At 40.2% G+C, this 144179-nt stretch overlaps 2 protein-coding genes across 2 annotated transcripts; both read left to right on the top strand.

Annotated features, from left to right (window-relative positions):
• The first annotated feature begins 42266 nt into the window (after positions 1-42266).
• LOC134539874 (hemicentin-2-like) lies at positions 42267-140605 on the top strand. Its single transcript, XM_063382603.1, has 16 exons — positions 42267-42284; positions 44924-45193; positions 47288-47415; positions 47483-47601; positions 64308-64440; positions 83358-83566; positions 94178-94291; positions 107733-107924; positions 113327-113472; positions 115884-116034; positions 126681-126811; positions 131270-131429; positions 133731-134015; positions 136457-136777; positions 139540-139830; positions 140592-140605. Exons 1-16 carry the CDS (start codon positions 42267-42269, stop codon positions 140603-140605), a joined length of 2682 nt encoding a protein of 893 aa, XP_063238673.1.
• Positions 90058-91696, top strand: LOC134528306 (myb/SANT-like DNA-binding domain-containing protein 3). The gene is made up of 3 exons (XM_063361821.1): positions 90058-90567; positions 90848-91068; positions 91215-91696. Exons 1-3 carry the CDS (start codon positions 90267-90269, stop codon positions 91656-91658), a joined length of 966 nt encoding a protein of 321 aa, XP_063217891.1. The 5' UTR covers positions 90058-90266; the 3' UTR covers positions 91659-91696.
• Positions 140606-144179: the final 3574 nt, after the last annotated feature.

Below are 144179 nucleotides of genomic sequence, written 5' to 3'. Positions count from 1 at the left end.
CGTGACCTAACGGAATTATCCTCGAGGGGTTCTGCTAATCGAGTCCGAGCGATGCGTGCCTGTCTGAACCGTAACTTCCAGCTGCCTGATAAATGATAACACTCGAAGCTTCCATCTCCAGCGGCACACTTCAAAGGGGATGTTATTATGTAATCCGGGAGAAAACGTAGTAATGCTCCTGTTTTAAAAGAGATGGAAAACAAACACGATGAGTATCTACAGTTAATGAGTCCTCTTTCCCAAGTGATTTTGTTGGTCTTTGATCCAGCTCTTAACTTTACAGGCTTTCGACTACCCGGTGAAATATTTGCCTTTCCTGTTTTTAGAGTGCAAAATTTTAACGAACCGGTCTCGTCTGATCTCTCAACATAACGTTTTTTTCAAAACATTTTTGATTTACGAGGTAAATAAAATCGTATGATTCCCGGAACAATAACTTTGTTTGATGAATTTACATTACTTGCATACAAAAATAATTCTATCTCTAGGTACAATTTTTAGAAGATTTCATCAAATATATGAAATCAATACACTCCGTTAAATAAATTAATAATAAACAAGTTCGGTCTTTATAGGCTTCTACTCGCCCGAGCAAATAACTTGAATCTCGGAAGACCTATCAATCCGGAAACACCGCTGTGTCCCCACAAGTGTGTCGCAGGCCGCCAGCTTGCCAGAAAGCAGCTGCACGCAGTGTCCATGTGGGGCCACCACATGCTTCCATCAGTGCCGACTGGCATCCCACGGCCAACAGCGTGCGCAGAATTAAATTTCCTCGCCTTGCATAAGCCCAAGCCTACGACAGCTTTCTCTTCGGCAACTGCAGCCCTCTGTCGAGCTATGCGTACCCGACACTGCGTGGGATCGGTAAGTCAGGAAGTAGACGGCTAGAGCAAGGCTTCCTGACTGGAACTAAACCTAACAAGTCCTGAAGCAGGCGTGGAGAGGTTCACTGCCAGTAGTATATGAATGGGGCTCCGGAAACTGGGTTCTGGGTGTGGTGCCGGTGCCGGTGTCCGCCATCTTGGATTGTGACGTCACGGCGGCCATCTTGGATGGTTGTGACCTTGACCTTTGACCTTGACCCCGGCGGCCATTTTGGATCCGCCATCTTGGATCCGCCATATTGGATCCGCCATTTTGGATGACGTCATTGTGTTCTCGAAAATTCCGGCGATGTGTTTTCCGCCATATTGGATGATGACGTCACCGTTGCAATTTCCGTTACGGTCGCCATCTTTAAAATCTTTAATTATTATCCGATTTTAATGAATTTTTTTTTAAAATTTATAAAAAAATTCAATTAATAAAAAATATTTAAAAATCATACATTAACGACACGGAGCTCGGAGTCCTCAGTTCGAACCCGACGAGCGCAAAAAAAAAAATAAAAATGGCGACCGATCCTTCCCCCATGGTGACTTTTGGCAGACTGACTCCCACCACTTTTTTTCATAGCAAATATATATCGTCACCTAGTATGACGTCATGTCCGCCATCTTGTCTTCGTTGCTGGAGACCACCATCTTGTTTTCGTCGGCGAGAGTGCGCTGACGCCATGTTAGTTTAGTTCTTATCCGCTAGAGTGCAGTAATCATTTATTACTGTGACACCCGCCATCTTGAAATTTGGCCGCCATCTTGAAAATCCGTAATTATTTAGCTAGAAATTCGGGAAAAGTTCCAAAATTCATTAAATAAATCACTCATTAATTTACATATTGATTCGATCGATTCCCGTCCACGGATCGATACCCGAACGATGCAATAATGTTTAATTTTATGTAAAAAATAATAATTGCAATAAACCATGTTCTAAAATCATTAAATAAATTTGTAATCCATATAATGATTGATTGGATCGACTTAGGTCCTTGGTTCGATCCCTTGTCGATACAAAACAACTTTAATTTTAAAAAAGTACCACTAATGTGTAAGGTTTGAGAAAATAAAAACACCGCAAGTTCTATTAAAAAATACTTTTATTACATACATACTACACTACTACAAGTACAAAAAAATTACACAGACAAATTACTAAAAACTTGGTTAAGATTTATTTCCGCATTTAATCTTGTGCTGTTCAAGACACTGTATAGCTGTGAGTCCTGATTTTCGAGGTTGATTAGCGAAATACTTAAAGCACACCTTACACACATAAATCTTCTGTTGATGTTTTGTAACCTGAGGTCTCACAAGTCGGGAGAAGTTTTTGATGTAGCAGTAGTGTGCAGCACCGCTTTCATTTGTCACAAGCAACAAATCTAAATGATTTTTTCTTTCTTGTTTGGTTACACGAATCGGACACACTTTATTATCGTCATTTAGCGCATACACATTAACTGAGACTTCAGGGTTATTTTTCTCAAAAACTTTTATCTGATTTAATGGTGGCGGATAGCATAGTCCATCGAAGTTGTACTTATTCTCCAAAGCATAGTACCTCTTATCAACACGGTTTTGATTACTTCCCTCGACAAATCTTGCCAAAATACTCCATTTAAAACAAAACTGGTCCTTCAAGTTTTGGCAATTGACTACTGCTCTTTTGTTGACTATCGCCTCAGGTAAGGCAATAAATGATGATGTCTGATGGTATGTAAGCATACTATCACTTGATTCGTTTCCTATGCACATAATCTTGTGACTGTCCAGACTGTTACAATGCGAAGAAACCTTATCGCATTTGTCGCACTTATATGTCTCTCGAGAGATTGTCAGAGACCTACTACAGGTTATTGATGCACCACAATATCTGCATTGATGCGATGTACGCTCTTCATTAGTTGAAGAATCCATTGCTGATGATGAAACTTCAGCTGATGGTGGAACAGCACGTATCGTTGTCTCCTCTGCAGCAGGTATCGGGATCTTCACAGCTGTCGACACCTCAGCCATTGAGCCCTCCGCTGCCGTGGTCTCCTCTGCAAATGGTATCGGGATCTCCGACTCCATCATCGCTGCTGTCGGTAAACATTCTATTCCGGTCGACATAACGAAATCTCACGACAATTAATGGAGAGAGCACGTCCGTACTGCACCGCGACCAGAGGTGAACTGCGGGTCCAGTCGTCTGAACCTCGCTTATATACCCGTGGTCTACTGGTATACTACATGAGTCAAAATATTGTCTGTTTTGAAAATTATTTATTAGGTATCTAAAAATTGTAGAAATAAAAAACACACGAGTTCAAGTTTTACACATTTATTTACAAAAAATTCACAAATACATATTAGGTTAAGGAATCAAGCATTTTCACAAGCAAAGTCTTTAATGCCGCACGAACTGACACGTCGACTCCGGTTCCAACTGGTTCGTTGACTCCGGTTCCAACTGGTTCGCAGGCCACAGGATCAGGAACACAGGTTTCCAGCTGGTCATCTTCTGCGACGTTGACAACTCCGACAAGACATGGTCGATGACGTCTGTGACCACGTCTATGCCTGCGCTTTGGCTCAGTGCTAGTTGGGACAGATTCACTGCCTGAACTGCGATGACGAGACGCACACCGTTTGGACGTCTGCGTAGATGCATCACAGGTCGCAACAGGTTGCAACACGTCCATGTTTGGTGTTGCACATGCAGACGAGGCGACTACCTCAGCGATGCTAGCAGGAAGGATTGTGTGTGGTCTCATGTGATAGACGGCACAGTTTCCAGGTTCGCAACAATCTACCAGCTGCTGGGTCGGTTCGTAGGACACAGGAAAGTGCGCAAACCGCCAATGCTGAGCACCTCCATCACAGGTTTCTGTATATGTACGTAGATACCCGGAATCCCAGTAGCTGTACTCGACACTGCTGAAGCTAGGTCTTGCGCTCACGTACACGTTAGCAGGATAAAACGTAAACATCTTCTTGCAGGTCGAACGTCAACTGAAGGCACGTACGTATGTACGTCATTTATATATGCAGGCTCCTACTAACACTGTATGTGCCATTTCTGCATTAGCTGCGAGTTTGTGCAGGCACAGACACGTTCAAACTTGTCACATGGCTGCATGTCGTATATTGCACTAAGCTTGCGCAGGGAAGGACAGCCGTAGTCGGTCTGTATATCTACGATTTCAGCTGCTCCATCGTCGCACAGTTCTCGTAGCCATTTCTTCTGTTCGGGTCCGGCAACGTAGATTATTTCGTTTTGAACTAGTAAATCTCCAATAGTGTTTTTCACTTGGTGGTACGGAATTTTTCCTTCGTCCCACTCTAGTCCGTGATAATATTTACATAGCCATTCGTTCGACCGTTTACTTTTTTCGTCTAGTAGTTTCCACGGATACGGAGGTCGGAAGCTGCGGGTTCGAGTCTTGTCTCCAGAGGTGACGCTAATTTCCTTGAGCACGAATCCATTTTGACTCTGGAAACCTTGCAGGTTGCAGTACATCTTGTCGCTAGCAATGCTCGGTCGTAACTAAATTATTATCGAAAACGAAACAGTATTTATGTCAGAATTTTCACAAGTTTGTCTCGACAATTGTACGAAGCAAGCCGATCGTGAAGTATCAGACAAAAAGCATAGGTGTTTGGTGGAATATTTCCGCTAGTCGTTATCTCGATCCTACAGTCGATGATGTTTGAATTTATTCGATCATCCTGTTTGGAAACGTCAAACACCATTAACGGTGCCTTGTTCTTGAAACTGTCGGGACTCAGTATCGGTGACTGTCTCCGTCCATAGTAAGCTTGCTGAAACTTGGCATACATTTGATATGCTAAAAGGAATCTTCCACTTTCAAAGTCCATGTTCATGTCAACGTACGGATAACTTTCGCTGTTTAAAAATATTTTTACATTACGTATTTGACAGTTATCGAATACGGAGCGACTTACTCCTGCATTGAGCTGTCTTCCGGTCTGAAGCCCGACGATGATGTATCTTGGTTTTTCCGTAGCGAAGCTGGACTTTACTATCCAATTGATACGCTGACTATGAGGCAAGCCAGGATAAGTTTCCAGGCTCCAGGATCGGAATGGCACATCGAAATTCTTGCCATTTTCTATGTTCTTCAACATCTTGACTCGTTCAACGGTGCTTACTTGGATGTGGGGCAGCATCCACTCGATAGACTGTAGTGTTAGCGAGACATCTTGAGGGTTTTCTGCAGCGGCGACAATTGCATTAATGTGCGTGTTGGCTAGAAGCAGTACGAGCTCTTGTTTCGAATTAATGATTATATGCTTGTAGTCCTCAGCGAATCCAAGAAGCATGGACAGAGGAACACAAACTTCGAACTTCCCTTCGGCATAAACCGGAAGCTTATATTCATCCTCGAGAGCCCAACCGGCCATCTTTGCAGCAGACAGTTCATTTGGCGTGAGCGAAAGGTAATTTTTCATAGCAGATGTTATGCCTACATCTCTCGTCTGGTCTACCTCGACACCATTGAGTACATAAGTAATGCGCTCGATTAGGTGAAGAAAACCATTGCAGGATATTGACGTCGTTGTCGGATGCGTACCATCCGCTTTTGTAAGCGTGCCTCTTGTACGTAGAAATGACTGCGAAGGTAAAGTACAAATATCTTGGTGCTGTACTGCAATGCGTACTTCCGATGGTAGTGCGTACGGTCCGAGCAGGAAAGGCTGGTACTCGTGCAATTCCATTTTCGTAATGCTGTCATCAAAAATGACTGGATCTTCCACGTTGAGGATTTCGTCTTCCATATTTATTCGGCACTTGTCCAATACTGAGAAGATACTTTATGTTGCCAGGTGTTAATGCACCGATGTCTGGTAGAGAACTGTTCTTGTTCACGCCAATACGATTTCTTTTATAACTGTTCGGTGTTACGAACTTTATGCCCATCGCTTCAAGTGCAGACGTAATGTAATTTCTTCGTCTTGAAAATTCACCAATCGTCCTCGCTGGTCAACGATTCGGACGACGACTTCGTGTGCGCACTTCACGACGACTGGAACGTAAATGATACTTTGCGGTACTTCGACCAGTTTATATCCTGGCGGGACCATCGGCGAAAACTTGTGCAGCATGTTGCTTAGTCTTCCGTTGAGATACGTTCCACTTGCCAAATTACAGTTTATTCTTATGACATTCACAGGCAAAATGTTTACTGCGCGTGTAGATTCGTACGTTCTTCCCGTATCATAAACCTTTGATTCGAATCCGAGCATGGTACCTATGGTGCCAGGTTTCGTAAAGTCGACCTTTTCACTGCATGTTAGAATGCTTTTTTGAGTGTTTGGATTTCCACGCAGTTGAAAGTCTACATCCTGTGGTAACATATCCCTGATGTAATTTGCAATGTCGTCAATTTCGTAAGAGCCAACAGGTAACCGTATTTCATGAGCGGTCCCATCACTTTTCAGGAAGCAGATCTTGCAATTTTCTTCGTCGATATTAGGTATGGCATTATACGTTTGAAAATCTACGAGTCCGATGCTCCATTCTCCGTCTAAATCCAGAGGCGGGAAATGAACCGCCCGCAGCTCAGATGCGTGACCTGTCAGGGTAAGTGTTATCGACATGACTAATAAATTAACATCACTGCACAACCTTTAAGTAGCAATTTTTATTTGTCAGCTAATTTTTGTTTGTTAAAAAGCGAAGACACAAGTGTCCGCAGTTTGTTTGATTAGGCTTCTGTTCCGTTTCGTAATTGTAAAACAACGTAGTGGACCGGCCCAGGTACTGTCGCAGTTCGGGCGGAGGGCGTAAATTTCCAAAACTGTCGTAGTAAGTAGCTTTTTTTCCAGACTTTATGTACGCCACCCAGTGCGTGCCGCGACCCGCCGACGTGTCTAAATTAATTATGGCGCACTCACGTGTCTTTGGCTTGCTGGGCAAAGTGTCTCGCATAAACACGCCGCGGAAATTTGGTATTTTCAGTTTGCGTGCGTACTTTATTAAATCTACGTTGGTGAGCGGTCGTTTCGGTAGGGAACTTAGGATTTTCTCTTTACACGTTTCTTTCTCATGCCTCGTCCTGTCTTGTGAGGATGCAAGTACAGTCCTGCGCCGTTTTTTTTACCGATGGCAATGGCTTCCATGCTGGCATTGTGTCGCTGTGCTTCTTTTAACTGCTTGCGCTCATTCTTCGAAGTGTTGACTGCCCGCACTATACCGCTCGTTGCACCGATAAGGCCTCCGAGAGCACCCAATGCAGGCAAAAGCAAAGGAAGAAATCCTCCTATAATCTTCTTGTCGAGAGTCTGTAGTTTTTGCTTGGCTTTTTGCACGCCTGCACCGATCTTGCGCTTCTTGGTCTTGCGTGAGTTAGTCTTTGACTTGATGTAGCTGGTTCGACGAGCACCCAGTCCTAATTTCGTCTTTGCCTTCATGATCTTAGATACGCCCCACGCTGCGATTTTCTCTCCTAGTCCCGCGTTCGACGATTTGCTTATATCTTCGGCTTCCTGTGCCAATATCTCGTCGGCCCGGTGCCTGGATTCCAGATCCTTGCTTAATGAATATGCGATATCGTGCTGCTTGCACTTTTCGTCGAGAGAATTAATGCCCACGTCACCGCGAGCTAACCTTTTCGCTAGTTTCGTGCCGGGGCCGCAGAATCTGTAGCCGGGAATGTGTAGCTCGAATGGCAGATTGTTTATCAGCGAGTTTACGAGTCCCGCGCCGATGTGTTTTTTGTTCTTACCTCTTCGAGTCATTACGCACAACTGACCAAAAAGTATAAATGTGTTTGATTTTATACAATTACTTTAGTACAATGCAGGTCGTCAAGCAAGACGTGTGTTTGCCCGTACGCATTACGCAAGACGATGTATTTAGTGCGCGTGAATCACGACATGGCTTACTGTTACCTTCCGCCGTACGTTGCATCATGGCGGGTCCGTCCAACTGCGGTAAAACGTGTGTTTTACTGAGTTTACTGGAGGAACCAAACGTTCTTCGGTTCGAGAACGTTTACTTGTATTCCAAGTCGTTGCAACAGCCAAAGTACCAGCGCCTAGCAACTGTTCTACGCTCGGTGGATGGTCTGGAGTATTTTCCGTTTAGCGATAATACCGATGTTGTACCTCCAAGCGAAGCAAAAGCCAATTCCGTGTTTGTTTTCGACGATGTAATGTGCGAGAAACAAGGCATAATACAAGAGTACTTTTCCATGGGCAGACACGCCAAGGTAGACTGCGTTTACCTGTGTCAGACGTACAGTAGAATACCAAAACATCTCCTACGAGACAACGCGAATGTCATAGTTTTGTTTCGCATGGACGAACTTAATTTACGCCACGCTTACGACGATCACGTAAACACCGACATGACGTTCCAGGAATTTAAAGACATGTGCTCCTTGTGTTGGAAAGAAGAACACGGATTCCTAGTTATAGTCAAAGACTGGCCTCTATATAAGGGCAGGTACAGACGAGGTTTCGATCAGTTTATCGCCAAACATGAGTCATAGCATTTCGAAATTCGGTCGTAGCAGTCGAGACTTACGTACTGCTCTCAAGTCTCATGACAGCGATATCCGCAAATACATTTCGCTACTGGCTCAAAAGGTGGAAAGTGTGAAAAACGAATTACTAGAGTATCTCGTTGCCATCGACCAGCGTGTGGAAGCCTCGGATTCTCGCATTCGCGACATGATCGAAGTATCGAATGCACAAAGACGGGACGATCTGAGGACTTTTCAAAGTAGTCTGAAAGCATCACTATCTCACTTGTCAACAAATTCAGATTCAGCCAAACACAAGAAAGAAGTTTCTGCGAACGAATAAAAAAGTATAAAAGGAGGTCTTGCAATAAGTTTTCAGCCAGTACAATGTCGGACCTGGCCAGTGACCTTCATCGAGCTATACAGTCTGTTCGCGAAAAATATTTACTTGCTAGACGAACCAGACTTGCACGTGAGATGGAAAATGAGGAGATATTTAAACCAATCACTAGTCGCCTCGACGAACTTAAAAACAAGGAAGAACCAGCCTTCATTGTGAAGACAGAAGTTGAAGATGAAATGCCGACTTTAAAGAAGAGAAAGTATGAACCAGATCGAGAAGAAGAGGACTTAACAAGTACAGAGTCCATGCACAAGAAAAAAATACCGAAAAAGGGACATCAAGTTAATGCAATGGTCCGACCATACCTGATATCGTTTACGAGCCGGAATAATGACACGACCTACGGAGTGTACAGAAAACATAATAAATGGTTCCTCGGTGCTAAAGAAATAGACTTTCTACCAGGAAATATCGTGCGCGTAGCAGAGTTCAAAACGCGCGGGACTCCTGGTCTGTACAAATTGCTGTTTCGCAGGGAGCCTAAAGGATATTCTCACAACGACTTACAAGAGTACAAAAAACTGCTAGAGCTAACCAATGCACATTTTCGCGATAACGATCCAGATAGTGGTGTATATAAAGACGCAGATCATGAAAAAATCGACATTCTCGCTAATCTCTTCAGTGAACTAACAATACATGGCGAAGGTTTAAAAAAGCTAGAAAGTGGTCAGACATTTGACTATGTATATTGGGACGACCCTAATGAATTAGCTGATCGCCTTAGAATTCTACATGCATCGCTTAGTGTAGGAAACTATTCGCACATCAACGAAATAGTCTCCATACTTGAAGAACTGAAGGAAGCCGGCTACATACAATGAGTCGAACCGGAATCGCTCGCGAACTTCATGCTCCTGCTAGACGGAAATACCTTCGTCGCAAAGTCATAGTTCGTGGAATTGATGATTTATTCCAGGCGGACCTTGTTGAGATGATACCGTATTCCCGATTGAATAAAGGTTTCAAGTACATGTTGACAGTCATCGATGTTTATAGCAAGTTCGCTTGGGCTAGACCTGTCAAATCAAAGACTGCAACTGACGTAGCCAAGGCCATGAACAATATTTTGCGTGGTGGACGTGTACCGTCGCACCTGCAAACGGACCTCGGGAAAGAATTCTACAATGCGACCTTCAAGGCTTTGATGAAGAAGTATGGCATCAAACACTACTCTACATTTAGTAACGTCAAAGCCTCCGTTGTCGAAAGGTTTAACAGAACTTTGCGTTCCAAGATGTGGCGGCAGTTCACGGCTAACGGAAATTACAAGTGGCTTGACATCTTGCCGAAACTAATAAGCGAGTATAATTCCACTGTGCATTCTACCACGAAAATGAAGCCAAAGGACGTAAAGGATAATCGCCTGCTTCAAACAGTTTTTCCCAACACGAAGAAGAAAGATCCACGAAAGCGTAAAGCTAACGTCGGCGACATTGTGCGAATCTCCAAGCAGAAAGGTATCTTCGAGAAAGGTTTCACTGCGAACTGGAGTCCCGAACTTTTCCGTGTGACACATGTTCGTGAATCAGAGCCTAGGACCTACTACCTCGAAGATTTGGACCACAAACCTATCCATGGCGGCTTCTATGCCGAAGAGATTCAGCCTACGTTGTATCCCGATACGTACTTGGTGGAGAAGATTATAAAACGAAGAAATGGACTGTCCTACGTCAAGTGGTGGGGCTTTCCACCTCGCTTCAATTCGTGGGTGGCAGATGCAGACGTCGAGAAATCCACAAGGCTTTAGTAATTTGTCTGTGTAATTTTTTTTTGTACTTGTAGTAGTGTAGTATGTATGTAATAAAAGTATTTTTTAATAGAACTTGCGGTGTTTTTATTTTCTCAAACCTTACACATTAGTGGTACTTTTTTAAAATTAAAGTTGTTTTGTATCGACAAGGGATCGAACCAAGGACCTAAGTCGATCCAATCAATCATTATATGGATTACAAATTTATTTAATGAATTTAGAACATGGTTTATTGCAATTATTATTTTTTACATAAAATTAAACATTATTGCATCGTTCGGGTATCGATCCGTGGACGGGAATCGATCGAATCAATATGTAAATTAATGAGTGATTTATTTAATGAATTTTGGAACTTTTCCCGAATTTCTAGCTAAATAATTACGGATTTTCAAGATGGCGGCCAAATTTCAAGATGGCGGGTGTCACAGTAATAAATGATTACTGCACTCTAGCGGATAAGAACTAAACTAACATGGCGTCAGCGCACTCTCGCCGACGAAAACAAGATGGTGGTCTCCAGCAACGAAGACAAGATGGCGGACATGACGTCATACTAGGTGACGATATATATTTGCTATGAAAAAAAGTGGTGGGAGTCAGTCTGCCAAAAGTCACCACGGGGGAAGGATCGGTCGCCATTTTTATTTTTTTTTTGCGCTCGTCGGGTTCGAACTGAGGACTCCGAGCTCCGTGTCGTTAATGTATGATTTTTAAATATTTTTTATTAATTGAATTTTTTTATAAATTTTAAAAAAAAATTCATTAAAATCGGATAATAAATAAAGATTTTAAAGATGGCGACCGTAACGGAAATTGCAACGGTGACGTCATCATCCAATATGGCGGAAAACACATCGCCGGAATTTTCGAGAACACAATGACGTCATCCAAAATGGCGGATCCAATATGGCGGATCCAAGATGGCGGATCCAAAATGGCCGCCGGGGTCAAGGTCAAGGTCAAAGGTCAAGGTCACAACCATCCAAGATGGCCGCCGTGACGTCACAATCCAAGATGGCGGACACCGGCACCGGCACCACACCCAGAACCCAGTTTCCGGAGCCCCATTCATATACTACTACTGCCCCCACAGGTCTTGCCGGGGTGGTCTTATTATTCTCACCCGCCCGGGACAGCACTCTACCCGAGTATGAAGGGTGCCACGGGACTGATCCCTTGCTGTGAAAGTCCCCTTCTGAGGTTTCCTCTAATGGTCCTGTATCAGAATTGGAGATGGACTCGTGGTAGCAGTGGTTACGACTCTAAGTTTGGAGCACACTCAGAGGAGTCCCCGCTCTGATGAGTGGAAGTAGTGAGCTACTTGATGCTCGCGAGTAACAAAGCAAGCGAGGTGGGGTCGAAGGCCAGTTAGCAGTTTCACAGACAGATATGCGCTCGCTTTTCAGTGAACTTTCTTTTTGAGAAAGCTTTTAAATGCAAATTATAATTTTTAAAAAAATTATTTGTACGTTTGTTTGTTTTAAGAAAAAAAAAGGCTTCGTAAGTATCTTCAAACTACTTTAGGACATAAATAAATGTTTGCATTTTTAAAAATACAAACATTTTTTCATAAAATAAGGGCTTGAAACAAAAAAATAAATAAAACAAATATGAAACAAATTTGGCTATAAAATAATTAGTCACATACGAAAAATCTCTATGTTAAACAAGTCTTAAAACAAAATATTTTCCAATGTTAAGATAATTTTTACTTATATAAATATTATACTATCCAATTGTGAAAGAAAACATTGAAATATATTTCGTTCTAAGGTTTGATTACCATACAGGTTCTTCGTGTATGTTTTAAATAATTTACAGCAATCGTTTTTATACTTATTTATTTTTTTGATTTCGAATCCTTATTTTATGAAAAACCATTACTTTTTTTTAAAACTATACTTTGTATTGACTATTTCTGTACATTCAAGTCTCCGTATTGAAAATATCTAGCCGACAAAACAAACCACGTTGAATTTTGTTTAATCGTTCAGATTCTATTTTATACATATGTGTGTATATATGTGTGTGTGTATATAAATATATATATTCTCGTCATTCATGCACGGTGCGACCCTTCCTATCCTCTTAAGCACTGCGTCACCTTGCCCCGTTACAAAAATGTCCAGAGCGACGTCAAGTGAACTCAGAGAAGCGACTGAATTAGAAAACTGAGAGAGAATTTTTAAAAATTGTTAATGTAATGAAGTGAATAATGTAGTGAAAGAAGCTTCTGTTGAAACACGCTATTCTAAAAGTAGAACCTATGCCATTAAAAAAGAACAAAACAGTAGGGCACTTAAAACAATGCTTACCAAAGGAAAAAGATAAAAGGAAAACATGCTGACAATAAAACACTTTGATAATAATACGCACATTTCCGGTACGTAGTTCACATTCTTTCGTTTGCTGATATCCACATGTATTATTAATTTAACATAAATTTTTATAAACGAGTAACGCTAAATTTGTAACGGTGATGAAAAGTTGTCATATTTATTATGCGATAGCGATAGTAATGAGCGGGTTATTTTTTTGTATTACTGATTTTGATTGGGAATAGATTTAAATATCCCCTTTCATAGCCTTGAAATATTTATTAGTTGATCAGTTATGTAATAACTTTCATGCGATGTTTCCGAATTTCACCGAAAAAAGTTGGATGTGAAATTTTTTACAGTTAAATACGTGAACAATTTCATCCCTAAGGGAAGTACGTTCATGCGGAAGTAGCTGTACGAAATCAGCGAAATTGTAATAAACAAAAACAATTGCAGGGGGGAACTAAATCTGTTCACATTCGATTTTACTGTGTGAAGCGCGGCACTCTATTACTGTCGTTAAAGTTCATCATTTAATGTGTGTCGCCGTCCTAGCTCTGGCGATGGAATACATTTTCTCTGAATGTAAACACCACTAAAAATATGATTCACACATCCTGGATTTCTGTGTATCTGCCCAACAGTTTAAAGTACACATTTTTATGACGCCTTAACATTCGCTTTACTGCACGAACCTAACCTAAACAAAGCAAAACATGGAAATTTTACATATCGTACTTGCAAGATGACTGAGTGGGGCAAAATGTATTTTGAGTAGTGTGTATTTATTATACTATTATATATGTATATATTATACAATTAAACAAGTAATATTATTGTATGTGCTTGCGTTCTCGAAAACAGATTTAAATTTTTCGTTAAAATTTTTTAAAATAGCTGGTTTTGGGCGCAAGAGAGAAATCTAACTAGGACCCAAATGCAAAAAAAAAATTTTTTTTAATACTAAAATAACACATATTACACCATATAGACATCAATGTCATTAAATTGTTATATTAATAACACCCATTTCTTGCTGACGTATTATTGTAAAAAAAAGTCTCACTTCTTCCAAGCAAAGCTAAGTCATTCTGGTATTGGATTAATAAATGTCAGTATTAATCTCGCTGTCGCAGCTAACAATAGGATTATCCTCGTCTGTAAAAAAAGAGGGGGTGGGAATTAAAAACCACGAGGTTAAGAGACGTTTTGATTCGAAAAACAGGCAACAATCAACACTTTCCACGCCTGTATCCCAGCGCACGCAGCGTTGAGATTTTTTATGTGTAATAACTCAGTTTTTTGCTATACAGCATTAGGTTGGAGTAATTTCGGAAATGGGACGGAAGTAGCATGGAACGAAAATGTGTAACCAAGGCGCTGTCATATGTGGCGGATGGCGTGGACCAAATTTCACACAGCCATAGTAAAACTGTATAGTAATAACTGTTTAATAAACTTTAACAACTGGGCAGTATTTTAATAAAATATATTGTCCAAATTTATGTCCAAAGCCTGGGTTTCGTTTTTTTTCAAGTCATCGCTTTTATCAAATTGATTAATTATACAGTTTAAAATTTATGTTTGCTAATTAAACGATTCAATAGTTGACGTAGCTGCTCTGGCAACGAATTCTAGAAGCGGGTGCTTAAACTACGTGTGATTCTCGTCCAGACATGTAGTTGTAAACACGATTGTCATAAATTTATCAAGCTCGGAATTGTTTTAAATAATTCTACGTTAAATTTAGTATCCAAGTTTCGTATTATAAGTGTATTTGCAACATGAGAAATCATGAATTTGCTCGTTACCCAGGTTATTTGTTACACATCACTGGCGAGTACTGGAAGACTCTCTCGCGTTTTATTTGAATGAATGGTTTAGTGCCTTACGTATCTCGACAACGCGGTATGTTTATGAACGGCGGATGGTGATGACATGGGAACTGAGCACTGACGTAACGCGTGGGGGGGGGGGGGGGGAAGTAGAAGTGGATCATCCGGAGGAAATTCCACCGGTGCTTGGAAACGTCCGCCACGTCTCACGCTCGGCCTTGGCGAGAGAAGCGAGTGACCTGACCCCTCAATCTCCATGATCCCCTAAGTTGTTATACTTGTACGAGTTGTGTTTTATTGAAGTGAAACTTCTAATGCGACTTCCAACAAGGTTGCGTTAAAAGTTTAACGCTACCATGGAGGGGGTATGAAAGCTTTGTTGCGTTAAACGTTCAACGCTCCTGGGGAGGGGGAATAGAAAGAGACAGAGCGAGAGTGAATGCGTGACACTCGAACGCATGCGCGTAGTATACCTGTTACAGGCCAGCGCGAGCGTTGAGGCCCTGTCACACTGTCAAATTTTAGCTTCCAACACCTTCCAATATGTTGGTTCCAATATCTTTGAGGGTTGTGACGTCACGTTAAACGTCACTATCGCAGCCATTTTTATTTGAGAGATTGAATTTCTAGAGTTTCCTTCAAATATTTTACGTATAGGACTGGTTCTAAAATATGTTGGATGTTGGATGGGATCAGCCAATCAGAGTTATTTAAAATAAAGCGGCCGCTATTGTTTTGTTTTCCGAAGTGTAATAGTTTAAATATCAGCAATGGCGAATACTACATGGGAAAGAAATGCAGTAATTGAACTAATACTATTTTATTTCCTGCTGGAATAATTGTTATTGTATATTTTCCTCCAATTGAATCTGTATGTACGGAATTGCAGGTTAATATATTTGACTAAAAAAAGTTACTGTAGTTTTGGAATATTATGGTCCTTAAAACAGAAAACATCTTGTATTCAACTTACGATCATTATTTGATTGCTATATCAGTTTTGCTTATGTTCAGGTATTTTTGATACACTAAATTAAAACAGCAAGCATGGCGTACAAAATGTGCCATCAGGAATGAGGTATCAACTAGGATATGCATTTCGGAACTTTTACCTACAAAACCAAATTAATAACATCTAAAATAAATTTTTAAATATTTCAATTCAGAGACCTGATGTACCTAACTAAAATTATTTTGGCTTACCCATTCAATCTTTCTTATAAGTCATTGTTCACCTTATTTCACAATAGCTGCTACTCTGTAAGTATTGTCTGGAATTTTCTGAAATATAGACTCATAATTTCCTAACAATAGATGGTACTGACCTATGTTAAAGCAGCATCTCTGAGTAAGCAAGTAGCTCTGGTGATTTGCAAGAAAGGCCTAGAAATATTAAAATTCTGCCTACGTATTCAATTATTATTATTTAAGTTTTGAAAGTAATACCATTTTTCGTGAATGTAAATATTTGTGTAGCAGATCCTTGTCAGTAGGCTTATACTTCCCAGGCTGTACGAAACAAGCATACCTGGTCTAATATCTCATTTTAAAAAATATTTTAAAGAGATAATGTGACTGAGGTGAAGTTAGCTTAAGGGGATTGGTGCAGGACAAAAAACAGTCATTCGTCAGAATTTGTTGGAAATGAGCTTAAGTGTTTCATAAATGCTTGTTTATTACTACTGTAAGGCCAGCCAGCACGTATATAAGCTAGCGGCTTAGATTTGGCAAGTTAGTGGCGAGAGAGCTTCTGTGAGGGGAGGTTGTCGGAGGTTGCAGCTCTGAGGCCTGCCATCTAGCGGGAATCTTTCGAAGGTCTTCCACAATATCGCCTTTCTCTCTCTCTCTCTCTCTCTCTCTCTCTCTCTCTCTCCAACACGGACGGAAAGCGAACCACGAAACCAGATCTTATCTTCGCTTCCCATCTCGCCCTATCCTTCATTCTCGGATCAGGTAGCCGCCCTTCCCCGCGTAGACTTTCGTGTTACTCCAGGAAACCAAGACTTAAAAAGGCACAAACCTGCGAAAAATTTGTCCAAAGCTGGATTTTTGTACTGTGGTAGAGTTGACTATGCTTAATAATATACCGAAAGTTTACCGCTGTAGACCTTGTGCGTTATCACCGAAAATTTGCATTTAAGTCCTAGGTGACAGCAACTTACATCAGTCCATTAAAATGCTACCCAAGTATACAGTTTTTAATTTTGACTGTCCGTAAACCTACCAAAATAATCTAGAAACTGTAATACACCCATTAATGTAAGAAAAAAAATTAAATTTTTAATATTTAAGATATGATATAAAGCGATTAATTCACGACATATATATATTTTTTTATCTTTGCCACCCAGATAAAAATACGATTTACACCGATTTGAAGAGCCCAATGCGAAAAAATGTCTAAATAAATGGTTATAATTATACTTTTAGCTTTAAGATAGTATATTTATAAAGAGTCTAGCATAATTAGTTGCCTCATGAAAGCTGCCCGAGCGTTGCAGTGTACTGCGGCCGTACTGATCTTTCGCGGCCGGCGTGCTTAGAAACACGCTGCGTACTGCGACACTCAATAAACTTGGTCTTATTTAAGGATTACTTAAAATATATTTAATGCATATGATAGGGTGTATTCATTTTACATCTATTGAGATATACTACATATTCTTTTTTCTTATATGAATGATTTTTGATACATTAAAATTAACAATAAACAATTTCTGCTTGGAACTTGTAAATCAAAATTTTAGAGGACCTCTGGTTTTATATATGTGTGTTCGTATTTTGTTATAAAAATTTAATTATTAAAAATTATTTTAATACCAAAAAATATAATTATTTTTTTATTTCTAATACATTATATTATTTTCGATCAGAACTACGCAAAATTTTAATGTAGCCTATATTATAAAATATATATATATTTAATTGTATAAAATTAGTTTACTACATAACAATTGAAGAAAACGATACACCGTAAATGTGAGTTTTGTCACTTTTATAACATAATTCGTATGATAATATTATTTTTCCCAGAAAATAAATAAAACATAAGTTGTGTTGTAAAATGTATTGATAGAATTACATATTTAGTATTTTTTTCTAAGTTAATTTATTGGAGTGCTGCACCTAGCTGACTTCGTTGAATTGCTAGTGGCAAAGAGTGGTGGTGGATGTTTTTGCAAGAGTTTGACCGTATTTTATGACTCTAGCTGTGAGAGGGTGTTCGTCCCATAAATCCTAACGGTCAAGGAAAATAGCCTTTCTCTGTAGTCACGTACGGGTCTGCTACTCGCGCAATATCGTCAGTTTATCACAACTTTCTAGGAAGTTCTATTGTTGTGATTTATTTATAATTTAGAAATTAAAGAGTCCATCATACTAACATTTTTACCTAAGCAAATCGCATCCTGGAAGATTTTTATCTACGTTTGCAGAAAAAATCACTTGTAGTTAGGAAACGTTTATTCTTTCAGAGTAAAATTCAGTCTGGAATTACCATTAGTTTTCTGGAGCAAAAAACGTCCCAGCACAAGCGACTTTAACACTGCTGCAAACACTCTACGCAGCTTGAAATACATCAGTGGTCAGACTATTGTACCAGACACTCAAAATATACACATTTAAAACTTTTAAAAAAAAAAAAAAAACAGACAATATTTATGAAGTGATTTTGACGCTACGCACAACATATTTGTGTAACATGTAGTCAAATTTCTATAAAAAAAATATTTTTTTCTTACTTTTTATGATTAAAATTACCAATTTAATAATAGGACGTTTAAACTTTGAGGTGTTTATCACAATTACCATGTAGGACATTCTTTTATATTACTTTGGTGCCATAATGAGAACCGACTTAAAAAAGTGTTAAAGTTATTAAATTTACGAAACATTTTTGTGGATCATTGTAGAAATTATCATTAAGGACTCAACTGCTCATTATTGGTGTGATCACAAGGTTTCATCGGTAAACTTTTGACGTGTTACTAAGAAATGTTCATTCTACTAATGTACAAAATTTTTGCTTTGGGATAATTTTCCATGTATTAAAATTTTTTGTTTCCTAACAGCGAAATTCGTCCCAACCCGAGCCTACTTCGGCTATCTCGCAGTAGTATACACTACGCGGCTCGGATCGCTTTAGTGGTCAGACTAATTGTATGAGACACTTAAAAAATATACCAATTTAAAGATGAATAAATATGCAACAACGTTTACTTTAAGCGATTTCCACGTTGGGATCTTTAAGTTTATGTAAGATGTATTTATATTTCCTTAAAATTGAATGAAAGTGAATTCGTTAACTTTAATGATTTAAATGGTCTATTTTATAGAAACATGTTTAAACTTTGTGCTTTTTATCACTATCCTCAGATAGGGCAATGTTTCTAGATTATTTTGGGTTCCATACTGACGGTCTAATCCATAAACTGCATTTGCAATATCCATTATTGTGGATCGTAGCAAAAAAATGTCATTTTGGACTTAACTGCTCGTTTTTGGTGTGACGCACAAGGTTTGCGGCAGTACTTAAACTTTTGACGTGTTACTAAGAAATGTTCATTCTACTACTGTACAAATTTTCGGCTTTGGGATAATTTTCCATGTATTAAAAACCTTTGTTTTTTCACAGCGAAATTCGTCCCGACCCGAGCCTACTTCGGCAACCTCGCAGTAGTATACACTACGCGGCTCGGATCGCTTTAGTGGTCAGACACATTGTACCAGGCTCTCAACAAATAAACTAATTTAAAATTTAAGAACTAAATCGTGATCGTAAAATGGCCGCCATGGTGATTTGCGAAATAAAAGCAGTTAAAATTTTATGTAGTTTCCAAGAGACATTATTACATCACCAATCATCTAAAGTAACAGGTTTACCATAATTTCAACATATTCAGTAACTAGTCAGTTTTTTTTTCAAATGTGTTACTATTAACAATCTAGACCATATCTAGTCGGAGAGGTCTGTATTGTTACAGACTATCTGTATTCTGGTATTTGGATTTTGAAGCTACTTAATGATTCGCTTTCAATGTCTATTAAAATATACCTAATGCTAATTGCAGGAATATTTCTACTCGATTTCAAAATTATAATTCCTGAACATTTGTAGCGGACACATTTCAATGTAACACTTACTGATTTTCGAGTTGTGTTGAGGTTTCACATGCGTGGCCCCTGCTCTGGTAACAATGAGTCATCACAACCGGTGCCGTCTGTACGAGCGTCTTCACAAGTTATCCTGAAATATGTTCTTAAATATTAATTCAAGTGAATTCTTAAAATCCTACACACCTTATCTTAAGTGTCGTAAATGAATCGTTATATTTTGTAAATCCATATAATATAGGAGCCAACATGGCGCGAAGCGATGGACGCGAAACGAATAATATATATTTTTTTTACTAACCACTACATCAGTAAATATTTGTGGTTTCCATTCGCTATGGATTCAAGCATGTAACATTTGTACTGCTTCTTCAATTCGGCCACAGTTAAATGGGAGGCTCTGAATCACTAAAAACTCCTCAACAAAATCAACGATGAATCACAGGCATTACAACAAACAGTTGTCACAAGTCAAGTAGCCAATGAGCAGGTGACATTTTTCGAGTCCGTAGGGGATTGTTGAGACTATCGTACAAGTCATTGGCAACGCGCCCTTACGCGCATGGTTAATACCCCGCATGAGTAGAGTGTAAAGGCGTAAGCATGAGACACAGGTCCTCATCTAACCGCGCACACTTAGATTTAACTCAGGATAGGGTGAAAAATGTTTACTAATTTTGCAGTCCTAACAGTCACCAACGAAACGCCAGCAAAATAAATTAATAAGCTCACGAAAATTGTTTGTGAATGAAGGCGAAGCTGATACTTTGGAAACGTTACCAGCAGATATTAAATAATGTTTAACTATTATTTACGTAGCTTACTTCTTAAAACTGCATTCATGTAAACTGATTTTGTGTGAGACTATGTTGAGTGTTTACTGCTACACTTATTTTTCTGAAAAAAGTCTATTGTGGCTTAATAAACTTGTTAACATTGATGCCTGTCATAAAAAAATTCAAACGTAATTATACGGATACATGTTGAATATAGTTTATGAACGGTTCACGCATTGCTGAAAAAAAAAAAATCATGTTTACAATTTTACACATCTTTTTGTTGTCGCATCGCGTCCATCGCGTTGTACATACGCAACTCTGAAAAATAAATGTATGGTAAAAAAAAGCTATAATAAAATAATCTCTTATCTTTCTTTATTCTTTTTTCTAAGCGCTCTAATGGCTTTCGATAGTTTTGTTCTTTTGTGTACTCTGCTTGGTGGAGTTTCTTCGGCATTTTATTCCTGAATAAATCTCACGCTTACAACAAAAAACATCTGGCTAAATCACTGTGCTAAATAATAACAGAGAATAACCATTCAATTATACGCCGAGCTAGACCAAGCACGTTCTCTTATCTACTGAAAATGAGTACGTTGGCCTTCATATCAGTTTCGCGCGAAATCCCGTCTCCCCTTCGTAAACAGCAGACAGCTGTGGCAGGGTGGGCTGGCTGCAAAAAGTTGGGGAAACAGTCGCAAGGTGTCACTACTGTCCAGCGCGCTCCATAATTTCTCGTATCCGAGCTTGCACGCTGCTCAAACTTCTACAGCTACGTTTTTACTTTAGGTCCGACTGCAATAAACTAAAGACTAAAATAAAGTCAATCATTCAGCCGACAGATATGTTGGCGTTTGAATTAAAAATGAAAACGCGAATGTTATTAAATTCGCAAATGAATATCACGCAATTTCGTAGCAGCTCAGTTATTAAAATTCAAATTGTAAATACATTAAAATAATAATGATTACAGATAAAATAATGGTCACAGTCATATCTCCCGTGTCTGAAAATTTATCTGCGAAAGTTTTACCACTGAATTCTTTATAGTTTTTTAATAAAGCTTGAATTTAAAAAATTCCCGAAAATCAGCAATAACTAAATTAAAATAAAAAAATTAAAAAAATTTTTTACACCAGAATGGTTCAAATTTTCTCTAGCAGCTGAATCATTAACAAATATATTGTTTTTTTAATACGATGCTGGTGCACCAATCCCCTTAAAGGCTCAGGTTGAGGTTTGTAACAGTAAATACACTTAATTCAAAATAAAACAAAATTGTCAATTTCTAAACACAGCAAAAATTAACACTTTCACTTTAAAGTATAGGAACAATTTTGATGAAATACAAGTGAAAGTGTCCATACAACAGCAGCTAGTTGGGTGAGAAAATAAGCGGGAATGAGAAGGGATATTCCTACTTGCAGATTTACATTTAATTATATGTTTTATTGAAAGAAGAAGATCAAAACTTTCAGAATCCATTCTTAAATAGTTCTGAAATGAATCGGCATCTTCGTATCGAAGTTCATAACAAAAAGGGGTGAAACACCTTTTGTTTGCCGGGAAAGTATCGACTGTCTCGTCCACCATCTGCGTTTCCTATTCTTAGATTTCTCTTCTAGTTTACTAACACTTGCTACAATTGCAATTACAGCTACAGCTTTTGAAACACTTTGATGCTCTTAATGCAGGCATTGCAAACACCTGGAAAACTTAAATTTTAAACTGTGTATGATCACAATATACCTAAATTGGAATATAACCTACTTAAAAAAGCCCGCGTTCCTTGACCCAAAATTTGTTTTTGATTCCAAATGCTGTCATTTACAGTTCTCTACAGAATGTTTGGTAAAACGAGCTCACTCAAAGAAAATTGATAGTGTGAAATGACTTCAAATATATTTTACAGTGCTCATCAAATAATATTGAATACAATATATTTGAAGACGTATTTCATCCAAAACACCCTTCAAATTTTGTTGTCCAATATATTGGAGACAATATATTTGACAGTGTGACGGCCTGTGTGAAATGACTTCAAATATATTTTACAGTGCTCATAAAATAATATTGAATACAATATATTTGAAGACGTATTTCATCCAAAACACCCTTCAAATTTTGTTGTCCAATATATTGGAGACAATATATTTGACAGTGTGACAGGGCCTTTAGCAACGAGTAGCGTCCAATATTCCAAGAACATGCGCTTGGTATTCTTGCTATGCAGCGAAGTAAACAGTGTGAGCGTCGTGAAATTAGCTGAAATACGTACTTGTTGTTCTATTTTATTGTTCTATTTTAATTTATAATATTCATTATTTCATGTACTTGTTTTTTTAGTTTGATTTGATACAATATGATTTCACAAAAAATTAATTTCTACCCCTTCCTATTTTCATTTCCACATTACGAAGTTTCACTTCTTCCGCGCGGAGGGACTCCACGCACTATTTTTTTTTTTATCGAAGAGACAACGGTCGTAATGGTCGAGACGACAGAGCTCTTTTTCGTTGGCCACCGCATTCACCTGACATAAATCCATGCGATATTTTCCTTTGGGACTTCATAAAAGATCGTGTCTACGTTCCGCCGCTACCTAATGATTTTCCAGAGTTGAGACAAAGAATAAAATATGCTATTACTTCCATTACTCCGTGTTTGTTAACCCAAGTGTGGGAAGGATTGGACCTCTAAGTGTGTCGTATAACTAACGGTGCACATATTGAACATGTGTAAGGAAAAACTAGGTTAGTTTATCTTCAATATTATGTGTGACTTGTTTTAAATAGTCTAAATTAAAATGTTATAATATACCATTAAACTCGGACATTATTTAAAGGATATTCTTTTATGGCCATCCTGTAGTACTCACGCCGGGCGGAATTCCCCGAGCGAGGCCCATTCTGCGTTCCGCCTTGTTCATCCATTTTAAAACACGTTCGTTCAGACGCGCGAGGAAACTGTGGAAGCATGCTAATGTTCCCGACTTCAACGGCGTTGCGCCAGGCCTGTGCCGGAGGGAATCGACTGTTACGTAAAAAATAAAGTACGAAAAACAAAATGTGGTGTTAGGAAATTAAATTGTGTTGCGAAATGAGAACTATAGCAGCTATGCAGATATTTAACTTGGATTTTTTTTACCCTTTCAAGATAAAACAATTTTCGCGCCACACATGTATTAAGTATATTAGATCAGATCGGAGCACAACATCAGAGGATATTTGTCTCAGTTTTCGCTGAATATGTTATTCCTGTAAAACGGTACAACATTCAGATACGAAGATAATGGAGTACGTACCTCAGATTGTTCGTCGATTATGATGATATTGGGTCATATTGTGTGTGAATGGCGTATGTCTGGAATTTTGCTTCGAATTTAGTCGCATTGTGTGTTGTGTGTAGCCTATTGTGTAGGGAAAGTCTGTATGAATAGTATATTGTGTATCCTAAATCCTGTATGAGTAGCCCATTGTGTTGCCTAGATCCTTTATTTGTTACCAATTGTGTAGCAAAATGTGTAGCCTATAGTGTAGCCAACATCCTGTAGGAGTAGCCCATTATGTATCCTGAATCCTGTATGTGTAACCTATTGTGTTGTCTAAATCCTGTATGAGTAGCCTGTTGTGTTTCCTAAATCCTGCATGTGTATATTAGTGTGTATCCAAATGCATGCATTAATAGCAGAGTGTACAGCCATTGTTTTAAATGCTCCATGATCCAGACATTATTCTGATCCATAAAAAGCATAACGCGCACCGTCTGTTTCCTTACGACACCGGGCGTCATGGTTCGGAGACTTGACTAATATGTTTTAATAAAGGCTTTATTAGACGTAAATTATTCTAAATATAACTCCATATTAGGCATAATGCCACCGGTATGGTTGCTAAGGGGGTCAAGGTTCGGTGACTGTTGGGCCTACAGGCGCAAAACGCCTGGTTGAACGGCATGCGGAAAGCACACAAGTTTGGCCGTAGAGTAGGCCTCGGGATAGGACACTCTCGTATAATATTACTGAAATAGGCATTTTAGAAATCGTTTAGCTCATTAGGTAAAGTATGTCTAGCGGTTCAGAGGCATTAGTCCCATATGCCTGTAATTGTCATTTAATTGGGCGTAAAGTGTAAAAAGATTGAGGTACTGAAGTCTTCGTGATCCGGAATTAGTGAAAAAAAGGAGCTAAACATAAGTGTGTCGACCACCAAGAAAACTTGGCGCCTTGATATCCTCAGAACACGTTTAAATTCTTGTGATTGTCGCTGTTGTGGCTGTATGGCACACCAAGTATAGGCTTATAAGATGCATAGATGGTATTTTAATCAGAATAAGTCAGGCTGTTGCCTTGTATAGAATTACTTTTCGTAGTGAAAATCATTAGAATTTTCGTCGAAAGGCAAAATGAAAAGAATGTATAAATGTGCTATTCGTGCTCTAACAGCGCTGAACCCAGATTGCCTACTATTTTCAAGTGTTTGTGTATTAATAATTGTATTTAAAATGAGTGAAAGTGTGTTAAGGGAACGGAACTTTGGCTTCTATGGCTTAGTCCGCGTTTCATTGATGTGAAATTTAATTATATTTTTATGGTATTGCTGGATTCAAACTAAATATCCCGAACTCGATTATGTAAACTTTTTTTTTAATTTTAAGTTATTATATATGTTTAAGAATGTTTTAGATCTATTAATCTTAAAAATTTCAACAAATTAAAATGGTTCTCTTCAAAAAAGGGACTCATAACATCATCACATAAAAACTTTTCATACGAACAAAACCAAATTAAAATTTCTGGATAATACTTGGTGACCATGGAGATCAAGATTCGTAGAAAACTAATTTGTTTTGAATTCTCGCAACAAAAAAAAAAAGGGCCCATCGTCTCATAGGCCCTTATTGCAGCAACCCTGTAGATTTTAGTTTACTTTTTAAAAATCTAATATGGTACCCTGGCTCAAAAAACAGCGTCACGAGCTCAGGAACTTTTGAGAAACGGTAGCCATGGTGAAGAAAACTCTACGTAAAAAAGGAGGAAATGTTTTTTTTTTCTGAAAATGGTAGATCTTCCCTGAAAAACGGATAGTTTTATGTCATTTAAAGTTAATTACATTATTTTAAATAAAAAGGGAAATTTTTAAGGTGACTGGTCACTTATCACGTCCTCAATCGTCAGTTGGAAGCCTGCCCAGAAGGACTATAACTATACAACTTAGGTTTTTTTGTTGACACTAAAACTACAATAAAAATAAATAAAATAGGGCCACTAGATTTATATATATTTTTTAACTAACTCTTTTTTTAATGTTGGCCCACATTTCATACCTTTCCTTCACTGGATTCCTTTCCCGTCATAGTTTGTCAAGTGACTCGTATTCTTGGGAAGAAGCGTATGTCCTCAAACATTATTCGCTGTAGTGTGGCGCGCTGTACTTTATCATTGCAAGCTAGTCTGTTTCCACCCCGCCCTCTCCCCACTCCCCTTACACAAACCAATCTTACAACCCACTTCAATGACGCTGGTTTCCTCCGTGGCTCTTGTATCTTGTTTTGTTCCATCTGCACGGCTCGAGTCAGGGAAACCAGTACAATGCATACACCCCGAGTAAGAAACCCGAATGATTCTCAATTGTGTATTTTGGTTTTTTTTTCTTTTTTGACTAGGTCTGTTACGTAAAGAAAATTCATGCAAAAATGCCTTCTTTTTTTAAATTTTGTTTTGGAGGATAATTTTTCGAATGTAGGCCTATAGGTGATCGTAACTAAAGTGAAACGTTTTTTTTCTGTTGGGTCAGTTACGTGAATAGTACGTAAAAAAATGTTAGCTGGTCTTTGAGTTTTTTAGTACTTGCCAAACATGTGTAACGAGAAAATACACGTATTCTCATTTTGCAAATACACTTTTAATACGAAACTTGGACACGAAATTTAAAGTAAATTCTTTAAAATAATGCCGAGCTTGATAAATATACTCAAATTGTGTTTTCAATTATCTTTATTAACGCGAATCACACGTAGTTTCGTTGCCTGAGCAGCTATGTCGACTACTGAATCATTTGATTAGTAGCACAAAATTTTAAATTATATGGTGAAACGTCTCCGATAAAAGCAAAAAAGACTTGAAAAAATATTCTACCCTGGCTTTGGACTTGATTTACAACAAGGAATTTGATTAAAAACTGCCAATCTCTTTAAAATTCGTTGAACAATTAATACTATAAAATTTCTCTTTCTCTGTGAACTTTTGTTCGTGCCATCCGCCTCGGATGGCAGAACCGTGGTTACACATTTACGTTCCATGCGACATCCGTTACATCCATTAAATTATTCCTACTAAACTTTAAACACCAAAAACAGTACTAAAATTGTTTAAAATTTGACCCAAAACATTGTTCACGGCAACGTCCGCCCAGTTCACAAGATACCGAAACAAAATCCCGACTCTTCCCCGTTGGGACTTGGACCTCGAATTTGTTTGTGAGAGACTAATCAATTTACCACTCAACTTCAACTATAGTTTTTTTTATATTATCTTTATTATTTTAGTGGATTTAATATAAAATGTATGGCTTACTTGTTATTTTTCATCAACAACAGTCCAATCATCCCTTCTTAAATGTTCTAATTTTGAACTCTTGACCATATAAAGACGATGCAAATGTGTGTCCATGCTTAAACCGGGACTAGAACCAGGGACCCCTCGCGCTAAAATCGGGCGTCGGTCGGCGCGGGTCCAGTATAGCTTGGTGAGGGGGGGATGGACGCGCTCTTTGCTCTTCGCTCTTTGGCATTGTGGTCGTGCTAGCAGATACCGCGAACTGAAAAAAAATGAAGTTAATTTTATTCCCCTCCCCCCTCTTCATTGGTATAGAATCCTGGCAACGTCCTCGCTTTGTGTTCGCCGGTTTTATACCGTCATCCTGAACATTTCCGGTGGCCTCTTGCTCCGCTGCAGTGGGCGTAATCGCAACTGCGTTCAGCTCGCCTCCCCCCCTTCCTCCCTCTAGCTCGGGGGGTCATAAATTCCCGTTGCTGCTGCTGCTACGCGGGGGGCGCGAGGGCGCAGGGGTGTAGCCGCCTACACTCGCGCTAATCGCCCGATCAGGCCCCGGGTCAGCTCGCACCTGCTGGCGGCGGGAGGGTGGCGGGTTCCGTCCAGTGCCGTCCAGACGACCGCCCTCTCCCCCCTCCCCTCTCACGCGCAGAGGCGGCTCCGGAGAGACTTCACTCGGGAGATGTCCTCGCAACAAGTAAGTCACAAATCGGCCGTGGTGTATTTGCACAGTTTCATGTGTCAAATGCTGAACTTCGGTACTTGCATAAAAGATTTTATGAAATAAAAGGTTTGGACGTGAAATTAATTACTTCGAAAATTCGTGCTTTAGGGCCGGTTTCACCAACGTAGTTTAAGCAAATTAATCTCGATTAGTTTCAATATAAACTCGTTTAGTCGATTGTGCGTTTCACCACATGCGTAATCTCGATTTTCCAGAGTAAAGCGAGATTTTATATTAACTGGCCAAGTTCTTCCAGTTTGCGCAGCTAATCTCGCTTAACGTATGTAAACAAATGGCTCGAGCAGCTTACAATGTTATATCTGAAGAAGAAGAAGATTAGGATGGAGAAAAAAAAGGCCACTGCAACCAAAACAATCAGCATGAATGCCATAAAATACCTTACCTGTGCATAACGTTTCAATTCGGTTGTCGGCATGTATCTTTCTCGTCAGTTTCTTCATGTTCTCCCACGACGATTTCAGCTCGTCTGGCATTCGGTGGTATTGATTGCAAATCGAATTGAATTCGGCCGCAATAATCTCCCATTCTTTCGCCTTCTGCTTTGTGTGACAGCATCTGTACGACGATTTTCAATCACAGAGAAGTGTTCCGTTATCTGATCTAATAAAACTGTCTTCTCATGTGGCGAAAGATTTCGACTTCTTTGTTGCTTTTCTTTAATTGCAGCTGAAACTGCACCATTGCCAATCATGTTTATATGCGATATGACAATTCCCACGGTATTACTAATTTTTCAAAAAAATAAAAACAAGTTTTTTTTAGGTTAATGCGGCCACCATAAATTACGCTCGGCCAAAAGCTGCATCTACAAGAGGGAAAAAAAATACATATTCGGGTATCTCCTACAGATATTAGGGTATATTCGCTAGGTAATGGGTGTTCTTATGTGGAAGGCATTTATAAATCGAGTTTTGGAAATCTCGATTAATTTAAACTTATGTAACGATGGTGAAACACACGTCGGAATTAAACGTACGATTATTCTTCATCTAGTTTTGTAAATCTCGGTTTGTAACAAAATTAAACCTGCTTGGTGAAACCGGCTCTTAGAAGCGTAATATCCCTTCCCCTACACCTAACCCCCTTTTTTGGAGCCACGCTTGCGCAGTTATCATACATTCTCACCTCCACAGCAGCAACTTATCTAGGAAAATATCACAGAAACAAAAATCGTTTACAGTATACACAACCAACTACAATTAATTAATCGTTCATTTAAACTGACAACACAGGCGTTCAGAGCTTCAGGCAGGCGGTAAAACTAAAGTTAATTCCATCGGGATTCAGTCATGCTGCCGAATCTCATTCATTTATTTTTCCTCATAGTGTCTAAAATCTTGAAATGTTTTCAAATCACATTTGCAGCCAAGCAACTTGAGCTCAAGTTGGACTTGCAGCTCGTTGAAACCTCGTGCTTTGACGAATCCGTCTACTTTCTAAGGCCGGTGTCACACTATGCGTTTCTGTCACTCCGGTAAAATTTCCGCAGCGTTTTTTTTTTTTTAATATTCATTCGATAGTTTTTCTTATAGTTCCCACTGCAAATCTCTCAAGAATGCACTAAATAAAATTTTTCAAACTCTTACACGTAAACAACTGATCTAGACGATATCACCGAGTAGAAACTGGCAGGAGCTCTGGTTCACCCACATAGTGTCAACGTGTGGTCTGAAATCCAACCTGATTTGTGCGGAGATAGTGGCAGTTATCAATTATGAACGTGGAAACGTAACAAAATCTATCCCATAATATCGTTTGTTTAAGAAATTAAGTATGTGTATTTTGAACACCTTACTGTGGCTAGCATATTTGCAAAAGTTCTAAGTAGATAATATCTTATATATTTGTAGCTTACGGAAGTTTCTATGGTTTTAAAAATATTTTACGTGTGGCAAACTTTTATTTATGTATGGCCGAATTCAGCCCTTGGCTGTTTTACACCTGGTACTAGACAAAACATAGATGAATGAAACCATCTAGGTCATTAGAGACGTCGAGACTTGATGGCGATGAGATAAGAATGGTGCATTGTCGGAAATGAATGGTTCGGGGGAGACGCGAGCATCACGAGCCCACCGGCTCACGGTAACGTCCGCCACGTTTCCCCGCCGGAATCTCAGCATGGACCGCGGGTCAAATACTTGTTTCCGAACTTAAATGCATCTGTGATATTATCAATGTTAATATATTCTTAAATGTTTACTTTACTAATTTTATCTGTGACATGAAGTAGCTTGGCTTCTGGGTTGTAGCTGTGTCCTTGGCGATAAATTCGCCACTTTATCGCCAAGGACACGGCTACAACCCAGAAGCCAAGCTACTTCAGACAATGGCCGTGAAAGCCTGCGAAAATTATTATCTGTGATATATTTTTAATGTGCTCATGAACAGTGATTTTTTTTTTAATTAACGTTAAATTTGTATTATAACATTCCTCCTTAACTTGTTGATTAAAATTACTTACAAACATTAGTGACTGTCATATGTGGAGCATATGTAACGGCAAGCCACATTATATATACATACATATATGTGTGTGTGTGTTTTGTTAGTCACATAGTTAATAACTTCATTTACACAAAAAAAGAGCGTGTAACTTAGTACACGTGATAGAAGTGCAACTTCTTTGGCAGTTCAAACCTAGACAAGTTAAGTATATCGAAGGGGTAAAACGGCAGAGAGAGAGAGAGAGAGAGAGCGAAAGAAAGAGAGAAAGAAGACAATTTTCTAAAAATGATTATTTAAAAATAAATATTACTCACTGGTGAAGTACACACACAATAAATAAAAACTGTGCGTGTTACTTCAAACAATTCTGCCATTTGTAACATGCCAAATCTCTAAACGAAATATGAAATCCATAACAGGTAGCGCAATCTACGCGGGAAATGCAGGGACTGTCTCGACAACGCTCTCTACGCTGCTGGTTGAAAAAGCGAGCGCGCTGATAGCAAATATAAAATTCAAGACATTCACAGCTGAGTTTATAAGATATATATATTCTAAAACACACACACTGTCTTATTCTTTCATTCATCTATATCTCTCAATTCTATTTTTTTTTGTGGGTGACGAATCTTTGCACAAAGAGGAGAACGAAAACGAGCCCAGCTACTTATACAACATAGTGCTTTCTTAATAGCTTGTTGGTCACGTACCTATGCTCTGTCCTTTTCAAGTCAGAAACTTTTCACGACAATGTTTCACGAACGCGTTGCAATAAGATTCGCCCTTGAAATTTTACTCTCATCGCGCCCAAAGAAGTTGCACTTCAATAATGCTGGAATCACAATAGCGTGACTACGTGTCGTGAAGGATGCGATTCAAAAGCAAATATCGATTTAATGTGCACAAGCTGTTTTCTTCTGAACGACAAACAAATATTAGTAATTAAATTTAAAAAATGTTTTTTGCCATTACGTATGTACCAAACATACAACAACCCTCAATGATTGCAGGTTTTTTCCTTTAATCGACGTGTTTGAGAGAAATATGTTCAGTGAACATTTATTATTCAGTTGGTAAAAACCACTTTGCGTGAAAGAATTTCAGAACTTGCACAGATGAATTTAGTAAACACGTCCTTGATAATACACGAATAATAAATGTATTACCAATCCACCAGTCTAACCGTCTTTCGAAAACAAAGTTCTGGCACACTTTACAGTATTGTCGTGCCCGCATCGCAACTGATAAAGAATTTTTTTCTAATCGAGATGTTTGTCGCGTCCGCCATTTATGTCACACTGACGTCACAGATTGGTTAGAAAAATATTCGCGCCCAACGCATCGCGTCCGTTGCACTATTGTAAACTTTCGTAAACTGGAAAACACTCACGTGGATGGAAATAATATGTTTTTGCTTATGTTGTTGATTAACAAGACTTATTTATTTAAGTATTTGGTTTTGTTATTGCTCTAAAATGTTTGTTGGGAGTTCGTGTTCGAATAATAAAATCTCCAGTACCAATAAATTTACGAAGGGCTCTGATCGATTTGTAACCAATACTTGACTTAAATATACGTCAAACATTTTTTTAACAGCGTAGCGGAAGATTGACATAGAAAAAAAAAGCCTCCTTGACTTTTGAAGAGCGGTGTTTTTCAATCTTCCAAAGAACTTAATTAATTACAAAAACTTTTTTATGGCTTAAGATGAAAGGCGTGCAAAAAATGTACGATATACCGGACCTGTGACAGTCAAGTCTCATACACCGAGGGTTACGATAGGAACTGAAATGCGCCAAATTAGCTTCGAGAGTTTTTTTAACTGGTACATAATTTATTGTTCAATATTGAACATATCCTTTGTCAATGCAGATATCGCACAAAATATATTTACAAATGCCCTAGCATCGTGTAATTATATTAACAGTTAGTATTATTACACTTCCAGATATTCCCACTGAAAGAATTCAAAACTAAAAGTCATTGACTTAACAAATTAAAGTATTTGTATCAGATATGCACTGTCAAATTCGGGTAGTTCGTTAAATTATCGACTATGCCGAAGTTTTAAAATCAAACGATTGAATATTTGATGGGCAAAAAAAAATCGAAACTAGATCACATATTTGGGTCCTATCTTCCCCTTTCACTTGCAAACTAACTTTAAAAAAATAATTTTCACTTTATTTTTGTTTAGGTAAAGGTATAATAGTGATATAAGATGCATGGATTTTAAATTATTTACTATCGCTTTACTATCAAGCCATAAAAAAATTCAGCTTTCATGACCGCTATTATCATTAAATTTATACTAAAATAGGCCTACAGCCATGTTCTTCTTTAAGGACTCTTTTTTCGAAATTATTGCACATGCATAGACTATTTTTTGTTTATGACATTCATTAAGCAAACCCTTTTTATTTTGGGTGCTCAGTGATGTGTGAAAGCTATATAATATTCTGTTGAGGCTAAACATGTAAGTATATCTCGTACCGTTTACAAACTAAAAGTCTGCGACATTAGTGACAGACGCGCAGACAAACACAGGTAATTGTAAGACTATAAAACAAAGACTTGGCATCGGTTGGTTGAAATGTTACAACGTTTTCATTTCACAAGTTATATTTAATTCATTTTATATTTTGTTTTAACAGAACATAATCACAACTGGACAGATAATATTACCGACTGCAGTAAAAACTGCTCTCTGAATAAATACATATTTCGTTAAAATAAATTAGTAGTATATACTAGTAGTTCCTGGCGCAAGAGTCAGTGAGTGGAGTGTGGATGCGGTCCGACATTTTAGATTTGACTTCACGGTGGCCATCTTGGATGACCTTGACTTAAAACTTTGACCTTGCTCTTCATCTTTGACCTTGAACTCATCTGCAATCTTGGGTCCCGCCATTTTTAATCCCATCATTTTTAAATCGAGTTCCCCACTAATGAATGTTGCACTTTTCGTTATATCTACCAACTTTAATTTTTACATTATGTCCGCCATCTTGAATTCTGATGGCACATCCGCCATCTTGGATCTGATATCACTTTTTTTCGATTTTGATACCATGTCCCCTATCTTGTTGTCGTCTGCTGTATGCGACCATTTGGATGATGTCACGACCGCCATATTGTTTTTTTATGTTGTGTCGAAGGGTTCCATTAAGAATACCATCTTTTTTCGGCTGTTTTTTTTTTCCCTAGAGAGCACTAGCGTCGCTCTGTCTCATGCACGTAAGGTCGATATTAGATTACCTACCAATGTTGTTCTGACCCTTAGCAACAAATTAAATTTGATTTTTTTTTATACAAAACGCGGTTTTTTAAACCATGAGCTCGTACCTCTGGGTTGGAAAACATACCCCATTAATCGCATTAATGAGAATTAAATAAGGTAGTATATAAAAATAACACACAATTTAAACTTATACATTTTTTTGAATTGTAAGGATTAAAGCATCATCTGTTGGAGACCGAATTGCCATTTTTAATTTTTTAACAATCGCTAACAGGGGAGCTAGTGTCACATATTACACAAGTCATCTGTTAGAGTAATAACCACCATCTTGTTTTCAACAATCGATATCACGAGTGCTAGAATCACGTAGTACACACGCCGTCTGCTAAAGGGCGCTGTCACCATATTAGTTTATTTTTTTCCCCCTAGAGTGTGGTAGTATTTATTACCATGGCATCCATCCCATATTGTCGGCCCTCTGGGCCGCCATTATCAAATTCTGTAATTATTGACACAGTAATGCAAGAAAATAACAAAACTAAAAAAACCATCACTCATTTATTTACTGATTGATTCGATTGATTTTATATCATTGTTCGATACTTGACTGGTGCAAAAAACTAATTTAATTGAGTATCAACTCAATTTACTTTAAAAATGGGCAGGTTCGAGACATAAAACGACAAAATTTACAAATATAAATTTATTAAATAATCTCTACTTTACTACAAGACCAAAAACCAACAAATTTCTAGAGTTTCTCTATTTCTGAATACGCTACCCATGAATTAAAGAGAGGTAGGAAGCCCCACTACTTGAAAAGGATAGACTATTTCTTTGTCGTCAGGCACTGATATCAGTTCCCGAAACGTTAAAACTGCTTGTCATTGGAAACCCACTTTGTTCGTCTGTGCTGTCGTCATTGTGGTGTCCAGAATATTTGTATTGTGTCATCTCTGGACTCGCCTGTGCATCGCTGTATTGTCGTTGTGTATTCCACATTATCATTGTCTATTTGTCACTGTGTTGTCCAAGATTATCGTTTGACTGTAATTTCTGTTCTTATTACAACTGTCTTGTTGTCAGTACACTGTTTGTCTGTGTTGTGAAATTATTTCCGACTAATTCATTTCACGGAATTTTCTCTGTGCCGTCTGTGTGTTTAACATTTGACAAACATCGGCTGTTTCCGGCTTGTTTTCTGGTTTTCTGTGTTTTTTAACACGCTTTTATTAGCTTCATATGTATGTATGTATGTTAGTATGTAACTGAAACTTTGAACATGATTTTTACCCCCTTCAAAACGTCGGATTAACTCGAAATTTGGTATACTTATCAAACCGATGACAATTCAATATTTTAAACAGTTGGACCCGTTATCCTTACTAGGATAATCAAGATTAGCGATTTTTTGTTTTCCTAAAACTGGTATCTAGTGTATTTGCGCCAAGACCAAGAAGGGAAACTACCAGGCGCGCAGATCACCTATTTCCCGGATAAGTTACCGACTATGAATAAGATGAAATTTTTGGAGAGGGAACCTGAGAACCGGCTATCTCATCCAAGGGAGGCAACAGGAGCCCAAATTGCTCATTTCTCTGATAAGTAACTGACAGAAACATCAATGACTTCCCAATTTTATTGAAAATCATTGATTTTTCATAGTAGGATATTGAACATATTGTGTACTATTATAGTTCTTCAATACGCTATATCGAATATATATTTTTAAAGCAGCCAATATCTACTCAAACTTAATTTAATAGTAAATCGATGTAAACTAAAAAATTAAAAATAAATAATAGTTTGAAAAACTAAAAAACACGCTTTTATAGAAAATTCAACTAAAAAATAGAAAATAGATTTTAATAACTTTGAATTAAGAATAGTGTAAATAAGAAAAAAATATATTTAATTGTAAAAAAAAATCGTGGGGTGCATGGTGTCAATAGTTATAAATATTTTAATGACAGATATAAGTAGAAGGATTATCATTTTGATAAAATTTTAAAAAGCACCCATGCTTTTTTTACAATGAAATACATTTTTTTCTTATTTACACTATTCTTAATTCAAATTTATTAAAATCTATTTTCTATTATTAGTTGGATTTTCTATAAAAGATTGTTTTTAATTTTTTAAACTATTATTTATTTTTTGTATTCATTATTCTTGTTCAGTCTTGTGGTTTATCTATGACATACAGTTAAAACCAGCGATGGCGTACGTCCATGACAGTATTTTTCATCAAGTTTCCCCATTGCAGGAATCACTCAAAGAACATATTAATGAATTATCTGACATATTATCAACAAACCCGACCACAAACAACCTTGTGTCAACCATTAGTGTCAGCCATTCAATAAAACTGAAACCCATTATAAATGTCGTGTTTTAAAAATTATTTTTATTTTGGCCACTGTGAAAACCACAGTAAGAATGATTCACGTGTTCATTACAGCTGCCATTGTGATGCAAAAGCTCATAGATATTTAATTATTTTGCCTCACGTTTCGTTCGCCATGATTTAATCCCCGAAGTTCCCAAATAATTTCTGGGTAAGTAATTTTAAGTGGATTTAATAAGAATTTCGCTTCCCTTCCTCTTTCTTTCCTGTGCTAGGAACTTCCTTAGATCAGAGAACTTAATAAGTAGCAAATAAAACACTCGTGTATCCGACGCCGCGACGTCCAATTATTTCACAATTACGTGATGAGACGACACTTACGACATAATTGCCAGGCTCCCTAACAAGGTCCCAGCACGACGAGGTATTGAGGGTTCTCGCCCGCCCGTGTTTTCAAGGTCGTTAATTTCCTCGTTCTGGTCCTCGGTGGCCATTAGAATGAGTTGCAACAAATATTAATATTTATCTTTGATATGCTCTAGTATGAATAGGTTTCTTCGTATATTATGAATAAAAGCGATGGGGGAAACACGTGAGCTATTCTTTCAGTACTCGCCAGAGATGTGTAACATCTAAACTAGGTAACGAGCAAAATCATGTGTTCTCATGCTGCAAATACACTTTTAATAAGACACTTGGACGCTATATTTAACGTAGATTTTTTTTTTTAATAATGCTGAGTGTGATAAATATACATATAAACAAATTGTGTTTTCAAATACATTTCTTGACGCACCCGTCGCTAAAATTCACTGCCAGAGCAGCTACGTCGACTATCGAAACATTCCATTTGCAGAGCGAAATTTTAAACAATACAATGAAGTGGCTCCGACAAACGCGAAAAAGACTTTTAAAAAATCCTTAAACCCTGCTCTCGACCTGATTTTCGACAAGGAATTTTATTAAAACTGTCCAAATTGATAAAAGTAATTAAACATTTAATACTATAAATTATACCTCTGGCTTTCTGAAGTTTGGCTTGCGCCACAGATGGCGGAACTGTGGTTGTTACAAATTTCCGCTACATGCGACTTCCGTTCCATTCACAAAATTACTACTACCTAATTCCGTACACCGGAAGCCAATATGTTACACATCAAAAATCTTTAACATTTTTTAACATCTTCCGATAGCGCATATTACTAAAAGTTTATTGAAATCGACGATATTAAACATTCGAATTCACATGAGACCGCTACAGATTCGCCTTGTGTTTGCACATAAGTCACACATAGATGTGTCGGTCAACCCGAGTTATTTTTTTTAGTTTCAAACCTAAGGTGGGCCGTATTGGGCATAGGTACCTAGGGTCATCGTGAGAAAGGGGCATGGGGGTATATCCCCCTGGCCCATGCACCAGGGAGGGCCTTGTTGTTTCGAGACTTTACAAGTTATGCGATACACGCAGATCTCATTTACAATGAAGTTTACGAATTTTTAGATTTTTTAAATTGTGGATATTTCCCTTCAATCACCTTATACTTAACTAAAATGACGCGGTTGCCATGTTTCACTTAAATATTACGAGCAGAAAAAACTTGTCGAAATTTACGGGGTTAAGTTGCTCATTGTTTGCGTCGAGAACCCTGATTAAGTTTACACAATTGCCTCAAATAGCGACTATAGTTATGAGATGTATTCAGCATGCATGTTTATCAGAGGTGGGGAAAAGCCCATTTCATACAGTGATGTGCAAAACAAAGAAGCCAGTTTTAAAAATGCGCGTCACCCAATATGATAAAGGTTGAAAATAGCTTACTGTATCTGAAACAAACTCTTGGTTGAAAAAAAAATGTTTACTTTGCTTTAGTTGGCGGTCGGGCAACCACAGGAGGTGCTTGCATTACTACATTGGATACTGCATGAAAACTATTTTTGTCCAGTTCACGCCATGTTTTATTGACACCGAAAACATTTGGAATGGGTACTGCTTGCATTGTGGAAACATTTTTCAAGAACATTGTTTTGATGAAAGTGATTGTGTCAGACTAATTAACCATCATCAGGTGTGTTAAAGCACCATTTCCTCAATGTTTTGGGAGTTACAATATGGTGATGATGAGGTAAACAATTTACTTCAAAGCAACAGCATGCCGTCTCCTTGATAACGTCTAACACCTTGCTGGTTTATACGAGTTTACTTCATGCCGCGAAGAAAATTTTCGCTGATTATTGTAAAGACTGAAAAACTCCGTAAATTTATTGACGTTTGAAAAGTTGTGCCAGCAACGACGTGACTTCAAGTTATTCTGGCATGCTGCTGTGACTTCCAGCCAGCTTGGTGGTACAATTTTATCTGTTAATAATATTAAAGGACATGCTTACAATTCTCCAGGCTACCTCCAAGTGCATAGTAAGTATTTTTATTTTTACTTTTTAAGATTTTGCCATCCAAGCCATCGTCACAATCGTCGAAAGGTGATAAATTTTATAGGCCTAGCTATGGTTATGTTAATCAAAATTAGCACATGTTCTGAAGTTGTAAATGACATATTTTGTTGTAAACTTTTGTTCTGAAAATGTGTCAGTTCTCTATATGTAAGTTAAATTATTTGAAAACGTTCGTGGGACTTTTTTCTTTCCCAAGAAGTTTTTCTCGTTCTGGGCGGGAACTTCCGCTTAAGCGGAAAGTATCAGTTGAAGCTATGGTCGAGGGGGGTAGGGGAAATGAATAAGAACTGTAGGGGCAGGAGAGGAATACACAATCACCCTTGGTAACATCGTCCAAACTTTTCCACGTGCGAATTATTCATACCTGCCCGGGTTACGCCCTGGTTCGAGCCCGAATTGCAGCAGAGAGAGGGAGGCGCGCTGTTGCCAAACAACCCTCCCCCTCCTATCATGCGCTGGTGATACCGTTTTACTCTCGCGAATGAAACGTCAGCAGTTGTAATAAAAATAAAGCGAAACTTCCATGCGAATAAAAAAATTTTTTGTGCTTTTTTCTGTTAAAATATAAACATATATTCTCTTGAACTAAGGTTTATCCCTCGTTTCTTCCAGTTGCATCACTCCATTTTTGTTTGTGCGTTTACTTTCCAGCATTTAAGCGTTCAGAATAGCTATAGTTGCTATATGCTTATTTCCTGCCTGTTTTAATACAAGATTAAACTCGTGAAATTGAGCGTTTGGCATGGTTCCGTGTTTTTTTTTCTAAGGTTTGGTAATTTGTGACTGCGTATATTACGCAATCCAGCTTAAAATGCCTGTAGTATTATTAAAAATTTCACAAAAGCCATCTTAAAAACTGACAATATTTTTAACTATATTTAAAACTAGTACTGAAGGAAAATGTTACCTTCCATTAAAAACTTTGTAAGATTTTTATTTCTGCTGGAAGCGAAAATTTTAATTGACTAGCGGCACACTTTAATAACAACTGTTTCATATTTTACGTCTGTTCCAGTTATAATCACGAGACATTCCATGTGGTTTTACCGTTAAAAATCTTTTAAGAGTTTCGTTCTGAAAAATATCTTAAGGAAATCTAATAATGTTTTTTGACTGCCACAAAATTTTACTTTTAATTCGTGTATTAGTTTCACATTGAGTTAAATTTTGGTCTAACAACAGCGTAAACAGAATTTTTCAGCGCTCCTTGTGGCTCTACTACAGCACACCATGATTCTTCCCAAAGTATTAATCTCTGTATTTTATTTCTCCTTTGTGATATGAAATATGACATTTTCCTCCTTCCTCACCTTTGTTCTCTCTCTCTCGCTCTCTATCTATTTCTATATCCCTCTCTCTCTTAGTTGAGACATTTTCAAGAAGCGAGGCTAAAATGAACCTGAGTTACGTATGTATAAACAGCGGTCGACGACGTTATTAAGTTTTTTTTAAATTCAGTTTAGCTAGGGTGTAGCGAATGCACAAAAAGAAAACTCGTTTCTTAAGAGCTCATTTTTATCTCACTTTTTTTTCTACCACGCCATACTGTTCTTATTTATTTTCCTTAGAAGTATTCCACCCCGCAGAGAGCAGCAATGCTTCCACACAGAGCCGGTCTGGTACGTTCCTTGTTAGACGCAGCTAACGCGTGCGAAGAAACTCACGCAAGGATGGCTTAACGACCTTCCCTCGCACGCAGGCAGCCAACTGGAAAACTAACATTCATTATTTTTTCCCGCCTGAGGTGGCATCATTTCTAGGAAGACCGCCCACCTTTAAGTCATGTTTATACAATTAATACAAGGAAATGAGATGCAAACATAACCCTTTTTCCCGGGAGCAAAAAAGAAGGCGATACCGTACGTGTTACGTCAGATATAGTCTCTGTCATATAAATTGTCTCAAATTTTACATTTCTCTATGTATAGTTCTAGCACTGTCGTTCTGTCAACAGTGCTTGTAAACATTGTCGTAAGGTTATTTGTTTGGAATGATTCTTGTAAAAGGGAAGATTGACTCAAAACATTCTTATGGACATACGCAATGGCTCCCGCGTTAAGTCTTACCGCCAGAGACGCGAACAGTGCGACACAATGCGCCGCGTTGTTATTCCACCCGCCTCACAGCTCTGTCGTGAGGGAGAGGGGTATCCAGGCGCTGGCTCTGTATCTCTATTCATTGGCAGCTAACTTCTTCTAAGAAGACATAGAGAAGCTTGTGTTACGATATGACAAATGCCTCGATCGTTATGGCGATTATGTATAAAATTAAGTAAGACCTTTACTGCACTTTTAGGGATAAAATTATTATGTTATGTAATTTTTTCTCTTTTTATAGCCCATCGGAAGTTGAAAAAACAACCCTCGTATATAAAATGGAATGTTTTTGGAAGTTTGTTTTATATCCAAATAAAATCTACCGTATACTCTCTATATGAGATTTCGAAGAAAGAACTATCTCATCCCACTAAAGGAAGTTTCTTCACGATGTGTAAAGCACCAGGCAACGCTGGGTACTTAAGATAGTGTGTGATAAAGGTAACAGCGTGTATAATCCTGTGAAACATCTCAAGATAAAAATTACAATGGATGAGTTATCTATGTAAAACGAACATCGTCATAGTGTTCTAAAAAGTTTTAATATACGAGAGCCTCCTTATTTCAAGTCCTGTTTGGATGTCAATAAATTAAAAATACGTCTTCACAGCAATTAAATTCTGTAGTTTAACTATATTATATTTGCTATTTTATTTGACTAGATAACGGATTAAGATTTGAATTCCAAAATTATTCGTGTGTTTGTATAGATGCAGCTCCACCTCTACGTTGCAATGGGGCGAAATTAGATCGATAATCGACATGCTGGTGTGTGTTGCTTTTTAATGGTATTTAACGGTCTTTCTGTCAACGAGTGGCCGACCACAGCTGATGTTCCGGGCAGACTAGAGCGAGATGTTCCTGCGGTGGTCTGCCGTTGCCTTTCGCAGTGCGAAGGTGATCCCGCGTATGGAACATTTTTTTTCTCGCGAGTGAAAAATTCCAGCCAGGGGTCAGAGTCCTGCCAGCCAGGGACTCCAGCTGCTGAGCCAACAAGGCGTGCTCAGCTCAACGAGTTGATAACTTTGAGCAAAGTTTCATGAAAATGTACTGAACGAAGCACGAACCAACTGCAGAAAAATTGGAATTGCCATCGGTGCGTCGCGCTGTTTGTGCCCGCATATGATCACGCCTTTCAAGGGCGTATTTTAGGAGAGTGGAGTTACTGAAGAAATTATAGTTTGTTCCACAAAAACTAATCCAAGCCTTTGCCAAAAGTGTTACTTGCCACCAACAATTTATTTCTCAAAAAATGTTCAAAATAGTACGTCAGTAATAAGAAAATTGGTAAATGAACTTTACATATGCCAGATTAAAGGTGTATGTACAGTTCCAGATCATTATTTGTTTTTAGTTTTAAGATGGTTTAACGTGTAAGCTTTCTGAGTCGCAGATACTTTAAAAAAAATTAAAATATATATAGTGAATACGTTTTTGCATAATTAGATGGCGAAGTTGAAATTTTTAACATTTTTGTTCAGTATGGATAAGGAGAACCAAATGGGGAAAAAAATTGGGTTTAAAAGCAATTTTAGTGGCTACTGCGTAGTATGTTAAAATTTTTTTGAAAAATATTAATTCTATTTTATTTAATTCTTTTAAATACATAAAAATGTTTAGATTTTAAAACTTTCGGTAAAATGAATTTTTTCTGTATGAAATTAAAATGTTTCATATAGAAGCCATTAAAATTGACTTTAAAATCAAAGAGTTCCACTTTTATATTACATTTCATTCGTAAGATGGGAGTTAGAAAAGAACTTCTAGGAATATTTCGTTATTACCAGAGGGAAAAAAGTTTTTTTTTTTTTTTTTTAAGTGGTTAAATGACAACTGAGAACCAGGTACGAACAATCTTGAATGTTGAACGTGTTGTAAATACGTCACTGAAGCCGACATGTTTTCGCAAGATCTATTAGCTGCACTCGTCCGTGGTTCTGTGCCTGCACCTCAAAGGTAGTATCAGAATAAGCCAAGGGACGGATCTGTTTTACATGGTAGTGAAGCTGCCATGGGCCCCAATGGACATGGAATACTTACGATATTCAGGCGCGGCACGGTTCTGGAGAACCCACGGCTACGCACAGTGGTTGAGGAGACCCATCTCAACATGCTACGCCACTGCAGGCCACCAGCCGCCGAATACCCCAGGACACCACCAGTGCAAGCCCCCCCACTGTGGGCCTGGTAAATACCGACACGGCCCGTACCTTTCACATCACTGGGACCCCTCGGTCACCCAGATGCTCGTGATCCAGCCGAGGATTATCCAACCTCTGCTAGCTTTGCAGGCTAGTACCCGAGCATTAAAGTAGCTCACGACTGCCACTCGTCATCAGAGCGGGGACTCCTCTGAGTGTGCTCCAAGCGATCGGAGCACCACTGCCACCACGAGTCCATCTCCATAATCTGATCCAGGGCCGTTTAAGAAAACCTCAGCGGGGATCTGTGTCTTCAAAGGATCAGTCCCATGGTACCCTTCACTTTCAGGTATAGTGCGTTCCCGGCACCACCTACAGTCCCAGCGACCGCCGCCCTCGGCCGCATAGATATCCTCGGTTACTCACCTCGGACTCTCCCCCGCCACCGGGTTACAGCCCCATTAGAAAAGGCCCGGGTTGCGCCCGACCACGGCGACCCTCAGGACTCTCAGCAGTCCTTCGCTATTCCATGCACACCAGTTGGTTCATCACTATGCACCTGGTGTCTTGAGACACCACCTAGGGTTTGGGGGTCCAAACCCCCCGATAGCTTTTCGGCAGGTCAGGGCGCAGCCACCCATCCACAGCCTACTAACCTACTAGAAATTCCCGTTTCGACTCACCGAGGAAGTCAGAGGATCGGGCACTCCCGGCAGTGCCCTATTTGTATATCAACACTGGCGCCGCGTGAAGGCTATGGGTTGCCGTAAGCAGGAGAGGCTATATATTCGCGTCACTTGCCCGTTTCGGTAACCTGGCGAGAGCATCACTCAGATACTAGAGCCGGCTACAGCTCCGACACGTCGTAGGTCAGCAATCATTCCCCGAGGGGACCCAGGCACCTTAGCCAGCACTGAAGCCGACAGAAGTCACGAATTAGGGTTTCCCCCCTTTTCTTTGATAACCCAGCGCTCTTAGCCGTGAGGCCCTGCCGCCCTGGGGCCCCCATGGGCGTGGATGCGGATCACGCCGCATACGCAACCAGGAAGAGCGTTAGAGCTTTTGGCTATGCAAAGTGACTGAGGCTACCCATCTCAGTTTATGCACCACCTCTGGCCCCCTACTCCACTCAGCTAACCAGCAAGTTGGATGCTCCCTTGCCCTCTGGAGTATCACTTCTGGCGCCTACCCCGGTCTCCCGCCTCACACTGGGACTCCTCAATCACCCAGCGAACCCGCGGTCCGGTGGAGGCCTACCCAACCTCTGCCAGCTGTCCAGGTTGGTTACCGGAGCTGTCCTCGTCGCTCACAACGTCAGTACTTCAATGGGCTAGGGAGCCCTGATACCTGCCCCTAAAGCACTCGGGGCACCACTCCCAAGTACGAGTCCTTCCCAACAAGAATCCTGGGCCTTAGAGGAAACCTCAGCGGGGCACCATTCAAACATGGTGGATTCTCCCCGTACTACGACCAACTTTTGGTCTCGTCGGCAGACTGTTCGCTGGTAGTTTGACCGGATCATCACGCTTCTGGGACGAACACCGCCAACCCCAGCTGGAAATGGCAATCACGGTGTCCGGGCAGGAAGCACCTGGGGGTTGCCTCAGTACCTCCACCGACTACAAGGCTAAAGGGGGAACCTCGCCGTGCAGTTTACAGCCCGTTTTTAGGCCCGGGCACCCGACACCGCAACCACCATACCCAGTCGAACTCCATTACCATGGGGCCTGGTCCATTCACTATGGGGCCCTTTGGGACCGATGCACCGAGGCTCGGCCGTCGAACCCCCCGGAAAGGTTTCTATCGCATCTGCTGTTGCCCGCAGATTCAGCCCTTTCACCATTTCTGGTCTCATACATGCAATTGAGGATGCACTGTGGCAGAGTTTGACCCGGCAGCGCCCTCTTTAGTTAGGGAGGTGCTATGACCAGCGGTTGGGGAAACCCCTCCCAACATAGTCACCACGATCCTCCCCCAACAGCGGTGCCAACGTGGAGGCAGAGGGTTGCCACTTGGTGTGGAGAGGCTATGTAATCGCATCACACACCCTTTCCGCAGACTTGGTGGTTCATGTCTCGGATACTAGAACCGGCAACAGTTCCGACACCTCAAACGACAATCACCTTCCTGATCGGTGTGTGGGAACCTCAGGCAGGCAGAGGAGACCTCGGGGTTGCCTGAATCTCCTCACCGACTGCAAGGCTAAAGGGGAAACCTCGCCGTGCAGTTTACAGCCCGTTTTTAGGCCCGGGTGCCTGCTCTCCAGCGCCACTGCCAGAGAGGCCAAGTCCACTCCCGCCCACTGAAGCCGACAGACGAAACATCTCCGACCGCGATTCCAGGCGCGCCAGGCGACGGAGCGGGTAGTCGACACGACCTCCAGGTCGACCTCTGCTCTCGCCGAGACAGGTATCGATAATGGCCGCGCCGCGAGGTGCGTGACGCGACTGCTGAATGGCTTCCACCTCCTGCACCCGCGGCTGGTTCCTGCTTTTTTTCTGTCCGCCGTCGTCGCGGGAAGGCCTCGGATAACGACGCGGGCCATTATAGCGGAGCGCGCCTTTGGGCCGCCGCCCTCGGGGGCCGCGCCGGGGTGGAAGACGTTTCTCCGGGCAAAATATCCCGTTCCTGAAGCCATGAGGCCCCCGCACACACACACGTGTGCAGAGCTTCAGGAGAGACCGCTGCGATTAGAAAACTGCTCAACATTTCAGAGTGGCATGCCTGTTTACAAATAGCGCGGAGTGCGAGTGAGTGATTCAGTTTCCAGAGTTCTTTGTCAAACCACATTTTGAGAAGTGTGAAAATGGCTAAAAACGCTTTTTTTTTTCTTTCAGAATATAATTTTTAGGCATGGATCACCCGGTGCATATTCTTGAAAGCACTCAAAGGAAGCGATACTGCGATAGAAACACCCGCGAGCGTCACACTTATCATCCCACCTCGTTAACATAATTAACAAATACATACACCCCAGACTATGTAGGCCCTTTATATATATATATATACACACACACACACACACACACACTGTGCATTCTCAGAAACTTCTTCGGGAAATTGTCGGCACACAAATATTCTCCCCGATACGCTAATAAAGCATAGAGGGTGGTGGTGTTCTTTAAACATTTAGGTGAAAGTTATTTAATCGGGAACGGTATCATTCGGCCCTTTCTGTAATCCAGCTAAAGTTGAGCCTCACGCGCTTACAAATTTTTTTTTTCTCCCTCGGGTGAATTCCGGCTTATAGCGCTTCCTGTTTTATCGTTCAAGGGGCAGATATACAAGCAACAGGCAGGCGCCACCATTGGTTCTCCACTCTCCACGCTCTTAGCCAACATTTTGCATTGCCGATTTCGAGAAGAAAGTAATAAATGCGATCCAACTCGAACCAAAATGTAGGTACAGGCATGCAGATGACATCTTGGTAATATGGAACCATGGCACACATAAACTGCAGGACTTCCTGAAACACCTGAGCAGTATCCATCCTAACACATGGAAAACTGCCTTAGGTAAATTTAAAAGAAATGCTACCTATTGTAGCCGTTACCATGGTGCGACTTATGGAAAAAATTTATTGTTTTTCGTTTCATGGTTCATAGACCTCAAAACCATCGTCAACTCAAAAGTTTGACCAATCTCGATATTAAGTAACATATCAAGGTTTCATAAAAAATGTGTAAAAAACTATTAATTTCATTTTAAATAAAAACAGAATATTATCTGTAAATCAATGTGCGTTCAGAAGAGGTTTAAATACAAATGATGATTTGAGCGAAGTAACGAACTTTGTGCACAAAGCCATAGAACAAGATAAAAAAAATGTGTTGATGTAATGTTGGATCTTGCTAAGATTTTTGATACAGTTTTACAATAAAATATATCTAGATAAATTTTATACAGTATGAATAACATGTAACGTGTGTTCTCCTCCAACCCGTTACGCTTTCTCACCACGACGTACAAGGTGTGTTTCGTCGCAAGCCTGAAAGGACGCAACACGCTGCACTTACTAGTGCACGGGCAACTCAGCTTGCCTGTGGGTTAGGTGACCCGCGAAGCTTGAGCAAAGCTATTTGACCGCTACGTGGCACCGAAACTTCCGCCCGATGCTTATGCATTCTGCACAGCTTTGGCGAGCGGAATAAAGAACATAATGACCGTTGCCCCTGGAGGGTATATAAACCCCAGAGACGGGAGAGACCGGCACCGACGCTCCAAGACACCGCAGCTACGAGACCCAGCGAAGCCCTGATATCCTGCCGCGTCGACCCAAGGACGTCAACATCGGGTACGCCCTGTCACTAGTAACCACAACGTCGCCAGTACCGGGGGTCGTGGCTTCAAGTCCTGACTCGACGAGTGAACACACGCTCGGTTAGTGTCGAGTACAGAAACGTTGAAGAAACGAGTAACCACCGAGCAAGAGTAAAGTGGCGGCAGTGGCGTGGCAGGAGGACTTAAGTGGCTGGTTTTAGTCCCGGACGAGCAAGGAACACTCGCTCGGCGAGCGTCTGTAGTCGAACGAGCAGTACCCGTCAGGAGAGTTGACAACCGAGTGAGAGCGAAACACACCGGCGGCTTACGGGACTGGTTCGAGTCCTCGGACGAGCGAGCAAAACTCGCCCGGCGAGTACGAGTAACCCGTAGATGAGGAGCACGCAGGCGAGTCGGCGAGGGACCGAGGGCTTTGGGGCCGACAGCGAATGGCACTCGCTCGCCCTGTGAGCAGCGAGTGGGAGACTTCAGTGACGCTGAGGGGATCCGACCTCACGGATGGTTCGAGTCCCAGTGCGACCAGCTGGGAGCAAGACGAAGAGTCCGTCAGGCGGTGACGGGACGTGGAGGTAAGCCCGAGCCGTGGTGAGCAGCGACAGGGAAGCCCTGCGTGTCGCCAGGAGCTGCGTGCGACCACAGGACGAGGCGAGCAGCGACAGCGACAGCGACAGCGACAGCGACAGCGACAGCGACAGCGACAGCGACAGTGACAGCGACTACACACTCGGCGGTGCTTACCGTAGCGTCTGACTTGAACAATAAATACTGTGGTCAGTAATTTACATACAGGCTATTTTAAGAAGTTTTCTGAGCTGCATTTTAAGCAGATTTGTAAATAGTCGATGTCATAGATTTTAATGAAGACTTATTCCGTCTTTGCCATTAATATTTTAACTATCTATGGCAAAAGATTGATAAAGCTTAGTTTTTACTATCGTCTGTAGTGGAGTTAATGCCCAGTAGGTATTAAAACCCAACAGTTACGTGTTTTTAAAAATTATTTTTGTTGTGTGGGTGTTTTTGACCTTCTAATACATATTGTTGATACCAAGATGCCTTGTCTTCGCATGATCTATAGTGAGGGACGACATTTGGAAATAGTCAGTTAGTGCGGCAAGTCCACGACGCAATAGTATGTTTAATTCAAGTTTATGGCTGTGTATACGGTACCACGTGCCATCGAGTGGACTGTGTGAATAAATGTTTAGGTTTGAACGTTTTGTGTTTGGGCACATAAATACCCTCGCATATCCCATTCACAGACAGTGAAAAAATAGGTTTGGAAAACACTTTGTTTAAAAGTTAAGTAGGGTAAGTCTCAGAGGGCATAAGTAAACAATAAAAAACATTAATAAAGGATCTCCACGCGGCAGCATTCTTGAGCCAGTTTTGTAAAAGATTAAAATTTTCTTTTATAAATATAAATAAAACGAAATATATTATTTTCTCTGCAAACATTTATGATCATTCTAGCGTACATGAACTTAAATTTCGTGTATTTAATGAAATAAGTGTTAACGGTAAAAAATATGTGTCATAGTAAGAGTACATGTAAAATACTTAAAAATAGTGCTCGTCTCTTTTCTAAAATGTGAAAAACATATTTCTTATCTTAGAAACAAAATTCTGAAAATTGTATATAAATTCGTGGAACTAAGATCTATATTATTAAGGAATGAGATTTATTTACTTTGTTATTTTTCAGTCTGTTCTGCAGTATGAAATTTTGGCTTGGGAAAGAATGCGCCAAAGTCAATGTAACCAATTATTACAATTAATTTACGAGTTATTTTCAAAAACGATATACGTACCCAACCAAGAAACATTTAAACTTCTAAGAGTATTTGATATTAAAAGATTGTATATTAGAGTTTCAATAACCTTTATGTATTTGAATGAAAATCAGTTAAATAATGTAGCCGATAATTATCCTACATGACACAGGCAGAACATAAATTTACCTATTCCCCTATTTCATACAGATATTTAGAGCTTTTGCATCCAAATTTGTAACTTTTCTTCCCAAAAAATAAAAACATAAAAAATTTTAAATAAAATATATATCAAGTTTTGGCTAGATAATTTAACTGATGAAGAGATTTATTTTATAGTTAAGTAACGTTTTATATTATGTTAAAGCTTATATAAGTCTAATTTTCCCTTTTAATTTTTTATAAATAATGTTATACTTTATCTTATATTTCAGTTAAGTTCTCTTTTGAACTTTTATCATTATAATAACTTATGCGTTTTATTGAGTTTATTTTAATAATTTATTTTACGATTTTTTACACTAAGATTAATGTGACTATAAGAACTCAAACGCAAGCTTACTTTTGTGAGGGCTAAAACGAACCGAGGCTTAGTCATCGAAGCAGTGGAACTGTATAACTGTTTGCAATCTACTTTGAGACGATTTTTATAATTAGAGCCTATGTGCGTTGGTTGAGGGAAAGGAGAGGGAAAACGTACAGGTCATGCACGGAGGGTTAAAGCGAGGGGACCTCCAAGATTATAATCTTGTTGGGGCCATGTATTTTTCGTGAAAAGACCTTAGCACTCATTAGAATGCAACAAGGTATGTCCGCGGTAGCTGTTTCCTCTCTGTAATTGGCGTTCGCCTGCAGGAGTAGCCACTGCCTTGTTTAGCCGGGCCAATCAGACCATGTTCGCTTCCGCTTGGAACTGCTGTGATTCGTGTGCCGACAGTGGACAAGCACCTGGAATAAACTCGGCCAATCACGAAACACAGACGATTCTATACTGTTTTTTTTATAGACTGCTAGTCTTGAAAACTTTTTCTGCGTGATACACATGTCCCTCGTTATAGAAGTCTTCGAACCACTCGGGGTAACGGACTCAGTGCTCATTAAGTGGAACACGGGAGCGAAGACCAGTGGCAAGATGATGTCAAGGTCACCTCCTCGTCCTAACCTGCACCAGCGGAAGGTACTGCAGCGCTCTCATCCTTAGATTTCAGTTTGCATGTAAATGGGCATTCTCTGTCTCTGTCCAATTCACGATTTCTGCCATTAGCGCTGTCCTTCTTTCGGTGTGCCCTGTTGCCAGATACGCGCCAGAGAGCGCAAAAGTTTCAGACACAACTTTGTAAAGTAATGAAAACTTTTTCATGTATCTGAAAAATTGTATTTTGTAAAGTAAGATTATGATGAAAAGTGTATATACGTTTTCCTGTTTTATTTAATCAAGAGCTTCGACTGATAATATTAATTTACTTACTTTAGGAGACGTAATTGAAATACATCTTGGTTTAAAGGTTTTTATTAAAATTTTGTTTACATAATTTAATTTTAAAAAATTGTTTTTATGTGCATAGCATAAAATGTTATGGAATGCCTTGTTAATAATAGGGACTGACAGCTACAAATAGTTTCTCCTGTGAAATAATAATTTAAGTTTAGCATTTAACTATATATTTCAGTTATAATTACTACACCCATAATGAAACTACCAGTATGCACTATTTTAATATGTTAGAAAAATCAAGAAAAGATAAATATTGAAAATATATTTAAACATACTGTGACTAACGATGGTATGTAAAATAAGTATTTTAACGTTAAAATGCCGGGTTTTATCAGTCTGGCATCAGTATTCGCCATTTACTCTGCGCCGCAATCTACGCGTGAGTAAGACCATAGAAATATACGCAACAGCGGGGCTTATTCAGGTATTCCAAGACACATAGATAAGGGTTTAGGGGTTGAATATGCTACACCTGTACCCTAACCGTATTCCTAGCGCACAATACCGCCCCCTAACCCTTAGATAGGACACGGCCAGTCCCTTATTTTTAGGGAGCTGATTTGGTGAATTATCCGTGACCTGTCTGTTACCCAAATTTAGCGCATGCGCAGTGCTCACTTTCTTTAGTGATTTCATCCATATGGTGGACCCACGTCTGGCGCCATTAACTTTTATTGGTGTGCCAAATGAAACTTTATGGTAGCGAAACTATGCTGGAATAAATTCTGTACACTTCAGTGATCATAACGAGAAATAATCGCGACTTTAAAATTACTTGAGAAAACTATAAATGGAGTTAAATTTGTATGCGATGGTGCTGCTATCTATATGTAGTATTTTTTGCCGTAACAGTGGTATCGTTGGTTGCGAAACGTTCGTTAGAATCCGTCGAGATCAGTTTCTAGCCTCGCGCAGGGCGGCGCGGCGTTTATTAAAACGGTTGCCGATATGTTTCCTTGGCTGAGATTCAGTTTCGACACGATCTGGAACACGGCCCGCGAGTTGGGTTACGGTTGTGTCCCGAAAAGGCCTCGCCCGATCGTCCTGGAAACCCCCCCCCCCCCCCCCCAGTGACTGCAAGCCGTGACCCCGGTGCGACCGCGCCGTGCTGCAGAGAGCAAGGGGCGCAGGACCCGCACAGCGCAGACTCACAGTCTGTGCAGCGCAGCGCAGTGCGGGCCAGGCCCGCTCCGCACGAGCGAGCACAGCGCTCGCCGTCTGTTCACGCGCGGTGGCCATCATGAGTAGAGACCCGGAAATTTCGCAGATTCGTCTGGCTTCAGAGTAGAATTTAAGGTAATAGGTGTGCTCAACCCATGTTCGCTTTCCCATTGGTTGATTTCTTAGCGAGGACATGTTTATCCTTGTTAATCGGTGCTGCCCGATTCGCCTACTTCTCTCCTAGCTGGGCGTCGTTGGCTCACGGTCATAGAGGGGCGTGTCCAAGTAACTGCGGGCCAATCATGAACACAGTGCGAGAGTGTGAAGGTTTGCATTCTAACTTGCGACTAAATGAATGCGCGAAATTTCCGTGTCTCTAATCATGAGAGCTCGGTTGCTCTCAGATCCCAGTTGTGAATCAGATTCTAAGAAGCGGATCGACACCTTAAAACTACCATATGATGGTCGCGGAATAAGAAAGCCAGTTTTTCGTAGCCCGGGTGTTATGTATCTTACAGGATCCTTCAATGTATTTTTTTTTTTTTCCTTGGTAGACGGAGCAGTAAGAATCATGTCAAATAACAGATGTTTGTAAACTTGTAATTTACACTAAAACAACTGTATCACTACAAAATTGTGTTCGGAGTAATTCTATGTTCGGTACTTACCCGGTAAATTATTCTTTGTGTTATCCCAGTCACTCCAATGGTTAAATTTGTAAACCTTTCCCTCAACATCTTTCCAGAATTAACTGCGGGCATTAATAGGCATAACAAAACAAAATAAAGTTTAATTGTTGAATATTTGGTTGTATTTGACATGGTTGAAAACTATTTTTGAATGAAACATAAATTAAAATACAATGTTATGCGCCAATTTTCGTAAGTAACAGTCAGTATTATCTTGAAAAACGTTTATCATGAACGCAAAAATAATTATAGTCATGTGATGTAAAAAGTTACAATATATTTTATGTGGTATTACAAACTATTTCGTGGTAACTGCTTGCAAAATTAATCTTTTGTAGAAGTACAGAGAATTTTTAAGTTATACTCCTTTATGCGCGTTGTGTAAAAATTACAACAGTAAATTTTTACGATGCTCGCGCACTATGCAACGAAATTTTCAAAAGATGAAGAAAGGTACATATAAAAAAAGGCTTCTTACAAATTAAAATGATGTATGTACTTTTAAATATTGATTTATTGATACTTTATTGGCCCATACCACTAAAACATATAATATATAGATATTTAATAGGTTTTATTTTAGTTCTGAAAAAACTTGAGTTTAAACATTCGCTTTGATTTTAAAAAATTACAATTTAACGATGTAAAACTAACTGAGCTATTAATTAAAACTGTTTGTCTTAGGGTAATGCAGTATTTAACTATCCTGTTATTTCTAACAGTGGTATTACTCATATGGGTGACGTTTTTTTCTCGGGTATCAGGTTCACACAACAGGTTTTCGGCAGCGACAGACTGTTCTGTTTCTCTGATGTTGAACTGGCGAACACTGGACTCGGTGTCCCCCGGAACACAAACACCACTGTCGCTGATGAAACAACGACCAGTCGCTATAACCACAATCCTCTCGGATCGATCCTACTGACCGCTGAATAACGTTTAATTAGCACGTATCACAAACATGCAGGACGAAAATTCGTTCCGGTGGTTTTAACATCCTGAACGTGCTGCATTTTAAAAGTGGCACGCAATTGTTTTATTGTGTCGTCGTCGCGGTTCCTGTGAAAAATTAAATTTCAAACTGGTAATTAGTAGGTACTAACCCGGTAAATTCAGGCCGGCCACGATAAACCTAATTATGTGGCCAGAACTCTGAAAAAAATTGGAACTATGGTGCTGCTTTAAAAATATATGTATTAAAACGATAAAACTCAGTTTCTGTCTCAGTATAAATTCATTTTCATGATTCTGAACAAAAACATTTCTAAAATATTTTTTGTGAAAAAGGTAAAACATTTTAATAGCGTGATATTTTGTTAAGTTACGTTAAAGTGAAAAATATTGAAAATATTTTACGGTCCTTTGAGAATTACAATTCGTGCTTTTTGGTATAAATTTATAATATTTTGGTAAATAAACACCATAGTTTGGGTAGGGTTTAGAAGAATTTTTGAAGTCCTCGGAAAAGTTCAGAAAATGTTTAGTTTGCTGTTCTTCAAGAGGTTTCCTTAGCGTTTTACTCTAGAGTTCAGGGTTGAAAATGTTCTGAAACCAAATTCCATTTCCAAGAAAATAAAATCTAGAGTATCAAACAGAAATCATAATGACATGGCTGTGACGTGTAGAAACATTTCTACGAGCAGTGATCAATTCTTTAAGACTTATAAAAAATTCTTAATTTATTTAGTTAAAATTTATTTTTTTATCAGTTTATTATATGAATATAATTATTTTTTCATTTCATGCTGGTAAAAATAGAAATTATTCCAAACAAAGGAAACGTGTGTAAATCCTGTAGTACTATGTCACCTCCTGGCTGTCCTGGGGGATATAAATAATTGGGTTGGGGGGAGGGGGTGGTTTGAGGAACTGGACAGTACGGAAATTATGATAGCAGTGGCTGAGGTGCTGAACTTTCGATCGGTAATAAATGTTGCCGAGAGCCAGTTCACGTCGACGGGAGGAACCGAGCGTGAACTCACTGAACTCTCGAGTGTTCGTAACGTGGCCGCGTGGCATGGAGACGCAGGAGGGACATAATCTCAACACCTCCCCCCTTCTCCACCCCCTTATTCACCACCCACGTTCGGGGACGCAATGCTGCAACACGAATACACTTCAGATTCACAACGTTTTATAGTATGATCGGCGACGCTTTGTACGTACCTAACCCGAGAGAAGTGATCACAAAGGGGCTCTTTATTCGTGTTGTAATGCTCTTCTACTCGTCGGCACGGTAATGATACCAGCAAGCTCCTGTACAAGTTAATAGTTCTTGTATTGACGCTTATCCGTGGACCTCTAAAAAAAAATGTTATAGCTGAGATCATCAGAAAATAAAATACTAACACTAAATACCACCAAATGTGAATAACTAAAGGCCGATGGATGCGTTAGTTATAAATGAAAAACAAATATGCTAAAGGCTACCCGGTGTCGAGCAACGTCTTACTTCCCCGAGCTCCTAAAAGAGACCAAGTAGTAAATAAAATACTACTAGGTACGGAGTAGACAATGCTATTTTCCCTTTATTTCGTAATATTTGTGCTACACGATCGTAAACTTGACGAACATAAATTCAGTTTTGTAAATCATTTAATTTACTAAAAATGTGTTTAAAATGGGTCTAAAGTTTACAAATGATGTTTTTATTCATAAACTGTGTGTTTATTGCTATTCTTCTATGTAGATATACAAACAAATGGTAAAAATGTGTGTAAAATCTGTATGAGTAAACTAGGTTTTTTTTCGTTAGCATGTGGAGTAGCAGCCCTGCAATTATTTATAGAACTTCGTAACATTTTATTTATCTGATATAACAACGGTAGATCGAAGAAAAACATATCAATGTTGTTGTTTTTTAATCTTCTGTCCTTATAGCACTCACAGTACATATTAATTTCACGTCTATTTCACAAATATTCCTACCATTGAATCAGAATCCTTGTCATGTTGTCGTCATCGTTTTGCCAAGTTTCAACATGTGCATGCAACACGTGATAAAAAAATTAATAGGAATTACGTTTCTCATAATCAAAAGAAATAACAATATTAAGGTTTTACACAGTTAAAACTAAATGAAATACTGGTTTCCTTAAATACAAGTAAATTACGACCGCTTTGAAAAGTTTTATTTATTTATCAAAAGTTTAGTTAAGCTTTTAGTTATACAATAATTGGCTCACTGCTGCTGGAAGTGCGGCTTTATGACCGTATGCAACATTACCGTGGAGGTAAGAAGTCATGTAGTTGGTGTGTGAGATATTTGTCTTGTTAATACTTTAATCTGCACAGTAAAACAAATTTTAGTTATATTGAAGTTTAACGCTAATATCTTGCAGATGCGTTGGTATTGTGTTTGATTAGCAGTACTCACTACATGATGGCCTCTTAACGAGTCTTTATAGCAATTTAATTTCAAGCTATTAAACAAATTGATAGCACACTATCACTTATAAAGCTACATTTTGTTTTACTATCCAATTGCTACCAGTTGACTTCAACTTCAGAAAAGACACCCACTCCGTAGACTTATTTCTCCATGGACAGTAACGGGTCCCGACGCGATTACGTGCTGGGTTTTCAGCGACAAAGAAATACAAACATTACAAAAAAATATACACATTAATTACACACTGGATATGTAAAAGAGCACAATAAATTAATGAGTTGATTTATCATACTTGATGCTGCCCGAAGACCGTGCAACACGCACACTCGCCGCTAAGTTCACTCAGGTATGACTCACAGGGTTACTGGGATTATTGGGGGAGAGGGAGAGAAAATCTGCGCTTCATAAAGACCTTTCCTGAATCCGAATGCACAGAAGGTCTGAAGACGGCAACTAATAAATAATTGAATAGTTCAGCTGAATCGCCACCATTGCTAAGTCCTGGCAGACCATTTATTTAGAGCCAATCACATCCCATTTGTGACTGGTCCATGCATGTAGCTGTGATTGGAGGAGAGTGTGGTCAATCAGGATGCGTCTGCTTAGTAAGTGCATCAATTATGACTTTGGCTAATTCTCAGATGAGATAGTTCATGATTTTGGCGAAACAAAGAATTCCATATATTACTTCATCTGTACCCATCATCTATGTTGATGTGATTCGGGTGTTTTCGTTTTAATTTATATGGCTTTGTTACCTTCCCCAATCCTAAATGGCATGGAGTGATGTCAAGAGGGGATTTGGTTAGCGGCAGTGAGTACCAAGTGTCATTTATTATAAGCAAATATGTGCAAGGAATTGCGTACAAAATGAAACATACAAAAATATTTACAAGCTTTCCGCTGCTGATCAAAGTAATTCCATAATTACGTTAACAGCAGTATGTTGCAGCAACAAGAAAATAGTTAATTTAAAGGTGTATCCCAGAGAAGCAAGCAAGAGTATCTCCGCGGGTCCCTGCTGGAGGATTCTTCGTGTTTACTTGCCTCAATAACCCTCCGCCAGTAGACTCGTCCAGTCCATGCGGGCTCTCTCAGTTCGCAATGTTTCGCCTGTCTTAGTAACAGCTCCCCGACCGGAGCTCGCAGCTATGCTGTTAGCAATAGCACCAGGGACCAGCTGACGAGCCTGGAACCACTCTTCTTACAACCAGGTCAGTTCTACTCGTCGTCACACTCGACCTTCGCCTGTACACTGCAACTTGAGGCTCGAAGATGACCACCCAGACTCTACCGGCAAAGTTGTTTCGCCTCACAGTTAATTTCCTATCTGGTCGTCAACCTACTACAGGAAGCTGCCAGGTATTTGCGGATCTGCAAGAGTCTTTACTTTCGCCACGCCTTGTCAATGAACTTCAGTTGCTACTCCAAAACACATCCACCGTGAACTCTCACTTATTCGCCGTACAGTTGCACTGGCCGACGGAAAGACCCTTACCACAAGGTCGTTGAAAGGTAATAAAGTCCAAGTTCAGTTAACGTCATTCACGTCACGCTACGTCACCGTCACTCGCTTACCTGCCTGCGGTCATAACTTCGGTCCCTCAGCATTAACGCGTATTGTTTCTCCAAGAAAAAAATACAAGTCTCCTATTATTTGTGCTACTTCAACCACACACTCTACCATAAAGTTGTGTCTGTATTTTCGTCGTTGAGGGCCTCGACGAATTTTTTTTAAGTCCATCGGTTATGTTTTCAGTCAAAGTGACGTCAGCAAGCGTTTTGACAGCGTAGCGGCGTTGACGATGTCTTCTTCAGTCGAGCAGCGTAGCCTCCCCCTTGGTCGCTGATGGCCTCGTCCGATGGCGGCCCTATTTGTGCGTCTTGGGCAAGCTTCTCCCATTTACCAGAAGCATTCCGGGGCTCGTTTGAACAGGAACTGCTGAACGGAGTTTCCGCTCGATTTCCCGCCAAACACGATGATGGCCGGGCGGCTCCGAAGAGCGCCGAGGCTTTCCCGCGCCGCTTCACGCGGCTACTTGCTCTCTGCAGGGCGGGTTGCGTTCTCCGCGCGTTCAGGCGCGCGGCACGTGACTGCAATTCAGACGGAGACGCAGAGGCTCCGTAACCACTTCTGTGGGTGTGGTTGGAAACAATTACAAGTGCTGCGCTATTACTGTTATATTTGATATCTTCTAAATCTTCTTTTACGCTAGGTAGTGAAGATCCTCCTAGCCACGAAATCCTACGATATAAATTAATATGATATTCAAACTTAATGATAAAACTAAAAATGTAATTATATTACTTGTAATTTTTTTTCCTTATATTTTCTGCTATTTTTAAGAAAGCATAATTAACTAACATGAATAAAAAGGTTTGAACTCAATTCAGTGCACATGCTGTTTGCAAATAATGGCATCGAGTTTTATAGTTATAATTTAAGAATTTTATTTAAAAGTTTAAAATTTTATAAGTAATATTTTTTTAGTGTGTGGAGTCAGGGATTTTTTCCTTGTGAACAATTTTCTTTCTCATTCTGGACTGGGTCGTCCTTTCCACACCAGTCTGCAGAAGGCAACATGAAACCATCGTAGAAAAACCACCCTTTGAGAACATCAGGTGATCCCCCTCTACCACTGAAATCAAGCAGTCAGGTTTCATCATTCATCTTTACCCTTTTCAGCTAAAAAAATAAATAAATAAATCATTTATATAATTTATTTTCGTTAATATCCAAAAATAATATTCGCTCTCATGTATTCGGCCTGAGAAAATGTTACAATCTTATATTATACATACACCATTGTTAAATAGCTCATTTCTCAGTTCAAAAAAAAAACTTTCCGAATTATACTTTCGAAAATGTTTGACGCACAATAAACTAAGCAAAATTCAAGTTTGCAAAGCAAAAAATTTGCCAACTTTTTAACTACTCGCTTTTCCGCCGTCTTTATTGGAGAGAAGAATTTCGAAAAAAAGGTTTTAAAAAGTACATTAGGTTTTTCATCTTTTGTATCACGGTTTCTAACTTTAAGCTTTTGAACAATGAAGACGAATAGTTGTTTAAACAATTTATTAAGAATTTTACTTATTTGCTATAAACTTTCACTGTTGCAATAAAGCATACTTTTCTGCCACTTAACCATTTCATATTATAGGGTTAATGAAGTCATGCAACATCCGTTTATTTTTAGAACTTACCTTGATTTTTTATTTCAGTTTCGTATTGGGTTCTTGTGTTTCACGCATAATTTACAAAGCAAGCCTAACTACTATCAACGTGGTGTGAAATTTGCCATAAAATATGCTCTATACTAACTGAAATTATATAATTCAACATTATCACCGTCTAGCAAGAATTTTTTTTTTCCATAAAGTTAGAAATTTCAGTTTTCCATTGTCCTGTAATGGCAAAATCATCTTAAAATAAATACGAATTTAGATTCAAAGCTTCTCTCATACGTTAACACTATGAAGTAACGAAGATTACCGGTAATAATCCACACACTTTCCGGGTGGTAGGACATGAAAAGCTACTTTCTCGAATAAAATATAAACTTGAACAAGAGGCCAATAAACTCTAAAAATTGCTCTTCCATGTGCGTTAAACCATAATACATATTTGAATGAAAACATTTTAGAGATAGCTTGTTGATTGTTAGAACAATGCTTATGTTTGAAAACAATAATATAAGTTTGTTTGAAGGACTTTGTATACAGTTCACTTAACATTAATGGAAAAACCATGGAGGTAGCAAGTAAGGGAGTTAGTGTGTACAATCATGTTAATACTTGTAGTCAAAATATAATGATCCCTCTCCCTCTCCCCGCTCCGTTTTTTCTTATCTGCATAGCAAAACAATTTTTGCTATAATGAAATTTAACGCTAATTTCTTGTGTTGATATTATATTTGTTTAGCAATATTCACTTCATGATGGTATCTTTACAATTCTTCTAAGCGAGTTATTTCAAATCTATTAAACAAATTTATAGCATACTAGCTGCAATACCCGGCGTTGCCCGGGCTGAACACAGGGTGTAGTTAGTAATTGTCTTCTTAATTTGAATGTCAAGTGTGAAAATTAATTTATATCACTTTCAGATCCCGACAGACGTTGTTCTGACAGGTTATAGTTATTTACCTGGTCTGTATGTAATTTAGACTTTATAAAGCAATATAGAAAAAAGCTGAAAAATAAGCGATTACTAATATTAAAAAGATTCCATTGTCTAGCTAATGCTCGGCCTGCATTGCAATGCCTCATTCAGTTTTGTTTTATAATATGTTTGAAGTAGTTCCACATATACAAAGCATCTATCCATCTCTCTATATATATTTATCTCTATCTACATCTATATACATCTATGTATCTCTCTATCTCTATTTATCTCTTTATATCTACATATACATATACTTCCCACTATATCTAAATCTTCTATATATAAGTCTCTATATAGCTCTATACATCTATAGGTATATATCTTTATCTAACCCATTTCATTCTCTATACCTCGCTCTATCTCAACTTATCTCTCCGTCTCTATCTCACTATATATATATATATATATATATATATATATATATATATCACTCTTTCTCTGTCTCTCTTTTACCTATATTTAAATAAATTGTGTCATGCGTGCGCACTTATACAACAAAAACAGACGAAGTGCCGCTATATAAAATGAAATAAACACATTTTTGACACGATTCGTGCTCCAACTATTGAAAAATAGTTATACCGTCTCAGTAACCTTCATGGGCATGCGCTAACAACTCACAAAAATTTCATCGCATTCGGATGAATGGTATAGGAACGCATACGGTACAAACAAACGAAAATTAAAGACATGACAAACGCATCAAACGATGGTGCGTTTAAAATTCAAGGCAACTCTATCTATTGACAAAGTTAAGAACAAAACTGTTATTAGCGCCTTTACTTTGCTAGCCGCTGCGAGCTCCACTAAGCGGACTGGTCTCACCAAGGAGAAAAATATTAATTTGCCAGACCTTACTTAGTGTATGATCGTGTGTCAGACATAGAGAAATGACACTCACTCACTATTTGTATGTCAATGACCCATGATTTTTTCTGTTATAAAATGAAATTATCACTTTTTCACTCCCTTAGGGATGGAATTTCATATTAATATGGGGTATATGTGTTAATCCAGGTTATAAGCTAGCTGTAGGCCAAATTTCATTCAAATCCATTCAGTAGTTTTACGCGAAAGAGTAACAAACATCCATCCATACTTACAAACATTCGCGTTTATAATATTAGTAGGATACCCATGTGCCCGATGGGAAAGTTTTTGATCCTCAATTTTGATAAATCACTAGAAAAAAGCTTATTCAAGTGACTTGTATTTATAAACAGGAGCCTTATCATTAATTTACAAATATCGAACTTAATAGATGACAAATGTCCATGCAGTATTCATCCCTTATTTTTAATCTCCTTAAGGAAGAATTTTAAAAAATCCTTCTTAGTACTCACCGACGTTATATTAGAAATCATTTACAACATTTCATGCTTCTATAGACCCACCAGTTAAAGCTGTGCGTTCTCTGTCAGATAGTAAGTGTTAGAGTTATTTTAAGTAGATTAGCCTTTATACAGCTACGATATGTTTTGCGACCCGGTTGAGACCAGTTGACTTCAACTTCAGTCAGACACCCACTCCAGTAGACTAACAGATCCGTGGGCAATACATTTAAAGAAGTAATTCCTATTGAAAGATGACGTAATAAAACAGTTAATTTGATTGTGAACGGATATACCTACCCGCCGTAATCACACGAATACGCCCTCGCCTTCCTTGGTTCCTCCGAAGCTGCCTGCGTCTCGAATTACGAATTCCTCCCTCCTCTGCACGCACGATTTTCGTAAAGTATTCATTGCGCGCCGCCCTCTCCAGATGTGAGGATTTCTTCCGGCACCTCTCTCTCTCCCTCTCTCTCTCTCCCTCTCTCCCTCTCTCCCTCTCTCTCTCTCCCTCTCTCCCTCTCTCCCTCTCTCTCTCTCTCTCTCGTTCTTATCCAGTCTTTATCACGTTACTCGCCTCGCGCCTTTCTCCCGGCTTCCCCTCCGTGTCTGACGAGACACATGACGAGCATCTCTGGATTCCTTCTCTAAAGCGCACAGATCAGCAACTGTGGAAGAAATACGCAGGAGAGAGAAAAAGAACATTCATCCAGTACTTTAGTAATCGCCAGTGATGTATAAACATCTAACCTCGGTAATGAGCGAATTCATGTGTATTCATGTTACAAATTCACTTATAATAAGAAAATCGTACAGGAATTTTAACGTAGAATTATTTAAAATAATGCCGAGCCTGATAAATATACGTAAATTTTGTTTTCAACTTAATTTATGGACGAGAATCGCGCGTATTTTCCACAACCGCCTTTACAATTCGCTGCTGGAACAGCTACGTCAATTATCAAATCATTCCTTTTGAAGACGAAATGTCAAACTATTAAATTAAATGACTCCGTTAAAAGCGAAAAGGACTTGAAAATAATACGAAACCCCGTCGTTCGACCTGATTTTCGACAAGGAATTTTATTAAATTACTGCCAATCTTTCATTTTGTCTCTATGAACTTTGGTTTGCGCCTTCCATCACAGATGTCAGCACTGTGGTTTCGCATTTCCGTCCCATGCGACTTCCGTTCCATTCACGAAATCACTCTTACCAAATGCCGTATACCGAGAGCTAAGACGTTAGACATCAAAAATTGTTCAATGTTGCTTCGCAAAGAGTACTGGTTACTAATAATACACGTTTTTCGTAAATTTTCGGTTCGCGAATTTTTAACACAAATTTTCAAAAATCAATTTTAATCACACACAAAAAACTCTCAATCTTAATCTACTTCAGATATACTTTGCTTCCACCTAACGTTTACCCTGTTTACAGCGAAATGCAATTTTAAAAGTTATATTCAAGCATATTTTTACTACAATTCAGTTTATCTGCCACAGCGAGGATCCATTTTTTTTCTTTGGACGCAGTTATTTAGTCAGAACTAACTGTCGTTGCTTTAATTTGGAATATATTTTTTTAGATGGCCCCTTTTGACGTGACAACGTCTAATAAATCGATGAACGCCGGCTGCACGCATGAAAAAGAGTCCCATAACGCACATTGTCCCACTACGATGTGTCCCGTTACGCTAATTATACGCTTGCGCCGCATCTCTCTTCCACTCGATTGGAACAACCATCGATTTGACTTTTCAATCATGTTTTCGTCGTTTGAATTATTGATATTATGTAATTTAACGAATGTCCACCGATTTTCAGCACAATCGGTACAGTTATTTAAAAGTAATGTTGAATTTTCAAATACGTTTTTGTACGAATAATGGTGTTTTACAGTTACACATAATAATTCAAATTACATACGGGATCTTTTGCACAATGTTTTAAAAAATATTGTAACACATTATAAATAAGTTTGGTGTATTTGGGATGCGTATTTGTTATAAAATCGTATTATAAAAACGAAATAATATTATTCCCATACGGTGCTGTCATCTATGGTGACGGACGCGAACCGAATGAATCGCGCTAAATATCCGCTTCCGCGACAACCAGGCACTCGTTAATACATATTTTCCTTTGTTTATCGCGAGAGGTGTTATTATTAATGAATTATAAATAAAATTTCGTGCCCGGGGCCACAATTGCATATAATTTTGAGCACTGGAAGACATAAAAACGTAAAATATTCTCGACGAATTTTAATTTCGGCCCCAGCGCACCACGAGCGTCTGGGTTTGAGATTAAAGCCGAAATTCTTTCTTAAACTTACTAATACTTATTTTATTAACTGCAAGGGCATTGTTATTAAATTCTACGTTTAATTTCACGACGAACAAACTTCGTCGTTAAATGTGTAATTGCGAAAAAGCGTAAAACATTCTCGACGATCTTGAAGTTAAATAGCAAACATGTATAAAAGTTATAGTTAAAATAATTTCTTCGTTAAAGTAATAAACATATTTGAATTAATGAGTGCAAATAAAAGTAAATTATCAATTAATATTGTAGAATTTATTTCACTCCTTCTTTGTATCCATACAAATTAGTGGTAATTCAATAAAAATGATTTAATTTTATTCATAAAAATATGCAATCATTTCATCAATGTTTTGTTATGACGTTGTCACGTTAAACTATCGTCCGTAAACCGACTTTACAGACAACCGATTTTTTCACACACACTTAGGATTGGAATTTCATAATTATATGTAGTCTATGTCACTCACTCTCCAGGCCATAAACTATATATATAGCCTATATATATATGCAAATATCATGACGATCCGTTGCTCCGTTGCTGCATGGAATAAGGACGGACAGACAAACTCAATTTGGCATTTGCAGTCTAAATAGGGATGAAGTAGCTTAGCTTCTGGGCTGTAGCAGCGTCCTTGGCGAATATAATTCACCGGCGTTTCGGTCGACATTGCCGTCGCCATCGTCAGGGAGCAGTTACCTCTACTGAACCCAGAAGCCGAGCTACTTCAGACAGTGGCCGCGAAAGCCTGCGAACGTTGTTGAGTAGGTGATGGGTAGAGACCGGAAAAATTCGCGGGTGCAATGACCTCCAGGATAGACTCCACTATCCTCTACACACTCGGGAAAATGCCAACTGTTCATTGGCTGCTGACTTGTTGAGTCGTCTCGACCGGGTGGCCTGTGATTCAACACTTCTATGAGTGAGGGTCTCTAATTGGTTCTTATTACTCCAGATTAACGGTGAAACCAATGGCAGAAGCAGCAGCACTAAGGTATAATTATTTGAGCTGTAGCATTCCACGAAATGAATCCGCGAATGGTTCAGGTCTCTAGTGATGGGCCGTGACGGACAGGGAGTTGCCCCTGAGCGGCGGCCGGTGTTGTCTGTCGGCAGCGGGCGTGGTCGCGGTGGAGGCGCTGTTGGGACGGCCGGCGGCGCTGCCCTGCGACATCGAGCCGTCCACGAGGGACGACCGCGTCTACATGGTGCTGTGGTTCCGGGACTCCGCGGGCAAGCCGCTCTACACGTGAGTCCACGTCCACTGCCATTCCTGTTTGCACCTGAGCAGGACGACATCTCTTCCACCCAGGCCTCAGTGTTGGGAGTGTAGACAGTCCTTTGCGAGAGAGAAAAAAAAAATATTTCGTGGAGTCCCTCCGCGCGGAAGAAGTGAAACTTCGTAATGTGGAAATGAAAATAGGAAGGGGTAGAAATTGATTTTTATTGAAATAATATTGTTTCTTTAAAGACAAACTTTATTGACATTGCTTACGATTCACAATCGATCGCATCTTTTAATTATCATTTTTCGAGTGGAGGAACATCCAAATCTATAACATTTACAACGGGATTATGATAACTGGCCTGTAACAGGTATACTACGGGCATGCGTTCGAGTGCCACGCATTCACTCTCGCTCTGTCTCTTTCTATTCCCCCTCCCCAGGAGCGTTGAACGTTTAACGCAACAGTGCTTTCATACCCCCCTCCATGGTAGCGTTAAACGTTTAACGCAACCATTGTGTGGAAGTCGCATTAGAAGTTTCACTTCAAAAACGCAAGATGGAGAATGCTCCTGGCACAAGTTCGTGTAACATTTTACCGACTGCAACATTTTTTTTTTCTGTTGCTGCTAATGATGTCTGACACGAATAATTTTGTTTATAAGCCTTTTTTTTTCTTTGTCTCATCTGTTTAGTCACGTGTTTCTGCCTTGTGAAGTGACTAACATGACTAAATAGATACAATGCAGATTGATTTTTCCATCTCTGCTTACATTACCGTAAAACCAACTGAAAAAAAAAACTTAGGTTTTTCTAGATAAAAAATAAAAAGGACACCCAACACATTCATTCGATGGTAGCTGACAATCGGTTTTGGAGTTGAACACCTTTTGTACCAACTGCCGTGTGACCGTACACTTTCGCGTTTGAAAACATGTTTACTTAAACACCTGGAGAAGTTTGGCGTTACGTGTAACCACGCCCTTATATACACATGACATAACTAAAAAAACACTCAACTTATAAATGTAATCACTTAGAAACTAGTAGCTTAGAAACGCACAATGCCGAAATAATTAATCAGAAACATCATGACTCAGTAAAACACAACTTAGAACTGTCATAACTTAAAAACATACAAATTAGAACTTTGGGTACTTATAAACACGTAACTAATAAACATTGTCGAACCACGGAACTTGAAAACGTCATAACGTGATTTAGAACTATTATAACTTTAAAACACATAAATTAGTAATATTTTAGAGTAAAAAAACACAACCTATATCTGTTATAGGTAAGAAATACACAACTAAGGAATTAATAACTTAGAAACTAGTAACTAAGGAACTAATAAATCAGAAATGCATGACTTAGATACACATAACACCAAACCACAAAACTTAGAAACGTCATAACTGATAATCATGCAACTTAGAACTAATACTTATTATAAACACACAACTTATAACTATCACATATTAGAACATATTTCTTTAAAAGAATTCCAACTTGTTTGTTATAAAGTTATGTGTTTCTGAGAATTGTGTTTTCAAGTTACGAAAGCACCTCATAATTATACTGCGTCCCTCCTCTGAAATGCCAAAGCACCCGGTCTTCCAGCCATTATTTTCTCGGCCGAATGTTCCTCGGTGGTATTAAGGAGGTATTTACTCGATAATTTTACTTCCTAAATCTCGTGTTTTTACTCATGACTTTCAATTAATTCATATAATAAATATGGTGGGTTTCTTGTAAGTAGTTTCATCAATTAAATAAAAATTAATGATTTTTGCAAAACTTAAGGTATAACGTGACTTTAATGATTGAGGAAATGCGGTTTTCAGTTTTAAATTAATCGTTTGTATGTAGACTTTGACAAAAGACTCGTTTATTTTTTGGGTACAAATGGCATTTCACACGTATTACGAACTCAGTTCATTCTAGAGTTGAAATATACATTAGACTCTAAAGCTTCTCTAAACCACTAAATTAACTCTTATTAATTTTATCAAAGAACCTATAAACAGTTGAAATAGTTACACAACAGGGATCCCGATAGGTTACAAGTCCTGCCAATAGAACAACAGGAACGAGTTAAAACACAAGAGCGAGTGACCCTATGAGATTTAACAGGGAGCAGAGGAGGAGAGCAAGGGTAAACATGATAAACAAAAAAATAAACAGGGAACTAACAAAATTGAAACTGTTTCAACATTACCACCAAAACTCACTTAACAAAATTGAACGTTCCTAGAACACAGTAGTCCGTAGGCTTTCACGACATTCGTGACATTACTTTCTACCTTTCTACATATTTGCATGCGTGTTTAATTCATCAGTTAAAAACATACCTTAAAAAAGCATTCAATGAAGAACAAAAAAAATAAATAAGCGATTAACTCTTTAAGGATATACGGCAGCATGCATGCTGCCTAGGGCAATACCAGAAAAGCGGCGCGCTAAATCCCTGCGAAACATTTTAATAGCGAAATTCACAGTCCAAAAAAGAATTATTCTCATTCGAAAAAGTGTAAGCAATCAAAACTTCATCCCTTGAAACGAAAAAGAATAAAACCTTCATTTTAAAATTTAAGTGTCTCTCAGGATGATGTGTTTTGGCTAATCGTGGCAAAAAAAAAAAAAATTACCGACGTATAAAATCTGACCTTAGGAAAAACTCAAACTAACAGGTAGGCCAAACTAAATTTTGCAGGTGGCTGGCCGAAACAAGGTAATTTAGGCAAGAGGTTGCTGAATGCTAAAGAAGTTACATTACGTTGTATGGCTACCACGGACCGGACGAAACCAACACACTATGAACAGAGTTCTGCCACGACTCGCCTGTATGACCTGGACACCTATTAAACCGACACTATGATGAGGCAGCGCCGGCGCCGATCCATCATCAGCCGTCCGGGGCAGTTACAGCGTGCGCGAGGCCAAGGACATTGACCCGGTACAGGCGCACCGGCCGCGCATGCGCAGACTCGGAGGAAACCAGGGGAGGGGCGGGCTAAATGCAGAGTCTTAAAGGAAGAGGGTGAGGGAGAAGGGGAAATGAGTACGCCGACCCGCCACCGATGAAGCGCCTGCATGTCTTCAAATCTTCGGCGCCCGGTGCAAACTAGCAAAAGATCGAAATTATAGAAGCAAAATAATTTTGGATACAACCCCCCGAGGGTTCAATTCTCATTCCGGATTTGTTTATTACATTTTCGGGTCAATATTATTTTTTGTTTTATTGCAATTCCCACTGGTGTTTCCACTGTACAAGAATTCAGAATGTTTTTTGGTGGTGTTTTTTGCGCTAGATATATTCCACAAGTTATCTGACATGTGCTGAAAGACTAGTAAATATTCATAAAAAACTTTTTCTGACTGATAAAGTTGTAATCGCTCACAACAAATTCGTTTAATTTGTTCCCAGAATTCGGTTATGCAAGCAGCTTTCTTTCTACATTCAAGTTTTATGAAATACGTATGTTGTTCATAAATATTTGTAATAAAAGAAAGCATCACGAACGATACATAGGAGGAGGTGGCGCAGTTTTCCAAACCCCTGAAAAACTCAGCTTTCTAGAATTTCGGAAAATATTTTTTTTTTTTTCATTTGCGAATGAGACACTAAAATGAAGAGTTTTACGATATTCGACGTACGATTAACGGCTAATTCAAAATTGTTTACAATGCGACGTCATGTTCTCACTTATTGCTTGAAATGAAATAACATATGTCTATTTGCTTTTAAGTTTCTAAAAAAAGGCAATTAAAAACACTTACATAATTGATAAAACATTTTTGAAACAAACAATCATAGTTATATTTTAAATAAATTTATTATCATAAGCAAAAACATATTAATTCAAAAAAATTTAGGTTACTAACCTACTTATTTGCACCTTTGCGCAAGCGTAGTGACTTACCACCGTGACTCCTTTCGCAAAATATACATCTTCCCCTGGTGAAACGATCCTCTTAATGCCAAACAAGGCTCATTAAAGGATGGTGTGAACATCGGCACCCCAACCTGCAAACAGCTCGTCCCATCGTAAAATATTCACACATGTTTTTCTTTTTCCTGATGTAAATGACTGTTGTCTTGGGGATGATTGCTTTGAAAGACTTCAACCATCTTGCGAATGAAATAATTTAGCAACAACAGCTGAAGTTGCAATGATTCAGAATAATAAAATGTTCCACGTTTGTTTTTATTACATTAATTTGGTGGTCAGTCAGGACCATAGTTTGGTGTTTTAAGAATGTGTCAAATCAATAATTCCAGATATAGACAGGGTTTCTAATTCCAAACACGTTCCCATTGTCACTATATACAATCGTTGAGAAGTTTAATCATTATAGAGAACGCGGGGAATCATTTATTATTTTTGAAGTAAAATTAAATCAGCATTCATTTGAAACTGTAAGAAACCTCATAATAGAATCACATAGAATGCCAATAGAATCATAGAAAAATCTAAGATATGTAATAATGTATACGGTAATGTCCTTGCTATATTAGAATGTGTTTGTGATTTTTTTTCGTATAGTGATATTAAATTGCCAAGTAGCACTCACATACTAACTAATTTTTGTGGCTGTTATATTTCCTGTAAAATATAGTGTATTTGTGTAAATTATGTAAAGAAAAAAGGAAATTTAGTAATAATATACATACACGCGGGACCAGTTTCTCGCTAATGATATAAATATTATGCATTAGAATTACCATGATTATACCATATGAGACATACCATGTGATATGAATTCTGAAAAGATATTAAATTATAAAAGAAAAGGATATTAAGGTCTAGCGAGCTGCGCAAACATTCCAGCGCATGCGGGTTCTGATGAAATTAATTAACGTGGGGAACGGAAACAGAGGCGGAATCAGGAGCTAATTACGTTGATTGGCTGGGAGTGAGCGGGCTCCCCGACGTGCGCCGCGGGCCTTCCGCCCCGCCGGCCTCCGGCATCCTTTCGGCGTCCTGTTGGCGTCCTTTCGGAGCGAGCGAACCAAATACCTGTCCAGTTCGTGAAGGGGGTGAGAGCTCCCGAAAAAGTAACCTGAAATATTGTCGCGATCACGTGACGTATGCGGTCGACTCGCCATGACCCGTCTCGTCCGTCCGTCAACAAAGCCGAGCAATTCACACCCACCCGCACGTCCGTTTCAATGCTGCCAACAGACGAGGAGGTTCAAATATCTGTGAAAATGTGACTTGCGTAGGTAGGATATACTGACAATCATAAAAGTCAAGCACTTGTAAATCATTCATCTATTTTTTTTTTTAGTTTTTCTGTGTAATTAATTACACTTATACGTCTCAGTCAATTATTTTATCAAACATAAGACTTTGAATTTTTTTTAACGAAAGTAAACATTCAATTAAGCCTCTAAATAATTTTTAATAATAATTTAAGATAGTAAAGGGCGCCGGTAATACCTTGCTAACATTTTTCAGGATAAATTTCATCCGTCCGTCCATCGAAAGCTTGGGAAGAATATGAAGGACGTACGGCGGGAATTTTCCGGCCTTCTGATTGACAGACGGATGGTAAACGGTCGGATGCGACTTACCGTTGCAAGTCAGTTATGATACGATCACTCACCGCGGTGCTTGATGCGCGCTGAGCCATGTGTGAAAGGCTAGTTTACGATTGGGTGCTCACAGACTCCGTGTTGGTTATTTCATTTTCTAGTCATTGCTATCAATATAAGGGATTTATTCTGTGATTTATTTTCCGTTAGCTCTCTTCAATTTTTGTTTCGGTCACACATTGTCTTAACAAATACTTACCAAACGTTACTATCAAACTGTACAAGGTCGCGCAAATGATCATAATTATAGGCACTTGGGGAACTTTTACCACTACATTGTGTTACAAGTAGGGAAAAAGGTTCAGAAAGGATATCCCCATTAATCAAATACAGTTTTATTTATTACTAATAGTCACACTGTTTATTGTATTGCAACATTTAAAATATATGTCCACAAATTAACCACTCCTTCGCCCAGTCCGCAGTTCACCGTAGCTCGGCTCGACAGCGGTTCTACCTTCCGCTCGCCTCTCACCACGCACCGCGGTCCAGCCACGCTGTCCCGCCCCGCACGACTCGACACACAGTCCCCGGTACACCAGTCGCCGCACAGTAAGTCCGTCTCTTGTCGTCCGGTTATCGCTAGTCAAGGGGTCACTCACCCTCTTCACTTCACTCTCCACTCCTTAGTCTTGGAGGCTGGCGTCGCCACTTTTATACCCCTCGGCCCGTGTCTTCAGGAACGACTTGACACCCGAAGTTCCCAGAACAATGACGTGCTAGTCACGCCACTCCGCGCGGCGACCTCCGGGAGGAGATGGACGGAGAGATCGACGACAAGGCGAAGCAGGAAGCAGGAAGCGGGGGAAGCAGGGTATCGGGTAGCGGGGGTAGCGAGGCCGGGAAGCTATTCCGGGAAGTAATGCGCCGCGCTTCACCACGTTCCACTCCCGGAGCTAATGGCACGGCTGACGTCTGCCTCGGGCCCAGGCTCTAGTACGCTCTTAACAGTAAGTTGAGATGAAACATGAAATTAACTAGAGCTATCGTGATACATTTACAGGAAAAACCATCAAATAACAGAAATAAAAATAAATTTAAAAAAAAATGGCGTGTGAGGACCTAGTACAGTAAAGATAAGTCCTGTCCTAAAAATATGAGTGTGTGTATACGAGTGAAGTGGTTTACGGCAACCATTACACTTGTATTACAGTCATAATTTAATGGCATCATTAATTCTTAAGTAATCAGTCGTAAACTAACCGTAAGTGCCGTCAAAATATACAATATTTTGGGCCTCTAAGAGGACACTGAGCAAATATTGAAGGCAAATTTCTTGGAATTTGGATTCGGTGTATTTGACAAAGTCTCTTCTCAAAGAAAATAAATATTTTAATGAGATAGCATGTTCTCATAAACCAAGAAAATTGTAAAATAAAATTTAGTAACAATATCAAGCAGATCATTAGTAATTATCTAGGACACTAATAAGATGTTCCGGAAGACGCAGGTGGCAACAAGCTGCTTTTCAATAAAGTTGGTTAAACGCACCACGGATATTCTCAAATGCACTGTTAAATGTTGTTATACTCCTTCCACGCCCTCTTGCATACTACCTATCTACACCTGTCTATGTATGTATCGGCCATAGTTACTTTGTCATTTTCAGGCCTCAGCCAGACTGTCGAGCGACACGGCGATAGAGCAATCTCTCGCAAACACAGCAAGTTTGTTGGAGTGGCCACACTGGAACCAGGCGATCGTTCACGAAGGAATAATGTGACTTCTGAGCGTTGGTCGCTCATTACTGCGTGTGCTTTTATTCGTAATGTCGGCCAGAGAACTAATGATTGGCGCCGTTCAGTACAGTCCAGTGTTGAAGTAACACATTAGTCTTGTGATCCGATCCTCAGTACTTTGTAAAATTTGATATTTAATTCTCTTTTAAGGAAAAAAAATCGGTGCATATACAGTTTGTTCGCAAACTGCAGTGCATGAATTTAATGGGTGGCAGCGGAATGCCGAAAAAGGCAATTTTTTTTTAAAGTGTAAATGATACCGTGAAAAATTACAGGTGCGAAGAGTACCGCGAAAATTTGAATTTGGCGGGTTCAGGGCATTACTCTATTGGCTGAGAGGACGCGCGATCGCGCTTCTGCTCGGCGCCTGTAATTTTGCATGGTATCATTTCCGGACCTATGTTCCTTAATTGTTTTGGGCATTCCCTGCCACCCATTAAATTTATGTCCAGTTCGTGTTTGTGTGATTAATGCTGAGATCACGATATCGTCACGGTCACGACGCGAATAAAATTATTTCCTACCCAATCACTTTCGAAACGTCTTTGACGTCAGCGCGACAAAATTTGCTGACGCGACAGACCTGTTGATTCGAATGGATTTTATTTCCACCGCGTTGCGGGCATGACGTTACTAGAATGCGTGTCGGAATTTTTTTCTGAATGATGATTATTCTGGTGTAATTGTGCATTGGTAATTTTTTTTAAGGTTTCGAAGGTGAAATATTTTTAATGAGTTAACGACGATAAAATTATGATCAAACATATATTTTTTCAAACGTTTCGATTAAATAAAACTTGGTAAACATTGGTGACCGTCGTATGCGTGATGTATATGTAATAGCCAGAAACATTTTGTATATTTCCATTTACTTCTGTTTGTCGCTCGGGCACAAACCTCGTGTCCATAAAAATGCGACATTTTTCTCACTCATCGCGTCTTTAGCGTCTCGTCCATCGCTGTTCAAGATTGTTATTGTAACTAGCTGAAGTACCCGTAGTTTCCCGGCTAGCCCCCCCACCTTGGGAGCAGATTTAACGACCGAGCATAATTTAAACGGAGGCAAATACTGCATCAACAATGTTGTCATAGAGATTTTCGACCAAAAATTCTGATCTTTAAAGCCTCCGAATATCCCCTCCCCGGTCCCGTCTTTTAAGAAGACGTATTTTAAAAATAATAATGAAACATGTGTCGTTTTATTTCTTTTGAAGAGTATATTTACAAAATTTCATCATTGTAGCTTTTTTTTAATGTTTCTCCATACAAACTTTACCACCTCTTTAGGGATGGAATTGAAAAAAAAATCCCTCTTTAGTACACCCCCAACGTACTCAAGGAATATTTTCTCCGAATTCAAAAATCCAGATCCACCGGCTTAAGCTGTGCGTTGTCTGTCAGTCCGTCACTGTCAATAGTTTTATTAAGTAGAGTTACTTACAATACTTTATTTACTAAACACATCGTCGTGCTAGTTTGAAATATAGCAGCGAGTTCTGAAGTGCCTGCAGTTTCGAACTGTAATCGCGAGTTTTATTTTGCTCCGTGAGGTTGGTACCGTTCTGGGAGGGCGCAGCGTGGCACGGCGAGGTTCGTGGAACATCATTCTCGCGGCCGCGTGTTATCTGGATGTAAATGAGGCCTCGGCGCCACACCACCGCCGGCGAACAAATGCGCCGCGCGAACAAACAAAACAAAACAAAACAAAACAAAACACGCTCGCGCGCGTGACGGGCCGGATGAGGAACGACCCCTCGCGCCAGGAGTTGCCGTGGCTTCGCAGGCACGGTCGAGGGAACACTTCTCGCTCGCGCGGCGCGAAGAATTGTGGGTCGGCCGGCGGAGCGTTCGCGCGGTTACAGGGGGGGGGGGGGGGAATGTGGGATTTTATTCCGTTCACGAGTTCGAAAACGTAAAGGGATTTACATCCCCCCCCTGCGAAAAAGTTTTCGTCAGACGCGCGCAATGTAATTTGTGGGTGGAGTTCGTGACCGCTTGTTCCGGCTATTCAGAATAATAAAAGCGACGACGCGTGGAGTTCACGGGTTTAAGGGAAGCAGGTTTTTTTTTGCTGGGATAACATTAACGCCGTTGTTACGGTACATTTTTTCAGTCCGTAATCGTCGAATGAGTTGTCAAAGCTGCTCGTTTGCGGAGGAGCATTTAATTTATTTTGAAGCAATGGTCGTCATCAGCGTTAAGCCAATTACTGGCCAAGAAGAGTTACTGGATAACCAGTATTTGATAAAGAGTATTAACGTCCCCGCCTTATGCTCACGACCCTTAAATTAATGGTTCCTCAAACCGCAATCCCATTGGGTGTTGTGATATAAACATAGTCGGTGTGATGTAACTTCTTACAAATGTGATGGTTCTCAAAACGGTATAGGTATCCTACTGTTACTGTTGTTCTATCAACAGTGCTTGTGAACAACTTAAGGTAACTGCAAGTGTTCGTGAACAAATATCATGTAATATTTTGCAAGTGTCAGTCGGGTAATGAGTACTGCTGTTACTACTTCTGAGCGCCGTCAGTTTGAAGCAGAATCACACCACGCATACTTAAATGCAAAAGCATTGTGCTTAAAGAGCAATACAATAAACAAGCAATGTCACAGACATCGGAGTGCGATTTTTCGGGTTCGGTTTCCCGATGTGGTATGATTAAATATAAGGAAGGTAAATACTGTAAAATTAATTTTTGCTTGTAAGCTAGGATGATTTTCAGGTTCATCTTTTTATTTTCTGTTGTCCTTCGGGATGAGAAGTACCAATTTTATTGCGAAAAGTCCTGATTTTAAAACATAATACCAACACAAAATAACTTACATAAATCGGTGTACCTAGTACTTGTGTTTCCGCATGTATGAATAACCATCATATAAACCACCATTGATAAGTTAGAGAAAAATCCGACCGAGTGCTCAAACTATAGACAGTTGAGGAAGGCAATAGTGTAAAATTTGTCTTTTGAGTTTTCTTACAAATAACGTTTTCTGCTTCGATTTGCCACTTATCAGTAGGTCAATTAAAAAAAATAATATATTTCAAAGGAAGTTTATTGTTAAAAACTTCTAAACGTTTATTAACTAGCGATTTGGGAGTATTTTCTTTAGATTAATTTTAGTGTTAATTTATTTTATGTTGAAAAGTGTCGTGTTTCATGCATTTGATGATCTGGTTAACTCTTTCCTGCCCACCCCCCTCCCTCGGGCAATTAAAATAAAGCGTAGAAAAACCCCCAAATAAAATAAACTATACGTATTTGGCTTCCAGCAATACTACGATTCGACAACTTTCACGTTATACTGTCGAGAAGAGAGGGTTAAGGTCCTGCCAACATAACAATGGTGACGACTGCGACTGCCGTGCCACTGCGGCGACGCGCTGGTCCCTACGTCCAAGTGTGCCGCAGTTAATGATGTGCTAGCACTCGAATGTTATACAGTAGATCCACAAAAGAATGTCACAGCTATAAATTTGAGTAGTATCAACTGTAAGCGTTGCAGAGTTTTGTTTCAAGGTCACAAAATTAAAGAGCATAACTTCAAACAGTTTTAGGTAAGCGCATGCGCAAGGACTGTTTTGTTGTTTTCTCGCTTGCAGCGCCACCCACACAAACCGGTGACTCCGGAGCGTAAAGCGTTTTATGTTATGCAATTTGCCAAGAGATAATCGGTAATCTCTCCCTTCCCCATTTAAATCCCTTTGTACGAGAGAAGTTGAACGTCGAAGCCCCTGACCGTTGGATTAGTCGTAATGGTCGAGACGACAGGGCTCTTTTTCGCTTGCCTCCACATTCTCCTGAAATCGTGTCTACGTACCGCCGCAACCTAATGATATGCCATAGTTAAGACACGGAATTGAAGAGGCTATTGCTTCCATTAAACCGAACTTGTTAACGAAAGTGTGGGAATAATTGGACTTAAGGTTGGATGTATGACGTACAACTAAAGGTACACATATTGAACAACTGTAATAAAAACTAGGTTAGTTTACCTTTAATTTGATGTATTATTTTTTGTAAATAGTCTAAAATAAACTGTTATATTATATCATTGAAACTGGGACACTCTTTATTAAATAAATACCAAAGCATTCGTAAGAAAATAACTAAATGCAAGAAAGCACCACCGTATCTCAGCGTTGTTTTATTATCTCACACTTTTCAACTCGTACTTTTCATAAATAAAAATTATTAATATTCATTAAGTTTTCAGTCTAAAGGTGGACTCACATGACCCGTCGCGTCGTCTGGCAACCATCCGCACTTCCGTTAAAAACCTTTCCATATTGATGCTGCCAACAGACAGACAGTGGTGAATTGACGATCATGAAACCCAATTTGTAGCTATCGGTATACGGCATTCGGTGGGAGTAATTTCTTGAACGAGACGGAAATCAAGGAACGTACATGTAACAACCACGGTCCTGCCATCTGTGGCGGATGGCGCAAACAAAATATCACAAAGACAATGGAAAACTTTACAGCATTAAAAGTTTAACAAAATTGAACAAGATGGGCAGTATTTTAATCAAATTCCTTGTCGAAAATCAGCTCCAAAGCCACGTATTTAGTTTTTTCTTCAAGTCTTTTCGCTTTTATCGAAGCTTTGCTTTGTGTATTTTATATTTTTGGTCTTCCAATCAAATGACTCAACAGTTGGCGTAGCTGCTCCGGCAGCGAATTCCAGCAGCGGGTGCGGAAATTACGCGTGATTCGTTTCAAGAAATGTAGTTGAAAACACAATTTGCGTATATTTATCACGCTAGGCATTATTTTAAAGAGTTCTACATTAAATTTGATGTCCGAGTTTTGTATTATAAGAGTATTTGCAACATGAGAACACATGAATTTGCTTGTTACTGAGGTTGGATGTTTACACATCACTGGCGAGTACTGAAAGACTCGCTCACTTTTATTCGCTCTGATATTAATATATTTTCACATTTACGTATGTAATTTCTTACACTTCTATGCCTCGAACAATTTTTGAAACACACATCAAACTTAAAAATGTGTTCAAACATAAGTTAAAAACATTTGATGGAAGCAGCTCAACAAATAAACGAACTGAAAAACCTTTCAAGATAGTACAAGTTGCTGGCAATAGGTAGGTACCTAGCTAACATTGGAAGTTATTTCATCCGTCCGTCTGTCGACAGTTAAAGCCTGGTAAGGATTTGACGGACGGATGGAATTTTCTTGGTCATTTGATTGGCTGCAGGTCACGTGATTTACGGACCAACGAGTGACGGACGGTTGAAACGGATCTGTGTGAGTCTAGCTTAGTAAATCACGAGTTTTAGAGAGAGGAATTAAAGCAAACCATTTTCTAGGTTTAACTGACTACTTAAAGCAATTTTCAGTAATTATTTATTGAAGTGAAACTTCTAATGCGACTTCCAACAAGGTTGCGTTAAAAGATTAACGCTCCTGGGGTGGGGGAACAGAAAGAGACAGAGCGAGAGTGAATGCGTGTTTCATAGACACATAAATAATGAGTGTGTGTCATTTCTCTATGTCCACGAGGTCTCGCCGCGTCAATTTTCTCCTTGGGGCGAACCCGTCCGCTTGATTAAATAAACAGCTTTTATCGTTGAATGATTTCATGATTTATTTTAGTTTGATTTGATACAATATTATTTCACTAAAAATCTATTTCCACCCCTTCCTATTTTCATTTCCACATTACGAAGTTTCACTTCTTCCGCGCGGAGGGACTCCACGCACTATTTTACTTTTACGAAGTATAGGCCTATGTACTTTTATTTACGTATGTTAACACACGGTATTAACTTCAATCACTATAAAATAAAGTTTTCCATCGCACTTGCGTGCAACCAGTTCTAATCTGTTTCGCGCACGTCACGATAGACGTGCTTCTTGCCGGCCTGCTGCTATCGCCTGCTGACCTGCCGGCGTGACGTCACGTCCAATCCGCGCCCGAGGATCGTCATATTGTAGGAGGGCCTTAACCTATCTACATGCCACTAGGAGCGTGGCGTCACGTAATGGCGAGTTACTGGAGTAGCCTGAAAACATTCGTCTCTGCAAAAAAAAACACGACTTGTTCGTGTTTTCATCAATCGTTAGTTGATTCACAGTGACGTTCAGTCATTTCAGGTTATTTCAGTGCAAATTTTTGTTGTGGTTCAAAACAAGTGCGTATCCAGCAAAACGGAAATCAACCTCATTCATGGGGGAACGAGGATCCATGATGCCATACAATTAAATAAAAAAAGCACATGATCTATATTTTTTTTTAAAAATTAACAATAGTTAGAAATTTTCTAGCTACATCTCCTTTCTCATTTTTATAACAGTCATCAAATTTCACGATGACTGTAAATATTTAAGTTCATAACTTAAAAGGGTGAAATGAATGCTTTATATCAGTCCATTATGAAACGGTAAGATAATATAATAATATAGATTTTTTTTTTTAATTTATGGTTGGTTAAAATTGGATTCGGTTTTTGTTTTACTCGCCGTCATTGTTGTTGGTACGAATCCGGTTGTTTCGTGGGGATGAAGATAGGGTGGTTTTAACGGACATTTACAAAAGTGCAGCGAGGAAAAATAAACAGTTCCGTGAGTGATCCCGACCAGCCACGTCACTATCGATCTGAACCGGGACGTAGGTATTACAATGCGGCATCAGCCCACAGCTGAGAGCACACACGTCAGTCTGGAACTCGCGCGGTATTGACACACGAGGAGCGCTACGAACAGAGCCAGCACCTGCGGGCATCAACCTCGGTGCAAACAAGATGGCGGAGGGTGGCGCGAGCCCGCTGCCGTGGCCGGCCTGTCCAGCCAACCGCCGGCGCCGCCGCCGTCATTTAGTTTTGCACGCGGCACAAACGGTGGGGGTGTAAATGAGGACCCAAAAATTGTCAAAGAGGGTTTTTTTTTAATTATTGCTTTACGTTCATTTTTGTTCCCTTCAATGACATTTGGACATTTGGCCTTTTAGCGTCTCTGTGGGAGCGGGGACAAGTGTGTCGCAGTCCGTTGGCAAATGATAGTACTGCTGCGTGCACGCAACAAAACCTTTGAGAGAGAAATAATCGGTGTCGTGACATGCTAACTCATTTTTTTTTACAATAGAATTTAATTTTTAAAATTTTTCGACATTGAGTTGTGAATAGATTTTTTTTGTTTTTTGCGTAAAAGGTACCAGACATTGAAATTTTCATTATGTTTATGAAATTTTAACTGTCATAACAATAAAATTAATTAAGGAGTTCAGTTGAGTTCATGAACATATGACGAAACTAACTCTACATAAGTATGTAGCATGATCATCTGTATAGCTATGAACGATTTTAGATTTTTTTTACATACACCATTGATGGTATACTGTATGACATAAGAAACCTCAATTAAAGGAAAAAATAACACATTTTAAATCTATCTGCCCACTGCAAGAACCGTTCTAAGATTGTGTGTGTAACTTGTTTGGCCTGGAACATATTAGTTTGAATATGTACGCGAGAGCAAATTTTTTAATTAAATTGTATTATGAAAAAAAAATTAACTATAAATCGTTAAATTTTACTTAGTCGTGTTTCTCAGTTTCCGGTATCGCTGAGTTGTAACATTCCTGTGGTGAGGGTCGCGACTTCAATCCCATCACTTCAGCTTTGGCTCGTTTCATGAGCACCGACTGTGTTTGGGAATACAATGGAAGGTACTAACTTCTTTATCCAGTATGCAAAATTGTGCTACTCGGGGGCCCGTCCAGTCAGGGGCGTACGTGTGCTGGTGAGGCGGGATGATAGGTGCGACTCTCGCTGGTGCTTCTAACGCGGTGTCGCCTCTAAGCACAAGGCTGTGGACTGGCGCGTAGTCTTCTCGTCGCTCATAGGTAGAGACCGGAAAAATTCGCGGATTCATTTCGCGATAGGCTAAAATTCAAATATTTATACCTCAGTGCTGCCTCGGCTATTTGCTCACAACTCACCTGGATGACTCTGGGCCATTGAGAAACACCCAACCAAATCTTTATCGAATCACAGGCTGCTACGTTGGAACGGCTCACAAAACAGCAGCCAATGAGTGAGTGACATTTGTCCGAGTGTACGTAGAACTATGAAGTTCATCCTACAGGTCATTGAACCCGCGAATTTTTCCGGTCCCTAGTCATAGGGCAACTATGGTATTTGCGCGGTAACCAGGACATTGATTTAACGCAGTTTCATGGACATAGGCCATTGCAGTTTTGCACTTTTAGTCATGGAAAAATTCCGAAAAAAAAAAAAATTAAAAATATGAAGATAAATTTTCACAGAAAACCACACTGAAATAGATGATGTCGGACAAACGGAACCAACGATGAAACTAACAAGTATTATGGACTACACAACGACGATATGTTGAACATTTTTGTCCGTGCTGACGTCGTTGTGTTGCCCATGATACTTGTTAAGTTTCATCGTAGGTTCCGTTTGTCCGACATCAGCTGATTGCCTTGTTTTCTGTGATTTTTTTATCTTTTTATTTTTTGTTTCTTTTTTATTTTTGGAATTTTTTCATGACAAACAGTGCAAAACTGCAATGGCGTATGTCTAAAAAAAACTGCATTTGCATGAATCATTTAAAGAACGAAAAAGAACATTGTATGGTGGAGAAATGAAGATGAGGGTGTCATGAAAATTCCTTGATTGCTTTCAAGAATCTCCTCCGGATGTTTCATGCCTATAAAATGATTCTGAAAACATGCGTTTTAGCCATTTTCACTTATCTAAAAAAAAAAACACAGTTTAAAAAACCAAATACGGAAACGGAAATACGCAGCCACCCTCAGCGTATTTTTAAGATGTCGTAAATGTACACCACTCGGATATCTTGAGCAGTTTTCATTGCGTAGTTTGTTCCGAAGCTCTGTGCACAGTGTGCGTGCACGGGTAAGCAGGGGCCTTAAGTCTTGGTCTCGCACTTCACTTTTATAGTCATCCCATTTTCTCGGCATTGCTATAATTTAAGGGTATTATTTCATTTTGATAACTCCCTTGCATTTGTTTCTCTTTCACTACTATTTCAAAAAGACATTCACTAAGATTAATAATGACTATATGGCATGGTCGTGTGCCTAATGACCTGATGGCATGCGCCACCAGACTGTTTGACTAGCGAAAGAAACTTGTGCAGCTCTTAACCCAATCAATGAGGAAACACATGCTGCAATACAGATTTACCATGAAATAACTACGCCGTGTAGGTAACATATATTCCAACCAAATGAATTAGAACAAGCTACAGTATATCGCAGGATATTAATACTGTTAAATTTCCTTTTTTTTTTAATCATTTACACAAATACGCTATTATTTACAAGAAATGTAGCACTCACGAAAGCTAGCTTGTATGTGAGTTAAACTAGCGTACTGTATTTCTACGTGCCGTTATTTTTACTCTTTATATCACTATACAAAGAAACATTATGAAAAAAGTATAATAAATGAATATTTTCAATTAATTTTTGTGAAATACAAAGCAATACATTGGTACAATTATTAAAATATTTAAAATTAAATATAAAAGCAAAAAAAGCTTAAGCTACCACATGAAAGGTATCTAACCCTACTTAAATATCAAATAAATCTAATCAACAATGAAATTATCCAGCCATATATAGAGATAATTTTTGAAGGGATACTTCTTTAAAGTCGAGGCGATGATGTCATCAGAGCGTAACGGAAGTGTTAAGGTGGGTTTACGATTGAAAATTAAGAATTAAGACTTAAGACTTAGTCGTGTACTTACCATATGACTCTATGTAAACTAGTGGAATGGTTTATGATTGTCGTGTGTGAATTTTGACGGGTCGTGTGCGAACCATATGATGACTTAAGACTTAACAGAAATGGTTATATTTTATATTTTTCGTTAAGACTTTAGGGAAGCGACCAATCACAACAAACCGGAACCTTTCAACCGTAAGTTTATGTCTTATTGTTGGACCAAGCGAGGCAGTATTTTGGGTTAGAATTCGTATATTTGTCATTTGTAATCATCATCCATTTCGAAAAATAGATATCCCATTTGTCAATAACCTATTGCAAACCTGCTTCACCGTTTAGAACAATGGCCGACCATGTGTTTTGTGCTGTGATTGGTTAGAATTAACGACTTCTATGTCAATCATAAACTGGAAAATGTAGTTTTGACTTAATCGTGTGCTCGATGTTAAGTTATAATTCTTAAGGAAATCAATCGTAAACCCAGCTTAATGCTCAGAGGGGAAGGAAATGTGTAATGATCAGGAATAAGGTGCTCTATGGCGGAGAATGATTGGAACCTATGGAGTATGCCCTTCATGACATATTCTTATTATAGCGCAGTTGCGTATTTGCGCAATTATTGTATTCTTGCGTACTTGCATACTTGTTAATTATATTAGGTTTCATTTCCCACGCGCTTGGCGGCCAGCAACCAACCCCCCCCCCCCCCCTCCCCGCAAACCCATTTTTCACGAAGTACAGCTACAAGTTTTGAAAGCAAATTATTTTCGCTATAAATAGTCATCTGATTTGAATCATTATTTTGGACCTAAGTCATTGTTAGTTTGTACTATATGACCGATGAACGGACAAAGAAAATATGCACCCAAAACAAGCCAAAATCTGCTGATGTCTGAAGTTAAATGTCTCGTCATTGTCACCCTGCTGTGTTCGTCTGTGCTATTATATTACTGTGACAAATTCTTTACACGGAATTCTCAGTTTCGTCTTTACATTTAACCATATTTTGGCTTGTTTTCTGAGTGTATTCATCTTTCTTTGTCAGTTCTTTAGGGTTTTCTCTGTGACATAGAGTGCAGGCTGATCAAAAATAATGATTTAAATCAATATTCTCCATCGCAAGACACATTTATTTAAAAAAAAAAGAGCGTGTGTAAATAAGTACACGTGATAGAAGTGAAATTTCTTTGGCATAATGATCTCTTTATATGTAGAGACAGGAAAAATTCGCGGATTCATTTCACGATATGCTAGAATCTAAACAGCTGTGCATTTATATTGCTTCTGTGATTGGCTTACGATTTATCTGAAGGACTTTTAGCCAATGGGAAACCTTCAACCAAAAAAAATATCGAATCGCAAGCGTCCCAGTTGACAAGTGTCACGAGTCAATAGCCAATGAGCAAGTGGCATTTGCCTGAGTATGTAGAGGGTTTTGGAGTCCATCCTAGAGGTCATCGAAAGCGCGAATTTTTCCAGTCTCTATTTATGTCTTTGGCCAAGTGCCTGTCCTCTGTCAGAAACGTTTCACAATTTCACAACAACGTTGCATTGAAATTCGGCTTTTGAAATTTCGCTCTCGTCGCGCCCAAAGGAGTTTCTCCCGAGAACCCGCCGCCTGTGTCGGACTGTGTCGGACTGTGTCGGACTGTCTGGTTGCGTATGCGGCGTATCCGCATCCATGCCCATGGGGGCCCCAGGGCGGAAGGGCCTCACGGATAAGAGCGCTGGGTTAAGAAAGAAAAGGGGGGGGGGAACCCCTATTTGTGTCGGACTGTGTCGGACTGTGTCGGACTGTGTCGGACTGTGTCGGACCGTGTCGGACTGTGTCGGACCGTGTCGGGCCGCAGGCTGGACGCGCGCGGGCGCACCATGGCGACGGCGCTGCGCTGGTCCGACCCGGGGGCGCTGGGGTCGCGCGCCTTCCTAGCCGCCGCCTCCCGCCCGGCGCTGCTGTCCATCGACGCCAGTCGCCCGGAGGACGAGGGCGCCTACCGCTGCCGCGTCGACTTCAAGAACTCGCCCACGCGCAACTCCCAGGTCAACCTCACCGTCGTAGGTAAAACCAGCACGGCCGCATCCCTCCCTGCTGCTCTCTGTCTCTCTCTCTCTCTCTCTGTCTCTCTCTTTCTCAGTCCCGGGCAGGAGCATGGACTGCGACACCAGCTGCGTGGTAAAACATTGTTGCCCTGTCACGTGTCTGATGATTGGTAGAGCCACGGAATTTTCGCGCATTCATTTAGTCGCAAGCTAGAATGCAAACCTCTACACTGTCGCACTGTGTTCATGATTGGACCGCAGTTATCTGGACACGCCCCTCTACGACCGTGAGCCAACGACGCCCAGCTAGGAGAGAAGTAAGCGAATCAGGTAGTGCCAAATAACAAGGATAGAATTATTCTCTCTGAGAAATCAACCCATGTAATAGTAAAAATGGGTAGAGCACACCTATAACTTTGAATTCTATCCTGAGGCCAGAGGAATACGCGAAATTTCCGGGACTCTAATGATTGGTTGTGTTTCACTCAGGCACACGCGTGCTGTACACGGCCATCCAGTGCGGGAGCAAGCGCGTCCCGAACGGGCCCCCGTCAAACAGGGCAAGTGGCTTCTTTCTCTTGCAGGCGGCCACCAGTGACCGGGAATGAACCACTGACGCGGACATAAACCTATTGCAGTCTGATGAAAGTTAACATCGTTTCGTGAAAAAAAAAAAATAATAATACACGCCCCTGCGCATGGGTGTACATCTGTAGTATTTTAAATTGTTAGCATGTTTGTCCAGGTCAATGAAACTGCCCGAAGGAACTTCAACCTGTCACTCAAGTGCGACTCCAAAAGAAGGGGGCAGGAGCGATAGACCCTCCCGGGCTGTAGTTTTACTTTAATGTGTTAAACGTTTCTTCCATCAAAAGTTGTATGAAAGTACTAAAGTTTAGTACTTTTTTCTAAATATATTTCAAGACCAATCTTTGACTTATTTGACGTAATTCTTCTTTGTACGACAGACCCTCCCGAAAAGTCTTGCCGGAGCGGCTCCTGCTGTTAATACAGCAAATGTTCTTTAGTCAGGCATGTTTGCCACATTATGGATTTGGCCGGATTATCCAACGCTAATATAGTTTTAGCGGGAATATAAAATATAATATGCAGTACAATGGTATTTAAAACAAGCCGTATAAAGCATATGAGGGTTGTTTTCTTCCAAAAACCATTACGGATATGTACCCGTGAGATGTGAAATGTAACCCACTAGAAAACAGGAAACACTGCTCTGGAATGAAAACCGAACAGTAATGATGAACTCGGAGCGAACTGAAAACACCGGCAGCGCAGTAGTGCGCCCTAGCGGCGAAGATCAACTGCCAGAATATCCGCCAGAGAAAAATATATATCTGAGCGCGAGCGAGCTGGATTTGTGCCGGACTGCAGAATGTGCCGAACCATGGGACGTGAAGAAATGAGATGTGACGCAGTTGGTGAGACGCCTGGATGCTCTTACTGGAGGAACGGGTTTGAATCCCGGGTCCGTGATTTCCCGGAAGCCACTCCAGACGAATGCTGGGATGATTCCTTACCGTGGGACATGGACGATTCTTTTCCCATAACTCCTCGTCTGTGGTTGGTGTGATACCGTCTCTTAACTGTTTGAATATTTGTCCGCTTTAAATTTATTAAGAAAGCTCGTTAATAATTATCCAGAGATCTTCGCACATTAGTGGGCTGTGAATTTACTTTGAACATCGACTCACAATTCTAATCTTAAGTTCTTTAAATGATACGTTATTTTCACATACGCAATTGTTGGTTTTCAATGAACGCCAAGAAACGGGCAAAGAGATTAATATACAAGCACACAGAAGACAAGCCAAAATCAGCTGATGTATAAATTTAGATGTATAGACAGAGTCGAGGATTCCGTGAAAGGAATTAAGATAGAAAAATATCACTGCACAGACGAACAGAGTATGCTGACAACATGAACAGTAAATACAGACAAATAAGCTAATTTGGACAACATAGCGCTGCACATACTAACCTAACACAACACAGAGACAAACAGGAGAACTCAGCGGTGAGACTGAACAAATATTCTACACAACATAATGACTACAGCACAAACTAAAACAGTAGACTACTTAAAACAAGACTTCTACGAACTTTTCAGGAATTTACATCTGTTCCCGTCAACAGACTAATTTTTAACTTAGTTTCTGTATTTTTATGTATTCATTACTTTGTTCTTGGCGTTTCTCTGTGGCATATAGTGTAAACCAGCAATGACGTGTGTACAAAAAAAAATGTTTTAATTCAATAAAAATCTTGTATTATTAAAGAACCTCCGTAAACCCCTCGGATAAAATAATAATGTTATAATTGACAAGCGCATGTTTATCCTGTTTACATCAAAGCATGGAACTCATTAAGGAGCCCGCCTAGTCAGGGGTTTATGTATGTCAGTGAGGCAGGACGATAAGTGCGACGTTCGCTGGTGCTTCTAGCGCGGTGTCGCCTCTAAGCTCAAGGCTCTGAACTGGCGCGCAGTCTTCTCGTCGTGCATGGGTCAAATATGAGATTTGAGTGGTAACGATAACATTATATGGCGAAAATATTAAGATAAAGGTGTAAAGCAAGTACTTTCAATGCTTTCAAAAACATCCACCGGTTGTTTCATGCTTAAAATACGCGATTTAGCCATTTTTTCACTATTCTGAAAACACAGTTTAAAAACAGGAAACGCAACCAGAACCACTCATCCATCCTTGGCGTATTCTAAAATGCTTTTCGTAATCAGACACTACTCGGATGTCCAGAGCAGTTTTCAAATCACGTTGTTTCTTCTGAAGCTGTGTGTGTGCCCGGGTAGGCTTGACCTTAAATCGGATTCCGGAGTCGTCTCTAAGAAGATTCTTGCATCTGGAGATACTAAGAACGCTTCCTTTATTTGAGATGCATGATTCGTTTATTAAGTCAGAAAATTTGATTTTTTTGACTCTTTAATTCTCTCCCTGTCGATGAGACGTGAAGCCCGAAAAAAATATTATTTAAAAACTCTCACCTTCCCAGGCGCTATTAGGTTCCCTCGATGTTCCGTGTTCGCTAAAGTGACTAGGGTCATGGGTTCGAGACCCGCAACCCAGCAATGTTTTTTATAAACATGTGAGTGACTCTTCCAGTACTCGCCAGTGATGTGTAACATCTAACATCGGTAACGAGCAAATTCATGTGTTCTCTTGCTGTAATGACACTTTTAATAAGACACTTGGACACTATATTTAACGTAGAATTTTTTTAAAATAATGCTGAGTGTGATAAATATACATATAAACAAATTGTGTTTTCAAATACATTTCTTGACGCGAATCACACGTAGTTTTCGCACCCGCCACTAGAATTCGTTGCCGGAGAAGATACGTGACTATTGAATCATCTGATTAGTGGACCGAAATTTTAAACTATATAATCAAACGACTCCGATAAAAGCGAAAAGGACTTGAAAAAAATAATAATAAACTCCGCCTTTGAACCTAATTTTCAACAAAGAATTTATGAAATACTGCCTGTACTGTTAAAATTAACTAAATAGTTATTACTATAACGATTCCCTTCGGTTTTGTGAGCTTTGGTTTGCCACAGATAACAAACAACAGCACGGTTACACATTTCCGTTCCATGCTACTTCCATTCCATTCGCGAAATTGTTCCTACCAAATGCCGTATACTCGAATTAAGTTACCAAGTCAGTATACTTCACGTGAGTCGTAATTTACCGTAATCTTGAGTAGCCCGTCATTTTAAGCCTCTGTGGAAAACTGCGTAACATATAAACCTTACCGTTACGTTTAAGTTTTCTTGATTAATGTATTTTTTCTTCGCTGGCCATCTGGTGCAGACAGCGTCCAGTCGCGACTCTGAACCCCCTCCCATTCCTTTGCCTCCTTCTCTCCCCCCCCCCCCAACATTTTTTGTAGAAAGTGTATTTTTTCAGGCTGGGTTTATAAACATCACAAAAAATACAATAGCGTAATCGTGATAACACCTTAAAATTATCTTAAACCTTGGTGCAAAGCAAACTTTTACACAACTACGTATTAGAGTAAGGGATGAAAATGGTGTTGAAGGTCAAAAAATTTCTAATGATTTATTAGGAATAATATGAAATTCGTTCTAAACTATTCAATGGTGGATACATTGAGTTAAAAACATACTGTTACGATTTATAATGTAGGGGAGAACTGGGTTCGTAAGGGATAGCCCAATTAAGTTTTATAACAGTTTTATTAATTATTAATATTTCCATTACTAATAAATAATTGTACTTAAAAAAATGTCCGATCACCAACCACTGGCACTTGAATATTTTTTCGCAAGTCACTACATGACTGTCAAGTTCAACATTTCGCACTCCTCACTGGAGCTAGGCTCAACATCAGTGGTTCGCCTCTCATCTAGTTCCTGTCCACACATATATAAAGTCACGCCACTCAGTCGCACTCTCTCGATCCCGTTGCTCCGCGTCGCGCCACTCTCGAGGAGGTCTCTCACCCTCTTCACCGATGTCGCTCTTCTCTTCACTAGCGGAACTCTCCGAACCCTCGGAACTCGCTCGGAACTCCCGAGGAGACAGGCGTCGCTGCTTATATGCCTGTGGTGCCCTTCTCGAACCGACGAGAGCGGCTGTGACGAGTCGCGTCATCCCGGGCCGAAAACCAACGCCCGAAAAGTCCAGAAAGGTGACGGTTATTCACGTCACTCCTCGTGGTGGCCTCCGTAAGCCCGGAATTCCCAGGCCGCTAAAGGTTACAATAGTTCGAGGTGTAACGATGTGCGGGGAGAGGAGCCTTGTAATCCGGCCAGGCACGCGTGGCATGACTTACGTCAATGGACGGCGCGTGACGTCAGTGGCCGTGCGAAGCCGCCAGCCAGCCAGGACACTAGGGTGATCCAGGGAACCCCAGGACCCTAGGGTGATCCAGGGAAACCACGGAAAACACCGGTACGTTGGGGCCGGTATCGAACCCCTAGGCAAGAGTGTGAGCAGGATTTCATTTGGGTGGAAAGGTCGAGAGAGATGCGGATAAACAGGTTTGTTTGTATATGGCAAAATAAATATATTTTTTGTTTAGTCAATCAAAATTTTGTAGCAGGAAAGATATTGTTGAGCCAACGAAATCATTTTTTTTAACTTAAATGTATATTTTATTATATGTAACAAATCAATCTTGTTACCAAATTTGTATAGACAAAGAAAATATTTTGTTATATTTGATTGAATCAAACAAACTTTTTTTTTTCTGTTTGTAGAACTGCTTTGCCCGCTTTTTGCTTTTAATTTTTTTTCCTTTTGTAGGTTGGGAATTATAGATGTGTATATATGTACATATTATAATTAGGAGGGTATATAATTACCCCTCCCCCAAACTACGTAGGCCCCTGCCCCTAGGGTCCTCGCGAGTGTGTTACAACTGCACCCACTCGCTCCGCACCGGACAGACGCGAGCCTGCTACTCGTCGGCTCGACCCATTGCTAATGCTGTTGACAGGCCCCTTCAGAACTACTCGCGCTCTTATCTACGCCACTCGCTCAAGTCAGGAGAGTGCTGTTCGATCCTGTATCGACGTTGTCGACCCTCGGGCGAGGCGCGAAGCCCGTCGGGACAGCCCCTTCTGAGCGACACTTGTTCGTGTCCACCTCACCGCGTCTCCGGAGCTCGCGTTTTTAATATTTCAGCGAGACGCGGGCCGTCCGGTCGAAGCTACAGCCGCGCCGCCCAGCTTGCACGCGCACATTACTGTAACCATCCATCATTCCATCAATCAGTTATAACACAAAATGTTTTGTTTCACTTTGAATAAGCTAAATGTTACTCTTTTTTAATTTATTTTGTTTGTATAAAAAAAAGGCAAAGTTGTGCCTACCACCAAGGTTATCACAACCGTTCGTAGGCATGTAACAAATGTTAAATAAATAATTCAATTTTAGTCTTAAACAGTATGAAGTTGTCTTCTCAGGAATAAAAAAACTCGATATGTGTCGTATTTAAAACTCTAATCAGCACAAATAAATAAAATGTATTTTATATTCTTATAAGTCATGAAATTACAGTACCAAAATCCAGTTTGCAAACTGTAAATTATTCCCAAATACCATGATTAAAAAGTGACCACTTAAATGTGTCGCTAAAAGGAGAACATTGAAGTTTTTCAGAGGATCTTCACTCTGTTGTAGGAGGAGTTTGTCAAGTCTTCTTCAGTGAGGTTCAAAACGAAGGAGAACCGTTCATGGGTCAATCTAAAATACATTTTGAACTTTTTGTCTTCGTCAAGGAGATGACTCTTGATCAAACTGTTGAAAATTCCTTAATTTCTCCGCTTTGTCAACACATCACTCACTTGTTTCCTGAATTTCGCATATTCAGTTAGTATGACCTCTTCTTACTGGTGATCATCCATAGTTTCTTTAATTAACACCGTAACCATCACCTTCCTTTTCCTGCACATTGTCCCCATTTTACATGCTGTCCTTACGTCGACTGAGGGCCGGTTTCACCAGTCGAGTTGAAAATCCCGATGATGTTATCGAGATAAAAAGTTAATCTTCCATTTCTATCTCGATAAAGTTATATGTGTTTCACCACATATTATCTTTCTCTGAGAAAATCGAGATAAGTTTAACTCGATCTTCTGAAATTATCGCGATTTTCTGTTTGTAAACACCTTTCGTTATCAAAGTTTGGCTAGAAATTTCGTAGGCTACTATGGCGAGCCAAGGCTGTAATTTGTCAAAGAAGCAGAGAAATAAAAATACATCGCAGCAGGAGAAATACATTCTTTTAGATTTAGTAACTGAACATTTCAATATCATTGAAAATAAAAAAACAGATGGTGTTTCACAGCAACAAAAAATGAAGCAGTGGCAAATACTTGCAGATACTTTCAATTGTATGTCTGGAGAACATCACAGGACTGCAGAAAATTTAAAAGCGGTGTGGGAGAATCTCAAAAAGCACACGCGAAAGACTTCTGCTGATCAACGAGTTCAAGTATTAACTGGAACAGGTAATATATTTTTTGTCTGTATATCCTGGTACATTATATTTAGGTACAGCAATAAATATTGTATGCATTTTTATCCATAATGCAATTTTACGAATTGTAAACATGTGCAATAACAATTTTTTTAGTTACTTGAATTAATTGTAATATATTAAAGAGGTATCTTGGGTGGAGTTGGAATCAGAACTATAACCTTTGCACTGTCAAGAAGACACTTCGCACTATACCACCAGTGGATATGAAATATACACCACATAACTAAATTAATTCTGTATTTTTTCAGGTGGAGGTCCTTCAAAAACAGTTAGTAAGGATCCCATTTGTGAGAGAGTGCAGAGCCTAATCAAACCGACTATCGATGGTGCCAAGAATCCCTTCGATTCAGATTCAGATGCAATAATATTACCATTTGATGCATCAAATAGGCCTACTGATGAGGATGACAGCATTCAACTGGATGTCGGAGCAGAAGTGGATGTTTCTTTCGTGGAGACGGCAGAGACAGTTAGTAGGCCTACACTTTATTTTGAGAAAACCTAATGGATGTGTCACTGTGCATAGTTATGCTTATTAATCATGTATAGCTATAGCCTATGCACTGTGTTAACTTTATTTCTCTCACATAATGTTCAAATTTAATTTTTCCACAGGTAACTCTTCCAAATGGCGACTGGACGCATTATACTCCAGCCATGCTCAGCAGTCCTGTGTGTTCTGCCCTTCGACACTCCAATAACAACTCGGCTATCACAAACACAGTGCAGACCAATACTACTGATTCATGCAGTGCAAGTAGTGGGAAGGCAATGCCTCCTAGCAGTAGGGGAAATGCTTCAGTGCAATCTCCCTTTACTAGCAAGCGGCGACCAACCCCGGCCACCAAAGTGAAAGAAGTAAGTGCTGTCAATGCAGCAAAAATCGAACTAATTGAACTTGCAAAAAAACATGCAATCGAGGAAAAAGAAGTTATGAAAGAAATCTGGGAACTGCGGTTACAACAAGAACGAGAAAAAGTAAAGCAGGAAAAGCTGCAAACTGAACTTTTATCTTTACAAATCTTGAAAATAAAGAAAGAACTAGAACATTTGCAGTAATTTAATTGTTCTTATGTATTAAACATTTGCTCAACTATCATGACATAATTTTTATATATTACATGTATATTTACAAAGTGATATTCATTGTGCCTATTAACAAACAGTTTCAAGTACAAATGTTAAGAATTATATAAAAGATAATACATGTTCGCTTATGTCACATTATTTTGTATGATCTAAGCAGTTGTTCAATGCAAATGTATTAAAATATTCCATACATCTTGCTATATGTAGTTATTTTCACCAGCAAATCTTCAAGTTGATGGCATCTCTGTGTGACATATAGATCAGTATGACCTACAACAAACTGAAAATACACAGAGTGATAAATAATCGTATCTTAAATAAGTATTACAACACACACACATATATAGGTATTTAATTATAGGTATATGTAAATTTCATTTACCTCCTGAAATAGTTTTCAATCAGTAAATGCCTGACACTGTCATATCTGGGCCTTCTGTTTGCATTTTCGTTGTTCTGCTGTACATTTCCTTCCTCAAGCAACTGTTGCCAAGGGAGGTGGAGATTGAGGTTAGGGTCGTCTGGAGGGAGTTCTTCCCCAGTTTGTCGCAGGATATTATGCAGCACCCCAGTCGCTACAATGATGGCAAACGAATGTTCTAATGACACTCTCAATCCTAAAGATAAGACTGGGAAACGTCGCTTCCAGCAACCGAATGTTCGCTCTACAGGATTTCTTGACCTAATTTGCGACTCATTAAATAGGTGTTCCTGTGGACTTCTGGGATTATCTAATGGAGGCATTAGATATGACCTACAAGCATAGCCCGCATCAACAAGTAGTACAGAATCACCATACTCCCCTCTCTCAAAACATGCCCTTCTGTTGCTATTGTTGAATATGGTACTATCATGTGAGGAACCAGGCCATCGTGCAACAATATCTGTAATTTCCAATTTTGTATTACAAATTACTTGCACATTCACAGAGAAGTAACCTTTTCTGTTACGGTAGAATTCTGCATTGTTTCCACCTGCAACAAACATAAAACAAGCTTGTATGTGGATTGCAATGTTTAATAAAAAGGTAGCATAAAATCAGTGTTTAAACCAACCTGGTGACTGGATTTTTACATGAGTGCAATCCATAGCACCAATAGCCCTGGGAAATTTAGCAATTGCATAGAAATCCCTTTGTGCTAAATTCAGTTCTTCCATCGTCTCTGGGAATTTAATGAACTGCGGTCGAAGAGATGCAATTGCGGAGCTAACCCTATGTATTATTCGGTGAGCTGTGGGTTTACTAAAGCCAGCATAATCCCCAATGGTTAGCTGGTTACAGCCTGTAGCATAAAATCGAAGTGTAGCCAGCAGTTGGTTCATTGGCGGCACTGACATATTCCTGTGAAAGACGAAAAAAGTATGTTGAAGGTTGTAATGTAATGTTCGTATAAATGAGTTTTATTTTACTTGTCTATGATTTCATATACATATTTATTATTCTACAGAAACAATTAACATTAGGAAATAATATTAATATAAACTTACTTTTCGGGAAACTGTAGTTGATTTTCTATAAGTTCCAAAACAAACATAGTCGACTGTTTTGAAAGGCGAAAATGTATTTTAAAGTCTTCTTCATCATACATTTCAAAATAATCGCTTCTATCTCGCATCCATCGTGGCCGACGAACAATGGCATCTTCTTCATCACTTTCATCTTCAAAAATCAAATTGTACATGCCTCGAGCCATTACAATTTTTAAAATATCCTCTCGTCACTTCGTTTTACAATATTATCTCGATAATAAGACTTTAACCACGAAAATCGGTGGTTAAAATATTTTATCTCGATAACACTAAAAGATCGAGATATTCGGTGTGGTGAAACGGGATATTCAGTTAATCTGGATAATTCATTACTTTATCGAGATAATTTCGCTTGGTGAAACCGGCCCTGAATAGATAAACACGCTGCACTAGGAAAACACTTTCACGCCGCGTAATATATTTGACGCTCCTGTCGACGTTTTCAAGCAAATTCTGTTTCTGCTGCGCAAAAATACTTGCCGCTAGAAAAACCCACCTTTACTGATCCTCTTGATGGACGCGCGGATACAAGCCATCAGGCCCACTCCACTGATAAACACATTCATCAACACGCTGAAAGGATGAACCAAGCATGGTTTTCTAAAGTAATGAGAGAGCCTAACTTCGGAAGACTACATGTGTCTTGTGTAATCGATTTAATGACTTTTTTGGTTCTGACATCCTTCTGCAAGCCACACGTATGATGTGTGACGTGAATTGCGATGTGCGATTTGCTGTGTGTGATGCACGGTGTACAATGAACGATGTGTGATGTATGTTATGTGTGGTTTATGTGATGTTTATTTTTATTTTATATATCTGATGTGTGGTGTATGTGATTTGTGGTGTATGATGGATGGGATGTGTGATTTTTTTATATGTAATGTGTGATATATGATGTGTTACGTGCGATATATGTGAAATCTTGTGTTGTAATGTGTGTAATTGTGTAATTGCAGTGCCTCCCGAGCAGCTGGTGGTTTACGACGGCTCCGGCCAGCCAATCAGCGGCTCCGTGATCGGGCCAATCGCAGAGGGATCTGAACTCGTGCTCACCTGCCACGTGATAGGAGGTGAGTGTTGCTTATTTACGAGTAATTTCCTTTTCCAATAAAACTAGTCTTAAGGTGTCTATTCAAATTCACTTGCAAATACTTCATATAGTAAATAACTATATTTTAATCATAATGGGGACGCACGGTATTTGAGTGGTCAGGTGGTCAGATTACTCGCCTCCCACCAAATTTAACTTGGTTCGATTCCCGGGAGGGTATAGTCCGGAGTTTTTTTCACAAGTGAGTAACGTGGCGGATGCTGTTGTGCGCATAAGGGTTTCCTCGGGGTTCTCCCGTTGTCACCCAAAGTCTTTTCTCGTCATACCTCTTCGTCTCTATTCACCTCGATGTCATTTATAACCAGTCTCATCCTTTATTAGCGTTTGCACATTAATGTACATTCACGCTCTCTAGCCAATGCAATGAATGTGCTATTAGCGTTGTCCTTGTTTCGGTGTGTGCTCTGTTACCAGATGTACGCCACAGAGTACAGAAGTTTTATACACAACTTTAGAATGAAATGATAATTGTATTTAAATATATCTGAATTTTATTATTTTGTAAATGAAAATATGGAATTAGAATTTTAAAATACATTTCCTTGTTGTATTTCATTAAGAGCATCATTTTAAATTGTTCAGTTTTTAACTCTAAGGAGACGTAACTGTAAATCGAAATCTTGGTTTCAAATTTTTTGTCAATTTTTTTAAAAATATAATTTAATATTTCTTATTCGGTTTCAGTATTGTACATAATTTAATAGAATTTCTTGTTATAGTGATCGAATGCTACAAATAATTTCTCCTGTGAAATAATGAAATAATAATAATAATTGGTCTTCAGCATTGAATTTTTTTTTCTTTCAGAATGACTACGACTGAAGTTATAATGTCAATATGTGCTATTTTATGGTTTTAAAAATAAACCAAAAGGACAATTACAAATATATTAAAACTTATTATATAACTATTGATGGTATACAAAACAAGATTGTTAATATTAACAAGCCGGGTAGCATCAATGTTGCAACATTGAGCGCCATTTGCTATATACTGAAAATTAAGAGTGAGACATGCCATAGTAGAGACCTGTAAAATTCGCGGATTCATTTCGCGATAGGATAGAGTCCAAATACTTTTGACATTATTTTGCTTCAGTGATTGGGCCACAGTTTATCTGAAGGACTCTGGGCCAATAAAAAATCTTTAACAGAAGAATTAGCGAATCACGATCATTCCAGTCAACAGGTGTTACGAGTCGGTAACCCATCAGCAGATGTAATTTGCACGAGTGCGTAGAGGATCATGGAGTCTATCCTTTAGGGATTTGAAATCGCGAATTTTACAGGTCTCTAGCCATAGACCATTCACGGGGCAAACTGCAACACCGCCTTACATTGGTGCGTGCCGGGTGCTATATCCTCACAAAGACATGGATTACCAGAAGCTGAGTTGCAAAAACAATTAAGTTACTCTCATTATGTTACTGTTTGTTAACTGAAGAATCAATAATAAGATTTTAATACTTCATAGTGCCAAATTTAGCTCAGGCTAATTGTGTTTACCCAAATTGAGTGTCTTTGCGTATTTTCGTTTCGATTTTAATTGAAGCCATTATAAAATAAAACTATATATAATGTTATGTGCATTTCTTAATTTAATAAATCTTTATTTGCACATTTTGATAATAATTTAACGATCTGAACAATTTGTAAGTTAGTCGGATGCTCTTACGAAACGTATTATGTTCGCAGCATGGTGATACATGGAAAAAAAAATTGGTTAGGCTTTGAACTCAATAAATGATAAAAATTTGAGATATGTTTCTCTGAAAATTTAACAAATGGCTTACTTCAACTATTTATGAAAATATTTATGTTTTGTTATTTTTTCACGTGTGTGTATTTAAGATTCGGCGTTATACGTCATAGTGAATATTTTTAATGTTTTTGTTTTATTCCAGGATTTTGCAAGGGAATGTTTTGAATACTGAATCATAAAAGTTATTCCTACGCTCACCACAGCTGTGAAAATACACATAGTAACATATAGTTAGTGACAACGTTGAAACTGGTCAAACAAACTATTAACCTGTTTTTTTTCCCACGAACAGCCAGGGAACACGTAGCACACATATCTGACGACCAAAATTTATAATGGAACACAATTTCCACTGCTTATATAGTAAAGCATACGTGATTATTTGTGTTATACAAATAATGAAGCAAAATGTATTGCAATATACTAACATGGTGGACGAAGTCGACCCTTAAAGACCTCGAAGTGGGATTGGAGGCTGGTTTGAATCCACAGCACGAAGGCGAACGAGTTGGGAGTCTAGCCTATCGCGAAATGAAGTCGCGAGTTTTTCGGGTTTCTAGCCATTGGTATTTTGCACTTATTTCACAAATAAAACCCAAACAGACAAAGAAAAATGACTACACAAACACACAGTAAACTAGCCGAAATGGCCGATGTCATGGGCTGATTTGACATCGCTTGATGAAATCGGCTTGTTTTCTGTGTGTTTGTATGTTCATCTTTCCTTTTCTGGTCTTGTGGAGTTTTTTTTTCTCTATGATATAACAGTCCAAACTAGAAATAGCGTATGTCCATAATAATTATTTAAATCAATCTTCTCCATTGCAAAGATTTAGTCAAAGAATGTGGTCACTGTCACCGTCCGCAGTCCGGGAGTAAGAGGACAACACAGCAGCGCCTAGTCCTGAAGCCAGAAAGAAAGTGTTTCACCCCGTGGCTCGGCCGGGAATCGAGTCCAGGTCAGAAGCTTCACGGGACCCACCTAGCCGGTGTGTGTTATTGCAGGGCCGGTGCAAGGTTGTAATACCCCAAGTGTCTTAAAGAATAATTCAGTAATTAGATAAAAATATTTGGAAACTCTGAATACTGGGGCCCTCAATTGATAGCTATAAAAGTCAACAACAGAGGCGACACTAGGAGTAAACAAAGAAAATTTAGAGACTCCCTACGAACACTTGAGAGAAAAAGGATCGTTATTATATATTAAACAAATAAAAAACAACTGTTACGTCTATAGACTTCCTTATTTTATTAATCATTGTTCTTTCATTTTTATAGATTAAATTTTCCTTAATAACATCTGTTTTTCATTGATAAGTGATCTTATTAAAATGCCTCACAATTACACTTATTTACTAATTGAATTTTTTTTTATCGGGCCGGCCCTGAATGTTTAACAAAAATAACAATACTTAAAAACATGAATGAAATCAACATTGGTAACTTGTTGTACATATAGTCCTTGCAAAACATAAAATACATTTCTCCTCCTCGAACTGCTTTTACTGTCCGCTGTCTTAAATGGGTTATACTATTTTTTTTTGTTGAGTTCGTGAATAGAATAATAGAATAATGCGGGTATCACCCGGGGCTGTAGGTAGACGGTGAGCGAGGTAGTAGGCCTAAAGATGGTGGATTCTGCTCAGGAACCGACTCCAGAGGTTCTGGCAGAGGATTTTGGCTGCCCCAAACTTGGAACCCTGTCTGAAACAGAAGTCCAAATTCCAAAGAATTAGACCTGTTTCCAGACAGTATGCTTAAATGGCGCAAGAGGCCAATAGAGGGAAAATTAAAGGGGGGGATGACGTCAAGACTTACCAAACCAGGGTGTTGGTCCTGGCGCTCAGGAGAGGGCGCCTCGTCTCCGAAAACTCGAACCACGATTCGCGGTAGCCACGGAAGTCATCATGATTAATTTAAAAAAAATATAAAAAAATACTAAATTTCTCTAGGTACTTTCAACTAAACTACTGACTGGTTAATAATAATTTTAGATAGGGACTCCATCCCTCTAGTCTGAGCAGACTACATAATATACGGTGCGATGTCGATGATTCGCCGAAGATCGCAATTACAAACGGTACCAGTCAGTCAGGAGGCGCGCACCGAAGTCAGTACAGAGCGGGATATCACCAGGATATCATAAGCGCGGGGTCTCTAGAGAATGGGCGGGGGGGTAGGCTCTGAGCCGAAAATGACCGAGTCCACCCGAAGGTGTCCGGCATAAAAAAATTAGATCTTACTGGAGTGACTGCGCGACTGAGGCGCTATCTTTTGGTGGCGAGAGGAAGTACTAATGAATCGACTTGTGACCGACGAGAGTGTCAAGCTAGGGGGTAATGGAGTAACCAGTGGTGCCACCTAGCAGCCTGAGACATAAGAAGGGGAGAGAGGTTGTCGTTACCTCCGCGCGAGCGCTGGTGTCGGCGCTGCCGACGCCCACAAGTGGCTTTAGTGACCACAGCCGTCACTAGATGTCGTTAAGGTGCAGAATCGTAACTGCGGCTGTCAAGCCTGAGATGGCCTTGACTCCGGTTAACGTCCCCGTGCGGTCGTCGCTCCTAGCCACACTTCTGAGAAGAAAGTGGTGGGTGAGCAGGAGGGGGATGGCTTCAAAAAACGCATGGTCTGTGGGACGCAAGGCCCACGGGATTCTGCTGTCGTGTCTTGCTGCTAGTGAACCTTATACCGATTCGTGACAGAGTTAGCAGGGCTCAGCACTGCTTCACAAGCGGCTCTAGGCAAAAGGTAGTCACGCGAAGAAATAAAGTTACCGGCCCCCACGTGCCTGGAAGCGGGAGAAATATTAGCCAGAATGCTAGCCTAGCATGAGGCTGGGAAAGAAAATCAGCTCGCCTCTGAGAACAGAGGCTGAGGGCCTGGCCGTAAAGAAAATAAGATGAGAGAAAAAAAAATATATTTCCAAAAATATTTAAGATTACAAAATTTTTAAATAAAACGTGCCTAAATCCCTAATACACGGCACATACTCCCCCGCGTTAAAGCGGAGCTTAGGGGAAAGCAAAAACAAAAACCAAAAACTTCAGTAGGACGAGTTACCAGGTTCGCCTGTATCCTACTACTTACATGCTAACACACAAAAAAAAAATATTAAACACTCTTATGAACTAATGTGCACATTCTTAATGACTAGCATGATTAAATTCATTATCTTAAATAAAATTATTAACTTAAGTGGCCACTTAAACTAACACCTTATATTAAGTTTTCTTACAAACTAGTACCATGGATTTTTATTGTTACTTAATGTTTCTACCTAGGTTTTGTATTCTTCAGTTAAACTCCTTATTGAGTCTTAAATATATATATCTGGCATGCCAAGGCTTAGAGAAAGTAATCGCTCCTATTTTAAATTCGGATGCGCTTTCTTAAGGTGGGAGATGTGCGCTCGTGTCACATACTCTCCGGAACTGGGGTCGGCTAGACTCACAGTCACTGGGGTTAGAAACCGTTGGATCTGTAATGGTCCAGTCCAGCGATACGATAACTTGGCCGATCGCTTATCGATGGCCTTACTCTGCGGATGTGCTTTGCACATTACCGTGTCACCTACCCTGTAGGGGTTAGGGGAGCGGTACTTATTGTACCTTCTCTGACTTGTTTGGTGAGCCAAAATTAAATTCCTACGCGCCTTTCTCCAAATCTCCGCGATGTCCTTGGGATCATCCGGCAGTAGGTCTTCGAGAGACCAAAGATTGGAAAGGGGTGTGTTGGGCTTATAAGTAAACATAATCTCAAATGGGGTAGATTTGTGTCCTTCATGTCGGGCATAATTAAATGCCATCTGTAACCACACCAAATTACTGTCCCATTTTTCCTGCGCATTCGCGTGGAACGCTATGAGCGCCGAACGAAGATTTCTATTAAATCTCTCTGCGTGCGAGGGTTTAGGGTAGTATGGCGATGTCGTCACATGCTGTATACCATGCGAGAAACACATGTTCTTGAAAGTTCTGGATGTAAACTGTGTTCCGTTGTCGGATACAATTATGTTCGGTAATCCTGAAGTTTTAAAAATATGATTTTGTAATGCACGCACAGTGGTGTCAGCTGTAGCCTTACGGAGTGGGATAAGCCAAACAAATTTCGAAAAAGCATCTATGCCCACAAGAAGCATAGAGTGTACGGATTTGGATCGAGGAAATGGCCCTACAAAATCAATAAAAAGTTTTTGCATAGGTCTTTCGGCTACTTCTGAGGCAAGAAAACCGTACTGTGTATTTTGTGCAGGTTTACTTAGTGCACATAGCTTACATAACTTAACTAGCTGTGTAATGTCCCGGTGCATTCCTTCCCAAATAAAATGGCGTCGGATACCTTGAATGGTTTTATAAATACCTAAATGGGCACCGAGAGGTGAACTATGGTAATATGTGAAAATCATATCACGCAGATTTTGTGGAAGAACAATTTTAAGGTGCCTTGACTGTTGTGTACGTTTTTGTAGGAGACCTTTAGCTAACTTATAAAATTTTGGAGCTGTACCCGCTTTAACTTGTTCAATTATTTTTGCCAAATATGGGTCGGCTTTTTGATGTGTTTGTATGTCCTGAAAAGCTAAGGGGAAATCGGTTAGGAGTGCCTGACACGAAATCTGAGGTTCCTCCTGAGATATTGTTTCGGAGGGGTTCTCGAACATTCGAGAAAGTGTGTCAGCCACAATGTTTTGAGTACCGCGAATATGTTGAATATTAAATTTGAGAGAAGAAATTTTGGTGATCCACCTTCCAAGTTTTCCTAATTGTTTAGGGTGAGCTAACAGCCAAGCGAGTGCCTGATTATCAGTTTCCAATAGAAATTCCCTATGTTCCAGAAACTGTCGGAATTTATCAATACCAAAAACTACTGCTAAACATTCCAATTCATACACTGAAGATGCTTTCCTTTCCTGAAAAGTTAATGTACGTGAGGCAAAGGCAATGGGTTGCCTGGCACCATCTATTTCCTGAGACAATACCGCCCCTATAGCAACACTTGAGGCGTCTGTTTGTAAAATAAAGGGTTTACTAAAATCTGCCATGCGCAGAACAGGTGGATTCGCTATGGCTTCTTTCAAGAAATTAAATGCCTTGTCTTGTTCAGGACCCCAAATATATTGTGTATTTTTCTTACGTAATGCATTCAAAGGTGCCGCATGCTCGGCGAAATTTGGTATGTATTTGGCATAAAAATTAGCCATGCCAATAAAACGAGCTATGCCCTTTGTGTCTGTAGGTGGTTTGAATTCTCTGATCGCCTGTGTTCGTTCTGGATCAATTGTAACACCTTTGTGTGATACCAAATGTCCAAGGAAAGATATTTCGGAAGCAGCAAATTTTACCTTTTTTGTATTTACAGTGAGGCCTGCCTTGCGCAGTCTTTCAAGGACAAGAGTCAGATGCTGGATGTGTTCCTCAAAACTTTCTGAATAAATTACAAGATCATCTAAATAATTGTAAACAAATTTAAATTTAAAATCTCCTACTACTTGTTCAAGAAGTCGTGTGAGTACTTGAGCACCTGTGGCCAAGCCAAAAGGTACCACATTATACTGGTAAAGATTCCAAGGTACGCAAAATGCGGTAATAGGTTTTGAGTCTTGCGTGAGTGGGATCTGATGGTACGCCGAATTGAGATCGAACACACTGAAATACCTGGCCTTACTAAACCAATGAAAGGCCGAGTTCAAATCTGGGAGGGGTGTTTGCGGTATTTTAATCTGTTTGTTCAGTTTGCGATAATCAGTGACGAAACGTTGTTCCGTGCCCTTGGGTACTAGAAATGCAGGTGAACTGAAAGGAGAATTAGAAGGTTCTATTACCTTATTATCTAACATTTTCTGTACGTGTTTTCTCATGATTTCCATTTTAGGACCTAAAAGTTGATAAGGGTGACTTTTGACTGGCGTGGTATCAGTCAATTCAATTTGATATTCAATTAGGTTAGTTCGACCTAATTTCTTAGTTAGCACATCTGAAAATTCATTACACAAATCTCGAATAGCAACTTGTTTACTGGGCTCGAGATGATCCAGGGACAAAGAATTTCTCTCGTCAGTGTTGGTAGAAACATTAGTAACTTGTCCTGACCTTTTATTTTCAGGTTCCACGAATGATATGACAATATTTTTATTAAATTTAAATACAAAACTTCCTGCTTGTAGATCAATCAAAATACCTGTTTTAGCGATGAAGTCGGAGCCTAGAATAAGCTGCGTGGCTAAGTTTTCTGCCACAAGAAAAGGGAAATTCCACGTGAATAATTCTATCTTGATTTTCACTATAGCCACTTTGGATATACTAATTGGTTCGTCCGCTGCAGTAAAACAGCGCACATCCGTGACTTCTGTTTTCAGAACCTGCTTGTTCTTCTGTAATTCCCTAAACAAATCGCCTGAAATAAAACTACGAGTAGCTCCTGTATCTATCAGACCAATAATTTGATTTTTGCCAAACATTGCTTTAGTGTATGGTAATACAGTTCGGACGTGACCGAAAATGTTGTGACACTTACGTTTTCCTTGGTTAGTCAGGCTAACACATGTTTTGCAAATTCTTGTGAATTTCTCAGAATTTTCTTTATGATTAATTTGCTGTGTTATAATCTTCTGTTTGTGTTTTCTGTCTTTTTCTGTGTATTTCTTTCGTTTATTTTTCTTGTGTTTTTGTTTTCCTGTGTTATGCCTTTTTTGATTTTTGTTTTGTTTTTGTGATTCGTTAGTATGCACATTATGCACTGAAAAATTCCTCTCGGATGAAGTTTTAGGTGGACCAGGTAGAAATTTGCCTGGCCACCGCCTTACGCGTTTTTTGCCTTGTTGAAATTTGGTTTGAAATTTTTGTGGTTACATTGCTCAATGTAATGTCCTGTTTGCTTGCAATAATTACAGAAAGGTGTTTGTTGTTGTATGTTCTTGTTTGAATTATACTTATTATTTCTGTAATAGTTTGTTTTCTGTTGTGGGTGGCTATTTTGTTGTTTCGTGTATGGAAAACTATTTGCAGTTTCTGCCTAAGAATCATGCTTATCCACGGACTTCGCTGACCTGTTTCTCTGAGTGTCTGCATATTCGTAACTCATGGCCTGTATACAGAGTTGATCTAGTTCTAAAAAACTTCGTGGCCTAGCCTGGAAAACAGCGCGTGAGCGCTCTGCCTGATTTAGTCCGTCTACTATGCAACTATTTCTCTCTCTGATACGCCCAATCTGAGAACCGCCGCGGCTTCTCTGATTGATGCTACATAGTGTGGCAATGCTTCATTACTTCGCTGTAGCCTGTTGTACCATTCCAAACGGTAATTTGTCAAAAGTCTGGCAGGTATAAAAAAATTCAAAATTTCTTCGTGGTATTTGTCAAAAGAGTAACTATTTTCTATTGCTTGACTCGTTCTTTCACTCAGTGGTGGTTGGGTGTAGGGAAAAACTATCTCCAACAACTGTTTGTCAGGAATGCCCCCTTTCTGTCTGATTTTAAGTAAGTGCCTTATAAATTCGATTAATTTATCTGGGTCAAGACCACTTGTTTCGGGAAAACCAACAAGTAATCTCTCGACTGGATGAGCAATTTTCCCATAACAGCTATACTCAGCCGCCCTTGGCGTAACTGGTAATGTTGTTTCTGGTTGATTCTGCGTTGATGGCGGAGGTGGGGGTGAAGGATGTGCAATTTGCGCGGTGGGGATGGTAGGGATCGGAGTTCCTTGCCCGGATGTCCATAAAGAATGAAACTGGGAATATGGATTAAAATATGACTGGTTTGTGGTGAATGGGAAAAACAAATTTTGCTGTGTTAAAGGATGCGGATTTGCAGGCAAGTTACCGGAAAATGTGACACTGGTGATGGGAGCTGAAGAAACATGCACGCCTGAGGGAATTTGAGTGGTGGCTGCTGGGATGGGAGGGGTTGACACTGCGAAGAATGATTGAGATGTTGATGAAATGGGCGGAACTTTCTTTGTGTGGCACAAAGATACTTGTGTGTCGGGTTGCTTTATTTCCTGAGGAAATTCCGGATTTTCACTCTCTACATTTCCTAGTGTTTCCATTCCTAGGTTTTCTGCCTGGGCAATGTTGGCCCGGAGGTCCTGTTGAGTTTCTAATTGGGCTGCCCTAGCTTTCAATTTAATTTGGAAGGCATTTGTCTGTTGCAGACAACGATTTAGCTCTGTTCGATAAACACCATTGAGCACATCTGCGGAAAGTACCACAAGATTTTCCAGTCGTCTGGTGACATGCTCTAATCGCATAATGTGTCGCTTTACATTGGGCAAATTCTCTTCCACATCTGAATAACTTACGAAAGCAGCTATGTCGTAAAATTTGGAGCAAGCTATGTTGAATTCCTCGAGTATTTCTAAATTTAGATTATGTACTGAGGTAGGTAACTTATCACGTACTGCGGCTCGAAGCCTCTTTCGCAGCTCTTGCGCATTTCCAGTAGTTGGTAAATTACGCAACTGCAACTCGTAACTTAATTCATCTACTAGTAATAGCTCCGGAGTAATCATCCTGTCCGGATTCATAGTATTACACAAAACAAAACACTACCCTCTTAAAATTATCTCTTAAACTTTAAACTTAGGTATACACTTAAATCTAGCTTATGATTAAAACAATTGCTTTATTGCGTGGGAAGTATGTGCCTTCATAATTTATTATTATTATTACTACTCGCGTCGGGAAATGAACAGTGTACTCGGGTGTAACAAGCTGTCAGGTTAGCTTGCACAACCAAGTACCTACAATGAAGGTCACGTCAGACTGCAGGACTGACCTTGGCGCGCAGCGCCTTTAACTAGGGGTGTGGGGGGAGGGAGTATCTTGTCCAGCGGACACGTCAATGTTGATAAGCCACGCGCGTGGGTGGGCAGCCAGCTAGCGGCTCGGGCGCGCTCCAAATGTAAACACAGAGACTGAAGTGCAGCAAAACTTATGATAATTTTAAAATTCAAGGGTCAATTTAGCTACTACGTGTATCAGCGGTCAGTTCACAAATTACTTACTACAATAAGATTCTAAGTGACAAAAAAAATATAAAAAAAAAAAATTTGTATTCAATTTTTAATTTTAATTTTAGGTAGGACCTTTCAACTTAGGTATGCCTATAGACGTAACCATGCTCTGCTACCATTTTGTAATACCCCAAGTGTCTTAAAGAATAATTCAGTAATTAGATAAAAATATTTGGAAACTCTGAATACTGGGGCCCTCAATTGATAGCTATAAAAGTCAACAACAGAGGTGACACTAGGAGTAAACAAAGAAAATTTAGAGACTCCCTACGAACACTTGAGAGAAAAAGGATCGTTATTATATATTAAACAAATAAAAAACAACTGTTACGTCTATAGACTTCCTTATTTTATTAATCATTGTTCTTTCTTTTTTATAGATTAAATTTTCCTTAATAACATCTGTTTTTCATTGATAAGTGATCTTATTAAAATGCCTCACAATTACACTTATTTACTAATTGATTTTTTTTTATCGGGCCGGCCCTGAATGTTTAACAAAAATAACAATACTTAAAAACATGAATGAAATCAACATTGGTAACTTGTTGTACATATAGTCCTTGCAAAACATAAAATACATTTCTCCTCCTCGAACTGCTTTTACTGTCCGCTGTCTTAAATGGGTTACACTATTTTTTTTTTGTTGAGTTCGTGAATAGAATAATAGAATAATGCGGGTATCACCCGGGGCTGTAGATAGATGGTGAGCGAGGTAGTAGGCCTAAAGATGGTGGATTCTGCTCAGGAACCGACTCCAGAGGTTCTGGCAGAGGATTTTGGCTGCCCCAAACTTGGAACCCTGTCTGAAACAGAAGTCCAAATTCCAAAGAATTAGACCTGTTTCCAGACAGTATGCTTAAATGGCGCAAGAGGCCAATAGAGGGAAAATTAAAGGGGGGGATGACGTCAAGACTTACCAAAACAGGGTGTTGGTCCTGGCGCTCAGGAGAGGGCGCCTCGTCTCCGAAAACTCGAACCACGATTCGCGGTAGCCACGGAAGTCATCATGATTAATTTAAAAAAAATATAAAAAAATACTAAATTTCTCTAGGTACTTTCAACTAAACTACTGACTGGTTAATAATAATTTTAGATAGGGACTCCATCCCTCTAGTCTGAGCAGACTACATATTATACGGTGCGATGTCGATGATTCGCCGAAGATCGCAATTACAAACGGTACCAGTCAGTCAGGAGGCGCGCACCGAAGTCAGTACAGAGCGGGATATCACCAGGATATCATAAGCGCGGGGTCTCTAGAGAATGGGAGGGGGGGTAGGCTCTGAGCCGAAAATGACCGAGTCCACCCGAAGGTGTCCGGCATAAAAAAATTAGATCTTACTGGAGTGACTGCGCGACTGAGGCGCTATCTTTTGGTGGCGAGAGGAAGTACTAATGAATCGACTTGTGACCGACGAGAGTGTCAAGCTAGGGGGTAATGGAGTACCAGTGGTGCCACCTAGCGGCCTGAGACATAAGAAGGGGAGAGAGGTTGTCGTTACCTCCGCGCGAGCGCTGGTGTCGGCGCTGCCGACGCCCACAAGTGGCTTTAGTGACCACAGCCGTCACTAGATGTCGTTAAGGTTCAGAATCGTAACTGCGGCTGTCAAGCCTGAGATGGCCTTGACTCCGGTTAACGTCCCCGTGCGGTCGTCGCTCCTAGCCACACTTCTGAGAAGAAAGTGGTGGGTGAGCAGGAGGGGGATGGCTTCAAAAAACGCATGGTCTGTGGGACGCAAGGCCCACGGGATCCTCCTGTCGTGTCTTGCTGCTAGTGAACCTTATACCGATTCGTGACAGAGTTAGCAGGGCTCAGCACTGCTTCACAAGCTGCTCTAGGCAAAAGGTAGTCACGCGAAGAAATAAAGTTACCGGCCCCCACGTGCCTGGAGGCGGGAGAAATATTAGCCAGAATGCTAGCCTAGCATGAGGCTGGGAAAGAAAATCAGCTCGCCTCTGAGAACAGAGGCTGAGGGCCTGGCCGTAAAGAAAATAAGATGAGAGAAAAAAAAAAAATATTTCCAAAAATATTTAAGATTACAAATTTTTTAAATAAAACGTGCCTAAATCCCTAATACATGGCACAAGGTAAATTGGCGCCCTAGGCGGAAAACCTTAATGCACCCCCCCCCCCCCCCTGCCCGGACACCTCAAAAAAATTTTCCTTGCCTCAAAATACATCACGTAAGTCTAAGATTTTGTCAACAATCAAATGTAAGTAGGCTTGTGTTTTTTTTTAAACTTTTTTTCTTATTACAAATCATAAACAGGTCACCGTGGACTTTAAATAATTACTTATACCAATATAAAAATTCCAAACTGTTACAAAAATCAATTTTCATCTAGTTTGAATAATCGTTAAACATATTATATGAGCTGTTATGTGTCGTGCTGCGCCGCCCCCGGCTACTTAGCGCCCTAGGCGGTTGCCTAGTTCGCCTATATGGACGCGCCGGCCCTGTGTTATTGGATGATAAGCGCGAGGCTGTGTAGACCGGCGCCCGCGAGGCTTGGGCGGGGGCGGGGAAGTGAGGGTGAAGTGAGGGTGAAGTGAAGGTGAAGTGAGGGTGAAGTGAGGGTGAAGTGAGGGTGAAGTGAGGGTGAAGTGAAGGTGTGTGCTGGCAGGCCGGCCGGCGGCGCGCGTGTGGTGGCTGGTGGACGGCGAGCCGGTGGCGGGACAGCCCCCGGGGGCGGGCCACAGCCGGCTGGAGGCGGGCCGCGCGCTCCGCGGACTGCAAGGCGCCGCCTACCAGTGCAGGGCCGCCAACAGCCGCCTGCTGCCCCCAGTGCACCGGACCCTGCAGCTGCAACTGCACCGTGCGTGCCCTTCTTCTGCACACGTGTGACATCTCGGCATGCGGTGCCGCCATCTGTGGAGGATGGGGCGAACTAAAGTTCACAAAGACAAAGGGAAACTTTACAGTATTAACTGGTCAATGAATTTCAACACGATGGGGCAGTATTTTAATCAAATTCCTTGTCGAAAATCAGCTACAAAGCCGGGAATTAGTATTTTATCAAGACTATTTTTTTTAGGAGCCGTTTAATTATACAGTTTAAAACTTCAGTCTGCTAATTAAATAATATTATAGTTGACGTAGCTGCTTCCGGCAGCGAATTCTAGTGGTGAATGCGGTAACTAAATGTGAATCGCGCCCATAAATGTAGGCCTAGTTGAAAATATTATTAACCGTACACCTATTTATCTGACTCTGCATTGTTTTAAAGAATTCTGCGTTAAATTTCGTGTTCTATTTTCGTATTATAAGTGTATTTGAAATATGATAAACACATTAATTCGCTCGTTACCGAGGTTAGATGTTACACATTTCAGGCGAGTACTGAAAGACTGGCTGACATTTAATTTTAATGCTTGGTTTTAGCTTTATGGGACAAAAATTACATGTGTATTGTTAATATAATTCATAGAAAAACCATGCAATACAGAAATATTAAATTTAAATTTATGGTCACAGTGACCTTTACAGTATTTACAATTTTTTTTAACTGTAGGGTTTGAAAAGTTGTACATCAAATAATGTAGCGGGGGCCGGACAAAACGTTTTACCTCCGTGTCCCTGGTTTCTCACGACGGCCTGTGCAGAACACGCATAAAACATCTCATCTGGTCGTGGAAGCACTTGGAAGTTACTGGTGACTTTGCAACGGCGGTAAATTAGCTCAGGTCACTCGCAGCTCCCCATTCGTGACGGGGTCGAACCCGAATAATTTATACATCTTTATGTATGAACAGAATTTTTTCTGAAAATTGATGCGCATCCATTCGATGGGTGGCAGGAAATCCCGAAACCGGTAATTTTTGTGATGTAACATGTGTCCGGAAACGCGACCCCGCAGAAGTTACAGGTGCGAACAGTAGCGCGCAAATTTGAATTTCGCGCGCGACCAGGTGTCACGCGATTGGCTGGCAGGACGCGCGGTCGCAGAGCGTTGGCGCTCGGACGCAGAGGCGGCTCCAGGCTGAGTAACCTCTCGGGTCCGGCTCCAGCGCTTTCACTTATACCGACGCTCCTGTAGAGTAAACATCATTTATTAATCATCTTACTCATCATCTTTTAATTAACTTTTCCATCAACTTGACTGTTCAAAGTACAATACTGAGAGGAATAAAACTTCATAAAAAGCAAACGCAGAAGAACAGCAAAAATTACACGCAAAAAAAAAACAGATGTTTTTGTTTATCTACGCATGCGCGAAGTCAGCGACGTCTTAGAAAATTAACCAAGAACCAAACACCTTGCGACGTCGCCAACGTAGCGAACACAGCTTTGTGTGACCAGTGACATCTGAGATGCAGCTGGCTATATTTCACTCGCGTAGCGAACATCGCGAACATAGCGAGCATAGCGCCCTGGCGTGGCCGTAGCTTTACAGGCAGTCTCGCTGGCTAAGTCGTATGAAGGTCTTCCTGTTGTGGAAGTGTTATTGGTAAATGCGCAAATCTCGCCTCCGTGCACACTACGATCACGTAGGTAGGTCGTCTTTGCGAATGTACGTAAGACAGCCACGCTGTTGTAGTACGTAAATCCTGTAATCCTGTAATCGCAGCGCCGTACTCACCGAACCGCCAACACAGCGCTAATCACGCTAGTCGAACACGTGAACGCACCACAGCCGACCATCCACAGTGCTGGTGCGTGTGACCAACTCAACACGTCTGCGCTCGTCGCCTGCTACCCCGCGCGTCCTGCCAGCCAATCGCGTGACGCCTGGTCGCGCGCGCAATTCAAATTTGCGCGCTACTGTTCGCACCTGTAACTCTGCAAGTTCGCGTTTCCGGACCGACGTTCCTTGACAAAAGATGCTTGTTTTGGCGTTCCCTGCCGCCCATTAAATACTTGTATATATGAGTGTGTTCAGCAATTTCCGAACATGTTTATTTATTTATTTTATTTATTTGTTACAGCACATGAATATGTACCTCGCTTAAGTCACAGTAGACATGCGAATATATTTCCTGAGTCTACCACAGTATGACTGTCTGCTTAACCGAAATTATTTAACGTGTGAAATGATTTCAAAACAATTTATATTATCAACTTCAAGTCGTAGTTTGCTATTATGACTTTTGTAAAAGTCGAATCAAAAAATAAAAGACAGCAAAACTGGAGTGCCTTAAAAACTGATTAAGTGTTGTTATATTACTACAACCATCTTAAATTTTTAAAAACGTAGCCACAGCTTAGGGTTCAGAAATGTAATTCCACTTCATGACTCAACAAACCTCAAGACCTATATTTGGAACCACCTAGCCTAGTCTAACTGTGAAATAGATAGATAGACATATATATATATATATATACACACACACAATTAGCGGGCGTTGCCTTGAGTCAATTTCGGTTTTATCATCTTCATCTATCCGCCTCTAATGACCTAGAAGTTAGCGAGTCATCATAACACTTAGGCCTATCCAGTCATTGATTTCTTTTTTTTAAGTTTCAGCAGTTTCTTGCCTGCTTGGTTGCTATATTCTCTTCGTCAATTCAACCACCACAAGTGGTCCAAATACTAGACAAGACACGTTGTTCTCGTAATTTCTCTTATTTTTTTCTTTCTTTTTGGAATATGTGATAGCAGCGGTAATAGACGAGACTCGTCCAGGAAAATCGCTGGGCTGGAAGTTTCGATTCCACGCGGCAGGTGCCCGAGGTGCAAATGCTCACGTATGCAGTCGACGAGTCCTTCTCGTACGTCACGCGGACTGCGAAGGTTTCAGCGCACATTCTCGGGGAACGCCTTATCGATATTTCCATTTCCTTGCGTTATCGCTGGCCAGGTTCTCGTGTTCGCGACGCGCATGTCCTGTCCAATCAGACGTTCCTATTCAACTACGATTTTGAAGAAAGACAGAAAAAAAAAACTGAATATTTTCCGTGCCTTCGCAACACTTAGAATCATGTTCCGGGACGTATTCGAAAATAGTTTTTGGCTCGGTTGAAGACATGGTTTGATTTTTTTTCTCGTCAGTATTACATAATAATTATGGCCCATTCCCGCCAAAGGCGAAAGCAATATTTCGTAAATACATATGTTCCATTTTTTGAAAATGTGCCTGTAAATAAAGAAAGGTAGGCAACTGCTAGGTTTTCTGAATCTCCTACAGTGTGGCTGCTTATTTAACCGCAATGATTTTACGGATGAAAGTTTTTGAAAACAGTTTATCATTATGAATTTTCCGCAGTCGTAATGTGCTATAATTTTCGTGAAAGTCAGTTTTAAAAAATTTCCTGTGAGATTTACATGTCTCAAAAACTGATTGAGTTATGTAAGAGATGTTAAAAACGTAAGACCATTTTGAATTTTAAAACAATAACTATAGCTCTCTAGAGAACACAAACATTACTATGTCTCATGCACATAATGTCGATGTTCCATTACCTACTATGATGATGTGGTCCTTATCGACAAACTAGATTTAACTTTAAAGACAAAATACACTGTAACCGAGGTGATTCGAACCATGACAGCTCAAACCTCTGGGTTGGAAAGCATACGCCTTTGATTGCAAGGCTAAGAATTAAAGTATATAAAAAACACACATATATAGACTTGTAAATATTTTTTTTTAATTTGAAGGAATAATAACATCATATGTTCGAGACCAAGCCGCCACCTTTATTTTCAATACTTACTACCAGAAGCGTTAGTTAATACACATCGCCTGCTAGAGGGCGCGGCCGCCATCTTATTTTCAGTAATCGATACAAGATGTGCTAGTGTCACGTAGTACATATGCCATCTGATAAATTGTGCTGCCACCATTTTTATTTAAATTTTACCCGCTAGAGTGCATTATTAGATATTTATTACCGAGGCATCCGCAATCCTGTCAGCCATCTGAACCGCCATCTTAAAATCATGTAATTTTTTTAATTATAAATTTGGGAAAAATTCGTAAATTCATCAAAAAAAATTAAATTTTGATTGGTTCGATCGAGTTCCATCCTTGGTCAAAACATGACTGATGCAAAAACGTTAATTAAATTTAATATCGTATCAATTTAATATAAAAAGCAACAGGTTCAATAATTAACACAACAAACTCACAAATAAAAGATTTATTATATAAATTACACAAGTACAAAAAAAAGTAAATTACTAGTGTTTCTCGATTTCTGTGGTCTTCTCATAAGTCAAAGTGAGTAATTTGCAAGTGTTTCCCGGGCAGTTCTACATGGCAGTTGGTTAACCAGGTGCGTCCAGTCAGCTACAAGGCACGTCCAGTTAGATGACCAGACCCGGCCAGCCGCTTGGTCAGGCTAACACGACCAGTTGGTGGCCAGCCACATACAGTCGGTGGTTGGGTACATGTAGTCATTAGACAAATTGCTTTATTTTCGATGCTTAGCATGCATTTAAAACAGGTAATTTAAGATGTTAAACATATATATACCAGGCGTCTCCTAACCATGAAGTCAATCATGACCTCACTACAAACTTGACGATGCACAATCAACAAAAAGATCAAACGTACTCCAATTACTCCAATCGCTCCAATCGCCCCAATGCTCCAAATTCTCCAAGTGTTCCAATGCTCCTATTTCCCAGTTGCTCCAAGTACTCCAATGCTCAATGCTCCAGTGCTCCTCTGCTCCAACAGCTCCAAATGCTCAAATTCTCTGATTGCTCCAATGCTCCAGTGATCCAATGCTACGACTGCTCCAAAGCTCCAAATTCTCCAAGTGCTCCAAAGGTCCAAGCACTCCAGATGCTCCAAATCTCCAAAAACCAGCAAAACTCTATATAATGCTAAGCTCCAATTTAGACCAATGTGTTCGTATGTGGTGTTACTATTTTTTTTTCATATCTTAATTCCTTCCACGGAATTCTTGTGCTGTCTGATATTTATGTTTGAATGTGTTCGTCTGTGCTGTTGTCGTTGTGTTATCCACAATACAAGTTTAGGTACATCGTTGGGTCCATCTGTTCGACATCAGCTGATTTAGGCACGTTCTCTGTGGGTTTTGGTTTTCAATTTTAATTCTTGATTTGCATTTTCGGATTTTTTTTCTATGAAAAACAGTACAAAACATGCAATGGCTTATGTCCAAGAAATTGTGTTAAATCATAAACCATTCTACTAGTATACATGGAGTCGTATTTTAAGTACATGATTTTTTTTTTCCTTCATTGTTAATTTAGAACTGTAAACCCACATGAACACCGTGTTGGGGTGGTTGTTGTGTGCGGCACAGTGGCGCCCCTGTCGGCGAGGCTGCGAGACGTGCCGCGGCGGCTGGCGGCGGGGCGGGAGGCGGAGGTGGCCTGCGAGGTGGCAGGCTCGAGGCCCGCCCCCGTCGTGTCCTGGTGGCTCGGAGACGCCCGCCTCCCTCAGCACCAGGTACTGCTCGAATCCCTCGCGTGGAACTGGACAGGTGTTTGCTGCCACACAGGCGGAGAACAAGATGGATGGATGGATGGATGGATGGATGGATGGATGGATGGATGGATGGATGGATGGATGGATGGATGGATGGATGGATGGATGGATGGATGGATGGATGGATGGATGGATGGATGGATGGATGGATGGATGGATGGATGGATGGATGGATGGATGGATGGATGGATGGATGGATGGATGGATGGATGGATGGATGGATGGATGGATGGATGGATGGATGGATGGATGGATGGATGGATGGATGGATGGATGGATGGATGGATGGATGGATGGATGGATGGATGGATGGATGGATGGATGGATGGATGGATGGATGGATGGATGGATGGATGGATGGATGGATGGATGGATGGATGGATGGATGGATGGATGGATGGATGGATGGATGGATGGATGGATGGATGGATGGATGGATGGATGGATGGATGGATGGATGGATGGATGGATGGATGGATGGATGGATGGATGGATGGATGGATGGATGGATGGATGGATGGATGGATGGATGGATGGATGGATGGATGGATGGATGGATGGATGGATGGATGGATGGATGGATGGATGGATGGATGGATGGATGGATGGATGGATGGATGGATGGATGGATGGATGGATGGATGGATGGATGGATGGATGGATGGATGGATGGATGGATGGATGGATGGATGGATGGATGGATGGATGGATGGATGGATGGATGGATGGATGGATGGATGGATGGATGGATGGATGGATGGATGGATGGATGGATGGATGGATGGATGGATGGATGGATGGATGGATGGATGGATGGATGGATGGATGGATGGATGGATGGATGGATGGATGGATGGATGGATGGATGGATGGATGGATGGATGGATGGATGGATGGATGGATGGATGGATGGATGGATGGATGGATGGATGGATGGATGGATGGATGGATGGATGGATGGATGGATGGATGGATGGATGGATGGATGGATGGATGGATGGATGGATGGATGGATGGATGGATGGATGGATGGATGGATGGATGGATGGATGGATGGATGGATGGATGGATGGATGGATGGATGGATGGATGGATGGATGGATGGATGGATGGATGGATGGATGGATGGATGGATGGATGGATGGATGGATGGATGGATGGATGGATGGATGGATGGATGGATGGATGGATGGATGGATGGATGGATGGATGGATGGATGGATGGATGGATGGATGGATGGATGGATGGATGGATGGATGGATGGATGGATGGATGGATGGATGGATGGATGGATGGATGGATGGATGGATGGATGGATGGATGGATGGATGGATGGATGGATGGATGGATGGATGGATGGATGGATGGATGGATGGATGGATGGATGGATGGATGGATGGATGGATGGATGGATGGATGGATGGATGGATGGATGGATGGATGGATGGATGGATGGATGGATGGATGGATGGATGGATGGATGGATGGATGGATGGATGGATGGATGGATGGATGGATGGATGGATGGATGGATGGATGGATGGATGGATGGATGGATGGATGGATGGATGGATGGATGGATGGATGGATGGATGGATGGATGGATGGATGGATGGATGGATGGATGGATGGATGGATGGATGGATGGATGGATGGATGGATGGATGGATGGATGGATGGATGGATGGATGGATGGATGGATGGATGGATGGATGGATGGATGGATGGATGGATGGATGGATGGATGGATGGATGGATGGATGGATTTAGCTGCAATTTAAAAACTGAGTGCGCAGTCCGTCCACCACTAAGTAAAGAGCGATAAAGGATGAACACTTTCACTTAATAAAAAAAAGAGCGCGTGCAACTCAGTACACATGATAGCAGTGAAACCTCTCTGGCAATTCAAACCTCGACTGCAAGTATATCTCTTTGGGCAAGTACCTATACCAAAATTTGCTTTGAAATCCGTGCAGCCGTTTGAGCCTCATTGAGCGACGGACATTGAAACAAAAAAAAAGTTTTTGCCGTATTTATCATCAGGATTAGGGTTATTACAAGTAGCCTATGTGCTTTTCTACGACGTAATTGACTTCTTTACCAAATTTCATTTGAATACGTGCAGCCGTTCGAGCGTGATTGAAAGACAAACATTGAAACAAACATACCTACTATTATAATATTAATTATGAACGTTAAGATAAAACTATGCACACATTTAATGAAACACTATATATATTTAATGCATATATAACAGTATTGTAGTAAGCGAAACATTGCACATTCGGGGTAATTAATGTAATATCTTTATTCTGTGTATTCCCGTCAAGTGTTTGAAGTGCTGTTCCCCGGTGACGCTACGTGTGCGCAGGTGGTGCAGTCTGGCTCGGACTCGCTGCTGCTGAGCCGCGCCAGGTTCGTGCCGCGGCCGGGAGACGAGGCCCGCGCGCTGCGCTGCCGCGCGCACAACCCCCTGGTGCCCGCCCCGCCGCTCGAGGCCTCGCTGCTGCTGCCCGTCGTCTGTGAGTGGCCTTCCTCCACCCGGCCTCCACCATTACTCTCTGGAGCCGAGGAGCTCCGCTGCAGTTAAATAACGGGAAGCCTACAACTCACGCAGTTTCGGTTCCCTACCACGTTCGTGCATCTTCGGATTCCTCTCAAATATTGAAATTTAAAAAAAAATCTAAGGGTTAGGTTAGGCTAGGTCAGTCACAACATGCTTGTTTTCATTGGAAACTTCCTGATTTAGCGGCTGAAGTGGCGTTAATGCCAAAACGCAAAACTTCGGAAATCTTCGGAAATTCTTGCAGGGAACCGAAACTACGTGATTTGTAGGCTTCCCTTAACTAACTTCCAAAGTGGCCACGAGGAAATTTAGGTTTATGTTACGTTTCTGCTCGCACATCAGTAGGATTACCGTGGGGGGAGGGGTGGAATCTGCGTGGCCCAAAGGTTTTTGCTCGTGAGGGTGACCGACACAAGTCATCTCGCCACGCGGTCCAAGCTCCACATGCGTGAGATAAGCGGAAAATTATATATATTATTAAAATAAATTCTTTAAAAACGTTTTTTTTGTTTGTTTGTTCCGGGCACACACAGAATGACGCACAAAAAAAAACACGGCGCAACAATACGTCTGAATGTAGTTGACGTCCATGTATTTACACGCAATCAGCACACGCAGAATCAGACGCAGCGCGACGTGACGCCACAAGAGTTGTTGCGATCAGACACGAGGCGAACACATGGACTGACTGCTGTCAACTTCGTCGCGAGCAGACTGTCTTATGGCTGAAGTGTTCTGAGCATGCGCGAGTACCAAAAAAAAATTGTCAACCGAGGCATACCGTTAGTGTGCATCCATACCCTTATTTACACTATGGTAATTGTGTTTATAGTTGACTAGTTAAATACTTTAATTTGAGTAAATATTCACTTGTAAAGTATTTTAATATTTTTTTCATTGTGGAGTAGATCGATTATTATTTTCAGTACAGGAAATACATATTATATCTAATCCATAAGGTAAGATGCCCATATATCGTCCCCCATTTGTTTTTTTGTTATAAAATCCAAAAAATTGGCTGGAAAATTGTAGAAAAAATATGAACTGGTAGCTTGGTTACCTGCCTATTACATATGTAAGCAGAAAGCATTTTAAGTGAAAGTGTAATAAAAAATAAATAAAAATAGAAAGAAAGAAAAATTTTCCATTTTCAAAAATGGGGTCCTAATTTCGTCCCCCTATTTTTAAATGGCAAAAACTTAAAATACATTCGGAAGTCATCATCAAAACACTTATAAATGTTTTTGTACACATAAATGATACAATACATGCTTTTATAAATTTTGTGCCATCAATAGAACTTGCAAACAAAACATTGGAATTGAAATACATATGATCTATTTTACAATAATTTGCAAAATGTCGTAGCTTAACATTTAAAAATGAAGGAAAGTACAAAACATTGTTAAGAAATGGGTTAAAGCAACACACATTATTGTATATTTGTATAAAATAGAAAAGTAATATTTTAAATCAATATTCAAAATACTAAAATCTGTTAAAAGAGAATAAAAACCATGAAAATTCGAGACAAGTGGTAAAAATTAATAAAAATTTGCATTTTTGACTTACTTCAAGAAATAATTAAAGAATTTCATTTAACTGTCCAGGCAAAGATCACAAATGAATTTAGCATATTCACAATGGGATGTACAAAGTTCATGGCACCACTGAAAACATTTTGTACATTTTACCCACTTCTCTCCATGACGGTCAGCAGAAAAAGGTTTGCTCAAAAAGTACAATTAACATCGTTCTCACTGTCTTCGTCATAAGTTGAAACAAGTGAAACACAATCACTATCACAACTAGAAGAGTCAGAGACAACTTGTTTCTTCTTTGATCGTTTAGCTGCTTTCGCTGTTTTCTTAGTCTTCTCTTTGAGAGTGGATGTAGATGCCTGTACTACTTCAACTGAAGATTTTGATGTAAGCTTACTCTGTTGAGATGATGGATCACATGAAGAAAGATCCAAAGCAAGTCTCTTTCGCGATTTGTTTGGTTCCTTGTGTTGAGATGTCTTACTTGCATTTCATTTCTTTTGCTGAGCTTCTTGTACGTTACCCTTATGTGGAGTTCCTGTCACCAGAATTGCTGTCCCACTTCGGTTGGTGTAGATAGCTGTATTATTGGCACATCTCGCAAGTCTTTCGGACTGACCACTGGTTGTACTGGAGTTTTTTCTGCTCTCCTATTTTCAGTTACGACTTCTGGGTTTAGGGTTGGAAACTGATCCTCGGTAAATATTTCTGGATTGAACGGAAAGATTACTGTTTTCTTGAAACAATTTACTGCGGTTTGCAAGGTTGCAGCACGTTGGTAACCCTCTGCAAACAGTTCCGCGACCTGCAGCTTTCGCACAACCCTGTTTGGGTTGTAGGCTAACCAATTTTCAATGGCTTTGGCGTAGTACGACTTTAAGGGACACATGAATGCAACATCGAGTGGCTGTAACTTATCTGTCGAGTGAGGAGGGAGACACACGATTGAGACATAATTTTCACGAGCTTTATCAATGTCGTCTATGTTCCGTGTGTGGGTAAAATGCCCGTCGAGAACAAGTACCACTGGTTTCTCCTTCGATGGCCTAACAATTGAAATGAAATGGTCAAACCATTTAGAAAATAGGACTGCAGTGATCCGGCCCGACTCACTACACCCACCAATCGTCCCTGCAGGAGCTCCATCAAGTAGTTCAATTTGCCATTTTTTTGGGGGGAAATATAAGCAGTGGTAGAACATACTGCCCTGCAGCAGACATGCATGTCACAGCAGTTATTGTCGCTTCTCGTTCGGCTGAAGAAAGCTTATGCACTTGCTTCTTTCCTTTTGCTGTTACAATTATACTTGCATTGTGCTGGACGATGGAAATACCTGTATCGTCTACATTAAAAATTCTTGTTCCATCAAAATCTATTTTTTCTAGCTCTTTTTTCAAAATGCTAGAGGAAAGTGTCTACGTTTTCTTTTTTGAAACCTTGGATTCTTGCGATTGATAAATTCTGAGGTCGCCTTATTGTAAGGCATGGGTTCCTTTTAAAGAAAAGTCTCTTCCATTTCAACCCTGCGCTCTTTGTCTCATTTGAAAAGGGATGTGGTAGATTATTCTTTAGTGCTAACTGATGAGCCATTCTCCTCAGATCACTGACTGTCAATCCATAGTAGTTGTTTTCCATCTCCAAGCAGTATTGGACTAACAATTTTTCCATTGCCTCTGGTAGCACTGGGTGTCTTCCAACTTTCTTTTGTACACATTCCTCAGCAGACAGCTCTGATTTGACATAATCTTTCAGCGTCGCTCTTGGAACATTAAATAACTTAGATGCTGTTTTATAGCCCATAGTCTTCTCTTTTACAGCTTTCACTGCAGCGATCATAGTCTTTATTCCATGTTTTCCCATCTGAAATGTATGAAATAGGCCACAAATCGCAATTCAAGCTGTGTAAGGACATACAGTGAAAAGCAAATAAACAACCGTTAATATAAGATATATTTTCCCCTTAATAATACAATGTTGCTGTATATTAACAGATTACAGAATACAAAATTATAATTATGTATGTAAAAACCTTATAACTTGTAGAGAAATATTGTTCTATATAACAAATTCAGCTCTGTGCTGTTTAATAACATTTAAAAAAAGGTTGGAAATTAATATTTCTTCAAAAGCCTGTTAAATAATGTGTAATTAATAATTATTTATAAAACTTATGCTGGAACATAGGTCTGTGTGATATGTATGGCACTGGATTTAATTTTTAACAGCCTTTGAAACACTGGTCTAAATTTCGTCCCCAGGACGAAATTAGGCACTGTACATGGGGACGGAAATTGGACAGGTCAAGTCTTTCAAAATGGCCGTCTGTCTCTCCCAACACAAACACGAACAGAACGAAATGGCACATGAATATGAAAATAGAGGTTATAAGTGATACATTGCTATGTTGAAGCAAAAAAAAATAGCTTACCTTTCAATGGAATATGTCCTTGAACAAAGTACAATTAACAGGTTTTTCTCTTTGCTATAAAATATAAACTTAAATTACTACACAGAGCAGAAAGCGACCCGCTTGCGCGCCTTACTAGATGTCTACTGCGCTGTTCTCTCCGAGTTCCATCGACTTCCGATTGAATGCGGCTCTTACTAGTCCGGAAACCATGGGGGACGATATTAGGTCAGGGGACGAACTTCGGGCATCTTACCTTATTTGAAGTAGTATCACGGCAACGATTGATTGATTTATTTGTTTCAAGACTGTGGGAAGAAAATAAGTAAAGGAAATACAGGCGCAATCTATTCCGCTGGGATCAGTTCCATGTTGTCAAATGCGTGCACGCCCACTGTAGGCTTGGTCGAGGAGGGGAGAGACGCACGCCTCGCGAATAGTCTGGAGGGCAAGCGGCGCGAATCGCCCTCCTCGGCTCCCTTCGGCCACTTCCGGGTCTGTTCGGCCCTTGGCGGCGACACAGTGCAAGTGACCAACCCCCGCATGGTAGACTCTTTTCTACTCTGCCCAACACTTCATCCAGACCATCCTCTGTCTCCTATAAATTCCTCCACGTAATGCATGCCAATTTGCATCCCGCATGAATGCGTCCAGGGTTTTCCCTGTGTCTATGCAGGTTTTACCTGGGCCCAACCTATCTCTAGTTATAGTTTAGATTTAAGAGTGAGGGGAGTTAGTCATGGCGCCAATCGTTGCCATGGCTGGCCAATCCCCTCCTAGCACATGATGCATGCGACCCTCTCCCTGCATGGCTAATCCCAGCATGACTAGGCGTATAGGCTTCGGCCTGAGACGCACCTAGGTCCCTCCCTAACCCGGACCCCTCCAAAATACACTTATTTTTAGTTAGGTTAGAAAAAAAATTAGTGCACCCCAATGTTCCATGATCATATGGAATATTTCAGTAGCTGTCATTAAAAATTTATGCATAGAAACACTGCGTTACTGAGACTACCACCAGGATAAAAATGAAAATGGTTAAACAAAGTTGAGGATAGTATATCTTTGTGGACAAACCATTAATTCCGTGAAGTAATCAAGTGAATTTAGAGTAGTGGAAATATTTTTATTTTAACAGGGAACCATTTTGATGCTTCAAGCCATTCTCTTCTAGTGCAGTTTTTGTCGAAGACAGTGGCAGTTCAGTGACACAAATGCTTTCGAATCTCTCTACAAAAATTCAAGGTCACGCAGCTTTTGTCAGACCCCATCTTTATAAAATTTTCATAAAAAAATAATATTTTAAATCAGCGCTAAAATATGAAATTTGTACTACAAACGATTCTAAAAGAAGGAAATATAAACCTCAGATTCTAATAGCAAGAATTAAACAAAGCGAGGGAAGACAAAAATAAGACAGCAACGGGCTCGATCAAGTCAGAAATAACGTTGAACATAAATTGTATGAAAATTATAATAAAAACTGAGGTCTTGACATGATTAAAAAATTGGGCGTTAAACATACATGTTAAAAAATGATTAAAGGAAAACGATAAAAAAAGTAAAGTTAAATAATAAAAATAAAATAAATAATACACATTTTTCCAGTTTATAGTCTACGTGCTTAGGTAAAAGCGACAGACATAGCGACGTCAGCCCGCGGGAGAAGATAATTGCAAAGCCTGCCAATCATCGTCGGTGGAAGTATTACTAAATTGGGGGAGGGGGGGGTGAGGGCAGTCGTGCACCTGGTCGTATGCTGTCTACTAGCTACCCATAAACATGTCTTAGCTATCAGGGCAACCGAGTCGTTCTTCCTTATGTTTGTGGCGGAATGTTTTTTACCTGATCTATAGAAGGTTCCTTCACCACGTTTCGAACGAACCTTAGCACAGGGGGGCACTCACTGCGTTGTGCGTGTGTTGTTTTATAAACACGTATTTGTAACTGCTCTACTGGCTTTCTCCTTGGCAAACCACGGCTATCTAATAACGTGGGCGTTAGTTATGCATCTGAACAACCGTCTAAATAACCTTGCTCTGTTTTAGTTTTTTTTTTAATTAACGTCGCTGAATGTAGAGAAAATAAAACCCTTCCGCAAAAATAACCTTAAAAAACCTTTATATAAATAAACTTGAAAAAATCTATAAACGCAATTTATATTTCTAATATTTACAATAAATAAATGTTCTAATGATATGGATCAGTACTCAGTATCAATCACTAAAGTATAAGATTTTAAAGCACATATATATTTTTTTTGTATGTATCTTTTTTCCATCCTGTAAAAATTTAGTTGCATTGTGAGCTCTAATCGTAAAAATTAACTCTCATCGTTGTTTCATAATGTGCCTAAAGAAGTATAACTTCAAAAAATTATTATCATTGAGCTGTTACTAAACTAGAGGTCTTTAAATTTTCTAATACATTTTAATTGATCTGTCCGAGAATAGTTCTAGTTAAATTTCACGATTATATGTTTTAGTGTGTAAAGCTATCAAATAATTTACCCATGAATATAAATTATGTTTTTGTGACGCAATAGTGCTCTTTATATTTTGTTTTATTCTTGAATAATATTTGTGTTTATTGTAAATTACAGATTTGATGTATATTTGCTAAGTATGAGCAATTGTTGTGTCACTAGAGTCAAATGTCGTATCATCCTCAATCTTGTTAGCTGTCTTGGCAGCCATTATTAAAATTCATAACTGTCTAAAAGATTCGGAAAAAATTCTAAATAACATAAAAAAATTTTATATGATATACATGAAATGCTTATTTTAGCTATAAAATACTTATTTTATTTTATTGTACCTCAGTTTAACATTTTACCATACTATTCTAAGTCCTGATATCAATAATAGCGGAGATTACAATAAATAAAATAACAAATTATTTTTATAAAAAAAATATTTATCACGTAAATTACATTCTATTACAGGAATACTTGCAAAAGTTAGCAATCTCATAATCATTAAACTGACTAATTTTCAGTTCCAATCGGTTCACCGCAGACAACGTCCAACGAGATCCTGTTCCTGTATAGTCTTTTTTATTCCAGACACGGTTTCTTGATTCTGTGTTTAACGGACTGCTTCACTTCGTCGGAATTGAAGTTGGTAGAATTCATTTCCTTGAAAGCACTCTCCTTAGCTTGGCCATCGATCGGCTCCGTTTTACCGTGTACGCAGTCCAGCCACAAGTTATATTTTAAAGATCAGTGAGTTGCTACTTCTTCAGTAAGCTGATTGATTATGTTCTACGTGATATCGCTAAGAAAAGTGCAAATGTCTTCTTATTCAGTAAAGGTACTTAGACAACAGTAGTCTTTCAAAATTCTACCAAATGCAGTTTTCAACATGTGAAACCCATTCTCATTTACCTTTGATGCACCAAGCTCAGCCTTAGGTTTAGATTCATGTCCTGGCGTCGACGCAATCGGTTGCTGAACAGCTGTTTAGCTACTATACATCGTACGCATACGAGTTTGAATGTCCGCAGTAGTCAACTTCGCAGCTTATCGCATGTCGTCTCAAATTATCATTACGAGTAAACCAAACATGACACTTATCGCGACGAAACTTCACACGAGAAAGATTCTTCAGGCATTTGTTTTTCCTCTCTTGTCTTTGGCATCATGTGCAAATGCGAAGGACATATCGAAGTAGCTTCCAGGATGTCTAGTCGATGACTTCTTCCTGTCAATGTAACTGCTATAAACTTAGGCTTATTGTAGGATATTTGGTTCTTTTAACGACAAAACACTTTGAGGAATTTAAAATATTGAACTATTGGACTTTTGATCGGAAAAATTTACCCAAAAATGGGAATTTGAGGGTTTTTTTTTTTTAGTTGTTTTGATGGAAAATTTAAAAAAAAATGGAAATTTTGATTTATTTTAGCAAATTTTGGGTCAATTTTGGCGGATATTAAGTCGATTTGAAGAATTTTTAGTCAATTTTAAAGTAAATTTCAAATATAAAGGTCAATGTGATTCAATATGGCCACCATGATGTTACAATCCAAGGTGGCGCCCGACAATCTTCAATTCACACCCAGCGCCCAGCAGCAGACGCGCGTCGAGAGCGTGGATATAAATCTAACCGTAGGGGAGAAACTCTTAAGCCCAGGCTGAGGCCTAGTTTCTTGAAGTAGTTTCGGGCCAACCCGCTAGATAGTAGCTTTCATAGTATATAACTAACATAGCTATATAATTGATTATGAGAATAAATGCATAAGCTATTATCAGGCGAACAAACCAATGAAAAATGATTCACTTTCTTCTGGTTGCCACATATTTTGTGGTGTGGCATACCAGAAATTTTGCACATCCTACTCATTTATATAGAACTAGGTTTTTTTGTTATTAACAAAACAGCACAGTTTAAGTCTCTTGTACGAAGCAATTATTAGTCGTCAAGTACTTAGTTAAATGAACTTTGGATTTGAACCTCCCGCCAGAGTTGTTTTTGCTAGTAGTTATGTACCCACCCGATAGATAGCGCCACCTGTGTTTCAGTTTCCGCTGTGAGAGTGGCACTTCTATATCTGCCTCCTTGTTCTGTGGTCGTCCCGCCCAGGTGACCGCGCGTGAAGGGGAGGGTGAAGGGGGGGAGAGAGACATAAAACAAGGGACCGGCGCCCCGCCGGACGCTGAATAAACCACTCGCCGTCCGGCCGCCCGCCACTCGCTGCTTCCCGGTGAATGTTTCATGCCGCGCGCCGCGAGGGCTGCTCGGGCCGGTAAGAGCGACGCTCGCTGGTGCTTCTGGCGCGGCGTCGCCCTTAAGCGCAATGTCTTCTCGTCGTGCGCAGGCCAACTGTAGCATCACATGGCGGAGAAACGAAGATAAGGATGAAGTGCGCCTCCCTCATGTGCTTCCAAGAATCTGCGCTGGTTATTTCATGCCTAAAAATTATTTTGAGGTCATATGTTTTAACCATTTTCAATCTAAAAAAAAAAAAAACGTTTAAAAACGAAATCCGGAAACAGAACTTCTCATCCACACTCGGCGCATTATTAAATCCTTTTTTTAAACAGACACCACTCGGATATCTTTAGTAGCTTTTTAATCACGTGGGTTTTTTCCCCCCTAACGCCCTGACTTGGTGTTGGGAGCCTCAGGTAGTGACGTGGTTTATTCCCGCTGCTCTCCTAGGGGAGGCAAGTAAGCATTTCCCTCTCCATTCGTAACTGTCCCGAGTTATCAACGTGAATGAGCTACAGGAATTACGACAAGGCTCCAGAACTCAGACAGATACAACATACGCTGGGAAAAAAAAAATTGGCGCGTTCATTTCGCGGTGGGCTGAAATTCAATTCGTTCTTACAACTTTGTGTAGCTTCTACTGGAGATGGGTATCATCTCGTTCGACTAGGAGGCACCCCGACGTTACTGGTGTGTACTAGGCGAGGTGATTCTGTAATGTCCCTTCATTGCCTTCCGTATTGTTGGGGGTGCGGGTTCACAGAACATCCTATCATGAATCCGGGAAGGGGTGAAAAACCTCAAATCAGTAAGATGAGACTACCATTTTTTTTTTTTTTTAAGTTTATTGAAGTGAAACTTCTTTGGGTGCTATGAGAGTAAAAAAAAAAATATGTATAACATAAATTTACAGAAAATGTATTATGTCTAGATATTTTTGACATAATTAAATGTAACCAAATTCTATATATCTTTTTTTAACTTGTAAACTAATAAACCAATTTTTAAGTATTTAAAACTATAAAATATTTTTAGAAAACTAAAATCATGGAGTTATGAACTGTCAGAAGATGACATGCTGCAACTTTTAACCTCGTCATCGCCATATATTGTACGCCCAAAACATTAAGGAAATGGTGCTTGATGACGTCTTGTGATGGTTAATAAGTATGAATATTATAATCTCCGTCGTTAAAAATAAGTCAATATTATTTTTAAAAGAAGTCATAAAAGACTGTGTTCACGACAGGGCCCCCACATGGCCGGTGCTACCATTGCTATGGCAACGGGGCCCATGGGTCTAGGGGGCCTGAGAAGGAAAGAAAAAAAACTTAAAACAAATAAGTAGACAATTTTAAATAAATTATAGAAAACAATTAAACAGTAAGGCCTAAATTTAGTTACCGATGAAATATTACACCAGAGTAATATTATTTGGAATATTCTGTGCATACAGAACGTGTCTGAGTCTACAACTGTGAGTAACAAAACCACCACCAATTCACGTGACACCATGTTGACAGTGCAGAACACACTCATTTATTTGCCATTATTCAAAATCAATTTACGTTGACAATCGAAACACTGTCTTAAAACTAGTTTAAATGTGTTTTAAAGATAATTGTAAAAAGGTTAAAAAAATTATATATAATTAAAACAATATACATAAAGGAAAAAAAAATTTATCTCTGTTAGAAAAAAAAGGGGGGGGGGGGCATCATAACTTCTAGCAACGGGGCCCACAGAATGATGTGGGGGGTCTGGTTCACGATGCAAAACACTGTATTATCGCCAATGTTTTGGGCCTCTAACCAATATGGCGCAACAGTTATCTGAAGGGGAAAAAAAAGGCCACGTGATCGTGTATTCCCTGGAAAGAACGGTGCGGAGGCGGCATGTCCCGCAGTGGTCGCGGGCCGCGGACGGGCTGTGCTCTGTGCAGATCCGCCGCAGGTGTCCATGCAGCTGGGGAGCACCCTGGACGCCGACCACATCAAGGAGGGCGACGACGTGTACTTCGAGTGCGGCGTGCGCGCCAGCCCGCGCGAGCACCGCATCCTCTGGCTGCACGACGTGAGTCCCGCAACTGCCGCGCCGCGACAAACCTTTCAATACCTTCATTTAGCTTCGTTTAACATATCAGAGCAGAAATGTCCGTGTTTTAAAACTTGTAACTACATTTCACTATGATTATTTTTAGTTTACCAAATATTTCAGGGAGGTAAGGAGGGGGGGATAGAATCACTTAACCCCATTGTTGGCTTTCATTTTTTTTTTTTTTTAATTTTTGTTGGTGGTAATCAAGGGCTTACGCAGAAGGGGTTCTACACCCCCCTTCCTAGTAGCCTAAGAAATCTTTTTAAAAAAATTGGTTGTCTGTAAAGTCGGTTTACGGCCGATAGTTTAACGTGACAACGTCATAACAAAACATTGATGAAATGATTGCATACTGTTACGATCGCGCTTGGCTGCAGTGCATGGCATCGCCGCACTCGTTCGGCCTGTCTGCGCCCCCTTCCACCCGCATCCTCTCCCTGGTATCTCGTGTCATACTATCCCGCTACATCCTGACCGTCGCAGCGCGCACCTGCCTCAGATCGGGTTACTTAAAAGAGGCCGCACTGCGGAATAAAATGACTCAGACGCCTTTATCGGCGTTCTTAGAGCAGCCACCGCGTCCTTCGAGGACTCACGACGCGTTTCTGGGCATTTCGACGGCGAAGGTCGCGAGATATCTCGGAGACATGCCCGATTGTTCTGGATGGGAACCCAAGGGCTATTTAAGGAGGTTGGGCCGACCTTCGAGTCAGTCAGTCAGGAGTTCAGTGGGGAGTTCTCCCGCGGCGGAGTTTCCGGGCGATAGTGCCGCGGGTGCGGCAGAGTGGCGAAGTCCTTGGACGAAGGTTCCAGGGCAGTCAGTCAGTCAGAGACTGAGTGGGAGTCCTCCCGCGGCGGAGTTTCCGGGCGATATAGTGGCGAAGTCCTTGGACGAAGGTTCCAGGGCAGGGAGTGAGTGAGTTCAGTGGAGTCGGGAGTTTCCGGGCGATAGAGTCGCGGGCGCGGCGGAGTCCCGAGTGAAGTGGCGAGCGAGTCGTCGAGTGGGATCTCGGCGAAGGGTGTGACGGCGGCGGCGAAGTGCGGCGACGGAGTCCCGCGGCGGAGACCCACGAGGGGTGCTGCGGCGAGAGTTGCGCCGGAAGTGCGGCCCAGCGAGGTGTGTGAAACGAGTGACTGGGGAATTGACATTTCTTTAAGTGTAATTAATTATTTGCTAATTTAGAAGATTATTTGTAAGTGTCAAGTAGTGGTAGTAAATAAAACTGTGTGTGTGAAATAAAATCTATTAATTGGGCTATCCTTTACGAACCCCTTGTGGTAAATCGTAACATTTTGGTGTCAGAAGTGGGATAGCCCTAATTAATAGATTTAGGATTCAGTTAGAGTATTAGAATAAAAGTTAAGGATAGAATTTAGTTTACGAGAATATAGTTAGTGTTTAGAACTTTAGTGAATTTGAAATTCTCTAGAGTTAGTTTGAGTATACTGTAGTCAGTGTTAGTTTTGAATGTAATAGAGATATTGTTAGTTTAATAAGAAGGTTCGGCTAAGTCATTTAAAATTAAGAACAGTATTAGAAAAAAATTATTTAGTTTGTTTAATTAATAAATTCTTTAGAGAGAGATGGCTGCTGAAGAGTTAAGTGTAGAAGATATCAGGAAGATAAGGGTTCTCCTGGAAGAAATGGTGAATGACATGAGGGCATGGAGAACCAGTATGAAGAACTCTGCGAAAGAAGTGAAGAATGAAAATAATGTGGGTAAGGACCATCATGAAGAAACGAAGAGCGGGTCAAACAATAGCCTAGAGGAAATGAAGAAGGATCAGAATGAAATGAAGAATGGCCAGGAAGAAATGAAGAATGAAAAGAAGACCGAAATGAAGATAAACCTGGAAGAGAACAGCCAAGAGAAGAACAGCCAAGAGGAGACCAGCCATGAGAAGACCAGCCAAGAGAAGAACAGCCAAGAGAAGACCAGCGACGAGAAGACCAACGACGAGAAGACCAGCGACGAGAAGACCAGCGAAGAGAAGACCAGTGAAGAGAAGACCAGTGAAGAGAAGACCAGTGAAGAGAAGACCAGTGAAGAGAAGACCAGTGAAGAGAAGACCAGCGAAGAGGAAACCAGCCTAGAGGGGAACAGCGAAGAGAACAGCGAAGAGGAAATTAGCCAGGACATGATAAAGATGAAAGAAGAACTGAAGAAAAGAACAGAAGTAGTGAAGATGAGTTACAAAGTAAGGAACATTGAAAAAGAAGAAATGAAGGTAAACGAAAGAGAGAGAGGAAAATGCTAAGAAAAGCTGAAGAAAAGCCGAGAAGAGAGTCAAGAAGAGATAGAGAAGTGCAAAGAATAAACGAAGAAAGACGAAAGAGAGAGGGGAAAATGCCAAGAAAAGCTGAAGAAAAGCCGAGAAGAGAGTCAAGAAGAGATAGAGAAGTGCAAAGAAGAAACCAAGAAAGACCAAGATGAGATTCAGGAAGACCAAGAAGAGGTGAAGAAAGACCAAGAACAGGGGAAGAAAGACCGAGAAGAGAAAATGAGAACACAAGGAGTCATGAAGAGGGTACAAGGAGAAACGAAGTGCAGTCCAGGTGAGACACAGAAGAACCAAGAGGGCACGAGTAATCAATAAGAGACTCAGAAGAGCTGGGAAGAAATGTTTTGTGAACAAGTAGCTACGAGAGAACAAACAGAGAGAAAAAGGGAAGAAACAAGCGAACCATTGGGAGGCAACGAGCAATGCTCTCAAGAGAATCGGGTCCGTCCAAGGCAACGATCGGCCCGTCTCGGGCAGCTGACTGAACGACATTGGTCATCAGCAACGCAGAAGTGTCACTGGGTGACGAGAGAAGCAACATCTACTGCGAGAGAGGGTTACCTGGTGAGACTGTACAGCCCGCGATGGAGAAAAGGCAGGAGGCCTAAACTTCGAGTAGCATGGGGACCTCCAGGAGGAGATGCATTACCTGTTCGGGACGAACAGGTTTAAGGAGGGGGCAATGTTACGATCGCGCTTGGCTGCAGTGCATGGCATCGCCGCACTCGTTCGGCCTGTCTGCGCCCCCTTCCACCCGCATCCTCTCCCTGGTATCTCGTGTCATACTATCCCGCTACATCCTGACCGTCGCAGCGCGCACCTGCCTCAGATCGGGTTACTTAAAAGAGGCCGCACTGCGGAATAAAATGACTCAGACGCCTTTATCGGCGTTCTTAGAGCAGCCACCGCGTCCTTCGAGGACTCACGACGCGTTTCTGGGCATTTCGACGGCGAAGGTCGCGAGATATCTCGGAGACATGCCCGATTGTTCTGGATGGGAACCCAAGGGCTATTTAAGGAGGTTGGGCCGACCTTCGAGTCAGTCAGTCAGGAGTTCAGTGGGGAGTTCTCCCGCGGCGGAGTTTCCGGGCGATAGTGCCGCGGGTGCGGCAGAGTGGCGAAGTCCTTGGACGAAGGTTCCAGGGCAGTCAGTCAGTCAGAGACTGAGTGGGAGTCCTCCCGCGGCGGAGTTTCCGGGCGATATAGTGGCGAAGTCCTTGGACGAAGGTTCCAGGGCAGGGAGTGAGTGAGTTCAGTGGAGTCGGGAGTTTCCGGGCGATAGAGTCGCGGGCGCGGCGGAGTCCCGAGTGAAGTGGCGAGCGAGTCGTCGAGTGGGATCTCGGCGAAGGGTGTGACGGCGGCGGCGAAGTGCGGCGACGGAGTCCCGCGGCGGAGACCCACGAGGGGTGCTGCGGCGAGAGTTGCGCCGGAAGTGCGGCCCAGCGAGGTGTGTGAAACGAGTGACTGGGGAATTGACATTTCTTTAAGTGTAATTAATTATTTGCTAATTTAGAAGATTATTTGTAAGTGTCAAGTAGTGGTAGTAAATAAAACTGTGTGTGTGAAATAAAATCTATTAATTGGGCTATCCTTTACGAACCCCTTGTGGTAAATCGTAACAATACTTTTATGAACAAAATTGAATCATTTTTATTGAATTATCACTATTTTGTATGGATACAAAGAAGGAGTGAAATTAAATCTACAATTTAATCGATAAATTTACTTTTGCACTCATTAATTCAAATATGTTTAGTACTTTAACGAACAGATTATTTTAACTATAACTTTTATACATGTTTGCTATTTAACTTCTTCCAATCTGTGTTATCCTGTTAAGGATAGGACGATGATAGGAAAAGTAGGAAACGAACGGGAGTGTTTCAAGTTTAATGTGCCTCGAAAAAGTCAAATCGATGGTTGTTCCAATCGAGTGGAAGAGAGATAGATGCGGCGCAAGCGTACAATTATCATAACGGGACACCACGTAACGGGACAATTTGCGTAATGGGACACTGTTTCGTGTGTGCAGCCGGCGTTCATCGTTTATTTGACGTCACGTCAAAAAATCTATCATTCCCACCAACAAAGGACAGAACTTGACAGCAAACCCCCTCCCGGAATGTAACTCCGCGTGGGTCCCCCCTCCAGGGAGCGGCGGTGACGCAGAACATCCCGGCCGGCGTGATCGTGAGCGCGCGCAGCCTGGTGCTGCAGAGCGTCTCGCGCAACAGCAGCGGCTCGTACGTGTGCAGGGCCGCCAACAGCGAGGGAGAAGCCAGCAGCAGCCCCGTCCGCCTCAGGGTCCGCTGTGAGTCCGCCAGCTCCGAGCACGTCATTATACCTAGTAGTGAACTACAGCCGCTCCGGGGACAGGCTTCGGAGCGTGGAGCGGGCCGCCATCTTGGATCTCGCTCACACATTGTTTACCTTTCGCAATTTTTTTTTGTAAATGGAACACAAATATTCGTGTAAAATTTCAGATAACTGTAAATTTTTACATTTACATGAAAACAACATTATATTCCTACAAAATAGTGTTCGCATTAATACTGTGTTTGGATTCTTACCTGTTGTCCCAGTACCTCCAATAGTTAAAGTTATTTGTAAACCGTTCCCTGAATTGTTTTCCAGTATTAACTGCGCACATTAAAAAGCATCATAAAACAAAATAAATTACAATTGTGTGGTGTTCGATTATCTTTTCCGTGGTTTATATATATATATATATATATATATATATATATATATACACGCTTGAATGAAACATGAATTTAATATAAAATTATGCGCCAATTTCGTAAGAGATGCTTAGTATTGTTCAAAGTTTCCTGTAGCATAACAAACTATTTTTTGGAAACTGATTTCCAAAGGAATCTTTTATAAACCTACAAAAAAATGTTCTCTCTATTGAATTAAAATTCCTCAAAATGACACAAACAAGTAAAAAATTACCGGGTAATAAATAATTCCAAATCCAAACATAGTAGACTCTTTTTTTTTTTTGCATATACTTTATTGCTGCTTCAGTGACGGACAAAATCGATGAAAGCGCAGACATAATGACAAGAAGCCAAAATCAGCCGATGTCAAAATTCCGTGGAAGGAACTGGAATGCATCGTAGACTCATCGTTAAATGTAATATACTAATTACATATTATTCATGAATGTTATAGGCCTAAGCCGTGTCGGACACATTCACAAAAAAATAATTGTAAAAAAATGTTACATGTATGATTTACTGGGAAATTCATGTTTGGTTTTGATTTTGAAAGATCATTTTATTCCACGATACATAATTGTTACATCATAGTAACTTCAGGATACAATATACACCATAGCACACTAGACATAACTCCAAACCTTTTTTAGGTCTCTTCCCTAATATTGTATATAATATTTTTTAACTGGTGGCCATCATCTTATGTCATTTTTTTTTTGTGGGAACGATAGTTAAACAGGGAAAGTTAGCCTAAAAACTCATTTTGACTGGAATAAGAAATTAAGATTTATACTGCAACATTATTCATGCATTGTTTTATTTTTAACAGGTAATCAATGATTTTTATTTTAAATTTTTTAGTAATATTATCTATTATGTAAGTAACCTGATCAACAAAACTTCCAAACTTAAAATTTACTGGTTTAATAAAAAGCATTGCAGGTCCTTTTATAATTTGCTTTATTTTACACTTATTTGTATTGGTTACATGTATATTAACTCTATTTTTTATTTTACTTTGTTTTGTTTCAATTTAATTTTACTCCTGTGAAGTGAAAAATAAATATCTACATATATGTTAAAATTCGATTAGAAAAATATTCTATATTTCTAAATATTGTGATATTCGATTCGAATGGAAAAAAAAAACTGTATTCGCATAAGTCTAGTCCCTAGAGACAAGATTATTTGATTAATTGCGATAAACCCGAAATAACACCGCATAACACTAAAATGCATTTTAATCCAGTCGGCTATATAGCACCTAAATGCAAGTTATATCAAGAAATTAAGTAGCATTTAACCAAAACTTAATTTAAATAATAAAAAAGGACTTTTTTTAACGTTTGAAACTCAAGTAATGTCGTAATTTCTGAGCCAAAAATTGTACCTAAGTGCTTGGATCAGAAAAATTAATTTGTTTCGTTGTGCATTTCTTATTGAATCAGCTTTAAACCATAAATGCTCACTAATTGTTTTTTATTGTTCTGAACATAACGATTTTAGACCAATTTATAAAAAAAAATTATTTTACCGTAAAAATGCAGAATATAATTTTTTTTTGCTCCTATTTTGTTGGTGAGTAAGAATTACAAAACAGATTTCATCCAAATTAAAAAAAATAAAAAAAGTAAATATCGCAGGCTTTCGCGGCCATTGTCTGGGTTTGCTCGGCTTCTGGTTTGTAGCCGCATCGAAGGCAAGATGTCATCGTAAGGTAACCGAAACGCCGGTGATATGTTCGCCTCGGAGAACCTCTATTCCGATTTCTTATTTGCTGGTAGTTATGGGCCCGCCCAACAGATAGCGTCACATGTCGCGTGAAACATGGTTTCAGTTTCCACTGTAAGAGTCGCACTTCTTTATTTCGCTCCTTGTTCTGTGGGCAGTCGCGCCGGCCTGCCGCAGCGACGAGGCGCGCGTGGTGGGCGCCTCCCCGGGCGAGACGGTGCAGCTGCGGTGCGGCGTGGAGGCTGAGCCCGCCCCCGCCGCCTTCGAGTGGCGGCGCGGCCACGGCGGCGGCGGCGGCGGCGGCGGCGAGGCGGCGCGGCGCCCCGGAGACCGCCTGGACTACGCCGTCGCCTCGGACCGCGACTACGGCAGCGTCGCGTGCTGGGCCAGCAACGCGGTCGGCCGCCAGACGGAGCCCTGCGTCTTCCAGCTGGTGCCGGCAGGTAGCGTCGCTACACGTCCTGTTCAACATCACGCTTCGTAGTTTCATCTAAATATTATTTTTTTTGGACGTGACAACGTCTAATAAATCGATGAACGCCGGCTGCACGCACGAAGACGTGTCCCGTTACGCACATTGTCCGTTACGCTCGTTGTACGCTTGCGCCGCATCTATCTCTCTTCCACTCGATTGGAACAACCGTCGATTTGACTTTTTCGAGGCTCATTAAACTTGAAACACTCCCATTCGTTCCCTACTTTTCCTATCATCGTCCTATCCTTAACAGAATAACACAGATTGGAAGAAGTTAAATAGCAAACATGTATAAAAGTTATATAGTTAAAATAATCTCTTCGTTAAAGTAATAAACATATTTAAATTAATGAGTGCAAATAAAAGTAAATTTATCAATTAAATTGTAGATTTCATTTCACTCCTTCTTTCTATCCATACAAAATAGTGATAATTCAATAAAAATTATTCAATTTTATTCATTGAATTATGCAATAATTTCATCAATGTTTCGTTATGACGTTGTCACGTTAAACTATCGTCCGTAAACCGACTTTACAGGCAACCAATTTTTTTTTTGTGGCATAAGTTAAAATTTATTTTAATGCAGCTTAATTTAATGACTTCACATTCATTTCAGCTCTCCGTAGTATTTTAATTTGAATTTCCTTGTTACACCCAGCATGTTCTGTATCACAACAGTGCCAGATTAGCCTCTGATTTTTGCCGGATTATGGAACGTCAGTATTTTTTTTTTTTTTTTTTTTTTTTTTTTTTACGAGAACACCAAGTGTGATAATGTGATATTTGAATTATAGACATGTCCCGATTTCAGGCAGCTAGCTCTCTGGGCAGATGATCTTTAACATCCTCCCTTCCTTTCTCAGTTTTTTTTCCAAACATCACAAAATTTAACAAATTCAAGCTTTTTTATCATAAGTTTTAAAACAGCATATTATGAAACTAAATTCTGAGGGTTCTCAAAGACATCGGAATTTTATCCTCCTTTCTGTTCTTCTTTTAATTGTAGGATTTTACATGTATTTCTGAAAATCAAATCATTACTGTACCTTAAAAGAAATAACTTATATTTCCCATATCTCAATTTTTTTTTTTTTTTTTGCGTTACAAATTCTCTCGCACCTCAAAAACTGACACACTGGCCAAATGCCGCTTGGCTCGTTTGAAATAGGGGCCAGATTGTAGGTATTCCACACTATAAAACTGGAAACTGAACAGAAATGTAAACAGACCATAATAACTAACTCCAAGGGAACTAAAAATGACGGTGGCTCAGTACCGTATCCTGGCGGTCAAGATGAACAGCTGAAATCCACCTGAAAGCGAATGGCACAATTGGTGCCGGATTACTGAATGTGCCGCACCATATGACGCCTGATTAAATGACTTTCATTGTGTATGGTGTGTTTATAGAACCATGCATTTTTCGCATAAATATTTCGAGACTAGCTGAGTGTTAAAGTACTGTAGCATCGTCTTGTGTTTTGTGATTGGTCAGATTTCTTTCGGGTTCATGTAAACGTCGCCACACGAATCACAGTCATTCAATGAGGAAGCAAACACGTCCTGAATGGCTTGACCAAAGAAGACAATTGCTTCTGCAATCTAATGAATATTCGGATTTTTTCAAAAAAAAATACATGGCTCTTTGTATTGACAATTTTTTTGCAGTCGCGTTCTCTAAATTTCCCCGCAAAGGGAAATTTTGATTTAATACAATTTCTTGGAAATACACCATTGCAGTTTTGCACTGCTTGTAATGGAAACAATTCAAGAATGCAAATTAAGAAATAATAATGAAAACATTAACTCACAGATAAAACGCCCAAATCAGTTATGTCAAACAGGTTAACCCAACCAAAACAGGTATCGTGGACAACACAACGATGACAGCAAAGCCTAACGCAAACAAACTTAAATATCAGACAGAACAAGAATTTCTTGGAAGTAATTTAGTCATGAAAAAAAAAACAGCACAGTCAGACACAGTAGGCTAACAACAATAAGACAGATTTCAACAATAGCAGTAAATGCAAGCAGTCAACAAAACCTAGACAACGCCGCAAACGTACGAACACAACGATGAATATAAACATATATTATGGACGACAGTTCCCGAAACGTCGCAAATATATTGTTGTAGGAACCGTACTGTGTTTCGTCGTTATGTTGTCCATAATACCTGTTCAGGTACATATTTTGGGTTTATCTGTTTGACATAGCTGATTTAGCCGTGTTCTCTGTGGGTTTATGTTGTCATTTTTTTTTATATATTTCTTAATTTTGCGTTTTTGAAATTTTTCCCGTGCCAAAGAGTGAAAATATGCAACGGCGTGTGTCCGAGAAATAGCGTGAAATGGTTGGTACAGTGCTGTTGGTACTAGTATCTCGCGGCTTGGTGGTCGGCAGTGAAGCCCAGCCCCCTGGAGAACTGCACGCTGCGCCTGGCGACCAACGGCAGCGAGGACGCGCTGCGCGTGGAGTGCGTGGCGGGCCACGACGGCGGCCTGGGCCAGCTCTTCGTGCTGGAGGCCTACGAGTCGCGCACGACGCGCCTGCTGCTCAACATGACGGCGCGGGACCGGCCGCTGTTCCGCTTCAACCTGGAGGACGTGCGGTCTCCGGGGGCCGCCAGCACCCGCCTGCAGCTGTACGCCGTCAACCCCAAGGGCAGGGGCGAGCCGTTCGTCCTGGAGGACATCGCCCCCGGGGACGCCGAGAAGAGAACAGGTGCCTAGGGATCGTCCATTAATCACGTGAGGCTCGATAGGGGGGGGGGGGGGGGGGAGGTGGTCGGTAAAAATCACGAAATATCACAAGGGGGAGGGGGGGTGTAGAGAGATATCACGTGTATTTATTTTTTTCGCCCGATTTCTACTAAACCGAAAAGCGACGCGTGACCTTGACTCGCCGTAGCCAGGCAACAATATCCCCGCCCGCCGCAACATGAGCCACCCGGCTCGGCTTGCCAGTCGCCAGTAAGACTGTGATTTTGGCGCCGAATACATGCGTAAATCACATATAAGCCTTTCCTTTATTATTTTTATGCCAGTGAGATTAAACCTGCAACCTTGATGTGTGTCTGGACATTTTTATGTGCTTAATTTTCCAGATTTAAATTAGATTTAAATTTTTTAAAATATTTTGTACCAAACAAATACACGTGATTTATTGAGGGGGGGGGGGGGAGTTAGTCTAAAACCTCACCATAAATCACTAGGGGGGAGGGGGGGTTAAAAATTTGCTAAAAAAACATCACGTGATTAATGGACGACCCCCTAGCGCTTCACGACAGTGCCGTGAAACGGTGTGAATTGAAACTGTCTGCTCAACAAATATTTGTAATAAAATAATTGGTTTAAATATTTTTTTCTATTTCGCAAGAGTAGTAGATATATATTGGTTCCTCCTGCGGCAGATTCCAGGCTGAGGTGTGAGATGCCGACCGCCAAGACGTCACTGCAGCCATCTTGAATACGTCACCGTTGCACGGTCGCCATGTTGGCTTATGTCGTCACGGCGTCCATCCTGAATTATATTATTGACCCTGACGACCTTTGACCTCAGAGGCCATCATGAATTTCGCCGTCTTGTAATTTTAGGCATTAGTGGTGGGAGGTCAAGTCTGCCGATGGCTTCCGTGAAGGACGTATCCGTCGCCATTTTTTTATCGAATGACCTCGCCGGATTCAAATCAAGGACTCCCATGACATAGTACTTTTAATTTATTTATTTTTTATTATTTTTATAAATTTTAAAAAAAATCCTAATTTTCTAACTTTAAAAAATACGAATTTTCAAGGTGGCGGTCATAACTAAAAGTGCAACGGTGACGTTATCGTTTAAGATGGCGGCCGTAAAGAATGGCGCAACGTTAGAGAGTGGGTCCTTCAATTGAAGAATTGAGTTTTTTTTTATGATTCTCTGAGCTGACTGTTTCTATTCACCTCGCTGTTTCTATTTACTCCGTTTTACGGTAATGGGTCAAAGAATTCACTTTTTCTCTAATCCAAATCTCAAATTCTGTTCATAAAAGAATGCCTTGAATCCTTGTCTACGTCTCAAGATTCTGGAATAAATATTCGAGAAAAACACGCAAACCTAAGTTCAGAGGAAACATTTAAGGGGCCCGCCTGATCAAGGGTGGTGAGGCGGAATGATAAGGTCAATTCTCGCGGGTGCTTCTAGGTTAGGTTCGCCTCCAACCCGCTGTCTTCTTGTCGTGCTTAGAGCGACTACGAGAATTGAGCGGTAACCATAACCTTAAATGGCGTAGAAATGAAAATAAAGGTGTAACGAAAGTCCCTTGAGTGCTTTCAAGATTCTGCACTGGATGTTTCAAGCCTAAAAATTATTCTGAAAAAACGGGTTTGAACTATTTTCACCGTCCTAAAAATACAGTTTTAAAATTAAATACGGAAGCAGAACTATTAATCCACCCTCATTACATTCCCAAATGCTTTCCGTAAACAGACACCACTCTTGTACTGTGAACAGTTTTTCAAGCGCGTGATATCTTCTGAAGCTCTGCACGCTGTGTGTGCCCGAGTAGGCGAGCCCCTTAACCCATTAAATTTTTACTTTTAAAGTAAAATAAAAAATCAGTACATGTTCCCTGTAATGCTAAACAAACATGCTATAAGAATTTTTGCTGGTGGCAACAACAATTTTTTTTTTTTTTTGGTGGCTTCTGTAGAAATAAATTATGTAGTCCTGGTCAACTACGTGGGCTCTAGCATTTGAATCTCCAAATTTTTCCTTACACAAATAGTTTTCTTTGAATCGAACATCAAATATCTCGAATACTAAAGCTTTGATGGTAATTGATGGTTTGAGTATTTGATTGGCTCGTCTCTGCTTAAAACCCAATAAACCTATTTCTTAGCAATCTCGTTTGTAACTAGCAAAAGCCATGTTGGTTATTTATTTTTTAATGGCGCAACTTCGGTTCAAGGGCTATTCTAGTAGATTTATCTCTACAGCTCTTTTATATTTGTTGTTCGGCCGAAAAATATTTTCCACCAGGTTTTTTTACTAAATGGTATCTGGAAGCTGTAAAATGTCACTCAAGTGGTCAAAATCATGGACATAATCATCATCATCTACAACAACTGCTTCCAGCCTGTGGCCAGGACAGAAAAGTAAAATGCCTCATCCCTCACATTGTTCCAGTCTTCTCTCTCCCTGTGTCTGGCTAAGGTTACCCGCTACGGCAAAGGAGTAGACCTTACAGCCAGCAACTCTTTTTCCCCTTTCCCCAAAAACAAAGTCTAGATACTCCCCTGCCTTACACTAATGTTCCTAAACTAAAAGAAACATTTTTGGTGGCCAGCCATGTTAAAGCAGGTTGCTCGTTCTGTAAGAAAAATAATTAATTATCCTGATTTTCGGTCAGCTGACAGGTTGTAAACCTGGCCGTGTTTGTGTTGAACTGCAATGCAGTGAAAAGGAAGCGCGCCCGAATGGACTGTGAGACATGGAACGACTTCCAGAGCCGATGGCCGGCGCGAGCGGCAGTGGACTGTACGCGGTGCCCTTGGCGGCCGCGCTGGTGGGCAGCACGCTGACAGTCGCCCTCGCCGTGTTCCTAGTGGCGACGATCTCCGCGCGGCGGCAGCACTGCTCCTCGCTCCAGAAGAGTGGCGCCCTCTGCCTCCAGAAGAGCGACACGCCAACTCTGCAGGCACCTGCCACGCTCGGCAAGCAGCAGTACGTCATGTCCTACACTGTCAAGTCGAAAGACCTGGCGGACAGCCAGCCTGATATCCTCAAGCCTTCGAGAGGTATGGTCCTTCAAGGTCAAACAGTTTTAAAACACCTTATTAATAAATTAAACTAAAAACCATACCTTTTACAATTTTATATAAATTTTATTTCCATTAATTATGAAATATAAACGTAAGCTAAAAATTAAACAATCAATTAAAAAGTTTCAAAATTATTTAAAGATTCAAACAAATTTCTTCTGTTCAGTTTCACAATTACTCACTCGTGAGGTCCACACTCGCTGATTCAAAATCACCTAATCATTGTCGCCCTGGGATGCAAACACCTTTTTCTTCTGCTACCCAGCACTCAACTCATCTCACTTGGAACAGTACTTTCTCTCTTACCCGAAACTTACCTGTCATCAATATTTGCTTAAATAGTGTCGAGCAGCCTGTCTAGACAGTTCAACAACCATCCATAAGAACATAACAGACTGCCTCACGCCTTCCAGAGGCTTCTCATTTGCAGCATAAGTTGCGCAGCATCGCGAAGGTAGCCATGAGCAGGGTCATAGAGAAAAACTAAGGACCCGGGGAAAATAAATGTATTGGGTTTCCTCTCCATCATTTAATATACAACATTTCAAACTCCACAATTAGAAAATTTAAAAACTGTAATTGTGATCTACGCACAAGGTTTTCAGTGAATTCTATTAACAAAGGACTTGTAGTTTTCGTCCTATAAGGGTACACCCAAATATTAAAATAATACTGAATCTCAACAGGAGGCCCGTTAGTGCCCAAGGCACTGGGATTTATCGTTCCTCCTGCCCCAGTCCATTCCTCTTGACGGCCCTGGCCACTGAAGTGTACCTAGGATGGCGACAGTGGCATCGAGAGCTGTCAGCCATCCCCAAAGTGTGGAGTCAGTGGCACGCCAGCGAGGTGAGGGTGAGGGCCCCCCCCCCCCTTCCCCCGCCACACAGCGAAACAACAGTGGCACGCATGCGCAGGCTGGACACAACACTTAACCCCTTCTCCAGTTGAGTTAGTTGGTTCCAAACAGACCTCTACGTTAAACTACATTCGGACAGTAGCTAAAACGACCAATCTGGAGAAAAACGTCGTAGATTTCCTTCTGTACACATGTGGCTTAAGTCCTTGCCAGCAATTCTGAAATTTTACGCACTACCCGGTATTGGTGCCGTGAAATTATACAAACAATCGAATATTAAAAATCACATATCTTAAGTCTTCCCGCCATGGCATGGCTTCATTCGATCTCTGTTGGTCTTGAGATGACACGAAAACTCGTGTTTTCTCTCCAATCTCTCATTTAGCTCACTGGAATTTTTGGGTGGGGGGCGTATTTTTTCCTCTGGTGGTCACATGCATAAAAAAAGACAGGCCAGTTCCCTGCAAAACCTCATCTTTGGAGTTGTCACCCCTATTGACTCATTATCTGTTGAATGCTATGCAAAAATGAACAAACGTATATGTTGGCATCCCAATCCTCTTGAATATCTGCCAAGAAGGAAAAAAAATTGATCAAAGAGAAGTCGGAAAATCATTAATCATAACTACACAATTTATTCCTGACAAAACTTTGTGCAAGTAGTACATAAATTGGTTTTTCACGTTTGTCAATGTTTTAGACTCTTGACTATAATTTTTCAGCACCAATTCAGTTTGTCAGCTACCACACAGTCTATAAAATACTTACCTATGTGAAATTTGCTATATGCTAATTAAAAATATTATGTAAAATACACCATGAATCTATTTCTTTCTAAAAAATTTTAAGTTAATGGTATGAATTTTAAGCTAATGTTTGAGAAACTGAACACCTACGTTTATAAATTATACACAATGTTCGTAAATACCTGGACTGGGACTGGGCAGGTGGCAGAGAATGCCAAAACATTCATTTTATTTTCAAGGAAATATATTATGGGGACAGCCCCGCAAAGTTACAGGTGCGAACAGTAAAATATAAATTTGAATCTCACACACAACTAGGCTCCTCTAAAGTAACTGAGTGTCCCAGTTGGTGCTGTTACTAACACGGATGTCCGAATGTTAGGTAACTCCTGTTTGGCCGTGATATCCTCGAAACAAATGCGTTCTAACGGTTCTGACGCCGCCGGCATCGACTCTTCTGGGTATAAAATTCCCAGTTTCACGCAGTCACTGGTAAATACTTATGAAGATCTTCCTATTCGTATGGACAAGATTATATGGTGAATTGCGATAAAACCGAAATTAACACCGAACACACGTCAAAACACCACATTAACGCCGAAATGCAGGTTATATCATGGCATTAAGTAACAATTTAAAAAAAATTAATTCAAATCATAAAAAAGTAAATCTTTTAATGTTTGAAATTCAGGGAATATCATTATTTCAGGACAAAAAAAATTGTACCAAAGTGGATTGATCAGAAAAATTTATTTAATTTTAAACCATAAATGCTCCCTAATTAATTTTTATTGTTCTGAATGTAGGCTGTTTTATACAAATTTATTCTTAAAAAAAAATTATCGTAAACATGCAACATATAAACTTTACCCCTATTTTGGTGGAATAAGTATTAGGAAACAAATTTTATAAAAATAAAAACCATAACCCCGAAATCTTCTGTTTGGAAAAAAAAAACTAAAAATAAAACCATAAAACCTTTTCTATACTTATTTGGTACATTTGTATCGTGAAAGCACCCTTTCAACTGTTTCTGCTGCAAGTCCTATTGCCTGCCTTATACACCATGAGCATATTGGTCATCTCTGCGAACATAAAGTCTGTTGCAGGCTCGAAGGGTACGTTTTGGACGTTAAGTCACAGTCTCCCGACCGAGACAACCCCCGAGGATATGTGGGAAACAGAATTTAAATAGTTATGACGAGAAAACAGAAGTAGTATTCAGTGTCGCAAAAGGATTAAGTCCGCAGGGTGTGGACACGTCTTACCTGGACCGGTGGTGACGAGAGACTGGGCGGAAGAGCGCGCTCTCCGAGGTATCATGGCGCCTCCGCGCCGAACACGTGAAACCGTTACATTTGTTTAAAAATCGTGCCACGTGTTATTTGAAAAGAAAACCATAAAAACACTAAAACAAAAAAAAATAGGCACGTGTCTCTTCGCGCCCTAGTTACTTAAATAAAAACAATAAACCTAATTCCAATATTCGAATAGTCCCGGCTTCGGCCACACTCGGGGCCCGCGTTTCGGGTGCGTTCGGCACCGTCTTTGTTCAAGTTGTATGGATTACTAAATTATAAGTAAGACGTTCTGTCAGTTCACTGAAAACATACACTCTGGGGTCAAAGGGAAAAAGGTTTACAGAATTACAGTGATGTAGCACTGAGGCTACCTCGCCCTCTCGTGTTGGTTCGTGGCGTGCTGCTCAAACACTCGCACGCAACACAGACACACGTGCGGCGACGGTGAAAAGCAGGGAAGGAAATGTTGCAGGTGGGGGAAAAGGGAGTTAAGTCGTAGCAGGTTCGTGGAGCGAAGCCCCGGTCTACGCCAAGTCTGCCGTGTTGTTGCTATTCGTCAAAACTGTGATCATAGCCCCGTACTCACTAAACCATCAGCACTGCACTTATCGCCCATAGCCAATTACTAGAGACCTGCAAAATTCGCGGATTCAATGACCTCCAGGATAGACTCTACTACACTCTACACACTCGGGCAAATGCCACCTGTTCATTGGCTGCTGACTTGTGAGTCGTCTCGACTGAGTGTCTGTGATTCGACACTTTGAGCGAGGGTCTCTAATTGGCCCTCATTACTCCAGATTAACAGTGAACCAGTGGTAGAAACAGAGCTAAGGTATAATTATTTGAATTGTAGCATATCACGAAATGAATCCGCGAATTTTGCAGGTCTCTACCAATTACGTAAATGTACCACAATCAACCATCCGCTTGTACTGTACACCAGACTGCTGGTGGCTAGTGCGTTTGACTGTCGCCTGCTTCCCGTGTACTGCCTGAACGTGATACGTCACTGCCCTGCAGTTGCACGTCATCTAAGTCACTGGAGTGACGCCTAGATGTGCGCGAAATCCAGATCTGTGCACACTACTGTTCGTAGCTGTAACTTTGCAGGAAACGTGTTTCCAGGCATTTGATCCTCAACAAAAACCAATTGGTCTGGCATTGTCGGCCACCCATTAAATTTACGCCCAGGAGTTTTTGAAAATCTTGCAGAAATTATTTTTATTCAGAATTCAACAAAGTCAACATGCATGTTAACATTATTGATTATTATTTCCACAGATGAGAATGATCAGCCAAACGATTCACTCGAAACTACATTTTTTGATACAAGATATACTAATGGCTGGCAGTCGCCCACGGTAACAACCTGTGTAAGTATATACGTAGATTACTGTGGTATAAATTTTGATTAAACTT

The sequence above is a fragment of the Bacillus rossius genome, chromosome 1, assembly GCF_032445375.1.
Source record: "Bacillus rossius redtenbacheri isolate Brsri chromosome 1, Brsri_v3, whole genome shotgun sequence".
Lineage (NCBI taxonomy): Eukaryota > Metazoa > Arthropoda > Insecta > Phasmatodea > Bacillidae > Bacillus > Bacillus rossius.
This window is presented reverse-complemented; position numbering and strand designations above follow the sequence as displayed.

Excerpts from the sequence above, each read along its gene's own strand:
- LOC134539874 (XM_063382603.1), top strand. Across the intron at positions 47,602-64,307 it reads CACACTCGGCGGTGCTTACC|CGGGCGTGGTCGCGGTGGAG; the intron begins GTAGCGTCTGAC and ends GTCTGTCGGCAG. Across the intron at positions 116,035-126,680 it reads GCTGCTGCTGCCCGTCGTCT|ATCCGCCGCAGGTGTCCATG; the intron begins GTGAGTGGCCTT and ends TGCTCTGTGCAG.
- LOC134528306 (XM_063361821.1), top strand. The coding sequence starts at position 90,267 with ATGGCGAGCCAAGGCTGTAATTTGTCAAAGAAGCAGAGAAATAAAAAT. Across the intron at positions 90,568-90,847 it reads TCAAGTATTAACTGGAACAG|GTGGAGGTCCTTCAAAAACA; the intron begins GTAATATATTTT and ends GTATTTTTTCAG. Across the intron at positions 91,069-91,214 it reads TCGTGGAGACGGCAGAGACA|GTAACTCTTCCAAATGGCGA; the intron begins GTTAGTAGGCCT and ends ATTTTTCCACAG.